Raw genomic sequence first — 129,526 nt, 5'->3', positions numbered from 1 at the left:
CATTTCCTGAGTCCAGGGCTAAAACCCCCACCAAGTGAAAGAAGTTAATTCCTCGATGACCATGAGCTTGGAATCCCCAGACCTCCCGGAGCCTGAGGACTGATGACGTCACCCCTGTGACATCAGCCAGTCAGAGAGCTGCGTGTGTGAGCCCTGAGGCTCCCCTCCCTCACCTGGCCTTTATTTATGTTTTTATTTTAATGAGGGGAGGGGTGGTAATTTTAGGTTTATTTATTTGTTTGTTTGTTTTAAGCAGAGGTACTAGGAATTGAACTCAGGACCTTGTGCGTGCTAGGCATGCAGTCTACCACTGAGCTATGCCCTCCCCTCTACCTTGCCTTTAAAAAGTCCTCCTTGAAACCCATCGGGGAGTTTGGGTTCTTTGGGCACTAGCTGCCCCAGACACCTTGTCTGGTGCCTTGCAGTAAACACTGCACTTTCCTTCACCACAAGCCGGTGTCAGTAGATTGGCAATACTGTGTGGGGTGAGCGGCCCTAAGTCTGACTCGGTAACAGTATGGCCAGGGGATTGGCGCAGCTCGGTCGAGAGCCAAGCTGCATAGGATGGGGTCTCCCTGACTGGCCCCTGCACTCCAGGGGACACCTGTGGGAGAGAATGGTCTTCTCCTACCCCAGCCTCACTTACCTTGAAGCATCAGGCTTTTTTCTTCACAGAAGTACGGCTGCGCGCAGAGACGCAGGGGCACAAGGCTCCGTCAAGGCCCCCTGCTCCTGAGATGGGAGCAGTGTCTGGGGGAGGCGCTGAGGTTCAGACTCAGACCCCTTGGAGGTCTCCCCGCCCAGCCCAGCCCCCACCCCAGCAGGAGTTCTGGGGTAAGGGACACGCCTCAAATGGGGGCTCAGGGGCTCTTTCAATCATATGCTCATTCATTGATTCATTCACCGATTCATTGGGAGTCTCCGATGAGCCTCACTGCGCGGGCTCTGCCAGGCACCAGGACTCAGTGCTGAAGCCGAGGCCTCAGCTCGCATGGCTGGTGGGCCTTGGAAGAGGGGTGCTGGACAGTGATGAGGAAGAGAGGGTCGGAGGCGTGGGGCGCACTCAGGCTGCTTTGACCTTGTCTTAGGGGCTAGGGACAGCCTCTTGGAGAAGTGACCTTCAGCCGAGACTGACGAGAGAGTGAGAGAAGCAGGTGGACAGAGCAGTTGCAGGTCCCCAGCCCTGAGGGGGCCCAGTGGGGAGGGAGGTGGGACACCGAGCAGTAGTGGGGGGGGGAGGTATTCAGGGCTTCAAGCTCCCCTATTCATTGTAGCAGGAAGAGGGTTAAGTGGGGCTGGGGGGTGAGATGATCATATCTGCATGTGAACGCGGTAATCTGCTGGGGAAGGGGAAGCGCAAGAGTGAGCTTGGCTGCGGTCCAGGCCAACTAGAGTGCTCAGACGAGGTGACAGTGGGAATGGAGAAAAACGTGCAGATCTGATGCACATTTTGGAGGCAGGATTTTGTGTCAAGAGGTAGGGTTGGCAGGACTGGGGGCTGGCTGGCAGGGTTAACTCTGTCCAGAGTCAGATGGGAATGCAATTCCAGTCTGGTGGCAGCCCTGGTCTCTGCGATTCCCTTGGGCATGAGGCCTTTTTTTGCATTCTTTAAAAAAAATTTTTAATTGAGGTGTAGTCAGTTCACAATGTTGTGTCATTTTCTGGTATACAGCACAGTGCTTCTGTCGTACATGAATATACATATATTCATTTTCATATTCTTTTTCACCATAAGCCACTACAAGATATTGCATGTACTTCCCTGTGCTGTACAGTATAAACTTGTTTATCTACTTTATATATACCAGTCAGTACCTACAAACTCAAATTCTCAGTTTATCTCTTCCCACCCCCCTCCCCCAGCAACCACAAGTCTGTATTCTATGTCTGTGAGTCTGTTTCTGTTTTATATGTAAGTTCATTTGTCTTTTTTTTTTTAGATTCCACATATGAGTGATCTCATATGGTATTTTTCTTTCTCTTTCTAGCTTACTTCACTTAGAATGGCATTCTCCAGGAGCATCCATGTTGCTGCAAGTGGCGTTATTTTATCATTTTTTATGGCTGAGTAGTATTCCATTATATAAATATACCACATCTTCTTTATACAGTCATCTGCCAATGGACATTTAGGTTGTTCCCATGTCTTAGCTATTGTAAATAGTGCTGCTATGAACATTGGGGTGCAGGTGTCTTTTTGAATTAAGGTTCCCTCTGGATATATGCCCAGGAGTGGGATTGCTGGGTCATATGGTAAGTCTATTCCTAGTCTTTTGCAAAATCTCCATACTGTTTTCCACAGTGGCTGCACCAAACTGCATTCCCACCAGCAGTGTAGGAGGGTTCCTTTTTCTCCACAGCCTCTCCAGAATTTGTCATTTGTGGACTTTTGAATGACGGCCATTCTGACTGGTGTGAGGTGATAACTTACTGCAGTTTTGATTTGCATTTCTCTGATGATTAGTGATATTGAGCATTTTTTCACGTGCCTATTGGTCATTCATATGTCTTCATTGGAGAATTGCTTGTTTAGGTCTTCTGCCCAACTATTCAATCTGTAATGCATAAATACACAAAGTCTTGTTTGGGATTCCACTGGGTGTACCTTAAAGTGGACTCAAGACAAAATTTTATTTACTTCCAACAGAAGGGAATGCTTGAGTGAGCCATGATCTGTCCTCAGAGTGGAGTATCATGCAACTATAAAAAGGAATGAGACATCTGAAATATGTGTAGTTTACTGTACAGAAATTATAACACAATCAGTTGGTTTTATAAATAAATAAATAAAGTGTTTAAAATCTGAACAAAAGAAAAAAAAGAAACAAGGATGACCTCTGTGTCATTGCAACAGGAGGGAAGTGGACAGAGCACAGCCTTTATTAAAGCAATGACACAGCGATTGAAGATATGACTTCCAGTGACCTTGAGCTTCATTATACGCTCACTGTAATAGATTAGCATGCTAAATGACACTCCCACCGGGGCCTTGACTGTTCCCCAGCTGAGCATGAAAGTCGAAAAGCGGATGGTGGCCCAGGTCCTGGGAATCCCTGCCCCTTCCCCCAAAGTAGTTGGAATAATCTTCCCATTTGTTAGCATAGGAAGTTGCCACGCCCATGAAAACTAGCACCACTGCACCTCGAACCCCGAACCCCAAGGCCTCTCGCTCTCTTGCCTTCTGAGACGGCCCATGCTCAGTCTAGGAGTGTGCATCTCTCTGAATCAATCTACTTCTCTGAATAAATCAACTACAGTTTGCTCTTGAATTCTTTCCTGAGTGAAGCCAAGGGCCCTCACCCAATGGGGCGCGTCCCAGGGACTCGCCTGGGACCTGGGACACGGCCATCCCCTCAAGTTCCATTTTCCTGTGTCACACCATGTGTGATTTGAGGGTACATCATTGAGGTCGGCAGAATTATGGCACCCCAACGATGTCCCCACCCTAATCCCTGGGCTCTGTGACTATGTTCCCCGATGTAGCCAAAGGGGCAGCGCAAATGGACTGAGGGTGGCCCAGTGGAGCCACATCAGTCCTTAAACTTGAGACCCTTCCCCAGGTGCGGCAGAGGGAGAGAAGTGATGGCAGAAGCCAGGTCAGAGAGGTGTGAGGCTGCTGGCTTTGGAGATAGGTGAGCGGGGCCAGGAGCAAGCAGCAGAGGTTGTCGTTCTGGGCTGTTTCCGTTGAGCTGCATGTCTCATTGCTCCTCATGGCTGTCAGTGGCGGTGGGAGGTCCAGTATCTCTGGCCATTGTAAACGGTGTGTCAGACCGATTCCTTCTTGGTGCGTCTGAGCCTGCACATGGCTTCAACTTTTACAAAGGCACTGCAGCCCTCTTTGTTTTTGGAGCCAATCTGTGTCCTCTTGCAAGGATATCAGAAAGGTAAGTTTTTGTTGTGCAAAGGCTTAAAATCCCAATGGATTTGGTGAATGCCCTCCTCCCCCCAGTGAGCCCCTTGGCCCCCTCCCCCTGTGCTGGGGGCCACTCTCCATGTGTGGTGTGGATCTGACGGACGTCATATGAGGGGAAAGAGAGGGTGCTCTGATCTTACCAACTGAAAATTGGCACTTGCCATCTACCTCTGTTTGAGTCACGTCACAGCTGCTGCAGCCGTGGGCCTCCAACACTCCCCCAAAGGCCTTCGGGGTGGAGATCAGGAGAATCTCTCTGTGCTCTGGAAAAACTGATGGAACAGGCCTTCAGAGAGTTAGATATTTTCAGGAGAACTGTGTAGCACAGGGAAATATATACAAGATCTCGTGGTAGCTCACAGCAAAAAAAATGCGACAATGAATATATGTATGTTCATGTATAACTGAAAAATTGTGCTCTACACTGGAAATTGACACAACGTTGTAAAATGACTATCACTCAATAAAAATGTTATAAAAACAAAAACAAAAACAAGAACTTCCATGTGGTTTCCGAGAAACTGCAGGATTACAATCAGAGAGCAGAACTGAAAATAAATAAGTTCCTTTCCTTCCAGGAGAAAACGGAACCGCCCGGTTCCCATGGGGTAACTTCACTCCTCCCTGGCTGACCTGCTCTCTGGGGTCACGTGTCTGCATTGTCAGCACTGTCCTGAGAGGCTCCGGCCCGGAGTTGCCCCAGTTACAGGTGCTGTGCTCGGAAGGTCCGGGGCTGGGCTTCTCCGGTTGGCCCCGAGCCCAGCTGGTGGGTACATTTTGTTCTCGGTCCACCCATCCTCCTACGGCCTCATCCAGGCTGCAGTGCTTGTGTGTCACCAGCACAGGGGACTCAGAAGGCTCTTGCTTACCTGCACTGCAGATGGGGCCACCCTGGAGTCGAGGTGTGCCTGTGTGCCCAGACTCCCAGACCCAGGCAGGACGCCACGGCCCTGCCACTTCCGCCCATCAGCATGACAGCCATCATTCTATTCTCTTCTTGCTGCTGTTGTTTGTTGAAGTGTAGGTGACCCACAACACCACGTCAGTTCCAGGCGCGCAGCGTCGTGATTCGGTTTCCATGCGCGGCAAATTGACCCCCTGGATCAGCGTAGTTACCGTCTGGCCATCATCCCAATTCTTGGTAGCACTCATCCCGGACTCTTGGAGAATTGCAACGGGATGCTGATATTCACAAGCCATCCCGCTGGACACGCTCGCGGCAGCCTCCCCAGTCGCCGCCCGAGGTCGGCCATGGCATCAAAAGGAACGTGAGTGCTCACACCTCCCGCACTTGACCCAGGGCTTTGGTTCAGGCTGCTGGAGCGTCTTGCTGGTTCTGGATTCTGAATACCACGTGTTTCATACTCATCACCCCAGAGCCTTTGACTCAGGGCACTATCCTAGGAATAGAGGAATGTTCCAGAATGCTGAACTGAGTCCTCAGTTAGGAGGCTACATAGCAGCTACGCAGTGGAGCTCAGGACAAAGAGAGACGCAGACTCTTCAGGCTGGGTTGCGGAGGGCCTGGGGAGGGTGGAGACCAGGGGAGGTCATCCCACGACGCTGAGGAGAGAGGAGGCTGTAGCCAACTGGGCAGGGGGCTAGACAGGACAGTGCCCTCAAAGATGCCTGGTCCTAACCTTTGAACCTGTGACTATGCCAGTTTCCACAGCGAGGGTGAGTTAAGGACGCAGATGGAATTAAGGTTGCTGACCAGCCGACCTGAGCACAGGGAGTGGGGCCTGGATGACCTGGAGGGCCCACTGTCCTCACAGGGTCCTTAACTGTTAGTGGGAGAGGGAGGCAGGGAGGGGGCTCCGGAAGACGGGAAAGGGGGAAATGGATCCTCTCCTAGAGCCATGGGAAGGAACGCAGCCCGGGAGACCCATGGCAGACCTCTGACCCCCAGAACCATAGGATCATAAGTCTGTGTGGTTTCGCCCACTACATTTAAGGCCGTTTGTCACAGCAGCGACAGGAAACTCACACAGGATACGTCGGGTTCAGGTACCCCGGGCTCTCAGGGTTAGGGGTTAAGCCAGACTGCAGTCTGGCTTGAAGCAGATTTCAGTTTTGAAGTTGGAATGTTGGACACATAAAGGAGAGCTGTCTCTGATGTCAGATTGGAGCCCAGAGTTACTACAGCAGGGAGATGTTCATTATCCGTGTGGAAAAAGATGATGTTGGGTCCCTACTTCACAGCACGCTGAACAGCAACTGCCCCTGAGTCTGGGTCCTGCCGAAGCCTCCAGGGATGTGTGCTGCAGTTTCTTTTGTCATGAAGTTAGGATGCCAGGCATCCACGTGAGCCAGTGAGAGCTTCTAAGGTGCATGAAGCTTTCAAAACCCCAGTGGTGAGAATGCCGTCGTCAGTGGGAAAGAAAGCCCAGCTAAGAACTGAAAGGGGCTTTAACAGAAGTGTGTGCCCGTGTTCACAGCAGCACTGTTTACAGTAGCCAAAAGGTGGCATCATCCAAGAGTCCATGCTGGATGGACGGACGGACGGATGGATGGATAAACACAATGTGGTCCATCCATCCAACGGAGGCTTATTCGGCCTTCGAAAGGAAGGAACTAGCCTGTGGATGAACTCTGAGGATGTTCTGGTGAGTGAAACAACCCAGTCCCAGGAGGACAAATGCTGGATGATTTTCTTTAAATGAGGCACCCAGGAGAGTCAGATTCTGAGAGACGGAGAGTAGGATGGAGTTTGCCAGGGGCTGGGGAGAGGCAGGAAGCGGGAGTGAGTATTTAGTGGGACGGAGTTTCCCTTTGGAAGATGAAGACAGTTCTGGAGGTGGATGGATGTATCAACAATGTGTGATGATACAATTAATCACACCAATGTGTGCACTTGGACACCGCTAAGCTGGTAAATTATATGTTGTGTGTATTTTAGCACCATCAAATAATTTTTAAAAAGTGAATTGGTAATAAAGTTAATTCACTGTTTCATAATTTTGTTTTAAAGGAAGGAAAGTCCAACACACACTGTAAAGTGGATGAACCTGGAGGATTTTACGCCAAGTGAAATAAACCTGTCACTAAAGGACAAATACTGTAGGATTCCACGTATGTGAGGTACCGAGAATATTTTAATTTGCAGAGGCAGAAAATAGAACAGGGTTTGCCAGGCGCTGAAGGTAGGTAACGGAGACAGTTTTAGTTTTGCAAGATGAAAAGAGTCTTGGAGATCATGGTGACGGTTGCACAACAGTGTGTATTAGTTGATGCTACTGAACTGTATGTGTACTTAAAAATGATTAAAATGGTAAATTTTGTGTTGCATATATTTCACTACAATTTAAAAAAAATGAAAGAAATCATAGCTATGGGTAACTTCTTTAGTGACAGATTGAAAAAAAAAAACCTGAGCAGAGTTCATCCTCGCTTTTGACAGCAGTGATGGGATGGGAGTGTGATGGCAGTGGGGAGTGGTCCACTGTGAGCACAGGCTTCACGTGGCCCTTCTAACTGCATGACCTTTTGCCCTGTTCTAGAATTGACCCAAGACATCAGGGAAACATTCTTGGGCTAAATAATGAACCTGCCACTACCATCTTTGCTCAGAGGGAAGCCCTGCTGTGTGAAACAGGAAACTCTAAAAAGCATTTCATTTCCATTTCAGTTTCGTTTACTCGGGTGCCCACCCAACTTTTCCATCACTCCCATTTGTTTTTTTTTTGTTGTTGTTCGGGAGAGACAATATTAAGGCCAGGGACTCAGAAGCTGAGAGGCTGTCTGTGGAGCCAGGCTGATCAAGACAGCGAGATGGATCGATTCAAAATGAGGTTTTTTCCAGGGAAGAAATCAGGGTGGGAAGGAGCAGAAGCATACAACGAGCTCCAAGAGATCTGCTCAACGGAGACCCAAGAGTGCTCGAGCAGATGGCCCAAAACCAAATCGAAGATGCAGTTTTTAAAGAAAGGTTCCCGCAGTGAGGAGGAGCACCACGCCCCTGCTGTGTGTCAGGAAGAACGTTCTAAAGGTATGAGCGTCACCTTTCTCATCTGGCAGGACGTCCTGGTCTCTTGGTTCTTCCGTTTGTTCACTCCTTTGCTCATGTGTTCATCCCTTCATTCAGTATTTATGGCATGCCACCCTCGTGGGTGTCACTCTGAGGGCTTGGAGGGGTGAGACTGAGGGATAAGACCCTTCCTCCCCAAGCCTGGAGGACCCCACCTGGTGAGAGGTGCTGGCTACCGCCTGTCCTGCGATGGGCTGTGATGGGGCTGGAGTGGTGAGCAGGACTGGCATCCACACAGGATGCAGCTGCCAGCAGTCCTCCCTTTTGTGAGACGCACCTCACCATGGCTGACATGTGAAGCTCAAGTCAAAGCTGATGAAACTCAGGCTCAGAATTTGCATCACTTGCCTGGGGACACACAGCAAGAGAGGAGTTCAAGGTTCAGATCCAGGCAACCAGAGCTGGATACTTGGCTGTGGGCCAGGCTCTGGGGCACAGGAGTGAGAGAAGAGTCACCTGGGGGTGAGGTTGGGGCTGTGTGTGTCTGGTTTGTGTCTGATCCATGTTTGTGTCCCCACAGCCCAGCATGGGTCTATGCCCAGGGAAACTCACTGGGCGCCCTTGAAGGGGAGAGTGGGGCTGCGGCCATTCTGTTAACTAAGGCTCTGGTCCATAGTGGGTTGGTGGGAGCGGCTGGGTTTTCTGGGAGGTGCTGGTGTGTTTGTAATGTAGGGAATGACTTCCTGAAGAGAAAACGGGGCAGGTTTTACATGCGGTCAGTGGGAAGTGGCAGATTGCCTTGGGAGCCCAGGGTCGTGGGGTCATGGGGTGTCACCAGCTGCTTTTATATCTCTGGCATCTGGATGGTGACTAGCATTGTCCCCTGAGAAGGGACAAGCCTTTATCAGTTGATTCCCAGGTGATGGGATCTTGAGGGAGGGTCTCTCCTCACTAGCTCCGTGCCTGGTGACGTTGGGGCGTCCTTGCCAGGACGGCCACTCTTTCAGGGCCATTTCCTTCCTTCCCCATGCCAAGTGTGGCTGGCCCGTGACCCAGGTCAGGTGGTCTGTCTGCAGCTTCATGGGCCTGCACAGGGCCTGGTGGGTGCCAGGCGGCCAGTCTGCTGTCCCCTAGCAGCTTGGGCATGTGCAGAGACAGCTAGGGACACCAAGTGTCTGTCTTTGCCTGCCTGACCCCATCCCTACTAATGTCTCCACCCAGAACCTGTGGCTATAGGCCGGGTCGTCTTGCTGAGGCTCCTGTGGGATCCAAAGCGGAATTCCCTTCCACTCTCTCCTGGCCTGGCCCAGCCCAGTCCTCCGAATTTACAGAATCCTCAGCTCACCCCTGCCCTGCCAGACACCCACAGGAGATACGATCGTCCCTAGCCCCTAAGTGCTCATCCCAGAACTCGGGGTGTCCTCACCCCTTTTCCCTTTTAGCATATTCAAAACCTCTTCATTTAATTTGTTCTCCACGCCTGGTTCCTGGCATCTCTGTGGTCCCTCAGGGACGCTGCTGCCTCCGATCCTGGATGCTGAGAAACGGGGCCTTTGAAATCCATCAGGTGCCAGAAGCATCCAGATGCTCACAGCCTCAGTCTTGGGCCACTGCCCCTCGCGGTGCTTCCCCTGTGCCGTCCCAAAGCCTCTCTGCCCCTGCCACCGACCCCAGCGCCCTGTGACTCTGCCCCCTGGTCCTGAGAGCCTGATCCCAACAGCCCCTCACGCTGGGGACAGCCCCTCTCTTGGGGTCTCCTTCCCACAGGTGCTGCAGTCCAGAGCCCCCCAGAGCCTGGACTGCCCTCGGGGGCTTCTCCTCTGGCAATGACTTGTAGGTCCCTAGAGGCTCCGGAGAACTCCCTCCCTTCCAGGGATGGGTGTTAACGGTCACAGTGCATGTGTGCGGGTACCACGCTGGGGGCTGAGCCTGCTGGGGGCGTGGCCCCAGTACTGCCCTCGAAGCTCTGGGCTGGTGCCCCCAGTCAGTCAGGGTGGCAGCAGCTGAAGGAGGTGGCGATTGAGGGTCAGACAGTCGGGGGCAGGCGCCTGGTGGAGGAAGACAGACAACCAGGGATGTCTCCAGTGGTGGTGGCTGTGCGGGGCGGGGCAGGGAGAGTCTCCAGGTGAGGAGCACTGCGAGCTTGGGAAGGCTGGGACGTGGCGCCGCGGGTGCGTCCTGGGTCAGGGGCTGGGCTGGTGGGGAGGCTTGGTCTCGGGTGCTGAGACTTGCCTGCTGAACAGGTTGGTCAGAAGGGGCCAGAAGGCTTTCTAAGAGCCCAGAGCTTGGGAAGTGGGGCACAGGGGAAGCCTGGGCGTGACCCAGCTGATGCCAGGGGGACTGAAGAGTCCTGGGGTTGCCATGACAAATGACCACACCTGGGAGGCTTAAAGCCACAGACATTTATTCTGTCAGTCTTGGGAGCCAGCAGTCGGAAATCAAGGTGTGGGCAGGGCCACGCTCCCTGGGAGGGATCGTGGGGAGGACCCGTCCTGCCTCCCCCGGCTTCTGAAAGGATCCTTCTCTTCCTCTTGCCTTGTGGAGGCTCCAGTCTCTGCCTCTGTCTTCACGTGGCCTCTTCTCTGTGTGTCTTAGTTTTCTTTTCTTATAAGGACACAGCCATACGGGATAAAGGGCCACTCTATTCCAATAGGACCTCATCTTTTTCAACTTCATTTTTTGTTAGTTTGCATGCTAACTTTCTAAAAACAGTTTTAAAAACATAGATTTATTTACCTTCTTTATTTTTTGAAGAGGGGAGGTCATTAGGTTTATTTATGTATTTACATATTTTTTAATGGCAGTACTGGATATTGAACCCAGGACCTCGTGCATGCCCCCGACCCCTGAGCTACGCCCTCCCCTCAGGACCTCGTCTTAACCAGTCACATCTGCAACAACCCTATTTCCAGACAAGGTCACATTCTGAGGCTCTGGGAAGGTTGTGAATTTTGGGGGACACTATTCAACCCATGATACAAACTTTCTTCTTTTTTTAATGTCTGAGAAATGGAACATTCAGAAAAGCATGGAGAATAACACCCATGCCCCAGGATTCACAACAGGTCTGCGTTTGTTATATTTGCTTTAAGGATGGGGACTGATGAAGTGCCGCTGGGGCATGGGGTGGGAGGCAGTGCAGCCAGCTCAGAACAGCAGGGTCAGGCCTCCGCACCCCTGAGAGTCCTTCTCCTTGTAATGCGCTGCCACCAGCTACCCAACTGGGAACCACAGCCCGGACCCTACAGAGAGCCACCCCCTGGTGCCTTGCTTGGGAGAAGTGCCCTCCCTGAACGGCCCGGGGTGGCCGGGACCCCAGGTGGTACCTGGGGCTCCTGAGGATGGTGTGCTCGGATGGGGAGGTCTGGGCGTGGCACAGGGCAGTGCACAGGGAGCCCACGTGTGGCCAAGGACACTGCTCACGAGCACGGCAGCAGCAGGACAGAGGGGAAAGGCGAGAATATAGAAGAGGGGACCATGAGGAGGCCACCACCCTGTCCAGGGGAGAGCCAAGGGCTCGAAAGGGCGTCAGCTGGGGCGGGGGACTCTCCCTTCCATCCACTGGTCCGTCACATGCAGGGCCTGGGCTGGACTGGCTGATGTGGCTGAGATCCCCCTTTCCCTCCGAACTTTTGAAGGGAAGCCCCAGGCACCCATCTCAGAGACTTTGCCTCCAGCTGCTGCTCAGGTCTGGGCTGCTTCCTTGTCTGTAGAAGGGCCAGAAACCGGGGAGCCCCAGGCTCTCTGGGAGGGGGAATGGAAGGCTGCAGACCACCACCTGCACCCCTACCCTGCCTGCGGGCCGAGCCTTCCAGGGTGGTTCTGTGGGAGAGCCGTCTCCCCCTCTGTCTCATTTACCTGTCAGCCATCTACTCCCAACCTGTCTGTCTACCATCCGCCTGCCACCCAGGTGTCTACCAACCACTGTCTGCCGATCATCTGTACTTGTCATCTGCACATCTGTCTTACATTTATCATCCATCTACCTACCCATCTCCGTGGCTGAGCCGAGCGTGGAAGGAGGCGGCGTGCGAGCTGCCCTCGACACCACGTAGAGCAGCTAGTTCTCTAACTGTGGTCCTGAGACCAGCGCTGTCAGCACCGTCTGGGGACCGTGCAGAAAAGCAGATTTCAACCTGGGCTTGGAGGGGCCCCCCAGGTGGTCCTGACATGCACTCGTGCTGAGAACTGTTGTGCTGGACTATTTTCTAGCAGCTCTGGGCCCCCACCCCCTTGTGCCTCTGTGTCCAGGCAGGATGCTGGGTTAACCACCCACAGCTGATGATGGCGAGAGCGGCCCCAGGAGCTTAGAGGCTCCCAGGCGTGAGGCTTTGCTCTGAAGGCAAAAGCGACAGGGCACCAGGCTTACTAGCCTCCTGCGCGCACAGTCAAAGCCCTTGACCGTCTGCTCCTGACTGGCCCGTAGACCCTGCTCCCAAAGGCTCTTCAAACTGGCCTCTGAATCCTCCGGTGGGCGAGTCCAGTGCCTGCGCGCTCATGCAAGGGGGAGTGACCCCGAGGAGCCCTGTGGCAGGCGCCCGCCCCGCCTCCCCAGTGCTCTTCCATCGAGGCCCCGGTAAGTCTTCACCCCCGGCTCCCTTCTTCCAGACATCTCACAGTTGGTCCAAGAGGGCCGGTTCCTGGAAGCCTGTGAGACCATATCACGGTCGGCAGTGGAAAAGCAGGACTGTGGCTCCCAGTACCAGGCCGTGGCCCAGGGCATGTGGCAGGTCGTCCAGGAGGCCCTGTCAGGCAGCGAGAGGAGCCGGCAGCTGCAGCCAAAGCTCCAGTCGGTGATGGCAGCTGTGAACTGGGCCGAGAACTTCGAGGGACCAAAGCCCAGCACCCTCCAGGGGGGTGGCCTGGCGGCCTGGGACAGTCAGCTGCAGAGCCTGCTGAGGAAGGACGCCGAGGCCCGGCTGCCCGGCCCTGTCTCCGGGGCCGAGCTGAGCGGGTACCTGGAGGAGCTGGGCAAGGCTGTGGAACATGTCCTGGGGCCCCAGCTGGAGGGCCGGCTGGGGGTCTGCTTCTTGGCCCTCTACAGAGTGTGCTTCCAGGAGGTCCTCTGCAGCCACCTCTCTGTGCTCCTGTCCTCCAGTGGTGAAGACCGGAAAAACTATTACAAGCTGTACACCTGGGGCAGGGCCACCTTGTTTGGGCAGTGAGTCCTCCTGGGGGGGCCTTGGGGTCCTGGGCAAGGCCACCGCCTTGTGGTGAGGGCCCTCAGGCACAGGGCTGCGGTCAAGGCGGAGGCCATCGGAAGGGCCACTTGGGCGGGGGTGGTCCTCGGGGGACAGCGTGTGCACACACGTGTGTGTACAGATGTGTTAGCGTGTCCGTGCATGTATGGGGAGCTTGTGTGTGACCCTTGAGCCCTTTGTTCCCCTTTGTCACCCCCAGCTGCCCTCCCCAGCCATGGCCTGTGTGCAGGGGAGGGGGTGGGGCCCGGCCTGGAGCCCACTGCCCTCAGCTCCGAGCTGCCCTCCTCCCCAAGGCCTGTGCCCCTCATGGCTGCTTCCAATCCAGCAGGGAGATGCGTCAGAAGGCACCTCCCGCCTCCAAGGAGCCCACAGCTGCCAGGAGACTCTTGGACCCAGTGATGTTTGTTACCTGGATGTTCCAGGTGCAGGAGAAGCTGCTGGAGCTGATCCAGGTAAATGGCCCCCCAAGCGGCCCTCTCCTTGTCCTGCACCTGGGGGTTTGAACCAGAGCCCGAGTCCACCCCTGGGACTGGGGGTGGGGCGCGGATTCTGGCCCTTGCCTGCTGTCCTGCGGGTCTGAGGCACGAGGCAGCGCGTGGGGGGTGCCCGATCCGGCACCGCTGCTGCCTTGACCCGAAAGTGCAGCCTGGCTCCCTGGGCCCTGGCGAGTGACAGAGCAGGGCTGGTGAGCCCTGCACGGAGTCGGTTGTCCCAGGGAGGGTGCATGCAGCTATTCCACTGCCAACGCAGCTAGCACGCGAGGGGGCGTCGCAGCTGTCTACCACGGCTGTTCTGTCAGATGTGATTTGCTATAGCCAGCGCCTCCGGGCCTGGGCCCGATGTGAGGACTAGTGGAAGGAATGTGTGAGGGTCCAGGGAGACTCCCCGCCCTTCTTAGCTAACAGATGTAGGAACTGAGCCTTACGAGAGTGAGATAAAGAGCTTGTACAGACTTAACTGGCATTTCCCAGTGACTGATGCAGATGCTTCAGACTTTCCCTCCGTGCTCACAAGAGATGATGGCCAGACTCAGGGCTCCGTCTCCCTGAAGCATCTGGGTCTGGGCCTCCTGTTCTTCGAGGCTCTCCTGAAGCTGTGAAGTTGCTGAATTTGAAAATTCAGGGCTTATCCTCCTCTGCTCTTCCTGGCTTGGACCAACTACCAAGAGCTGGGCTGAGCTGCCAGGTGTCCGACTAGTCCATTCAGACAAGCAGCCAGAAGCAAAGGAACGGTGCGGCCACCGTGGCGTGCGGCCGTGGTCCCCATCCCACCCCCAGGAGCCGCGCCAGGCGGGCTGGGGAACCCTCTCACTGCCCAGGCGCCAGCGGGCCCGGACCAAGTTTCCTGCTGGTGTATGGACCTGGGGGTGGGTGGTGGGCGGTGGGCAGAGTAGAAGGGTTCTGAGGGCTGAGTCGGAGGGAAGTGCCCTCATCCCAGTCCCCAGTAAGCAGGCCTCCAGGCGGAGACCCTCGGGCTCACCCTTCACTGTGAGGCAGGGCGCGGCCCCCGGGCCTGGGGTGGGGAGGGCACTTCCTCCGGGCCTGCCAGGAGGCGGGGGCCTTGGGCGTTCCTGTGGGCCGGCCTGAGGGGTCACATGGGCTTTTGGCCGGGTGCTGGGCTCCGGCACCCGGGGCTCCCCGGCCCAGCTGGGCCGCACAGGCCATGGTGACTGATACATGGCCATGGCCTGGGCAGTCCTAGCCGCCTGTGGCCTCTTGACCTCCAGTCGGTTGGTGACTGGGCACCTCCCTCAGGTCGTGGTTACTGCAGGGGCTCTGGTCCCCCAGGAGCTGTTCATTGCCCCTTGACTGAGTGGGGATTGCGGAAGCTGCCAGGAGTGAAGAGAGGGTGTCTAGACGGTGCTTCACATCCACCTACGATAGACAGAGGGATGGGAGCCATGAAAGAACGGGTTTACTGGGGAAACTGGGCCCCTGGGGGACTGATTTCCAGCTACTGGTTGGTGGGGGTCTCTGGGCTGGTCAAAGCCTTACCCCTTGCTCCTGTCTCAGTCAGGGTGCCCCAGCTTCAGCTGTGAGGGGCTGAACCTGCCCCAACCCCTGAGAAATGCACAGGAATAGAATTGTTTTGATTGTGTTCTGAGCAGAAAGAGTTGAAAGACAAACTAGAACGAGTCCTGATCTATGATCGGAGAAGTCAGGCCGAGTCTTCCTACAAAACGTTCCTCGAAATCTTCCAGGTAAATGCCAGCTGGCGCCTTTCAAACCCACCACAAGCGTCCTGCGCCCCTCCCTGGTGGAGGAGGGGCCTGGAAGGACTGGGGCGCTGGGAGGGGGGTGCAGCAAGGAGGGGGCTGTGTGGAGGAGGTGGGTGCCCTGGGCCACTGGAGCAGGGACAGTGCTGGGGACACGCAGTGTTGAGGGCTGAGGGCGTTGGGCAGAAGCAGGGAGTGGGAGCCTGGCCCTTGAATGGTGGGGCTTCAGTGCTGGGATGCAGGGCGTATCTTTTGGGGAGATGCCTCTGCCAGGAACCTCTCAGCTCATGAGGATGGACTGCTTGGGCCTAACCAGGACCTGTGAAGAGATGGGTGTCTAGGGACGGCTGGGACTTCAGCAAGGGGGTGGTGTGCCAAGTCTGGAGGAGACAGTTGTGCAGCCCATGGGGCTGGAGGGCGTTTGGTCCACGAGGAGCATGTGTGTGTGATGCTGGGGTGTCCCGTTCAGAGCATCCAGTGGGGTGTCGGCAGCTGGGGGTGGGGGCTGTGGGGAGAGTTGGCGACGCCTGTTGGTGGGGGGCTTGGTGCAGCTTCAGGGCCAGGCGGAGAAGCCCAGCGTGGGTGTGGCTGGCCGCGGGCCGCAGTGAGGCGGGACAGGGGTCGGTGAGGTCCTGGGGGCTTGCTGACAAGTGTTTGCCCCTTGCCGCCTGCAGTGGGCAGGCGGGGAGGGGGGCAGCTGTGACAGGCACGCGGTTGGGAAGGGCCACATCTTCCCAGCGTCCCCTGGCTGTGTGATTGCCCCCTGCCCCTGAGAGACCACTTGCTCTGACCAACAGCTGTTGAACGAAACCATAGTTGTGGGCCGGGACATCGGACCACCCATCAGCAGCCGGGTTCGAATCATGGTTGTGGGAACATTTTTGGAGTTTCTGAACCGGTGAGTGAGAAGGCAGCCCGCCCAGACGGGAGACGTGGACGCTGGGTCCATCTAACCCAGGTCAGAGAGCTAACCAAGCCACCGGCTGTCAGCCACCAGGCCAGGGCCAGTTGCCAACACAGCGGAAGGGGCTGGGGGTGCTTTGGGTCCCCCTAGTCCTGCTGTGGCTCTGGAGCAGCTGTGTGTCAGGTGGAGACGTTAAGCATGGAGGCACCAGCTCCGGAGGCTGTGCGGCTGGTTTCGTGGGGGAAGGGAAGTTTAAATTGTATCTAATTTTAACTGATTGACATTTGAACACCTCGTGGGGCTCATGGCTCCCATGCTGGATGGCAGGCTGGGCTTAGGCGGAAGCCAGGGAGGGGAGTTGTGGAAGATCAGGGTCAGATCCTGTCCGTATTTAAAGTGTGTGCATCATAGGTTTTTTTTTTTTTTTAAATATTGCAATAAAATATTATTTCTCTCAGTTTCTGAACTTTCGGGTTCTCCCTTAGATCTTGCAGCCGAGGTGTCTCCCACCCCCACCTCTGGTTTTCCCAGCAGGACCTGCTGTCCAGTCCGAGCCCCACACCCAGCTCTGCCCTGGTCGCTGGATTTGGGAGGGGCTCTGCCTCTTTCCTAAGGGGCTCAGGCGAGGGGGTGTGTCGTAGAGTCCTGGGGCATGTGGACTTCCTAAGAAGAAGTTTGGGGCAAATCATGGTGTGTGGTCACATCACGAGGCCCCCTTTTCTGGGGTCTGCCGAGTGGCTCTGTTCACCTGGGTCGAGGGTCTCCAAAGGGCTGACACCAGGCAGGTTACTCAAGAAAGGCCAAAGACGTGGATTTTTAAGTGAAATCAGCCAGGCTGGCTTGTTGCTTTCTTTCTTTATCTTTTTTTTTTTTTGAAACTTTAAAATTTTAATTTTACAGCCAGGTTGTAAATGTTTAAGAAAATACTGCTGGGTGGCCAGTCTGAGACCCTGACCTGTGTTCTCGGGTACAAGGACCCCCTTCCTTTGCTGTCTTTGGGGAGCAGGGAGGCCTGCGCCCTCCCCAGCCCTCTCCGCACTCTCTGCTCCAGGGCAGCTGCACGGGCCCAGGCAGGAGGTGGGCGGCTGGCCCCCCTCCTCGTGGGCATCCCGGACTCTCCTCAGGGGCCTCTTTCCTTGCTTCTTCCTCCACTTGGTGGGGTGGATGCAGCATTAGCGGTGACACCAGACCACAGGAGAAAGCCGCTCCCACTGTGTTCTAGAAGCATTTAGCACAAAGGGTCATGGAGAGCACTGCGTGAAAAAATCCTTTGAAAGCATCTGGCTTAGGCGCCTGGGACAGAGCCAGGCCAAGTTGTCAACATCTTGACTATTGTCACCCACATTTGTGATTCTACGAAAGAGGTGGCAGTTAAGCTGAGAAAGGAGAAAGGCTCGGCTGGGTGGGGCGGGCCCAGGGGAGGGGCCTGCACCTCCGCCTTCACTTGCAGATACCAGGAGGAGGGTGCTCCGAGCTTCATCCAGCTGCATGCCAGTGCCGGGACCTTCCCCCAGCTGCACGTGCTGGAAAACTGCTGCATTCTCAGGTGTGTCCCGGCCGTGTCCCAGATGAGGGCAGGGGGCTGGCAGAGCTGGGTGGCCAGACCTCGGACCCGGGGGGCTGAGCTATGTGCACTGCAGACTTGATGCCATCTGTGAAAAAACGGGGAAGAACATCGCCCTCGTGTATATCCAGTTGCACAATTTCGTACCGGAAATGCCAGATGCCAAAAACACTGGCTGCCTCTGGAGAGAGTTTTTCACTGTACCTTTTGCATTTGAAGCCACGTGGATGTAACACTTATTCCATAAAGAAATACATTCAGAAGAAAGAGTAGGGATGAGATAGACGATAAGAGCCGCAGGAATGGTTTGTCCACGGCTGCCTGGGGTGGGGAGCCGACGGTGGGTGTGCAGCTTGGGGGCTGTGGCTGGGCTCCCGGCCAGGCCCCATGGGCCCCTTTGGTTGCCCCCAACAGGAAAACATGGGAGGCTCTGGTCCAGGAAGGCCCGGTGCAAGGCATCATCAACAGCATTGAGGTCTGGAGCCAGGATGACCTGCTGTCCAGGGTCAGAGCCCTGTTCCAGGTGATGCACCCCTGACCACCGCACCCTGGGGTGGGGTCTTGCTGCTCCCAGGGAATGAGGCCTGGCTCCATTCTCACCCAGGGCACCTCCCTGGGCAGGGCCCACATTTGCATCTCTCTGTTGCCTCGGCCAGACCTGCCCTGTCCTCTCTCTACCTGCGGAGTCACCATCCTGCCAGGCAGGCCAGCTGAAGGCTGACACCCACTCCCCCAGGCCTGACCCCTGCCCCCTCCCTCCAATCCCACTCTGACCCAAGTGCATCCCCAGGCAGGCGCAGCCCCTCCACTGTGTTCCCAGGGCCTCTGTGCCTCCCCACAAGCCGTGGCTGCCTCCAGGCTCGGGCCTTGCCCTGGGAGTTGCCCGAGGCCTGACCCTGGAACTGAAGCTTTGAGAGGACAGGGTGGCCTCCCAGACGTGGTTTGGGGCCTCCTGGGTTCCGTTCAACTTCAGGCTGAGGGCAGGGCCCACGCCATCCTCTCCCCAGGGACCTACTGGGCAGGAGGATGGGGAGGTGGGAGGTGCTAGTGAGGGTGGGCCTCCATCCCCGACATCCCACAGCTCTAACCAGTGACCCACTTTCCACTGTGGGAGCTGGCTTCTGGGTAGCTGCCACTGGGTTTTCCACAGAGGTCTGAGCACCTGGCTCAGTGTGGCATGGAAAGATCCAGAACGGTCGTGTCCTCCCAGGACGGCAAAGGCAGAAGAACTTGCCCTTCTCTCGCCCTGAGCTGTGCAGACATTGCTGATCAATCCCAACATTCTGCTCTGCTCATGTCCTCTCTGTGCAGAGCTCCAGGCAGCCACAGCTAATTGATTTGGCTCGACAACATGTTTTGCAGATGATGCTCCCAAGGCTGCATCATTCAGACAGGGCGTTGGAGGGTTGTGTCTGGGATGGGATGCTTGGGCTCCCTGACTAAACATTTGGTTTTGCCTCCCCTGCTCATCCCCTGGGGTGTCTACTGAGACCTGAGCTGGCTGGGGCTGCACTCAGGTGGGGCTAGCTGTGTCCCCCACCCCCATGTCTCTGGAACTCAGACTGGGGGCAGCGAGCATCACTGGGGTCTTGGGCCATGCTCTGGTGCTGTGGGGACCCAGTGGAGAGAGGAGGGGCTCTAGGAGGACTGGTGGGCTCCGGGGGAGGAGCTTGAACCAACGTCTGTGGATTGAGCCTGGGACGCTCCCAGGAGTCAGTAGGAGAAGGGGGACAGAGCTCTGGGGCAGACCGGGGAGGGGGTTGGGAGGGTGGTGAGCCTCTGGGTCCTGTGATGTGGGTTCAGGGGAAGTGGGGACTGCAGGGCTGGAGGGGAGGAAGGATGAGGGCTTGAGAGAGCACAGCTGCCTGGGTGCCTCAGGCCCCAGTCACATCTGACCCTCCTGTCCTCAGAGTCTGCTGGAGCATCACTTTTCGACGAGGAATGATGATCTGGTCCAAGCTCTGCAGTCCCTGCAGCAGGCCCTGAAGGGCTGCTCCAACATGCACAGCACTCCCACATACAAGGTAGGGAGGAGCCGAGAGTGGGCTTCCCTGGGGGTTGGCCCCGCATGGCTGCTGGGACCCTGACCCCCCCAATGCAGGCTGGAGTCTCAAAGGGCTGTGGGGACCCTGTTGCCAATGGGGAGGCCCAGGGCCAGAGACAGGCAGAGCAGAATGGCCCTCGTTGTCCCTCTGGCTCTGGGTCTCCTGAGGGAGGCAGACTCAGGGAGCTGATGTGACAAGCCGATGGTCACCCTGAGAAGGTGAGGCTGGCTGCCTCTGTGCCCCAGTGATTAGGGTTAGACCTTTAGAGTAGGGGGCAGGCCCCACAGACCCATGTAGACAGTGTTTACGGAACATCCTGCGCCCTCCCTTCCTGTCCCATCCTGGAGGGAGAGCCACTAAGGCCACCTGGGCCATGTCCTGGGAACATCTTCAATCAAGCCTTTGTGTCTTCTTGTCTTTTGGGGGGACAGGTCCTTGTGAAAAGTCTGTACATGGTGGTTTTGGGGGAGTATGTCCATGCCCTGGTCACCTATCTCAAGACGCTGGAGCCTGGGGTGTGGGCGGACCGCGAGGGTCAGGTGAAGAAGGAAGTCTTGGAGCTGGACACAATTTTCGGGGAGCGGGAGGTGAGCCGGAGACCCTTGGGTGGGTCCGAGTGTGGGGCCTCCTCTCCCCCTTCCCGGTCCTCACGTCCTGCCCTGCCCCCTGCCAGCCTGGGGCTGGCTGTCTGCTCCGCCTCTGCCTGCACCGGGGCCACCGGCTTTCACGACAAGGCTGGGAGCTGTGGGACGGGGACGGGGCAGAGCCCCGGTCAGGACAGGCTGCGGGAGCTTGGGCGGCGACACAGATAGGTAGGACCCCACTCTGCCAGGCAGTGCAGGTCCTGGGGCCTGTGAGCGACCCCGGGGCGTGGGCTTGTGCTGGGTGTGGCGGACCCAGGCTTCCCTGGAGGAGGCCAGGGGCACACACCCCAGCTCACTCACCAGCCATTCCCAGCAGGACGTGGGTGACAGAATGCCCTGCTGGGAGACCATCAAGGACATCTTCCAGCTCAGACAGAACAGGGGCAGAGAGTCTCTGCATGAATGGCTGGCCTCCTTCAGAGACAAGTTCCCGGGTTATGTGAGGTGAGAAGGAGAAGGGGGTGGGGCAAGCTTACAGAGCTTGGGGCAGGGCTGGGTGAAAGGCAGGGGTCCTCAGGTCTGGAGGGTCAGTTGGGACCATCCCCTGCCTGGGGGTCATGAGAGGGGCTGGTCTCACCGGCCCCTGCTGCCGAGCTCGACTGAGCAGGGCCCTGGAAGCGCTCCTGTCTGGACGCCTTCCTAGTTTCCAGGGCTCCCTGGTAGGCTTCCCAGGGGTCTTGGGGAGGGAAATGTAGCGGGGGGCTTGGGGAAGCGCCTAGTGTCCCAGCTGCCCTGGAAGATGTTGCTCTAGACGTCACTCTGGTCTTCACCGTGTGTGCCCCCGGGCGCGCAGACCAGGAGCTGCTGGGTGCGCAGACTCCGGGCCCGCGGCTGCACTGGCCCAGTGTTCACAGGTGCACAGAAGCCCTCTTTTTGCTCCCAACAGAGAGGACCAGCCACGTAGTTCCAGCGACTCGGACAAGAGAAGCTGTTGCTGTCTCCAGCTTTGGACAAGGTGACCAGATGCGAGGCTTCAGGGCACTCCTCCAGGGAAGGCAATGGGGCAGGATCCAGCCCTGGGCGGGGTGGCCGGGGAGGGGCTTCTGGGGTGCAGAGGGAGCCAGGTGGTGGGGCACAGCTGGCGCGTGGGTCCAGTAGCCGTAAGTGGACACTGGGGGCAGCTCCTTGTGCCCTAAGCCAGCACTTCTCAGATGTTTTGGTCGCATGACCCTCTTCACTGTTAATTGTTGAACTTAAACTATAGAACATTAGCTCATGTGGGTATAGCTGTTGATAGTTATTAACATACTAGAAATTAAAACCAAGAGATATTTATTCATTCATTTATAATATTTATTCATTAAAAATAGTAGAAATTCATTAAAATACAAAATTAGTATTCTTGAAATAAATTATAAACAAAGTAAATAATAAGATTTATGAATAAATAGATTTGGAAACAAATTAGTATATATATAAAAAGAATATTCATTTAGAAATATTAGTTTATTTTTAAATAATGATAATAACCCCATAACTTAGTAACATTGATAATTTTTTTAGCGGGGGGAGGTAATTAGGTATTTATTTATTTTTAGAGGAGGTGCTGGGGATTGAACCCAAGACCTTGTGCATGCTAGGCAGGCACTCTACTACTGAGCTATTCCCCTCCACCAACAAAGATTTTTAGATGAAAAAAGTAAGTAATTTTCTGAAACAATAACAACAAACTTAATGATATGGGGGTAACTGTTCTACATTTTTTGCAAATATCTTGAGCTTGCTGAGAGACAGGTAGACTCTCATATCTGCTTCTGAGTCCAATCAGTTGTGATATGTTGTTTCAGCTGAAGTGTGTGAGGAATGTTCAGGCTCTCATGCCCCTGGCCACTTCCCTCTTTGGGAAGAAGAGGGGTCTTTTAATGCCTGTTTTAGGTAATTTGGCTATTCTTCTTTGATAAGACACCAAAACTGGACAGGAACTAGTTTGTTAAAAATGATTGACAGCATGGATCCTGAAACCATCTTGATGAATTTTATGAAATTTGCCTGCTCTGTTAAAGTCAAGTCTATTGGTCTGTCTCACACTTTGAATGGCTCTTTAACCCACATGTGCTTTTCTGACATTAGATGTTTATCACATGGCAAATACTGGCTCACGGAGCAGATCTTCTAGATGTTGACCCATTTTATTATACGTCATCCCTAAAGAATCTTCGTTAACATTGTCAATCTCACCGGGAAAGTATTTTGCTATTGGGAGTCTTAGACTCACAGTGAGAGACACAAGTTTTCCCAAATCCTCATTTTTGCTGGAGTGCTCAAATTAAAAAATAGTTTTTTCTTTCTTTAGAAAAAAATTTTTTAAATTGGAGTTACTGGGAATTAAACCCAGGACCTCGTGTGTGTTAGGCATGCACTCTACCACTGAGCTATGCCCCCACCCAGCTGAGTGTTCAAATTTCTATCACTGGCAACAAAAACTTTCAGTTTACCTATAAGTAGCCACCTTGCATCATTCATTTTCAAAAATATGCCAATCAACAGCTCAGACCTGAGCAGGCAGAGTCTCTGAAGTAAAGGCAGCATTCTGTAAAACAAGTGGCTAGTTCAGCTGGTAACTCACACAGGCAAATGCACAGATGCTTTTCCTCAGCCCCTGTCCCACACTTCGCAATAGAAGGGCTAGAGGTGGCCTTGGCATTTCATCCTATGAATGGAAAAGATGTATACTCAGGGTTGAGAGTTAATAAAAATAACCATTTTTACTGCTTATCAGCATATTTTAAAGTGAAACTAGGTCTTTTTCCTTCTGCATAGTGGTGCTGGATCCAGTGACTACTGGTAGAGCTTGGTGAAGCAGCTGCCTTGCCCTGGGCTGAGGTTCCAGCAGCTCTACCCAACAGGGCTTCTGCACTATTGGTGTAAATGTCAGCCCAGTGAAAAGGGTGAATAATGCTTTAGTATTATGAAAGGAGTTTTGACCTCATGGGTCCCCAGAATGATCTCAGGACCCTAGGATTCCATGGACCACACTTTGAGAACCACTGGCCTAGCTGATCTGGGTTCTTCTTCCCCTCTGCCTGCTTTAGATTGACTTACATGAAATTGCTGATATCGATCACATTTTTTCCCAATAAAAATGACAAATTCATTTATATAGTTCAAATAGATTATCTCCACGTTTTTGCGTGTTCTGTTCCACCTACCTGGAATGCCCTTTCCCCCTGCCGAAATTCTTTTTCTTCTTGGTCTGGCTCCTAGACAGCCCCTAATCTGAGACACACATCAGTGTTTTCTTTGGCCAAGAGCTGTCTTGTCTGTTCCTTGTCAAATGTCTTGATGGTGGAGGACCAGCTGTGCTTATCTTTGTCTACCCAGTGCCTGGTGCCGTGCTTGCTGCCCCAAATGGAGGTGGAGCTGAGCCCCTCTCAGGGCTGTGGAGGTTGTGTGGCCCTGACCAGCTAAGGCAGAGGATTGGAATGTTCCTGGCCACTTCACAAATGGCAGCCTGATATGGAGAAGGAAGCCAGTCTTTCTCAAGTCTGGACTCTTCTACCAGAAGGAATCTTGATACCAGACACCAGGAATACTCTGTGGTCCACCCAAAAGAACAGGAGGACAATGAGGATGGCCAGGGACAGATCAAGACACTCCTGGATGTGTCCCACCATCCTGGCTGTGTCGTTCCTTTCTTGTGTATGTAACAGCTTTATTGAGATATATTTCTTTTTTTTTTTAAACATTTGTTTATTGACTTATAGTCATTTTACAATGTTGTGTCAAATTCCAGTGTAGAGCACAGTTTTTCATTTATACATGAACATGCATATATTCATTGTCACACTTTTTTTTCGCTGTGAGCTACCACAAGATCTTGTATGTATTTCCCTGTGCTATACAGTAGAATCTTGTTTATCTGTTCTACATTTTGAAATCCCAGTCTGTCCCTTCCCACACCCTGCCCCCTTGGCAACCACAAGTTTGTATTTTATGTCTGTGAGTCTGTTTCTGATTTGTATTTATGTTCTTTTTTTTTTTTTTTTTTTACATTCCTCATATAAGTGATCTCATGTGGTATTTTTCTTTCTGGCTTGCTTCACTTAGAATAACATTCTCCAGGAACATCCATGTTGCTGCAAATGGCATTATGTTGTCAGTTTTTACAGCTGAGTAGTATTCCATTGTATAAATATACCACATCTTCTTTATCCAGCCATCTGTTGACAGAGATGCATTTCATATACCTTGCAATCCACCAACTTAAGTTTAATGTACCATTCAGTGGTTTCTAGTATATTCACAGAGTTGTGCAATCATCAACACAGACAACATTAGAACACTTTCATAACCCTTGAAAGAGACCCTGTACCTTCAGCTATTGCCCCAAACTGCTTTTCCCCATGTTACCCCAGCCCTAGACAATCACTACCCTACTTTAATATCTATGTAGACATGCATGTTCTAGACATGTCACACAAGATCAATTATATAAGTGAATGAATTATATACCTTTTGTGATCAGCTTTTTTCACTCAGCATCTTGTTTCAAGGTTCATCAATGTTGCGACTTGCATTGATATGCCATCCTTTTTATAGCTGAATAATATTCTATTTTATGGATAGTGCGCATTTTGTTTATTCAAACATCTGTTGATGGGCATTTGAGTTGTTTCCACTTTGGGGCTGTGATGAATAATGCTGCTTTTAACATTTGTGTACACATTTTTGTGCAGACTTTAGGAGTGGAATTCTACTTAGGAGTGGAATTCCTGGGTCAAATGGTAACTCCATTTAACTTTTTCAGAAACTGTAGTCTATTTTGCCAAAATGGCTGTACCATTTTACATTCCCACCAGTGATGTATGAGCTCCTCCAAGGATCTAAGTAACATACTCTAAAACTGAAGGATTATGCCCCCAGGCGGCTGTCACTGTGAAAATAGAGAATACCAGATGGGGAGGCACCACAAAGTCAAGATCAGAGAGCAGCTTCTTTTAACCAGAGGGGAGGGTGGGGAGCTGGAGGTGGGGCTGCTGGGAGGAGTCCCTCACCACATACCCAGGGGCCCCACCATCAGCAGAAAATAAAAATGGTCCTTACTTAAACCCACACTGAGGTCTCGGTTCCAAAATCCTTACGTGGAGAACCGGGGCGCTCAGCAGTTTCCACGGGTTTTATAGCCATGCTTTTGCCTAGGTTTTCCAGTTCTTAATAACGGCCAAATGCAAGCGTAAACCTTCTAAAACCGAGTTCCTTAAGCAGTTTCCATACTTGTCCTCTTTAAATGCTCAAGTTCAGCATTACCCACCCGGGAGGGCTCTTTGAGGAGGGGTTTGACGGAGAACACACGGCACCTCCTCCTGGTGACTGATAGTATTTGCATAGTCCTTCTCTCCTGGTGGTGCTTGCATTAGTTGACGTCTTGCTTCTGAGTCTTCTCTGAGGTTCAGAAGACACCAAAGGCAGCCAGGCAGGCTCTTGTGCTGTCGAGACGGGCTCATCTTCCGGATGTGATGCGTCCTTACGCCCAGCGCTCTGGGAATCACAGCTACGCTGAAGTAGATGGCAGCCTGGCACTTCAGTCTCCCTCACAGCCTGGAATTGCAATATTCTGGATATCGCTGTTGTTTCACATTTTTATGTATATAGTGTGACATACTTAGTATGTCTGTATTTCTGCATGTTAAACTGACTGCAAATTAAATGGTTTTTCATTTTCTGTTCCTGCATTTTGTGTTTTTGAACAGTATTTTAAAGCTGTACTCCAGAGTGCCTTGCAGTCTCATGATGTGGCGTTATTCTTTGCTGTTGCTAATTTTCTCACCACAGAGCAAAAATCAGCTTCTTCCACTAACAATGTTGTTTGTCATGTAGTTTTTTGCTTCTGAATACCTGAATATTTTGACAAACACGCAGGGGTTGAAATAAAACGAAGTAATTAAGAAAAGACACTCTTTTGGTTTTGTGAAGGAAAAGCCAGGCTGGTCTAACAAGATAACTCACAAGTCTAGGAATGTGAAGGAGAGGCTGGGCTGGGCTAACAAGATAACTCACAAACCTAAGTATTAGAATACTGATCTGAGTTCTGCTGGACTAACTTGTAAATCTAGGTTAATTAGTGTTGGTTTGCTGTTCATATTTTTTGCTAGCCAGCTGGATTTTCAAAGATACATATCTGGCTTTGGAATGTTGGTTTGCTGCCTCCCCACCTCCACTTTTGTGATGATAATGATGCTAAAGCTGTTCCATGCCTTTTGGCCGAATACCCCAAGCTTGTACTTTACCCTATAAAACCTCATGCGCACGTCTCGGAGGTGCTCAGAGCTTCGGAGAGAAGCCCCCTCTGAGCCCGCTGGCGTAATACATCCGAGTACTCCAACCCTCCGAGTGGTGCTTGTTTCTTGACTGGCCTGTCATTTCCGTAACATTTCGCTTTTAAAAACGCAGACGATATTTTAAAAACACTGGGAAGGTTTGTCATGTTTGGTTTTGGTTCGTGTGTGTGTGAGAGTTGTAGGCGTCGCACCTGCAACTCACCAGCTCCCAGCACTGTTCACCTTCAACTTTAGGCGTTGCCTTAGGCATTAGAACATTCTTCGAAACTAAATAAGAAAACTCAAAAGTAATTTTCATCTGTATAAGCTGCCTGAGCCTGTCAAGAGGAGATGCCAGTGCACGCAGGGATACAGTGGAGTGTCACTGACACTTACACTGAGTGTGATGCTATAACAGGGCGATGGTCCTCAGAACTGACAGAGAAACAAACATCAGTCTTTCCTTGTGGGGATACCCCCCCCAGGACTTCAGTTCTCAGCACTGCGGGGACTGGCTCTGTGTCTTTTAGGCTCTAGGCTGTTTTTCTCTTCCTCCATTGGGATTTGGGTCTTTACTTCCAATGACATGGGGAAAAAAAGTGAAAGGCTATTTGTCTCCCCAGATGGTGGTAGGGCCCTGACCAGTTAGTCTTCAGGCCCTCCTGCCTGGCTCCTAACACCCCAGGGAAGATCGCTGCCCTCTTCTGGGAAAGGAACCCTCATTCCTTCCAAGAGGCTCAGACTTCAACCAGCATGCACTTTCAGTGGGTCAGTGCTCAGCAGCAAGTCATCCTCACTGAAGCCCAGCTGCCTTGTGGGGTCAGAGGTGCAGACTTCAAGCTGTTCTCTGAGCAGGCACTGGGATATGTGAGGACAAAGTGTCCTGATGCCCAGTCTGGAGACCCTCACTCCCCGCTGCCCACAGCCCGGGACGCCCATCCCTCTGCAGAGCAGGAAAAGAACACCCAGGAGGGAAGCGGGGGATCCCATGGGCAGAGACGGGAAACGCCCCTGCACGGGGTGGGGGTGGGGCAGCACCCCACACTGTCCCCCCAGGGGCACCTCCAGGCCCCACCTCTTCCTATTTCATTGTCCTCAGTCATTCTGTCCCCAGTCAATTGTCTCCTTCATTGCCTCCATCCAGCCTACATGAGGCAAATTAAGCAGAGGGAAGCAAGCTCATCTGTCACGCTGATGCCTTCAGCACTGCCATTGCGTGTTTATCCAGGGCGTGCGTGCTGACGTTTGGCCTGCAGTCGCCCTTTCACCCACCCGTCTGCCTCCTTCCGCCTGCAAGACCAGAGTTAGGGCAACAGGGTGGAACAGTGATTTTCCACCAAGATTGCCAGATTGCCTACCAAGCACAGACTACAGCTTCTGGACGTCTTTGACTTTTCTCAACAATATATTTGTTGAAATTATAATTGAAATGTACTTTTCTGTCTGGTGATCCAACAATAAAACACTGTATTTTCTTTGTTTTTTTCCTTGTAATTCGCTTTTATTGTATTTTTATAGAAGTATCCCTTTGCTAGGTTAGGGGAAAAGATGGGGCTTCCTGGCATATAGTTTGAGAAGCACTGGGCTCAAGCCCTTAGGAGAGCAAGGTCACAGGGGAGGGAAACCCAGAGACCCCGACGTGGGCGGGGGCATTGCGGAGCATTCTTAGGAGACTGCATGGAGATTGTAGACACTGGAAGATCTGTCTGGGGGCAAGTAGGGTGGTAAATAGCAAACATTCTATTTTTTTCTTCCAATGAAGGTGGGGCACCCCTGGAGTTGGGGCTGAGCTGTCACCTGGGTAATGATACACCTGTCTTCACCCAGTCATTACTCTTTACTTAAAAAACCTCTTCTGTTTAATTTCTTGGGCACCACTTTATTCCACTGAGGGTTTCAGGCAGCATATAAAGACAGAGACGATGAATGCCAAATTGGGAACCGGGCAGAGAGGCGGCCTGATGTACAATTCTCATCTCCAGTGCTGACGGCCTAAACTATTTGGACCAGCATCCTGGTGAAAACAACATTAACTTCTGGGTACAATTTTTAAAACGAATTTTCAAATTATTGGATAGCTGCTGAGATCATAAGGGATTTCCAGGCCGAAACTGAAGGGGTTATGGAAACCTGGGAAGGTAAGAGACACAAGAAAAGACTTTTGCCCTGACATCTTTGTCAGTCAGGGAAACTTCACCTTTGGTTCTCTTGGCTTCTCAGGGAAACAGGGAAAGAAATCAAACCCAGAGCCCACTGAGTGTGTGCATGTACTGGGGGGCATCTAAGAGGGGACCCCCACACTGGGCGGGGACCACACCCCAAGGATGAGTGTGAACCACAGGAAGACTGGCCTTCTATGGATTTTCAGTCACAGCCACATTATACAGTGTGACTTAATCCAAAAACAAACAAAAGGAAAAACTCAAGTCATGCACTTTATTAAAGATGATTCCAGGCCGGAGCTGGGCGGTAGCAAGCACAGCCTCTCTGTGGGGAAGGTACCTTCATTCTAGGTGTCAAATTACTCCTACAAATAGGTTTTGAAGGACAATGAGCTGCATGCAAAAATCGTCAAGCATGCAAGGACAGAGGAACCGTGAGCCAGACCCAGCGGAAACTGTAGACAACAGAGGCGGCCCTACGAAGACTTCAGCTGCCAGCTGTAACCTCACATATCACACACATCCTGTAGAATATGCACTAGCAGGTGTAAAGAAAGACAAGCTTTTGAAAACACCTATGGGGGCAAATGCCGCTGCCCCCTCACTGTACGTCCCCTTAGTGAAGGTCCTTTGGAACCTCTTGGGGAACAGAGTCACCAGATGGTGAGTTCTCCTGGTGTCATGAAAGAAATTCACTCTGTTAACTGCCCCCTTCCCTGGGCTTCTGGTCCCTTCCCAGTACAAGGTCAAGGCAGTCCCACATCTCTGCTACATGATCAGTTGGCCATTTTCAGGAAGGCAGGCACCCCAGCTGTGCGTTAGGATAAGCCTCAGGAGTCCTTGCTGGAATGCTGGTTCCCGAGCCACAAGGGGATGCTCTTATGTCAACCCACCCCCAATCTGTCTTTACATTGTGCCCACATCCGAGGTCCCAGCCCTTTAAGTCCATTCTCACATGGCTTCCCCAGTTTCTGTGGGTCCGCATTTGCCAGAGACTTCAGTTCCTTCCTCGTGTGAGCTATTTTCCTCCAGAGTAGAAACTACACTCCCTGGCATGCGTGTCCGTTGTCCGACCCTGGTCTGACGACATGAGAAGGGGGGGGGCAGTTCTGAGAGAAGCACGAGGTCTCCTGCAGCAGCAGAATCCCCAGGGAAGAGGAAGCTGCTCCCCTCTTTACAGGGGTCTGCTTCTGACAGTCGGGCAGGGCCAGAGGCATCTTGCCGTGAAAAATTCTTAGACTCATCCACCCAAATGTCCCCATCCAGCCTCGGGTTCCTGCTCCTTTCTGCCACCGAGCTTTGAGTGAAGTTTTTTTTTTTTTTTAATTTCTTCTTTTTCTTTTTCTTTTGTCTTTCTTTAGGGGGTAATTAGGTTTACCTATTTATTCATTTCAATGGAGGTGCTGGGGATTGAACCCAGGACCTAGTGCATGTGCTAAGCACGCGCTCTACCACTGAGCCACACCCTCCCCTCCTGAGTGGTGTATCCAAGGGCCACATCAGTCACACAAGCCAGAACTTCATCCTTTGCTGCAGCTCACCCAGTGTCCCCAGGAGAAGCTGTCGATGTCCTTCCCAGAACCCCTCGGTCCGTGTGGTTCACCCGCAGGTGCGGCCGGGGCCAGGTGGGGACGCCCCCCGTCGCTCTAGCAGCCTTCTGCCTCAGCCGGCTGGGTCGCTCTGCTTCTCCACCTCAGAGCTGCTTTCTCAGGTGCTCATGTCTGGGCGTCCTGGACGTGCTGCGATCTTACACTCACTCTCAAGACTGCCCTCAATAAAGAAGCGAGAAGAGCGAGTTCGTAAGAACCCCAGGTTCCCTGGGACATTCCACACAGTCGTTCAGAGGGCTCCCGCTAGGATGCGGCCCAGCCGTCCATGGCGGCACCCACTCCTCCGTACACCTTTAACTGGGTCTTCTTGTTCTTGCCATAGTCTCCCCACCCCCTCGCTCCTGCTTCTGGGATCACCTCTCAAATAAACCGTCTGCATCCAAGCTCTTCTGCTGGAACCAAACCAAGACCCGATAATGGATGAAAGTCATGGTAACTGTGATTCTGCTGCTGCCAGGAGCTGTCACAGCGGTGCTGAACGTCACCTCGCAGTTCAACGGGACCCTCCAAACCCAGCAGAAGGGTTGGCTTTCTGGGACCACTCCTGGTCCCAACTGCCTTGGCCAGGGCTTCCCCACCCCACCAAGAGCAGAGCCCAAGCCAAAGCCCTACATGCGTGTATTTCCTCAGCAAGAGGACTCCAGCAGTGAGGGGCCAGGGAGAGAGGTATGGAGGGAGGAAGCCACCCCAAGGGCTTGTGCTGAGGGAGCTGGCGCTGCCGTGCGGAGACTGGTCGTCGGTTGGCTCGGGCTTCGGGAGCCGCCTTATGGAACCACTGATTGCCAGATCCCTCTGCTCTCTTTCTCTCTCATAATGCTCTCTCCTCTGAAACCTGTCTGGTGTGATGCTATGAGAGAAACTCCAGCTTTCTCATGATTTGACAAAGCATATCTTTTACTTTTAAGCTACTGTGTCTTTATATTGAAAGTGGGTTTCTTGTGGGTAGCACATGGTTGGATCTTGCTTTTTTAAAACCCATCTGTCCATTTCTGCCTTTTATTAGGGGAGTGTAGACCACTGCATTTCACGTGACGACATCCTTATCCGCTGTTCTTTTCAGCTGTAGCCTTTGCGGGTCCATTCTGATTGGCTGCCTTTTCCCCTCACGGCTCCATTCTCCTGTTTCCTGTGTGCCTCATACTGTGCGATGGGCAGTCAGACCAGGTGGCGTCTACCTTCTTGGAGCTGGATATTTCTGTATTCCCTAGATATTCTGGGTCTTTGTTCTGGGTGCAGTTCAGTTACTTGAACTAGTTTGGTCCTTTTGGGACTTGCATTTAGGCTTTGCTGGGCGGGACCCAGGCAGCGCTCGTCCCCGGGGTGGCGTTCCCCGCTCCCCTGCTAAGCGGGCTCCCACTCCCACTGGCGGGGACAGACGACCGCCCCCGCCCTGCGCGCGCCAGGTGCTGCGTCTTCCGGTCCTTTCCCAGCCCCGGCAGCTTCCCCCTGCGTGTGCTCACCGACTCTCAGCTGGGTACCACAGGGAGACCCCTGCAGGTCCCTAGGGCTGTCTCTGAGGGTCTCTCCTCTGCCCTGGGGGCTCTGACCGCGTGGTCCCCTGGACCCCACTCAGGAGACGCTGAGTCCTGTCTCCCCGCCTCTTGCCCTGGAAAAGCCGCAGGCCGTGCCCGTCCGAGGGCTCACCTCGCTGGCTTCTGTTGTCCTTCAGCGCCCGATACCCAGTGTCTTGAGAGCTGTTTTTCTTACACTTTTGTCAGGTTTTTTTTTCAGTTGTTTAGGTCAGAAAATAAACCCGGTCCTGATTGTTTCATCTTGACTAGACACGGAAGTCCTCCTGAATCTTTTTATTTTTATTTATTTTTATTTTTTCTTCCAGTTTTCTTGAGATATAATTGACACAGAATACAAGTTTACAGTGTACAGCTCACTAATTTGACTTAACATACATCATGAAATGATTATCACAATAAGTTTAGAACATCCATCATCTCATATTGATGCAAAATCAGAGAAATGGAGAAGTTTGTTCTTGTGGTGAGAACTGTTACGATTTACTCTTAGCTACTTTCATGTATGACATACAGCATGTTTATTGCATTTATCATGCTGTACATTACATCCTTACTGCTCATTTACTCTATAACTGGAAGTTTGTGCCTTTTGACTGTCTTCATCCAATTTTCTCTCCCTCTACCTGCTACCTCTGCGGCAGGGCGGAGAAAGGAGACGCACCCCTCTGGGCCCTAGGGGAGGACTGGGGTCCTGGGGCGACCCCCTCCCCTACCCCGACAGATGGGCTCCAGTGAGACCCTGGCAGGGGATGCACGAGGAGCTGGGACTTGGGACTGCGACGCCTGGTCCCGTTCCCCCTCCAGGCTGGATGTCCCGGAACCAGCTCCTTGTTCCAGCCAGGCTCCCTCCAGGCGAGGCAGCTGCTTTGACAGGTCTTGTCTGAGAAGCAGAACTCTAGCGAGACGGGTCCAGTGGGGACAGTAGTGGCGAGTCTCCGTCGATGCCGGCGCTCACTGTCCACAGGCAGGCTGTCGGGAAGGGAGCTCAGGAGCCACCCGCAGCCCCCCAGGTGGGAGCTGGCGCCATGAGGGCGGACTGGAACCAGACCAGGCTGAGGCACGAGGTCAGTCGTTGCCTCTGACCTCGGTAACGCCGTATTCTGCTGAAAGCCAGTTATTTAGTATCACATTTTTCTCATATCTCTCACCTATTTTTTGTTTTTAAAACATGCCTTTGCGGGGTTTTGTTTGTTTGTTTTGGGGGGGAGGTAATGAGGTTTGTTTATTTATTTAATTCTTTAAATGGTGGTGCAGGGGATTGAACCCAGGACCTCGTGCATGCTAAGCACGCGCGACCACTGAGCTGTCTCCTCCCCCTGTCTCACGTCTCTGATCTGGTAATCCTGCTGCCTGGAATTAGACTGCGCTGGCTCTGGCTTGCGGCGACTTGTCCTCTTACCTGTTCTGAGACTTTGGACGATGAGCTTTATCCGAGGGGATCACGGGAGACCCCGGCTGAAGGTGCATCCTTCCAGAGAAGTTGCCTTGTATTGCTTCTGGGATCTTTAAGGAACTAGCAGCCTGGACCCCTTAATTTCTCAGCATGCTGTTTCCAGGACCTCAAAGGGATGTGCAGTTTGAATCCCCCACCCGCTGTCCTGGTCCCAACTCCTCCCAGGCCTGGGCCCTTGTTACAAACCTTAGGGAAGATCTTTTATTTTTCGTCCTAGAAGAGCCCTGGAGAGGAAAATTTCTTTCTCCTCTCCTGTTGCTGATGGTTTGAAAATGTTTGAATTCGTTCATTCACTGAAGAGATGAGACTTCTAGGCTGCACACTTTGTGTGGGAGTCTCAGTTCCAACTGGGAACTTTCTAAAGGCTCACCATCTTGTCTGTCATTGACACCCGGAGCTCTTGGTTACCAAGACTGCAAATTCCCCAGGGCAGGGGGGGCCCTTCCCGCTTTGGTTTTCAGTGACTTCTTTGTTTGGGGCAGTTCCTCTTCCCCATTGTCGCAACTCCGTAGTGAAGGATTTCACAATAGTTCACTCAGAATTGCTGGTCTCAGCAGATTTTTCCTCCAGCCATCTGAACTACTTCACTGCAGAAGAGGGACTATCCACTCCTGCTTTGCACTGGCTGTGTCCACATTGTCTTCTCCAGTCAGCAGACTGCCCAGGATGTTTGCAGTAGTCCCAGTGGTCATCACAGGCCTCCTCTGTTTGCTGCTCCCGGGAGGTTCATACAGTTGTTCCCCACAGATGCCAGCAGCAGCTGCTTCCTTCCCGGGAATGCTGGCCCTCTCTGGGCCTAGTGCTACTGAGACCCCGGCTCCTCCCATCTGGGTGGAGGCTCGGAGGGCAGAGGGATTCTCTCTGGGCCCAAGGCCAAAGGCTCAGAGACGTGAAGGGCTCTCAGGCAGCACAGACTCACATAAAAGACCAGGGCAGGCCAGGAGTTTGGGAAACGGGCACCTGGAACATGGCGTGAGTTTTACCACCTGAAATTCTCTGTCGTGAGTTTCCAGGGGCTGCTCCCCCTGGGCGTGGCCTGTAGAGTTGCCGGGTTGCCCACCACTGGGCAGGTGAGTCCAGATGTGGGGTTTAGGGTTAGGAAGGTCACTGGTGCAGCCTGCTCAAGTCATCTGCTCTGACCCAGACATCACCTGTGACAAGGTGATAATTTTATATACATGTTCTTTTATATATATACACATACATATACATGTTATTGAGTCCCCTTCGTCGTACCCCTCAAGTGTCTGGGTTGGTCTTGGGCAAGAATAATGAGATGTCCCTTACTGGGCTCCTTCACATCCTACAGTAACACCACCTTATTCTATTACGCTATACAGCCTTTTGGGTGCAAACAGCCTCAACAAGCAATTAGCAAATTAATTTCATGAGTATACTGAGAAAATAGTATACCAGGATAAATTGCGGTTCAGCTCAGAAAAGCAAGGATTTACTCAACCATTCAACAAATATGGTCAGTTTTGCCACGACGTATCATAAGCACTCCTCAAATTCAAGGTGCCATGCATAACTGCACGATAAAAACCACAGGGCTTACGGGGGAAATGGGGTTGGGGCAGGACACTCAAAATACTTCAACAGTGATGTATTGTTTAAAAAGATAAAAACCTAGTAAAAAAAAAATAGGTTTGCACAATCGTATATGTTAAATTGTTTTTTAAAAATACGTAGACACTACAAGAAATATGGTACTTTCTCTTGCAAAGGCCTGAAGTTTGCTTGTAGAAGTTGCCATCGGAAAGGTTGCAGCTTATGAGATATTGTCAGGTGGTTAGAAAGCTGGAACAGCGGTGTGGATGGGGGTGGCTCAGAACAGAGGTTACCAGGTAGCTGGGAGACTTTTGGGGTGCATGTGTGCGTGTGAAACACACCTCAGTTTAGCTGGTGGAGTTTTCTGTGTTCACCTAGTATCTCTCATAAACAAAATCACACAAAAGGCAGAACTCATGTTATGCTCGAATTGTTCAATTACCTTGGAACAAACTCACATGATCAAAGGGAGCGTCACGGCAGAGCTGCAGAGGCGGTGGTCCCTGCCGTGTGGGAGGCGCTCTCCTGGTCACCGCAGACGGACGTACTGTCTCTGCCCTCCTGGGAATTGTGCTGCGATGAGGGAAACAGCCACCAACAAACAATCTCATATATTATAATTTGTGTATCGCCCCCTGTTCATACGTTGAGACCTGACCCTCCACGGTGCTGGTGTTTGGAGGCGGGGCCTTTCGGAGGTGATTAGGTACTGGGAGTGGAGCCCCACGGATGGGATTAGTGTTCTTATAAAAGAGACCGCACAGAGCCTCCTGTCCCTTCCATCACGTGAACACACAGTGAGAAGATAACTGTGTACGAACCAGGAAGCGTCTCCCACCAGATGTCGAGTCTGCTGGTGCCTTGATCTTAGCCTCTCCAGCCTCCAGAAAAGTGAGATCCATGCATTTTTGTTTAAGTCACCCACAGTAGCCCAAACGAACCAAGGCACCAGGACAGTAAGTGATGGGCTCCTGCTAGGTGGAATCACATCCCCCCAAACTCCTGTGTTGAAGTCCTAGCCCTCTTACAGGTTGATGTGTTGGTTTCTCATTTCTGCCGTTAACAAAGCCCCACAGACTGGGCGGCTTATGCAGAAATTTAGCATCTCACAGTCTGGCGGCCAGAAGTCTGAGATAAATGTGTTGGCAGGGGTCATTCCTTCTGTGGGTTGTGAGGAAGAATTCATTCCATGCCTCTCCCTTAGTTTCTAGTGATTTGCCAACAACCTGTGTCATTCTTTGGTTTGTACAAACACCACCCCAATCTCTGCCTTCCTCTTCATGGGGCGTTCTCCCTGCGTGTGTGTGTGTCTGTGTCCAAATCGCCCCTTTTGTCAGGGCACTAGGTATACTGGGTTAGGGCTCACCCTATGCCAGTGGGACTTCATCTGAACTGATTACTTCTGCTGTGTCTCTATTTACAAATAAGGTCACATTCTTAGGTACTGAAGGCTAGGATTTCAACACATGAACTTGAGGGATACAGTTCCACCTATAACAGCTGGTAAGGGAAGATCCCTTTAAGTAAGGGACACTTGAGCAAGGGATTTGAATAAAATGAGGGAGTGAGCCATGCAGACTTCTGAGGTAACTGCATTCCCGGAGGAGGGGACAACCGACGGGAAGGTCCTGAGGTGGAAAACAGACTGGCCTGCCCAAGGAACAGGCCATTGTGTCTAGAAGGCGGCAAGGAGAAGAGTGGTAAGAGATTAAGTGAGAAACAAAATGATTCATCAATAGGAAATCCATCGACTAACCATCATCCAATTAACAAGATTAAAGGAGAAAAACCTTATGAATTTATCAGAGATCAAAAAATAAAACAGTGCTCTCTTTGGCAGCACATATACTAAAATTGGAACAAAACAAAACAAAACAAAACCCAACCACCCCAAAACAAAACAAAACAAACAAACAAAAAACCCAGGAGACGTTCCCAATAAAAACCCTAATGTATAAGCAGACAAAAACTTCCTCTTGTAAAAAGGATTTTGGTTAGAGAACAAAAGTATACATCATATTAGTGGTGTGCTATAAAGACACTTCTGTCAGTCAGAAGAGAGAGGTGCCAGCTATTACCTCTTTGGTTCAATAGTGTTAATTTTGGAGAGTCCAACTAAAGCAATAAGACAAGAAAAGGAAATAAGCAGTATACTCATCACTGTTTGCAGAGAAATGCTCCTACATGTCCCCTCTCCCCAAATGAAGTGTTTTCAAACTATTAGAACTGAGTCAGTCATGTTTTAAGCCCTAAACTCATATACTCTGGGTCCACATTTTTGCTCTAGTCATGGCTACAGCAACTGGCTGGTCGTGCAGATACAGCCTGGCTGCCCCTTGCTCTCTACTGCTGCTGCTTGGGATGCTTCTGGAGCTCACTCAGCCTGCCTGGCACATGGGCACACCTGGAAGAGTGTGGGAGTTTGCAGGGCAACCCTGGAGCGATGAGGGATGGGTGCCAGTGGACACAGGCTCCCCTCACTTCCGTGCATCCAGGGACAAGGCTGATGTCCACTCTACACTGTTCCTCAAGAGTACTCTCACAGCAGTGGTAACTCAGGAATGCACCTGGCATGGGATTCCTCCCCCCTTCCCTGCTTCTCTCTTCCAGGACCCCCATTCGTGATCCCTGTAATCACTTCCAAATATCAACAATTTGCCCACAAGACCATGTCCCATGTCATAAGCTCTGTTTTTAACGTCATAATGACCCACCAGGTGTGGACGAGGATGTGGTACAGGTGGAAGGTGAAGGATGAGCTTATATGGTAGCGGTGGCACTTTAATTGCATTGAGGCAGTGGTAATAAGAAGGATGGTGGGGTTGGCTGACTTTTGTTAATGGCTTTAAAAGCCTCAAATAATACTGACAGGCTCAAACCAGCCAACTATCAATTTAAAGCACTCTGTGAATGTCCAGCAGCCTCATGGCAACCTGAAGAAACCCTTATCTCCTGCAGGCACAGGGCATTTTATGATGAAATTCCTACTCAGGGTTATTCACATCTCTGAATAATGTTGGTTTTATTTCTCTCTTCAGCCATGTTTAATCTCTTGTTTAACCTATCAATGGGTGTTTATGTTAATTCAAATAGTACATTATTATAGTCTACATTTCCAGAAGATTTTTTTTCTTTTTGGGGGGAGGAGAATCTCTTTCAAATTACTTGACCATAGTTTATAGTCTCTTGTTCCTTGCTCATATTTTTAAGCCTTTCTTTTATTTCTTTAAACACATTCAACTTAATTATATTGTATGTCTGATTAACGCCAATAGCTGCAGTTTTCTGGATGTGATTTTATCGTCTGGTGTTTCCAGAGTGATTTTTTTTCCTTGTGTGTTTTGTGACTTTTTTTGACAGTGAGTTGCCTATGTTCCCTCAAAAGTTATCTGTGGGAAGTTGTTGGCTCGAACTTGCATTTCTCTAGAGAATATTTGCAATTACCCTTTTTAAAAAATTGATTTTTAGTTTTGCTATTTTGCAGTTAGAGAATAAGTTTTGTAAGATTTCTCTATTTAGAAATCAAGTTGTCTGTTGCATGAAATATATGATTAATACTATACATTAAGGATGTTCTGTGCACTGTTTATAGAAAGGCATGTTCTGTGGATGTATCCTATTGTCACTTAAACTTCATCTCTGTGTCTAGGCTGTCAGGGAGGCAGGAAATTGCAGCTCAGTCAGTATTGGGGTCCTGCCTCCTCCAGGGCTGCCGCAGAATGAGGGAGGTTCAGTGGTACTGAGACAAGAGGGAAGGGGGCAGGGCACAGCCATTCAATTAACACCAAAATTGTGGAAGATTTAACTCCCAGTTGGTCTTGAGGCTCAAGATGGTGGGAGATTTGACTTCTGGTAGAACTTGAGCTCCATTATATGCTCATTGTAATATATTAACATGGTGAATAACATGCCCGCAGGCACCACGACAGTCCCAAGGCTGGCCACAAAAGGTCAAAGTGGACAGTGGCCCAATTCCTGGGAATCCCAGCCCCCTTTCCCAGGGAGTTGGAATAATCCTCCCACTTGTAGGCGTGGGAAGCTACCGAGCCCATAAAAGCTGGCGACACCACACCTCGTGGGCTCTCTTGCTCCCTCATCTTCAGAGACAGCCCACACTCTGCCTACGGAGTGTGTACCTACTTTTACTTTAACCTGAGCACCCAACCCCCACACCTCGTGGCCTTTCTCTCACCTTCTGAAGCAGCCTACAGTCTATGCAGTATGTATATCTCTAAATAAATCTACTTTTACTCAACTGTGGCTCACTCTTGAATTCTTTCCTGCGTGAAGCCAAGGACCCACACTTGGTGGGGCACGTCCCAAGGGCTCGACCGAGACCTGGGACCCGTCCCTCCTCACGCCCCACATCCGTTTTTCCTGCATCCGTGTCCCAGACATCATCAGGACAGTATCTCCTCTTCCAACCCAGGCCTGCAGGTCCCGGGAAGTTCTAAGGCACCTGCTAGTGCCTGAAACAGTGAGCGGAGTTTACTCTAGTGGACCATCCCAGGACCTTCTGTCCAGCCCCGACTCTCCCACTACACAGCCTTATTCCTCTGAAATCAAGGAGCAGCAAGAAGGTCATGTACCTGGAGAGGAGAAGCCTGAGGGACACTGGGACGGAGGAGTCAGACCTGAGTGAGCCCCTTTATAAGTAGGGTGACCCCAGAGCTGTCCCCAGGGCTCTCCTAGTTCTGGCCTGCTGCTGGGTGAATGGGTACACGATTTCATTGTCGCTGTTCTGACGATGAGTTAGGTGGTCACTCTAGTCTTACATCAACAAGACACAACAGAAAGTCAGGGAGAGTTTAAGTAGGGGAGTGAAAGGTGATTTACACTTTATCAAGCTTCCCTGCACTCTGCTCAGGGAAGACAAGAGGGGCTGGAGGGGCCCCAAGTGAGGCAGGGGCATGAGAGACCCCAGGCACAGAATGGGTACCAGGAGGGAGTAACTTGGGACCTTGGGCCTGAGGCTCTCTCACAAGTTCCCCCTACTCGGGGGTCCTCCTTGCCTGGAAAGGGGCCTCAGCTGCGGAGCCCGGCCAGGCCTGACCTTAAGTGAGGCCAGCCTGGCTTCTGGCCACTAGACTGGGTCTGAAATGGTGGAGAAATCCTCCTATTTCCCGGTTGACGTGGAAGGGATCAGGTTACCTTCGGGTGCCGCAGACAGAAGGCGCTCTCCTAGGAAGGGGGAGCGGGGAGCAGGGACTGACGGAGGGGCCCCAGCTGGCCGTCGGTGGGGTGCGGGGGCGGGGTGGGCGGCAGGAAGCAGGGCCTGGCAGCTCCAAGACCTATCGGAGAGGGAGGCCTGGGACGTGGAGATGGTGGGTAAGGCCGGCGCCAGACCGTCAGGGCCAGGGGCGGAGCAGACGATGGGGAGGGAGCGGGAACTAGGGGCCGGGAGAGGGGCGCGCGGGCCGAGACTCCCGGGGCTCGCGTCTTGGCGGCGAGGCGGGTGACCCCTGAGCCTCACGGCGCAGATCGGGGCTGGGCGGGGGCAGGTCTGGGCGCGAGGGAGGACGCCCACCCTGGCCCCACGCCGGATCTCCGGGGTCCCTCCCGCCTTGCCTTTCCTCCCCGCCCCGCGCCCCCCTCGCTCCTCCCTCCCCGCCCCTCCTCTCCCGGTCCCCCGCCCCCGGCCGTCCCGGCAGCCCCGGCAGCCCGGCCCCCGCCTCCGCGCGCCATTCCTGCGCGTCCCGCCTGCCGCGCCTGGCCATGGCCGGCCTGGGGCCGCGGCCCGCCAAGGGCTACCGGGTGGTGCTGCTCGGCAGCGTGGCGGTGGGCAAGACGGCGCTCGCCACGCAGTTCGCCTGCGGCAGCTTCCCCGAGCAGTGCGAGCCGTCGGTGGAGGAGCTCTTCAGCAAGGTGATCGAGGTGAACGCGGCGCCCGCCCTGCTGGAGATCGTGGACACGGTGGGCGCCGAGCACCTGGTCACCCTCAAGGACCTGTACATCAAGAACAGCGACGGCTTCGTGGTGCTCTACAGCGTGTGCAGCGAGGCCTCCTTCGAGGCGGTGCGGCCGCTGCGGGAGCGCATGGGCCGGCTGCGGGGGCCCAAGGCCGTGCCGCTGGTGCTGGTGGGCACCAAGGCCGACCTGGACGCCCAGCGCCAGGTGCTGACGGCGCAGGGCCGTGCGCTGGCCCGCGAGTGGCGGTGCCCGTTCCTGGAGGTCACGGCCAAGAGCAAACTGATGGTGGACCAGGTGTTTACGCAGGTGGTGCGCGAGATGGAGGCCCTGGCGCCGCCCGAGGAGGAGGTCCCGGCAATCCCCACGAACGCCCAGGATACGTGGCCATCGGAAAGATTCATCGGCTGATATCCAGCGGTTCCTGCTTCATTTGTTCCCCGCTTTTCGTGATTTCTGAAGCTCACTATTCCTACTCTGCCTTTTAAAAGAAAGTTATCCAGCGGCAAACGAGAGGTTACTTCTATATACTGACTCAAACCAGTGCTTCCGACTGCCCACAGAGCCTCTAAAGTCGTTGTTGAAAACTTTGCGACTTTGTTTACCTCTGACAGTGCTAGAAGAAGAAACCAAAAATCGATTTTCCCCCGTATGGAGAGAGTACTGCCCTGTTCTTCAGACGGAATTTGTCATAGGGATTAGTTGTTTTTGTTTTTGTTTTTTTATTTTTTTTGGATAATTACAACTTCAATTGTCATCTGACATTTGAAATCAATGAACATGAACTACAGTTTAAGCTCTCGATTCCATGAGGCTTTCATGTGTTTGCCTCTCCTTTACAGCCTTGAAATGTAGTAGTAATATTTTCCTCTCTGCGTATGTCTAAATATAGTGATGACATACATAGCATGGTTTGAAGGGGATACCCTGTACCCTGGGAGCGGAAAAATCAACTGTGTATGCACACAAAGATAGCTCAGCTCTGCCTTCAGTTCTGTAACTGACATCTAGTCGATTTCTGCAGCTGTAAACTGAGTGAAAATAAAATAACTTTAGAAGTTGATAGTTTTTAATATTTGTCTTTCTAACACCTAGAGCTGTAATTCCCAAAGTTTCCATACACGATCTCTTTGCTTTTCAGTTATTTTCTGGGAAACAAGTTAGTAACTAGAGTGAAAACAGTATCACATCTTTTGGTGTTTCTGCAGACGTGCTTCCACACCTAGTGTGTTCTCTTGTTGCTCGCCAGAGCTGGATATGTTGTCTGAACGCCTGCCTAGTTTAACAGTCACATGGGTACAGAAATAGAAGCAGAACGCGAAGGCTCTCTTTATATAGTTTTCACATAGTGATCAAGAGACTTTTCTTGTACTGGTTTAAAACTATGATTGTTTTCTGATTTTAAAATTTTGTCTCTGATACAAGTTGCTTGTGCTTATTTGCGCAAGTTAACAATTTTACCTCGACCACTGAAACAGATTTTTCAAATTTAGGAACCTAACTTAGCCATTTGAACAGCCTTTTAAAAAAATAGACAAGAAAGATCTGTGCCTGTAATCTGAAATAATTTTGTTAAAGGAAAGTTATCTAGAACGTGATGGTTATACGAGGCTCTGGGAATTTTATTTACAGTGTATGTGATATTTAAATAGAAGAATGGATTTTAAAGCAAAAAATATATTTTAGAACCTAACAGTGCCTGACAGCCAATTTGCCCCATAGGAGAGGGCTAGGCTGGGACCTCCCCTGTCTTTTATCCCTTTCTCTCTCCCTTGGACATTGGGGGCAGGGTCAGCTGGGGTGCTTAGTTTTAAAGCCTTGAAACCCAGCTCACTCCCTGCTTTCTTCTGACCCTGTCTCCTGGGGTCACTCCTCCTGGCAGTGTTATCTCACACCCTTTTCAGGGACCATCATTTCTTTAAGGGGACATTTCAAACTGGGAGGAGGGGAAGGTGCCCTGGGGGGATGGGCAGGCGGGAAGCATCTCTGGCCTCAGCTGTCTTTGTCCAAAGCTGCCCCCTCCTCCTGCTAAAGCAGAAGGAAAAACCCAAGGCTGTTCCCTGACTGGGTGTGGAGGGTCTGGGCTGTGCAGAGCGCTCAGGGTCCGTGAACAGCATCCCTTCCCCAGACATAAGAGCTGGGCCCCAAGGACTGCAAGGTGGGGACCCCCCCTCACCCTGCCTGCCCTGCTTGCCCCCACCCCCCTTTTAAAAACATCATTTTTTAAACTCTATTTTGGGGGGGGGGAGGTAATTAGGTTTGTCTAATTATTGTTTATTTATTGTTAATGGAGTTACTGGGCATTGAACCCAGGGCTTTATACATGCTAAGCATGTGCTCTACCACTAAGCTATACCCTCCTCTCTGCCCTGCCTTGCTGAGGCCCCCAGGGAGGTTTTGTGTCCCTGGATCCCAGGCCCTCTGGATATCAGGCCTGATGCAGGAAAAAATTCACAAAAAGCCATCTCTCCCTTTAAATTACTGGAACCACCTCAGACTACAACTTACATCCAAGTGTCGGCTAAGAGCCCAGGGCTGTTCCAGGCTGACTGGTCAACACAGGGAATGATCACACCGACGTGATCAGCTCTTGTGACCTCAGGAATGTGTATAAAGCAGTTTTCTGGGTGTATGCATGCGCGCGCAAACACACACACACACACACACACACACACACACACACACACACACAATTAAAGACCTACGCACTGGATTTTCTTTCTCATTTCTAACTTAACATATGTTACTTACAAGTTGCCTGCAGTCCCCCTGGCCTCAAGTGAGGCCTAAGTAACTTGAAAGTGAATTTGCAAGTAACCAATGTGACCACTTGTCAGGGTGCCCTGGTACCTGGAGCATGTGCCCTGGTACCTGGAGCACGTGCCCAGGTGGGGGACCCGTGAAACTGGCAGTCCAACTTGTTAGCTCCCAAGTGGTATTCAGATCTCAAGCTCTTCGCAGTCAGACACTGTTGTAAGATGTGTGCAGGCTCAGCACAACTGGGGAATGTGGAACTGGTTTCCAAAGAGGTTGGAACGTTCACATACCCACAAGCAGGGTGAGCACTCCTGATTCTCCAGTGCTCTGCAACTCAGGGCACAGGCAGATCTTTTTCTTGCCAATGTGTTGTGGTTTCAGTTTGTGTTATTCAGATCACTGGTGATGTTGAGAATTCTTTTGGAGGGTTTTCAATGACTTTTGATTTCCTCTTCTGTGAAATGCCTGCTCTATTTGTCCCCTTTAAAAAATTTTTTTGAACTATAGTCAGTTACAACGTGTCAATTTCTGGTGTACAGCACAATGTCCCAGCCATGCGTATACATACATATATTCATTTTCATATTCTTTTTCATTATAGGTTATTATAAGATATTGAATATAGTTCCCCACCCTATACAGAAGAAACTTGTTTTTTTAAATCTATTTTTATATATAGTGGTTAACATTTGCAAATCTCAAACCCCTAAATTTATACCTTCCTGCCCCCTTTCCCTGGTAACCGTAAGGTTGTTTACTATGTCTGTGAGTCTGTTTCTTTTGAAGATGAGTTCATTAGTGTCCTCTTGCCCCCTTTTAAAATTGTGTGATCTGACCTTTTCTTCCTGGTTCTTGGAGGTATTACCAGAGAGTAGGTTCTTGTCTCAGGAAGAATTCAGAGTGGAGGCACAGAAGTCAGGAAAGTAAAGTAGGGATTTATTAAGCAATAGTATGGTATCAAAGCAAGAGTGGGTAAATTCAGATGCGTGTCTGTGGTGAGTTTCTTTGGCAAGCTGGTTATATGGGGTGTAAAGGTGAGTGGGCGGAATATCCCCTGGGGAGGGAGGGGTCATATTTCCTGATTTGCATACCAGCTCCACCTTCCCGAGGGGAGGAGGGATTTTTGTCCTCATTTAGTCTGGATCAGATGCATCATGGTGTGGGTGCATGATGGGTACTTCTTATCTGCAGGGCTAATTTTATTGTAATCAGCATATAATGAGGCTCAAGGTCTCCTGGAAGTCAAATCTTCCACCAACTTGGGCCTAGTTGATTCTAACCAGCTTATGTCCTATCCTCAATGGCTGTCATTCTTTTAATGGTCGTGCCCTGCCCCCTTCCCTCCTGTCTCAGCGGTCTTACTCTACTCTGTGGTAGGCAGCCTCTGAGATGCCCCCAATGATGCCCACCTCCTGGTACTCTCGCCCTCGTGTGAGGCCCTCCTTTCGAGTCCAGGCAGGACCTAGTGACTCTCGTCTAAGGGATGTAATGTGACAAGAGTGATGGGATGTCCCTCCCAGATTATGTTCCAGAAGCATGAATTTCTGTCTTGCTCATCCACTCTGTCTCTCTCTTGGAGCCCTCGTTCTGGGAAAAGCAAGCTACTGTGTTGTGACTAGCCCAGTGGAGAGGGGCATGTGGCAAGGGGCTGACGTCTCTAGCCAGCAGCTAGGAGGGTCTGAGACCCGCCAGCAGCCTCATGAGTGAGCTTGGGAGGGGGAATCTTTTCCCACTTGAGCTTTGAGATGATGGCGACCCCAGCTGACCCCTTGCTGCAGCCTGTGGGAGACCTTGAGCAGAGGGCCCAGCTGAGCCACACCAGGGCTCCTGACCCGCAGGAACTACAGATGATGAACACTTATTGTTTCACACCACTAAGTGTTAAGGTGATTTGTTACGCAGCAATAGGTAACTAACACAGCTTTGTGGTACCTAGAAGTGGGGTGCTGACACAAATACCTAAAAACACAGGAGTGGCCTTGGAGTCAGGCTGTGGGTAGGGGCCAGAAGGATTCTGAGGAGTGTTAGATAAAAGCTAAATAACCTTGGACAGACCGTTTGTGAAAAGCTGGACTTTGAGGATGCTACCAGTGAGGGTTCCAAAGGAGGTAAAGAACAGGGGTTCTTGTTACATAATATTTCTGAAAAACTGGCCTCTGTACCCCAATAGCCAAATTGAGAGGCAGAGGCAGAGTTTTGGGAGGAGAGAAAAGAACAGCTCTATTGCTTTGCCTGGCAAAGGGAGTCACAGCAGGTTAGTGCCTTAGAGACTGTGAGCCCATCTTGGGATAGGGGTCCTGGGGTTTTATAGAAAAATGGGAAGAAGAGGGTGATAGCAATCAGTGTGTGAGCAGGGGCTACTTTCCGTGCATCTTGGCAAGAACTTGTTGATATGGAGGAATTTAGGAGGGTCTGCCCATTTTCTTGAGGTTCTGTCCGTGACCTTCTTTCAAGACCTCTAGGGTAAAAGGGTAAGTTATTCTAAGAAAAGAATGCAAGGGGCGGGAACTAGCTCAGTGGTAGAGCACATGCTTAGCATGCACAAGATCCTGAGTTCAATCCCCAGCACCTCCATAAAAAACAAAAACAAAAACAAAAACGTAAAAACCCCACCTAACACAACCCCCACAAAAGGCAAAAACAAATAAAAATAGAGCCATTTTAAAAGTGCACAGGGCGCTAGTCGTAAGTTCAGTTCAGCTAGACCTACAGGCCTGAGCAACTCGGTAGCCGTCTGGCGAGCTTCCTGTTCTTTCAGCAACGGCGGAGAGCTTGGCAGCCACGTCAGATCGGTGGTTGTGGGGAAAGTCCAAAGGGTGCCTATGAAATCCACGCTCTAGCTAGTAGGCTTCCCAGAATAGTGCAGAAGGTGCCGTCTGGTCGCTTCCTGCTGCTTAGAGTGAAACACGAGACGAGGGAGATGAGCTGCGAGAACTAGTGAACCAAAAGGAACCAGTGCTTGATGGGTTTGAAAATTCTGTTTCTCCAAATGGCCAAAGAGGCTAAAATTAAGAAAGGACTTCCAGGGGGATTTCAAATCCAGAAGAATTTGTCTAACAATGAAGCCAAGACTGTGACTGTGAAACCTTTTATTAAAACCTCAGAAAGATCAGAGTTAATGTCTCAGAGTACTATTCAGTCACACGATGGTTCTCTTAAAAGGATTAAGATGTGTCCACAGATCCTCTCAGCTGAACAATAGGGCCTCCAGGAAGCCTAGATATTGCTCCTCAGACAGGCCAGTAGGAGCCCAAGGTAGAACAGGGCTTATCTCAAAGACTTTTGTGGGTGTGTCTTTTCGCTAATGGAGTGAACTCAACTTTCAAACAGATTTGTGGGTGTATCTTTTCTCTTATAGAGTTAGCTTTAAATCATAGATTTAATTCATAAAGTTTTAAAAAGAATTTTATCAGCAAACACACTACCAGTTTTGGATTGAAAAAGACAGAGCCAGTTCAAAATGAAAGGAGACTTTGGAATCACTAACCCCCCCACCCCCCCACCCCCAATTATACTGGAAGGAAGCAGGCTGAGAAAACTAGTTGATTGCAAATATGTGCTATCTTTCATTGAAAATAACAATAATAATTTTTTAAAAATAAGAGGATGACTCAGAAGGCTGAATAAAGAGTTCAGAGGACAGAGCCCAAAGCAATGGAGGGTTCTTTCCAGGACGTAAGACCCAACCAAAGAATTTCTTGGCTGGGTTTCAGAATTGCTATGGACTCTTTTGTGTTTCCCATCTGCACCTCCTTCTTGAACAGAAATGTCTAGAGCAATTATCCTAGGCCAGTTGCCCCACTGTGTGGCAAGGGAAAGGCTGATAAACTGTCTCTCAGCTTCATGGATCTGCAGACAAAGAGCAATGGTATTTGAGAAGCTGTTTATGTAAGGAACTATACTAGAGGAGCCCCATCCTCACTAGACTTGATTTAGATGACAAGATTGTGAACCTTAAGCTTATTAAACATGAAAGATTACTAATCCATTTTATAATATTAAACCAACCTTGCATTCCTAAGATAAACTCCAGCTGGCTGTTATTTGATATAAATTTGATACATTTGAGCAGTTGGTTTTCCTAAGATTTCGTTTCGTATTTTTGCATCTACGTTTATGACTGAGTATTGCCTTTAATGTTTTTCTTATATGGCCCTTGTTTGTATTTCATGTCAATATTACATTAACACACATGAAAATATAGTGGGGGACAGTTTCCTCTTTTTCTATTCTCTGCAGTTTCTGTGTGAGATTGAAATGATCTGTTCTTTCAACATTTGGTAGATACTGCTTGTAAATGTGTTATTTTGAAAAGATTTTTAACATCTTTACTTGTTACAGGTTTTAAATTTTCATCTTAATTTTGTTTCCTAGTTTATATTTTTCCAGAAATGTATACATTCTATGTCCTTTCAAATGAATTAGCATAAATCATTCATAAAGACCTCTTGGTCAAGATTTTGAATGACTGCAGCATCTCTGGCTACCCTCTCCACTTTGTTCTTTTTTTTTTTTTTCCCCACTTTGTTCTTAATGTTGTTTATGTATGCCCTTGCTCTCTCTCTCTCTCTATCTCTTTCTCTAGTTCTTTCTCTATCTCTGTCTTTGGCTTACTCCAAAATTCACAAAAGAGAAAGTCGATACATTCTCAGAAGCAGATCCTGAGATGAGTTTAGCATGCAGGATGCTCATTGAGAAATGCCTTTGGGAACAACACCTACGGACAGAAGGGGAAGGACGTAGGAGGGCAGAGGGAGAGGCTGAGGTGCACTGCACTGCAGCCTGATAATGCCCCCAGCCAACCCCACAGGGATCTCTGGGACTAGAATGACCCTTCAGGTCTGAGTTGAGTAAAAATGGTCAGGTCTTTACACTCCCCAATCTGATCAGTCATTGGAGATGGGAAGTCCCTGTGAAAGGGTGTGATATTGAGCAAGGCGTCTCTCTATAGCTGAGGCAGTTCCTGATTGACAGCTGAAATCTGTCAATCAACAGCTCTCCCAGCAGTGGAGGCAACAAGCCTGTTGAAGGAGAATCTGGGCAGCACATCCATAGTCTGTTGTCGTGGCAATGGTGGCGTGAATGAGTCAGATCTTCATTCTCCTTGGCTTGCTTTCAGTCTAGCTCACCAGTTCATCTTTCTCTCTTATAATTTTGCTAGAATTACCCTGAAGCAGCCGACACGTGCCACTCTTTTTGGCTTTTTTCTAAGTGCTTCCCTTACTACACGTATCAGTCAATTCAGAAGAAAGAACCACACTAATTGTTTTAACAGAGAGAATTCAACATAAAGAATCATTCAGCAGGTATTAGAAGGCTGAGAGAGCAAAAAAGCAATGATAATTTACCTCAGAGGTGGTGTTTCAGGAAGCAGCGACCATGCCCCTTTGGGGAGATTTGAACAGGGACCCAGTGGGCGAAGGAGAAACGTGGTTTGCAGAGACCCCACCTCATCAGAAGGCAGAGGCTTGAAGAAGAGACAATGATCGCTAGCACAGTCCACCTCTTTGACTACTAAGCACCCCCCCACCCTTCTACACGCACACGACGGAAACAACTTTACGCTTCTACTAAACACGATGTAACTATTTATTCTAAATTGAAAATGCTTGCCTCCTCACCCCAAGCCCAGGGGCACAAAGTTCCAACCGTCGTTGAATCCATCACCAGAATGCAGTCACAAGATCCATTGCTGGACTACAATTACTCCACAAATTCAGATGCAGTCCCACATGAACATGCTGTTACCTAAAGACTAAATTTGAAGGTTAACCACCACTAGCAATCCTTCTAAAAATAATGGGAAGAAGGAGAGAAAGAAGGTATCAGTGCTGTGCATACACATCCACGTGACAGGAAAGGAAGACAATATTCGTGGCTTCTGTAACTGATCAAGAGGACAAAGCTGATTTTTAAATGGTGATTAAATGCGCATAACACAAAAGTTACCATTTTACATTTTTGAGTGTACAAATCAGTAGTGTTACGGACACTCATGTTGTGGTGCAACCAGTCCCCAGAAGCTTTTCGTCTGCAAAACTGAAACTGTGTACAAATTAAACAACAGCTTGCCTTTTGCAATCTTCCCTTCCGCTCTGTGCCTGGAAACCACCATTCCCCTTCCTGTCTCCAAATCTGACTCCTGTAGCATCTCATGGAAATGAAGTCAAATAGCATTTTTCTTTTTGTGACTGGCTTATTTCCTTTGGCATGATGTCCTAGAGGTTCAGAATGCTGTAGCATACGTCAGAAGTTTCTTTCTTTTTAAGGCTAAATAGCGTTCTGTTGTATCTATACATACATACACATACGAATGTGCAGACTGCACTTTGTTTTTTCACTCATCCATCCGTGGACACTTGGATTGCTTCTGCCTTTTGGTGATTGTGAATGGTGCTGCTATGAACTTGATGGGGTGCAAGTGTCTCTTCAAGACTCTGCTTTCAATTCTTTTGGATGAATACCCAGAAGTGGACTTGCTGGACCATATGGTAATTATATGCTTAATTTTGGGGGAATCGCCACCCTGTTTTCCATAACAGCACATTCTCACTAACGGTGCCCAAATGCTTCAATTATTCCACATCCTGTTGACCACTTACCATTTTCTTTTCTTTTTTTTTCATGACAGCCACTCTGATGGGTGTGAGGTGACACCCCACTATAGTTTCAACGCGCATTTCCCTGAAGATTAGGACGTGGAGCGTCTTCTCATGTGCTCATTGGCTACGTGTACTTCTTCTCTGGAGAAATGTCTGTTCAAATTCTTTGCCCATTTTTGAATCAGGTTGTGTTTTCGTTGTTAAATTTTAGGAGTTCTCTCTATATTCTGGATATTAATCTCTTATCAGGTATGTGATTTGCAAATATGATTTCCCATTTTGTGGGTTGTCTTTTTACTCTGTTGATAATGTCCTTTGATATACTGTAAAAATTTTCACGAAATCCAATTGTTCAGTTTTTCCTTTTTTGTCTGTGCCTTTGGCATCCAAGAAATTACTGCCAAATCCAAAGCTGTGAAGCTTTCGGCCTATGGAAACATACGGTTAGGTCTATGCTCTTCCTTTGGTCTTTTTGTCTCTGCACCAGCGCTGCGCTGGTTTGGCTACTAAAGCATTGTAGTAGTTTTGCAATCAGGAAGTATGTCTTCTAGCTTTGTCGTTCTTTTTCAAATTTGCTTTGGCTGTTTGGGATCCCTTGATGTTCCATGTGAAGTTTAGGGTGGACTTTTCTGTTTTTGAAAAAAATGACAGTGGAATTTTGGATCTACAGATTGTGTAGTACTGACAATTAGCAATACTAGGTCTTCAATCCATGAACATGGAATGTGTTCCCATTTATTTGTGTCTTCTTTCGTTTTTTCAGCGATGTACTGTCATCTTCATTGTGTAAGTCTTTCACCTCTGTGGTTAGTTTATTTGTCTTTTTGATAGTATTGTAAATGGCCTTGATTTCCCAGTTTCCTTTTTGGATTGTTTTCTGAGGGCGGGTTAAGGGAATTAGGCTTCTTCATTGATTTCCGCTTGGAGGAGGTACTGGGGATTGAACCTGGGACCTTGCGTGTTGAGCGTGTGCTCTCCCACTTGAGCTGTACCCTCCCCCTTGGATTGCTCATTGTTAGTGTATAGACATGCAACTGATTTTTGTGTGTTGACTTTGTATCCTGCTACTTTGTTGAACTCATTACTTCCAATATTTTTTTTTTTATTTTGTGGAATCTTGAGGGTTTTCTACACATAAGATGATGTTATCTGTGAACAGAGACACTTTTACTTCTTCGTTTCCAATCTGGACGCCTTACGTTCTGCTTGCCCTAATTGCTCTGGCTAGGACTTCCAGTGCGAAAGTTGAACTGGAGTGGTGAAAGCAGGCACTTCTGCCTTGACCCTGACCTTAGAGGAAAAGCTTTCAATCTTTCGTCGTTGACATGATGTCTGCTGTGGGTTTTATATATGGCTTCTACTACGTTTAGGTAGTTCTCTTCTATTCCTAGCTTGTTGAAGGTTTTTATCATGAAAGGGTGTTGAATTTTGTCAAATGATTTCTTTTTGCATCAATTGACCTGTGTTTTTTGGGGGGTGGGGCGAGCAGGTAATTAGGTTTATTTATTAATTTATTTAATGGAGGTGCTGGAGATCGAACCCAGGACTTCATGCCTGCTAAATACATACTCTACCACTGAGCTGTACTCTTTCCCTTCTTTTTGCATCAATTGAGATGATCATTTTTTTTCTTTCATTCTGAGAATGTGGTATACATTGATCAATTTTTGTACGTTGAACCATTCTTGCAGTCTGGGAACAAATCCCTCTTGGTCATGGTGTATAAGCCTTTTTTTTTAAAACTTGCATTTTTTTTGAATTGAAGTATAGTCGGTTTACAATATTGTGTCAATTTCTGGTGTACAGCATAATGCTTCAGTCATACATAAACATTCATAGATTCATTTTCATATTCTTTTTCATAATAGGTTACTACAAGATATTGAATATAGTTCCCTGTGCTGTACAATATAAACTTATTGTTTTTTGTATAAGCCTGCTGTTGAATCCTGTTTGAGAGTGTTTTGTAGAGGACATAGTTGATTCCCCACCCCCACCCCCCAGTTTTATTGAGATATAACTGACATAGAACATTGTGTGCGTTCAAGTTGTACATTTAATGTGACGGTTTGACACACATATATACTGTAAAATGGTTGTCACGGTTAGGTTCTATAGCGCATCCTTCACCTCACGATTGCCATTTCTTATGGCTGTAGTTGTGATAAGAACTTTGAAGATCTACTCTCTTAGCAACTTTCAAGTATGATTTCTTATAATCTTATTTCACTACCCATTTCATGTTTTCTTTCCCCTTAGCCAAGATGTCAGCGGGTTGGAGTTTTTCACCTAGTAGTCTGACTCAAACATTCACTCCCCAAAATCTGAATCCTCAGTAGATTTTTGCCACTTTGGGGGTGATACTGTTTTCTGATAGCCTTTTACTACTGGAGTGGAAATACCAACAGGCATCTCAAAGGATGCACTTGGCCCCTGAGTGTCACAGTGAGAGGAGCAGCCCCTCCACCACCCCTTGCCTCCCAGACGCCTGTGTTCTGGCTATGGGAAAAACAGACCATGTAATAGTCACTGATTAAAGATTATGTCACAACCCGTAAGATGGAGCCCCATCCTTTCAGAGCATTGTCTCCCAGCTGGTGCTAAAGAGAGTCTTCAGTAGGCCATTCAACCTTGCTCTCAGGCCAGCTACTGCAGAGTGAGTAGATTAAAAAGTAGGACCGCTGAATTCCACGGGCATAGCCTATTGCTTCACTTCTTTTACTGTAAAATAATCCCTTTATTGAAGAGATATTTTGCAGACCCGTGAAGGTCTATAAGGCATGGTGTGGACGGTGGTGCTGGCAGAAGCATCACAGGCAGGGAAGGCAAACCCACATCCAGAATAACTGGATCTACTCCCGTGACGACAAATTGCTGCTCCTTCCACGATGGGAGAAATCTAACGTAACTGACTTTCCACCAAGCGACTGGCTGGCCCCTTGGGAAGTCACCCCCATCAGGGCCCAGTGCTAAGCCCTGCTGTTCGGCAGGCAGGCTGCTCAGTGGCGATGACGGCCAGGCCAGACTTGGTGAGGCGAAGTCCCCGACAGTGAGCCCATTCATACCTTCCGTCCCTGCCTCCTTGGCTATTCTGAACACGGTCCATTGAGCAAGCTCTTGGATGGATGGCTGAAGAGGCTGACTGCTATGCACAGAGTGGACTGTCTTACCCAACTGATTATTGGGAGCCTTCTCTGCAGGTGCCTTTGGATGGGTATTCACATATGGTAAAGAAGCTTCACCGGCTATGCCTATCCAGAGAGGACCATCCTCATGTCTCTTCCAACTCTGATGGTCCAGCCAAGCCACTAGCAACCATCCATGAGCAAATGCAGAGCTATAGGTCTAGCCATCCTTCAGTCCAGGCAACGTGGACAACAACCCCACGTAATGCCTGAAGTAAAGGCCACTGGGAGGATCTTCCTTCATCCCTGTCCTTTAGGGCCACCTCTGGGTGGGACTATAGCCATCTATTTCTGGACCATCTGTAAACCAGGACCAAAGTTTTTCCTCTTCCATCAACTAGTCATAAGATCTCCCTGTGAGGTCATAGGTTTGGCTTGTGGGTAAGGAGACAGCGTAGCCAGAGTAGGTGAGAGACACAGCATTTCAGCACACTTGACAGACTCTACGTACACGGTCTACCTTCAAAGGCACTGAAGACAACAGTGCTGCCAAATGTTTTGCTGTGGTAGCACAGGGCTCACTTGCTTCCCAGCCCACATACGTGCACACTTACTGCCAAGAGAAAAGCAGCCCCTGCATCTGGGAGCTGGCCTGGCCCTCACAGCTACCTCGTGGCCTTCTACTGCTGAACATAAACAATTTCACAGAACTTCAACACCAGACGAGGCCACTCTGTGACCAACATGCATCAAGGCAGAACCAAGGGCACTCGGTGATGACATCTGAACACAGACAAGAGTATGAATAATTTCAAAACCACAGAAAATGACCAAGTTCCACCCCCGCCTCCCGCTACTATGAGTGACGACTGCTTCTTTACCAATCAAAGCCTTCCCTTCTAGGTAAGAGTTATTATGACAGTCAACCATGTAATCTCCCCCACTTCCTGACGCATCTAAACCAGAGCGAAGCCCTGTTTCTGAATTAAACTTTCACCAACCTCACCCCATACAAGCCCATCTCCAAGCAGCTTCTAACGTCTTCTTACGGAGACACCGCATGATTCCCAGTGTGTGTTCCCCTCATTTCAATAGGTAGGAAGGTCAGCTTGCTCCATGACAGCAGTGCTCCTGTGGTCTCTAGCTGGTGAGCATCGCCCATGCCTCACATGCAATGATAAAGCCACGTCATTTCTGGAATCGAAGCGTGTGGTAGTCAGGGTGCGGGAAGAGAACCACTATGGGCAACGTAAGCAGGCGCTGATTAACAGGCACCATCAGGTGCTTCCAAAGCTGCTGAAGAGTTGGGGGGGTAGGTTCTGGGCTTGGCTTCTGAGAATAAAAACTGCATGGGGGCCGGCTGGGGGTGTTCCTCTCTCTCGGCCTGTCACTGGGGCCATGAGTTTGCAAAGCATCCAGAGCTACCACCCCAGGTTCTGGCAGTCAAAACAGAGATGCTTCTGCTGGTACTGTCACTGCTGTCCCTGCCTCCAAGCACCCAGGTGGGACGGGGAGGAGACACTGCAACCAGCTCAGAAAGTCCCCACCCTTCAAGATCTTGCTTGTCAGCAGAAAAGGGCCTTGAGCAGCCAGGACGCGGCCTCCACCCCTTCTCCCACTTGCAAAGCTCCTGGAAGAGCACGCAGTTGGCAGACTCCAATTCCCAGGCAGACCTGAGGTGCAGGAAGAGGGGACAAGCAGCTACAGCAGTTCCCAGAGGTGGCCTCCGGCAGCTGCTCTTTCTCTGTCCTCCACTGCCCTTTTTTAAAAAAACAAAACTAAACGTCTGTGTTTAACCTGACTGGGTCCGGACTTCTGACTGGCACCGGGAGGAGCGGGGTCTCCTTGGAGTCTGGGTCTGAGACTCTGACTGGGGACGGAAACTGGCCCTTGGGGATCCCTGGGAAAGGAGGACCTGTCCTGACCTGTGGTGGGGGGCTGGGCGGGCAGTGTCGGGGCCACTAGTCAAGGGTGGCTCCAGTGGGACGGCGCCAGATATTCAGTCCTAAATGCATAAAGGCCCCTGAGCCGTCGGAGGGCACCTTGGGGAGGGAAGGAATCGGGGCGCTAAGGAAGCCCACGGGGTGGGGGGCCTCCCTCTAGGTTCTACCCGTGAGGGGGTGAACGCCTGGCCTCCCAGACGGGCCTCTGGCGCCTTCCTTGAACCTCAACACAGGAGGTCAGGGCTGCCTGGGGTGCAGGGTCCGGAGCTCGGCCTCCCCGACGCCCTGTTACACGCGCCTGTGGCGGAGCCCCTCTCAGCTCGTGAGTGAGGCCCGTGCACATTCCAGGGAGGACTGCGGGGCGGCCCCGGAGCCGGCGGAGAGGCCAGGCCCGGGCTTGCAGCGGGGGGCGGGGCGGGGGCGGGGCGCTCCTGCGGGCGGAGGCGGGCCGCGCTGGCTGACCACGCCCCCGCCCGGGCCGCGCAGCCGTCCGCGCGTGCGCGCACGCGGGGCTGCGGGGGAAGGGCTTGGATGGAAGTAGGATGCGTTTTCCTGGATCGAAGGTCTGCTCTGCTGAGAGGCCGGGAGGCAGAAAGACTGGGCGGCCGTGGGCCGGCACAGACCGCGGGGAGGGGCCCCGGACGCTGGTCCCCGCCGCGGGTTTGTGCTGCGGCAGCGAGGGGACAGCTTGGGAACAAAGTTGCACGAGGGAGGAGGGTAGGAGCCTCTACCGCACAACTCCTAAAGGCGGCGGGCCTCCACTGCGACTTGGAGGGGCGTGTCCACGGGAGGAGTCCTTACTCAGGCTGTAAGGTGACACCAACTGCGGAGCCGACGGGAAGGGAGGCCCACCCTGCGTGGGAGGAGGGCGCTGAGCCTTTTGGTTTCCAAGGTTTCAAAGAACACTCCAGCTCCTGGGAGGGAGGGGACGCTCGCTGACTGAGCCCGCCCTGCCTCGGGTTGAGAACTGAGTTCTTCGGCTTTGTTTTGGTGGGAGATAGTAGAGTAAAAGCCATCACCTTATTTAAGTGTTACATGAAATATTAATAAAGCTTCCCTTGACAAGATCAAAATACGGTTGTGGGGGTCACTGACACCAGAGAGGGACAGGACCGAGACAGCCGGCAGGGGCAGGGGTGGGAGAACTCACAGCTCAAGGGCGCCCCGAAAGCTCAGCTGCCACCACAGCCCCACCTGCCCCCAGCCCCCACCCCGCCAGAACAGGGTGTGCATTCCTGGCGGGGGTGCGGGGGCACCCGGACCTCTTTATCGCTCCACTGCTTAGTTGTTACCAGCCTGGGGCTCTCCTGGGCGGTGCTGCTGGGAACATCCTTGGTCCCATCCTTGGTGAACGTGGGCACAAGTTCTGTATCGTGGAGTAGCTGCCAGGGCGCAGGGCCTGGGCGGTGCAGCCGTCCTAGACCCCACCCAGCAAAGTGGTTTCACACACGTGCACCTGCCAGCCAAGTGGAGGCTTCTGGACGCTGGGCATCCTGGCCACCACTGGTCTTCCTGGGGTGTTTTCATTTTTGCCTTTGTATCAAGTTGTGACTGTAATTAACTTTTTTTGGGGGGGGTTAGGTAACTAGGTTTATTTATTTTTATTTTTTTAATGGAGGAACTGGGGATTGAACCCAGGACCTGTGCATGCTAAGCATGTGCCCTACCACTATGTCCTCCCTTCCACTGTAATTGACTTTTTAAATATACTGTTAACCTTTGCAGGGCTTTTTTTTTTTTTTTCACATTCTTATTTAAATCTTTATTATGCAAAGTTTTCTGCTGGGTTTCCTGCGTTGCCCTCATTGATCTGTAGAGGTTCTTGGTGTTTTCTGGAAACAGCCTTGTTCAGATACACGTGTTAAAGTAGCTTCTGGGTGTGGTGGCCTGCCTTTCACTCTTTTAGTAATAACATTTGAAGAAAGTAAGTTTTCAATTTTAATTAAAATTAAAGTCTCATACTCATCATTCTCCCCCTTCATGGCAAGAAAAACAGGAGCAGCCCTCCCCCCCCGGAAGCTGCCGGCTCTTCAGACTGGACTGTGTCACCCTCCTTGCGGATGTACACCACTCAGGGACGCCAGCTCGGACAAGGCTATTGTGAGGCTGAGTCATGAGACAAAACTCGGCCACTTCACAGCGCTGTCTCAACACAGACAGAAGCAAGGTCGCTGCGCCACCCCCAGAATACCACACAGCCCCTGGCTTGGCTGAAGTGAGTGACAGCTGCGGCTGTAACCAAGTGCAGCTCCGCCTTCATTCTAGTCTGCAGAGAGGGTTTACTGAGATGCTTTCTGACAGCATCCAACCAGCAGCAACCCCTGCTTCCTTAGACCCTCCTGCAAACTCCCTGCCAAGCCCCTGTCAGATCACACATTGGCTAAGGGCACGGACAGTGGTGAGACATGCGTGTTTGGAAATCTGTCTGCATCAGAGTCATGCAGGAATGCTGCTCACAGGATGACCCCAGGACGGAGGGGGTTCTCAGAAGCAAGCCTTTCAGTTTTAAACCAGAGAAGTTCCCAGGTAAACCGGGGTGAGTTGGTCCCAGCTGTTGACTCTCTCCCTGAGGCTTCTGTCCAACTCTGGAGTGTTTGAGCTTCTGCTTTGCAGGTTTGGGGCTGCAGGGACAGGAAATGACAGCCAGGAACTGCCCAAAGAGGGGAAGCCAAGAGGAGGACCTGGAAAGTTTTTATTTTATTTTATTTTATTTTATTTTATTTTATTTTATTTTATTGAAGTATAGTCAGCTTACAATGTTGAAAAGTTTTTTTAATGATAACTTATTTATTTGTATTTATTTTTAATTGAAGTATAGTCAGTTACAATGTGTCAGTTTTTGGTGTACAACATAATGTTTCAGGCATACATATACATACATATTCTCGTTTTCATATTCTTTTTCATTATAGGTTACTTCAGGATATTGAATATAGTTCCTTGTGCTATGTAGAAGAAATTTTAAATATCTATTTTATTAAAAAAATTATTAAATTTTGTAACTCTCGAACTCCCAGTTTACCCCTTCCCACTCCTTTTCCTGCCATAACTTTTAAGTTTTGATTTTTTTAGTTGTTGATTTTTTTCCCCTAAGGGAGGTGCTGGGGATTGAACCCAGGACCTCGTGCACACTAAGCACATGCTCTACCACTGAGGTGTACTTCCACCTTTTAAAAAAATTTGGTTAGCCTATTTATTTTTTATTTCCAAGGAGTCTCAAAAAAAAATTTTTTTAAATGGAGGTGCCTGGGATTGAACCCATGTCCTTGTGCATGCTAAGCACACACTCTACCACTGAGCTGTACCACGTCTCCCCTCAAGCTGGGCCCCAGAAAATTTTAAAACACTTTATTTGCACTCAGTTTTGAACTATATGCAAATTTCAGACCTGACAGGCAGAGCTGGGCTCTGTTTCCAAACAAAATCAAGTTACCTGAGATACAATCTCCTTTAAAAGGCTTCAGAAAGTCATAACTGTATTTAGAACTACATGGAACTTAAGACATTACTGCACAGGCAATGCTATAAATGAGATTAAAACATGGCAAATCTCATGGGAGAGTGTGCTAAATGACCAAATACTCTTTCAAGTGGTAAATGTAATTCTCAGACACAGTAAATAACAAATCATACCACAAAAGACACCTGAAGGAGGAGGCATTCTCCTGTCCACACGCGTCAGTCTGCTCTGTGGGCGGGGAAGCTCTGCCAGGAGCGCCCTCAAGACACGGTCTCAGGAGGAAGACTTTGCAAATGGAATGAAACCCCGTGCAAAGCAATTAATGCTACAGTTAAGGCGCAGCTTACCCTCCATCATAACTCTGAAAAGACATTCACTTCTGTGAATGCACTAAAAACCGCTGAGTTGTGCACTTGCTATAGGTGAATATATATGTGAATTGTATCTCAGTGAAGCTACTTTTAAAAAATGACGCGGCCGACTTGTTCCATGCTTTGTAAGCGGCCACCATTGTGGGAGGCTGAGGGAGGGAACCGGACTCTACTCCTTCTGCAACTTCTGTGAGTCTCTAATTGTTTCAAATAAAACTTTAGTTAGAAAAAAACATCGCTTAGTTAATAACAAATTTGAATATTTAATAATTAAGAAATTGAGAAAATTAAAGTATTTTGAAAGTCACGGTGACAATATGTGCTGGTGGATTTAAGGATTGGACTCTGGGGCCCCTCCCTCCTGGACTCCAGGGCACTGACCTCCCAGGGCCTGGACTGGGGCAGGTCCGCGCCGGGCGCCCCCACCCCGCCCCATGGCCAGGTCACCTCTCCCCGCCACCCTCTTCCCTGCCCGCCCGGGGCCGCACCGCCCGACCGCCAGCTTGGGGCGGGTCTGCAGAGGCGGCCCTAGTGTGTTCTGGCTGCAGCCAGGCGTTCCGGGCTCAGGACCCCTAACTGGGGTTCCTCCGATTCCCTTTGACCCACTCACTCCTGGGGAGGACCCCGTCTCAACCCCACCTCACCTATCTCCTAGCCCAGTGACCTCCCGATGGGCTAGGACCACACCAGACACCGGTCCTGGGCTTCCAAGGAGGCTCTTGGGGACCTTCAGGAATTGTGGACCCAGAAAGGAAGGTGAGAGGGATGTAGACGGACACCCTCGCCTTTTCTGCACGTGGCAGCGCGCCCCCTGGCGGCGGGAGCGAGCCTCATCCGGGTGCGGTCTGAGCAAGTTCCTGCTCCGCATCATTAAATGCTCTGAGCTAATTGCCTGTGGTTCCGTTCCCCTCCGGATTTCAGCAGCTTGTGAGAACTTACCCAGGGAATAGAAAATCATGCAGAAGACACAGGAGAAGGAGAAGACTAAGTGAGAATGTCCACAGTCAAACCGGTCTTCCCACTGAAAGCTTATAAAATAGGGGATTAAATGCTTAAAAAAAAAGGATTGAATTAATAACCCAGATGAGATGGACCAAGTCTTTGAAAGACACAATGAGTCACAATACACAAGAAGAAAGTGGCAATATGAACAGGCCTGTATCTATTAAAGAGATGGGGTCAGTAACGAATAGCCTTCAAACCCAGAAAGCTCCAGGCACAAATGAATTCACTGGTGAACTCTACCAAACGTTAAGGACAGAATCATGCTGCTCCTCTATAGGCTCTTCTGGAAGATCAAAGCGGAGTGAATGCTTCCTACTTCATTTTAAGAGGCCAGCATTACCCTAATAACAAAATCAGACAAAGACATTACAAGAAAACTGCAGACCCATATCTCTCTTGAATGTAGATGCACAGATCCCTCAACAAAACGTAATTCAGAGTCTACATGTATGAAAAGAGTTATGCACCATGACCAAGTGAGACTGATGCCAAGTGTGCAGTCGGGTTCAAATCTGAAAAATCAATTCATATCATCAGTCATATCAACAGACCAAAGAAAAATGAACTGCATAATCATATCAATAGATGCAGAAAAGGCATTTGACAAAATCCAACACCCCTTCATGATTAAAAACAAATCTCATGAAAACTAGCAATAGAAGGAATTACCTCTATTTTATTTTTATTTTACTGAAATAAAAGTAGTTTAAGAAAAATGCTTACTATAAAGCTACCATAATCACCACAGTGTAGTATTGGTAAAAGAATAGACAAATAGATCAGTGGAACAGAATAGAGAGCCCAGAAACAGACCCATGTAGATACAGTCAGCTGATCTTTGACAAAGTGGCAAAGGCAACACAGTGAAGCAGGGATAGTCAAACAGTGCTGGGACAACTGGAAAGCCACAGGTAAAAAACTGAATCTAGGCAAAGACTTTACACTCTTCACAAAAATCAACTCAGAATGGATCATGGGCCTAAATGGAAAACACAAAAAGATGGAACTCCTGGAAGATAACACAGGAGAAAACCTAGCTGAGCTTGGGTATGGTGCAGACTTTCTGGATACGCTCCAAAATCATGATCTGCGGAAGTAATAACGGATGAGCTGTATTTCATTACACATAAAACTTCTGCTCTGGCGAAGGACAATGGCAAGAGAATGAGAAGACAAGTCACAGACTTGCAGAGAATGTTTGCAAGACTCACATCTGACGGAGGACTATTTTCCTAAATACACCAAGGACTCTTAAAGGTCAACAGTAAAAAAATGAACAAGTTGATTTAAAAATGGGCACAAGACCTGAACAGACCTTCACCGAAGGAGAAACACAGACGACAAGCAAGCATGTGAAAAGATGCTCCGATCACTTGTCATTAGGAAAATACCAATTAAACGAGATGTCGCTACATACCTAGTGGCCAAAATCCCAAACACTGACAACACCAGATGCTGGTGAGGCTACGGATTGGCACAAACACTCTTTCACTGCTGCTGGGAATGCAGGGGCTTATCCTCCTGGGCCTGATGAGTTATCAGAACCTCTGCAGGAGGGGACAGGGTGAAAACAGGGCCCTGGCTCACCAGCAGGGCTCTTCTGATTCCGTGGCCGGCTGGGCCCAGGCTCTGGGTTTTGGAGGGGCTCGCAGTATTCTGGAGCTTAGCCCAGCACTGGGGTCCCTGCATTGGTGGGTGGGCCCCGGAGGGACGTCTAGGGGCCAAGGGTGAACACAGAAGTACCACGACTTCTGTGCTAAGCCGTCATTTCAAGGCACCCAAACTCCTGGCATCCAGGGACAGGAATAGCCCTTGACTTTACGTAGGCTTGGCTGTGCAAGTCTCCCCGATCCTGTACACACCTCGTGCCATGTGCCGGGTGGTAGAATTCAGCTGGCAGTGAACCGCATAGTTTCACTTCTAACATCTGTTCTTTTCAGAGCTCTCAAACCTGAAGAACTGGTTAGAAAGAACTTTTCGTTGTCTCATCTTCCTGTAGCAGCAGAAGTCACCAGTGATTTCTGTCAGTTCCCCGTTGAAGAGTTGAACAGACTCAATACACGTTTTAAACTGCAGGCTCCCAGATTCTACCTAAAAACATGCAAGAGGATTTCTGACTCTGGTCAAGATGGAAGAGCAAAGCCCAGGCTGATGCTCTGACCTAAGTGAAGGAGCAGGAAACAAGCTTATGCCCCGAACATGAACTCTGTCTGCCAGCTCTGTCTGACTAAGAAAGTCTGCAGCTGGCTTTCCCTCACTGCTTTTTATGCTGAACAACCCACAAACATTCAATAGCTTTAACCAGGAAGGAGGTAATGGACTGAAAAATCCCAAAGGAAGGCACAGACCCTCGAAGTTCCTCCGTGACCCCAGGGTGAGAGGAATGCAGCCCCTGTAAAACGCCCCGACTGGTATCACCTTTTCTGTTCCATCCAGCTTTCTACAAAACCTCAAGGCCCCAACCCCAACATGGGCTCGCAGTCTCTAGGGCACGAGCCTGCTGTGACCCCCCTTTGCCTGGCAAAGCAAAAAGCTGTTTTCTGTGCTCCCCAACTCTGCCTCCAAGCCTAAATCCATTTTCTGGGCACAGAGGCCAGTTTTGCGGTGACATGAACAACAAAAACTCAGCAAAAAATACATGAGACAACAGCCCTCAAGACACTGGGTGTCGGGCGCTGAAGGACAACAGAAGCCAGCGAGGTGAGCCCTCGGACGGGCACGGCCTGCGGCTTTTCCAGGGCAAGAGGCGGGGAGACAGGACTCAGCGTCTCCTGAGTGGGGTCCAGGGGACCACGCGGTCAGAGCCCCCAGGGCAGAGGAGAGACCCTCAGAGACAGCCCTAGGGACCTGCAGGGGTCTCCCTGTGGTACCCAGCTGAGAGTCGGTGAGCACACGCAGGGGGAAGCTGCCGGGGCTGGGAAAGGACCGGAAGACGCAGCACCTGGCGCGCGCAGGGCGGGGGCGGTCGTCTGTCCCCGCCAGTGGGAGTGGGAGCCCGCTTAGCAGGGGAGCGGGGAACGCCACCCCGGGGACGAGCGCTGCCTGGGTCCCGCCCAGCAAAGCCTAAATGCAAGTCCCAAAAGGACCAAACTAGTTCAAGTAACTGAACTGCACCCAGAACAAAGACCCAGAATATCTAGGGAATACAGAAATATCCAGCTCCAAGAAGGTAGACGCCACCTGGTCTGACTGCCCATCGCACAGTATGAGGCACACAGGAAACAGGAGAATGGAGCCGTGAGGGGAAAAGGCAGCCAATCAGAATGGACCCGCAAAGGCTACAGCTGAAAAGAACAGCGGATAAGGATGTCGTCACGTGAAATGCAGTGGTCTACACTCCCCTAATAAAAGGCAGAAATGGACAGATGGGTTTTAAAAAAGCAAGATCCAACCATGTGCTACCCACAAGAAACCCACTTTCAATATAAAGACACAGTAGCTTAAAAGTAAAAGATATGCTTTGTCAAATCATGAGAAAGCTGGAGTTTCTCTCATAGCATCACACCAGACAGGTTTCAGAGGAGAGAGTGTTGTGAGACAATGAAGGCAAAAGGGTCTGTTTATGAAGAGAAAATAAAAATCCTGAATGTTTATGCATCTGTAAGAGAGCTTCAAAACACTTGAAGCAAAAGCTGATTGAGCTGCCAAGGGAAACAGACAAGCCCACAGTTGTAGCTGGAGATTCCGTCAGCCCTGTTTCAATACAACTAGACAGAAATTCAGGAAGGAAATAGAAGGTTCGAATAACACTATCAACAAATCTGACCTAATTGACATTTGCAGCTGTTTACACCAGCAACAGCAGAATACAAATTATTTGCAAGCGCACGTAGAACTTTTGCCAAGACAGACCATATTCTGGGTCACAAAACAAGTCTCAATTTAAAAGTCATGCAAAGTATGTTTTCTAACTGCAGTGGAATTAAATTAGCAAGCAATAGCAGAAAGATCTCTGAAAAAAATCCTCAAGTATTTAAATTGTTTAAATTTAAAAGTATTTAAAAGTGAATGGAGCGGGGCGGGTACAGCTCAGTGGTAGAGCACATGCTTAGCATGCATGAGGTCCTGGGTTCCATCCCTAGTAACTCCATTAAAAAAAAAAAAACCTGAACGGAATGAAAAGACTACTTATCGTAAGGTGTGGGATGCCTCTAAAGTAATCCTCAGAGGAGCTTCAGTGCTGAGCTCTTGCACAGAAAAGAAGAAAGGTCTTAAATGAAACGAAAAGCTGGTTCTTTGAGAGGATCACCCACACTGATGAAGTTCTAGTCTAGCCAGACAGAGCAGGAAAGAGAGAGAAAACCCACATGACCAAACAGAAATGGGAGAGAGGACATCATTACAGGTTCTAAAGACGTGGAAAAGATAGCAAGGGGACGTCATGAGCAACTGTATGCCAAGTAGTTCAACGACTTAGATGAAATCACCCAGTTCCTTGAAAGACACAAACTACCAAAGATCATTCCAAAAGAAAAGAAAAAGAGAAAAGATAACCTGATTAGCTCAATATCTTTCAAAGAAATTGAGTTTATCGTTAAAACCTTTCCGCATAGAGACATAGAAGAGATACATCCAAAGCAAACTAAAAGAAAACAATGAAGAAAAAGATATTAAACAAACGAAACAAAGAATGGTTGGATTAATGTAAGGTCAAAGCATTAAGAGGGCAAAAAAAGAATGTAACAAAATACAAGTTATGACAACATAATATTCTTGCACCTTCTATTTACAAACACCAGAACAACAAAATATACGAGGCAAGATCTCCAGGAAACACCTTATACTTCCCAGGGAGGACTTGTAACGCCTTCTCCACGGTTTGGCTGCCCTAGAAAGCAAGGTACAAAAGTCAGCAGCTCTGGATGACACGGTGGCCAGGCTCACTTACTTCTTCTATATATACAATTTATATTGTGTCTCTCTCCTACAAGTGAACAGCATGCATTTTTAATTTCTTTTTATAATTTTTAATTGAAGCATAGTCGATTCACGATGTTGTGTTAGATTCTGGTGTACAGCATAGTGATTCAGTTATACATATATTTCATATGCTTTTTCAATATAGGTTATTGCAGGATATTGAATATAGTTCCCTGTGCTGTACAGTTGTTTAGATAGTATGCATTTTTATATTGAAAGAACAGTCATTTAAAGTAATAATACACTTAAAGCACAAATCTGTAAATGTTGAAATGCAGAAATTTTATTTGGCATTAAATCCAATAAATAAAAATGACCCTTTCCCTCCCCCTCTTTTTAACAACTTCAATACTTGGGAATTAAGAAACACTCTTCTAAATGATTCTAGGTCAAAAGCATGTAAAACCTGAAACTAGGACCTAGAGTACGGAAAAGAAGCGTTCCGTAGCAAAGCCTTTGAGCCCAGGAAAGCTGTTTCCAGAGGGGAGCATGTAGCCCTGCAGACTTCTCTTATTACAAATTCTGAATAGATGCACAGAGGGACTGATTATTCAAATTGCAGAAAAACATGCCAAAGGGAAATAAGAAGTGGAGGGAATATATTTTGGCACAGTATAGGCATCAGGAAAGCTATGTCAATGGTATCAGGGACCACGAGCAGCACCCTGGGCTGGGTGCTGGGGGATGAGGGAGCCCCTCCGCGTGGGGACAAGCAGCCCCCGCCGGGGTGCGCACGCAATCCTGCATAACGGGGGACCCACCCTGGTAGGGACCCAGCTTCACCATCACCCCATCCCTGCCTGGCCTGTGTCCCCAGGGGCCCTAGGTGCCAAGTCCACTCCATCTGAGAGGCCCCAGGCCCAGGACCGCCCCCTAGGACCGCAGCCTGGGGAGAAGGGGGTTGGGAGAGATGATCCCGGGGGATGGAGAAGGGAGACCCGCAGGGTACAGAGGAGAGGCTGCGGGGAAGTGTTCCCGGGAGCAGCGTGGGGGTGCAGAGTCCGGGCACGGGGCCCCTCTGCTCTCGCATCTCCTCCACGCCAGGCCCAGATCAGAACCTGGAGCCCCTGGGTGTGTTCTGGGGCTCCCCACACAAAGGCCTCAGGTTAGGACCCCTGGGGCCCTTCTTCCCCAGGCCTGGGATGTCCATTCCTGGCCGCCAAGGGAAGCCTCAGCCTTGGGGAGGGGCCTCATTTGGTCCCTGATGCTCCCAACTTGGGCCTAGTCTTAGGACCCTGTGGAAATAAGTGCAAGATCCCAAAAGGCTGAAGTCCAGAAGGGATGCCCTTGGGTCCTCTGGCTGAGGCTCTGTCCCCCTGATTTGGGTGACCCCTGGGGTCCTGCTGGGCACACAGCCCATTCCAGCCTCAGGATCAGGATTCAGGTCCAGCATTGCAGGGCTGGTCAGGGTGTGGGAGCTGGTGTGTGTGTGAGTGTGTGAGTGTGATTGTGGCTGTGTGTGTACATATGAGTGTGATTGTGGCTGTGTGTGTGTGTGCCGCCTCTTCGCAGTCACTTTCACGCCCACCCCTTTCCTGCTCGGCGGTGGAAGGCACCTGTCACCCACTTCAGCTCCTTCTCCGGTGCATCACCCGACCCCTCACCACCTGCCCTGTGACAAAACTTGAGGACACCAAACTCAGGTCGAAACCACCTGCATGATTCAAATGGAGCTTCCATCTGCTGACTCCTTCAGGTCGAGGCACTGGGAACCCACCCCAGGTCAGGTCTCACACATAAGGCCAGTGTCACAAGCCAAGTACTCTGGCCTGTGTTGAGATGTCAAACTCCAATACTGGGGCGGGGGGCACTGGACAAGGGGTATTCACAGGACCTTCCCTTCTGAGGCCGGCCAAATGTGCCTGGCCCCCGGCGGTGGCTGCCCCTCTCTGCCCCAGTATGGTCTGCAGAGGTGTATGGTCTGGGCGTCTTGATATTTTGCACGACGTCGTGCTCGTTCACTCTGTTGATGACATCGTGCTAATTGGACTTGTTCAATAAGAAAAGGCAAGTACTTTAGATATGCTAGTGAGTCTCATATGTGCAAGATAACGGGGAATTAAACCCTGAAGACTGTTCAGTGGACTGGCACATCAGTGAAGCTTTTCCAAGTCCAATGGTCTGGGCATGCTGAAGCAGCCCCTCTAGGGAGGGAAGGGAAGGGAAGGGAAGATTGCTGTCTCTTACATCTCCTACCATTGAAAAAGAGGTCCAGCTCTGTAAGGGGGCTCTGTGCAATAATATTGCACCCATTTATTGAGTGATCCAGAGATTTCCAGCTTTTTTTTGGTCTTTAAAAATTTTTATTGAAGTATAGTCAGTTTGCAACATTATATCTATTTCTGGTGTTCAGCATAATGTTTCAGTCATACATACACATACATGTATTCCTCTTCATATTCTTTTTCATTATAGGTTACTACAAGACATTGGATAGAGTTCCCTGTGCTGTACAGAAGAAACTTGTTGTTTATTTTATATATAGTAGTTAGTATCTGCAAATCTCGAACTCCTAATTTATCCCTTCCCACCCGCTTCTCCACTGGTAACCTATCATAAAATTGTTTTTTATGAGACTTCCAGTTTTGAGTAGGACCCAGAGCAGGAGAGAGCTCTGCAGCAAGTTCAGGATGCTTCGTGAGCCCCAAGATCCCCCAGGTCTAATGGAAATAAAAACCTCAGGCCTGGATTTGAATGCTATTTGGATTCTCCAGCAAGCCTGGATGTAAGAGCTGCAGCCTCTAGAGTGTGGGGCGGGCCCACACCCACCCCAGCGCTTACAACACAGCTCCTGGGAGACACACAGCATGGGGCCCGGCACAAGTGACTGCACAAAAGTGCTCACTGTCCTGAGCTGTTATCTGACCCACTTAGTCATCAGAAAGTCAGAGGGCAGGCATGCAGAGGAGCCATCTGTCGTGTCATGGAAGTGACTTCCAGAACCAGGCTCAGGCCAGTCCAGAAGACAGGAGTGAGTTACACCAACAGGTGCGCTGCAGCTTCTCTCTCCACCCCCACCCACGGTCCCGCGGGGAGTTCCCGATAACCAACTGATGGAAAAATGATGGACTTGGGTCAGTGATGACCCACCTGTGGAATTTGTGCTTCTTGTCCCTAAAACTCTGTCAGGTTATGGTTCCTGAATTCCATCCCAGGAGAGAACACTGAACGCCGGGGGCCACAGGTTTTGGTAATTATCACTTGGCTGCTAATTATCACTGGTAAAGTTTCCAGTAATTATCATTGACCTCCTCATGCCAATGGACCAGAGACAGAAAGGTACCAGATCCTAACCACCATGAGACGCCATGGTTGCTCCCACCCAGCGGAGGCAGGGAGGAGACTGTCTGGAACTTGGGGATTCTCTGGGACATCTCGTCTTAAGACTTCCAAGAGATAGCTGCTGGCCATCACCTAGAAAAGGAATCTGTGACTGATTGGAATGACATCATCCTGTTCTCATTTAAAAAGGGGAAAGAAAGGGCCCCCATATTATAACGTGGAAGGAGACTAACAGCTCCAGGGGAGCAGAGGACAGACTGTAATGGACACGGGTGCTACGCACCAGGTCCCCGCAGTGCAGCCCACTTCCTGAACCTCTCTGACCCTTGTCCTCCCCAGCTGTCTCTGCTCCCAGCTGACTCGAGCAGGGCCCAGATTGTTCTGGCCCCTGGGACAGGTCAGCCAGGTGCCCTGAGGATGCCGGACTCTTCCCCTTGGCGGCCACTACGTAGTCAGACCTACCAGACACATGTGGAATGCTGGCCTTCTCTGCACTCCTCTGGGTGAAGCACCGCAGAGCCCCCAGCTGCATGGTCTGCACCTGACTGGCCCTGAAGGACCAAACGAAGCAGCTTAGAAGGGTGGGAAAGTTAAGTCCTCGTAGGGCAAACTTTGGCCAATGGCAAGCTGACGGTGTCTAGGCAGACACACTTCCCCCCTTCTTCCCTTTCACCAAGTGCCGAGGAGAATTTCTCCTACTGGTTTATCCAAAGAAGCCCCACGGGCCAAGCAAACTCGCCTGCCCAGCGTCTGCTTGTCTGTCTGCGGCTCGCTGTGCAGTGGCGCCCGCGTGGCAGTGTGTCACTGCACGCTGTGCCCCGCCCTCCTTGCTGCCTGGTTTGCATCTCCCAGGGAAAAGCAGCGCTGCCTCCATGTTTGCCTCAGGCCGCCTTCTGCAAAACCCAGGTGAAGCCACACTTCATGGGTTTATTTTCATTTTGAAATCTGTGTTGGAGAAAATGGTCTTTTGTCAGAAATTTGTGTCAGAGCTGTGGTCTTTTCTTTCTGTTACTGTTTCCCGTAGATTCCAACATGCAGTGTTTCCATCATCGCTCATTTTCAGAAGTTCTTTCATTTGTAGCTGGGTTCCCCCTAACTGTTTAACAAGAGGTCTTTTTTCCTTTCAAGATGGAAAAACTTTAAGTTTCTGATTTTATTGCATTTATTTTATTTTATTTTATTTTATTTTATTTATTTTATGTATTTTTATATATAGTGGTTAACATTTACAAATCTCAAACTCCCAAATTTATCCCTTCCCACCCCCTTACCCCTGGTAACCATAACATTGTTTATTATGTCTGCCAGTCTGTTTCTGTTTTGTAGATGAGTTCATTAGTGTCTTGTTTTTTCTTTCTTTTTAAAAAATTTCCACATGGGTGATATCATATGGTACTTTTTCTTTCCCTTTCTGGCTTACTTCACTTAGAATGACATTCTCCAGGTGCATCCATGTTGCTGCAAATGGTAATATTTCAGTCTTCTTATGGCTGAGCAGTATTCCATTGTAAAAAATATACCACATCTTCTTTATCCAGTCATCTGTCAATGGACATTTTGGTTGCTTCCATGTCTTGGCTATTGCAAATAGTGCTGCTATCTATGAACATTGGGGTGTAGGTGTCTTTTTGAATTAGAGTTCCCTCTGATCTATGCCCAGGAGTGGGATTGCTGGATCATAGGGTAAGTCTTTTCTTAGTTTGGTTTTATTGCATCGTGATGAGAGAAATTTGTTTAGGTGATTTCTACTTTATCATCTTGAACATTCATTGTGACCATGTGATTTAAGGTGTGATTGATGCAGAGCTATGACTGTTCAATGTACATTTTAAAAATACATACTCTCTTTTACTTGATTGCAACGTAAGTACATATTCTATTTTGCTAATTATGTTGTTTAGGTCTTCTGTGAACTTCCTTATTATTTTTGTCTATTTAACTTCTGTTGGCCCAAGAACCTAGAAAAACAATAATAATCAGGTATATTTTAAATGGATGACAGTGGACAGCAAAATACTGTGGCTGGCACAACCATTCTGGAAAAATTTTAGGCAGTACCTACTAAAGCTGAGCATACGTATGTCCCATGACCCAGCAATTTCACTCTTGGGTGTGTGTATCCAAAAAAACTAGGGCTTATGTCCTACAAGACACGGGTGGGAATGTTCATAGCAGCTTTTCTCATCACTGCTGTGAGCTGGAAACGACCAAAGATCCATCGCTAGCATAATAAGTAAATAAATTGTGGTATAGTCATGTAGTGGAAGAATCCACAACAATGAAAAAAATAATCTACAGATACATGCAGCAAAAGACATAAATCTTGCAGGCATAATGTTGCGTGAAAAAAGTCAGACGTAAAAGAGAACACAGTGTATGATTCTATAGTTAACAAAAATTTTAGAAACAGACCTGATTGAAATTTAAAAGTGTTTATTTGGGGTTTGTTAGGACTGTAACCCGGGAGACACAGATTAAGGAAGGACTTGAGTTGTGTTCCACCAGGCTACAAAATGCTGGAGTCTTATAAAGGCAAAAAATGCAAGGTTAGTTAGTCACGTGAGTTATTTATCAAGAACTGTAATTGCAGCTGGCAAGAAGGGAGGGTGCTTATTAAGTAAGGATTGGTTGGGGTCTGAAATGGTTGCATAGTTACAACAGGAGACCTTGAGACCATAAGGCTGCAGCTGGCAGGCGTTGTTCTGAACAGCTGGTGGTGTCCTTGGGTTTGGTACAGTTCAGAGAAAGTTCAAGTTCTCAGTGGGACAGAGACATGTCTGAGACCAGATTATCAATGGCTGTCTGACGCCATTTTTGTGTGCCTGAACTGTGGTTACTCCAATATGATTTCAATTTGCCATCACTGTTTCTATGAAGTTCAACAACAGGCAAAGTTAATCTGTGGTAACGGAAATCACATGAAGGACTGTCCTTGGTGGCATATTGCCTGGGTAGGAACACAGAGGAGCCCTGGGCTCAGGGAACTGTCCACATCTGGACCTGCTTCTACCATTATACAGATACAAAAATTACGCTCAAGCTCTGTGCCCTCCACTCAACCCAAGTTATGTCTCAATACATTTGTTTAAATCACTATGGTATTTAGAGTCAATTAGCTACACTTCAAAGGGGGGTGTGGCAGTTTTATTTTTAAATGTCCATGTTGACAATACCCCAGAAATCGCATCCTTAGCATCAGTTTAAACCTCCATCTAGAGAAATTTATGTTTTATATGTACACATAAAGTATGAGACAGTTCACCAGAATTTGAAATTGTTTCAGCAAATGTACTTTCACAAAAGAGTGTGATGGTCTAGTTCGTGCTTTTCCTCGGATGGATTTTCTGTGATGCCGGGTGTGAGTGAGCCGCCTTCACTCCCCTGCTGTGAGAACCAGGAGTAACCAAGGCGGCGGGCAAGGAAGTGCCCAGGAAGGTACATCCCTGTCGCCACCACCAGGGGGCAGAACCAGCTCTGTGGAGGAGGCACTGCACGTCCGCCTGAGCCTCCAGGTCTGGGTATCAGGACCGGGTCTGCGGTCCCCCACAGAGACCCCTGCAAAGCCGAGATGGGCTGCTGTCCCTCCTCCAGGGAGCCCTGCTCTCCGCAAGGGGGTTCCCAACACCCCCAGAGCTTTCTTTCCTGCCGTGGTTCCAGCTGACCCTCGGTGCCCGGGGGCACTCGGTCTGTGAAGCTGAGTGTCCCATGGTTCTGGGCAGTCCCTGGGGCTCCTGCCTGACGGGGGCCCTCCTCTCTGGAGCTGCCCTGCCTTGAGGCTGGTCTGCCTTGTCAGGGATGTCGCTGGGTTCTCGGCCCTTGGAGGAAGTTGCTTGCTGTCTGCCCTGGACAGCATATGGCGCCCAGGAAAGGCTGGGCAGTGTGGGCTTGTGTCCTGATCCCCAGGGGCAGGGGTCTGAGGGCTGAGCAATGGAGCAGAGTGGGTGTGGGGCTGACAGATGTCCCCGGGACAGCATCCGGAAGGGACTCAGAGGAACGACAGCCAGGGTTGGATTCTCAGGGTGTTGCCACTGGCCAGCGGGCGTGTGCTGGCTCCTCTTCCTCTCGCGCACTCGAGGGGAAGGCAGGTCTTACAGAGGAAGACACAGCCAGAAGGGAGGCCCAGCCAAGCTCCCCTCCCCAGTGTCCACTCTCCACTGTGTGACCAGCTAGTCTAGAAGTTCACAAGCCAGCTCAGCCCCTGCCAGGCAATTCTGGAACGGTCCTTGGATCGCTTTGGAAAAAGTGAGTTCCCCTTCCTGTCCTGTTCTTCTGAATTCCACCTCTGCATGCGGGAGCGGGGGTTGTGGCACTCGCTGCTTCCAGGGGAAGCGCGTACGGCAGAGGCATCTGATGAAGCTGCCCACCCCCAGCAGGCAGAGGCCCCCACAGCTTGAGTGGGGCCCCTGCGCGGGCTAGGGAAGGACCCCAGGGCTCCTGCACACAGTGGGCGGGGTCTGTGTCTCACAGGCGGCAAGGTGCCGGTCAGGGCAACCCGAGGGCATGGGGGCTGATGGGATTCTGCTGGGAGACACCTCCTGACCTCCAGGTTACAGGTTCTGCCCGCCTCTGAGGAAGCCCCTCTGCTGACCCAGCCTGGCCCAGGTCTCATTTCACCTGTGACCCATGACGTCTTCCCGGGCAAATGCCGCCCCCACCCACCCAGCCGCCTCCTTTAGGGGGCTGCGCTTCTGCAAACTGAGTCAGTTTGCTCTTTTGTGTGTGTGTGTGTGTCTTTTTAAAGTTTTTTGTTTTGTTTTTGTTTGGCGGGGAGGTAATTAGGTTTACTTATTTTATTTTATTTCATTTTATTTTATTTAATGGAGGTGCTGGGAATCAAACCCAGGACCTCGTGCATGCTAAGCATGCGCTCTACCACTGAGCTGTACCCTCCCTGCCAAGTTGCTCTCAACCCGCACCCCCACCGCAGGGCCCAGACCAGTGAGGGGATGAAGTTTTACAGCCCATCCCGGGGGGCTAGAACCAGATCCCCTCCCACTACTCCTGGCTGCTCCCTGAAGCTGCGCTTGGGGTCTGGCTGAAGCTCTAGGTCAGCCCCAGCCCTTTAGGAAGAGAAGATGCCGCCTTCCTTCCGCCCAGCCTAGGGCCAAGTCTCCCAGCCCCTCAGTGCTCGACCTGGATGAACTCTCCACGGAAGAGCTGGCAGAAGGACCACCAGTCCCTTTGGGGGGAGTCCCAGCGCCACCCTCAGGGGCTGGTGCTGCCCTCTGGCCTCATCACAAAATATGCCAGTGGGACGAGTCTCATTAAATAGACTTACAAAAAGGAAAACAAAAACCAAAAACCCGATTTTCCAGTTTCAAAAGCACTTCATTATAGAAAATGTCCAAGTTAAATAAAATATCAAATAAGGAATTTAAAATGACTCATAATCCCAACAGACTCAAGCCCTATGGACTTGGGTACATCTTAAACAAATGCCTCTCCTCACCACGCTTGTGCAAAATACTATTTCGTTTTAAAAAATCTGAATGGAGAGGAGTCACGCACTATCCCACAGACTTTAAAGGATTGTGTGAAGTACAAACTGCGTGTCACTTCCCTCTTGGCCTACCCTGCCAAAGATACTGTGCTGCAAATTTGCATTTTTTTGTCTAATGTCATGTCATGGACATTTTCTCAAACCAATGAAAATGAGCTCATTTTTTTTAAATGGCCTCATTGTCAGGTAGTGTGAGTGTTTGCCTCTTTCCCTCTTGCTGGATATTTTGGGATTTTCCAGTTTCTCCTACAAGAAGAATTCTTGTGTCTGTAACAACAGGGTCCATTTATTTCTGATACGTACATTGCCTAGAAGTAGAATCATTACCTCAGAGATCTTGTTGAAGGTCAGACAAGACTCTTAGCTTCAATCAAGATAATCAAGGTGAGAAATCTAGCAGAGACGCAAACTGTCTTCTGTACTTGCACTGTGTAGGAATCCAGAATTGTGATTACACAGTTACCGGTAAGACCAGCAAACAAGAGTTCAAGTTTCTACTGGATGTTGTTCTCAGAAGCCGTGGCAACAAATTCTAAAGTCTTAGAAACATTGTAAGACGCCTCTGTTTAAATAACAGATTCATTGTGACTGAGAACTGAGAAGTTGGTAACAGCGGGAATGTTCAGACAGGCCCTAGTTTTGTACAGAAAACAAGATTTATACACGAGTAAGTGATGTGAACTCAACAGCGTATCAAATCAGATTCTTCCACCAAGTTTTATAATTCAGAATGACATCTTTCCTTCCATGATTTCAGGGGGAAGGAGGCATTTTTAACACTTTCTTCGGTTCCTGCATCGGCTTTCGTTTTTAAGGCCCAGGCTCTGGAAATTCATTAGTTGGCCTTAGAAACAAAAGACAAATGTGTGGAACTCCATTTTACTGAGCCACAAAGAGAAATAAATTAACAGGATCCTAATTAAGAACAGCTGAATAAGGAGCACATCCAATTTCATTTCATCACAGAAGATAAATGCTTTCTAAAGGGTACTGCGAGAGTTAATTCCAGAAAGTCTTGCACCAATTCCTTCTTCCACGATAGGGAGCTGGTTTCCTCACAGTTTTGCCAGAACTGGAAGTAATTATCTTGTTTATTTTTTGACAGTCTGGTAGGATAAACACGCACGCGCGCGCACACACACACACACACACAACTAGCATGTTTTCAAGCTTTAAAAAAGGCTTTATTGAGATATAATTGACATATAATAAAATGTACGCATTTAAAGTGCCCAGTTTAGTAAATTTTCATATGTAAATATACTCCTGAAACCATCACAAAGATGAAGATAAAGAACATATTCACTAGAAATTGATACATTGTAAACTGACTATAATTAAATAAAAATACATTAAAAAAAAAAAAAAGGAACATTCTCACCATCATGAAGCCCCCCATGCCCCTTGGAGTCCTCCTCCCCCAGCCCTGCCTGCTCACCCACCCCCGGGCACAGACGGATCAACTTCCTTGGCCAGATGGGCTACCATTTTCTAGCGGCGAGGCTGCCAGCCACCAGGCGCTCTCCCTCGCCACTTTCAAAGTGTAAACTTCACAGCCGCTCTGGTGGGTCGTTGGGCAGTGCCAGTCAAGGTGACAGATGCACAAACAGAACCAGCCATGCCCCTTCTAGGGAAGTATCTTATCAACACTCTGTAACATCCATGCAAAATGACGCAGGTACCAGCTAGTCACTTTGATTGTTATAGCAAAATATTGGAAACTCCCTAAAACACCATCTGTATTCACCAGGGAAATAACTGCAGCGCGTCCAAACAGTGGAGCACTATGCAGCTGTGAAAGGGAAGGTGGACGTTCTCTCAGTTCTGACGTGGAAATTGCTCCCAGATGCGCGGCAAAAGGGGAAGTGTGTGTGCAGAGCAGTGGGTGGCACACATGCCTCTTCATGATTTGGGGACGATCATGAGAGCCATGGCCCTGACCTTGTCCCTCTTACCCTCCTCCACCCCTCCCCTGGGGAGAAGGCGGAATTGGGTGGTGATATTAAGCCCCTTTCTCTCTCTTTTACTTGTTAAATTTCTCCTGCTTGTCTCCTTAAGTCTCCAAGGGGGGATCTGCCTGAGGGAAGCATCGCTGCCCAGCTCCAAGGACATCTGCCTGCCAGCAGAGGTGCTCAGTGTCCGACAGCGCAGCGTCCTCAGGCTCGCCGCGTTCTCCACATTATCTTCTTCAGAAATGATGAGGATGCTTTGATCTTCGCCTGCCTGCCAAGGTCAGGTCGTGCCCAGGTAGCTTGGGTACTGGTTCCCCAACAAACAACAAGACTGTATACTGACAGTTTACACACATGCTATACACACAGTATACAAGATACGTGTGTATTTCGTGTGTGTGGCAAAATGCACATCTGAGCCATTTTAAAGTGGCATTGAACACATATGTTCATGCTGTTGTTCTGGCATCATCCCCATCCAGCCCCAGTAACCCCTTTCATCTTGTAAAACTGAAACTTTGTACCTATTGAATGGTAACTCCCTGCTCTCTCCTCCCCCAGCTCCTGGCCACCACCATTACACATCCTGTCTTTATGATTCTGAATTCTCTTAAGTACTGCATCTAGGTGAAATCATATAGTGTTTGTCCTTTGTGACTGCCTTATTTCTCTTAGTATAACGTCCTCAAGGTTCATCCATGTTGCAGTGTATTGCCGAATTTCCTTCCTTTTTAAGACTGAATAATTAATCCATTTTAATTCAGTGGAACTCCATTCAGTTCAGTTTTAATTCCATCATATGGATGAACCGTATTGTGCTTACCCATTCACCCACTGATGGGCACTTGGGTTGCTTCTAGGTTTTAGCTACTGTGAATAATGCTGCTATGAACATGGGTGAGTGTGTATCTCCTTGAGTTCCTCGTTTCTTTCACTTCTTTTGGGTGTATCCCCAGAAGTAGAATAATGGATCATATGGTATTCTTTTAAAATTTTTTGAGTAGCCACCATATGTTTTCCCCTGTGGCTGTATCGTTTCACACTCTCAATGACAGTGTACAGGGTTCCGACTTCTCTAGCGCCTCACCAGCACTTGCTGTCTTCTAGTTTTTGACAGTAGCCAGCCTAACCGGCGTGAGGCGGTGTCTCGTTGTGGTTCTGACTCGCATTTTCCTAGCGATTAGTGATACTGAGTATCTTTTCACTTGCTTGCTGGCTGTTCACTGGAGAAATGTCTATTCAGGACTTTTGTGCGCGTTTTTGAGCCAGGTGGTTTGGTGTTTTTAATGATGATTATGATTGTTGAGGTTTAGGAGTTCTTTAAAATCCCGGATATTAAGCCTTCATCAGACATGTGGTTTGCAGACATTTTCTCCCATCCTGAGGGCTGCATTTTCACTCTGTGGGTACTACCTTTTGATGCACAAAGTTTAACATTTCATGAAGTCCAAGTCCTCTGTTTTTTATTTTATTACCTGTGCCTTTGGTAAAATGCCAAGAAATCACTGTGCAATCCAATATTGTGAAGCTTTTGATCTACGTTTTCTTCTAAGAGTTTGTAGTTTTAGGTCTAGCACTAGGTCCTTGATCCATTTTGAGCTAATTTTTGTAAATGGTGTTAGATGAGGGTGCAATTTCATTCTTCTGCATGTGGAAATTCACTTTTCTGAGTACCATTTGTTGAAAAGACCGTTCTTCTTCTACGGAATGGTCTTGGCACCCTTGTCGAAGATCATTAGACCGTGTATGTGCAGGTCTGTGTCTGGGCTTCCCTTTTATTCCATTGGTCTCTATCTGTCTTTCTGCCAAAGTCACAACTGTTTATATTACTACAGCTTTGTAGTAAGTTTTGAAATCAGGGCATGTGAGTTCTTAGTTTTGTTCTTTCAGGATTGTTTTGGCTACTTGGGGTCCCTTGAGATTCCATGTGAATTTTAGAATGGGTTTTTCTATTTCTGCAAATAATGTCATTATTTGCCAGAATTTGGGATTTGATAGGGATTGAATTGAATCTGTAGAGTGCTTTGGGTAGTATTAATATCTTAACAATATGAAGTTTTCCAGTCCGTGAACATGGGATGTGTTTCCATTCACTTGTTTCTTCTTCAATTTCTTCCAGCAGTGTTTCATAGTTACATTGTCCAAGTCTTTCACCTTCTAGGTTAGGTTAATTCTTAAGTATTTTATTCTTTTTGTTGCTATAGTAAACATTTTTTAAAATTTCCTTTTCATATTGCTTATTGTTCGCATACAATGCAGCTGACTTCTGCATGTTAACTTTGTATCCTGTTACTTTGCTGAATTCATTTATTAGTTCTAACAACTTTTGGGGGGGGTCTTTAGGATTTTCTATGTATAAGATCATATCATCTGCAAACAGAGATAATTTTACCTCTTCCTTTCTAATTTGGATGGCTTTTGTTTATTTTCCTTGCCCAGTTGCTCTGGCTGGAACTTTCAGTGCCGTGTTGAACAGAAGTGGTAAAAGCAGGCATCCTTCTCTTGCCTTATTCCTGATCTTAAAGGAAACTGCTTTCAGTCCTTCACCACCGAGTATGACGTTTGCTGTGGGTTTTTAATATATGACTTGCATTTCTTCATGATTTAGTCTTTGTAGGTTTTGCATTTCTAAGAATCTGTCCATTTCGTCTAGATTACCCAATTTTGGCATATAATTATTCATACTACTCTCTTATAATCCATTTTATTTCTGTATAATTGGTAGTAATGTCCCCACTTTCACTTTCATTTCTGATTTTAGTAATTTAATCTTCTCTTTTTTTCTTAGTCCATCTAGTTAAATGTTTGTCAATTTTCTTGTTGTTTTTGAAGAATAAACTTTTGATTTCATTGATTTTCTTTATTGTCCTTCTGGTCCCCTGTTCATTTATCTCTGCTCCAGTCTTTATTATTTTCTTCCTTCTTGTAGCTTTGGGTTTTATTTGTTCTTCTTTTTCTAGTTCATTTAGTTCTTTTTCTAGTTCATTTAAGTTAGGTTGTCGATTCCAGATATTTCTGATTTTTAATGTAAGCATTCATAGCTATAAATTTGCCCTTACCACTGCTTTTGCTGCATCCCATAAGTTTTGGTATGTTGTGTTTTCAGTTTCATTCATCTCTTAAGTATTTTCTAATTTCTCATGTGAGCTCTTTGATCCATTTGTTGTTTAAAAGTGTATTTAATTTCCACAGTTTTGTCAATTTTCTAGTTGTACTCTTGTTGGTTTCTAACTTTATCTCATTGTGGTCAGAGAAGACACTTTGTATGATATTTGCCTTTTAAAATCTATTTCAACAAACCTAAAAATTTGTTAAATCTAACTGAGATTTATCTTGTGACCTACCTTATGATCCATCTGGAAAATGTCTCGTGTGCACATGAGAAGCATTCGTGTGCCATTGTTGCTGGGTAGAGTGCTCTGTATGTGTCTGATAGATCTAGTCTGTGTTAAGTCCTCTGTTTCCTTACTTATCTTTTGTCTGATTGTTTCGTTATTGTGAGTGGGGTACTGAAATCTCCAACTATTATTGTAGAACTGTCTATTTCTCTCTTCTATTTTGTCAGTTTTTGCCTCATATATTGTGATGGTCTGTAAGGGTGTGTAAAGATTTATAATTTTTATATCTTCCTGCTGTATTGAAACTTTTATTAACATCTCTTACTTTGTCTCTAGAAAACTTAATTGATTTAAAATCTATTTTATCTGATATAGTTATAGCCACTCCTGCTCTTGTTTGGTTATTATTTGCGTGGAATATCTTTTTCCATCCTTTCACTTTTAACCTGTTCATGTCTTTGGATCTTGAGTCTCTTATAGGCAGTATATTGTTGGATCACATGTAGTTATCCATTCTGCCAGTCTCTGTCTTTTAACTGAATGTTCAGTCCATCTACATCAAAAGTAATTACTAGGGGGAGGGTATAGCTCAATGGTAGAGTGTGTGCTTAGTGTGTATGACGTCCTGGGTTCAATCCCCAGTGCCTTCATTTAAAATAAATAAATAATTACTCAGTCCTGCTCACTGTACCTGGGGACCAGCCCATGGGTTTGGCAGGGAGGAACTCCAGGCTAATAAAGTTGAGGGAAAAAAATAATAAACAAACAAACAAACCTAATTACCTCCCCTCCAAAAAAAAACCCAACCAACCAACCAACCAACCAAAAAATGTAAAAAAAATTAATAGAGATTTCTGTAATGTACTTTAGTTTTCTATATGTCTTACAGCTTTTTTGTCCCTCATTCCCTGCATTACTGTCTTTTGTGATTAGTTGATTTTTTTGTAGTGAAATGTTTAAATTCCCCTCTTGTTTCCTTTTGTGTATATCCTATAGCATTTCTTTCGGGTTACTATGGGGCTTACATTTAACATCCTAAAGTTATAGCACCCTAATTTAAATTGATATCAGCTTAACTTCAATGGCATACAACATCCTGCTCTCTTACAGCTCTGCCCTCACCTCCTTCATGGTCAGTGTTGCAAAATCTCACCTTTATATGTTGTTGTTCTGTCAGTCCCAGCCTGCCGATGGTAATGCTCTCAGCTAGGAATGTCTGAGGCTTGGCCTGGACCTGCGTTACTCATAGTGACTGCCACAGTCCTTTCCCCTACCAGGGCCAATGTTGTGGTTGGGCTGGCCTTGTGTTTCTTATTATGATTTCTGGGTGCACTGCAGCATAAAACCATCAGGGAACTTTGAGGAACAAGCTTTATTACTCGCAGGTCCTGGAGGGTTACACAGCACATCTGAGGGCCGCATAGTGAGGTTGAGCCAGAGAGAGAAAACCTGGGGCTTTACCCTTGTTGTGGTCCAAGGCTGGTGTCTGGGGTTTTGTAGGTCACTCATCACTGGCTAATTTGAAACATCAGAGCAGGAGTTCGGGTGAGGGAGAGTGGAGGTGGAGTCACTCAAGCTGTCCGTTTTCTAGGTTTTCCGTGGTGTCCTGAACGGGGGACTTCATGGGTGCGGGTGGCCTAGTCCCTTAACTGGCTGTTTGTAGTAGGTGCTTCACGCAGCTGGCAGTATTTTTCTTAGTGTATATGTTTTGAAACAGATGCCTCAGCACTTACACTGCAATCAGAAGCTTAATGCTAGGTACTTACACTGCGTTTGTGTCCCTAAGAACACGAACTAATAGCTCTTTTAAACACGTTATTCTCCTAAACTATGTAGAAAACAAGATTGGGAGTCACAAACCAAAGTGCAGTAACACGAGCATTACACAGGTCACTGTTTTTTTCTTTAAATGTGTTAGTCTCTTAATCTTGTAGAAATCAAGCCAAAGAACAGTTACAGATGACGGTTACTACAATGGCGTTTAGAACTGCCCATGTGTTTTACCTTTACTGAGCCCTTTATTTCTCCACATGGCTTCAAGTGACCGTCCAGCGTCCATTCCTTTCATTTCGTGTGGCTCCCTGAGCGTTTCTTGCAGCAGGTCGGGTGGTCGTGGAGTCTCTCAGTTTTGTTTTTCTGGGAATATGTTCATTTCTCTCTCACTCTTGAAGAATGGTTTTGCGTGGTGGATGGTTTTTTACCTTAGCATTTGCAGATGTCTGCCCACTGTCTCCTGGCTTCCAAAATTTCTGATGAGAAATCTGCTGACGACTTTCCTGAAGATCTCGTGTACGTGATGGTCCACTGCTCTCTTGCTGCTCTCAGGATTCTTTCTTTGTCATTGTCTTTTGAAAGTTCGGTTATAATGTGTCGTGGTGTGAGTCTCGTTTACTTAAAGATTGTTCAGCTTCTTGAATGCTTAAAGTCATGCCTTTCATCAGATTTGGGGAGTCCTCAGCCTTTATTTCTCCAAATATTCTCTCAACCACTTTATCTCTTTCCCTTTGGGATGCTTATGGTGCGTATGTTGGTCTGTTTGATGGTGTCCCACAGGCCTCTTTTTTTCAGTCTGTTTTCTTTCTGTTCCTCAGCCTCAATAGTCTCCATTGTCCACCTTCAAGTTCACGGATTCTTTCTTCTACCTGCCCAAATCTGCCTTTGAATCCCTCTTCTTTCGTTTTCAATTCATTTTTGGTTTCTTTTTAGGTTTTCTGTCTCATAATCTGAAGGTTTCCATTTTGTTCATACATCATTTTCTTGACTTTCTTCACATCTTCCTTTAGTTCTTTGAGCATCTTTGAGATTGTTATTTTAAAGTCTTTGTCTAGTTTATCTGCTGCCAGATCTTTTTCAGGAAGAGTGCTGAACACTAGAAATTCAATCTATTATTCAATCATTATTTCAATCTAATAATGTAGTAACTCTGGAAATCAGATTTTCTCCTTCCCCAGGGTTTGATGGTTTTTGTTCTTTCTTTCTTTCTTTCTTTCTTTCTTTCTTTCTTTCTTTCTTTCTTTCTTTCTTTCTTTCTTTCTTTCTTTCTTTCTTTCTTTCTTTCTTTCTTTCTTTCTTTCTTTCTTTCTTTCTTTCTTTTCTTTCTTTCTTTCTTTCTTTTACTGTTGAACCCTGTCTCTGTGCTGAGGATCAGCCTGGGGTGTAAATGTAGTGTCTTTCTGAGCCTTTCCTAGGTCTGCATTGTCACTTATTAATTTCCCCCATATATGCAGTTGATTTCTGAATGCCCAAGTCTTTAATGTCTTGCTCCCAAAAGAGGAAAAAGCAGAAAACAAAGGGAGGGGGCGATGGCCCTTTAAATCCCCTACAAGTCGCTTCAGCCAGAGAGAGAAAGGCTTGAAACAATGGTGGGGGTTGCAATGACAATAGCTGCTGCCTCTTTGTCTGCACTTCCGTGATCAGACACAACAGTCATAGATCCTTACTATTTGGAGGACAGAACTCTTTTTGGCCACCCTAACTCCCACGTGCTGTGCACAGGCTGCTCCAGGAACATGCAAATAGCTGCCCGCCACATGGCTGGGGGCGGGGGATGGGTAGCTGCTACTGTGCTAAGAGCTGAAATTGACCAGAGTTAAATCACAATTTATCATCCACATATTTTTCTAGAAGTTACAAGCCTTCAGCAGACTCCAGAGTTCCAAACTTATTGCATCAGACAGACTGCAGTGCGACTGCTGTCTAGGAGGGCAACAGATTCCTGTGCCTCCTGTTCTGCCCCCTTCCCAGGGTCCTCGCCAAGGTGTGTGCATTCTATACAGACATTACACAGTGTGCGTATAAATGCATAATCCTCCCCCAACAATGATAGAAATGTTCACTTAGAGAATCAAAGAAACTAAACTAAAAGCCTTTTAGAACAATGCAATCTGCTAAGGTCACTGATTACAAGACAAACGTACAAAACTCAACAGATTAACACTTTACGCCCATGACCTATTAAGACAATTTTTATGGGAAAAGGTCTGATTCACAATATAGACTAAAACCATGAAAAGCCTGGTAATAAGTTTAAAAAGAATTGTTCAAGACCTATATATGTTAACAACTGAATAGAGAACATCTGAAACTAAAAATCAAGAAGGTGGACCAGAATTCAGGGGTAGAGTGAAAGGGGATGGCTGGGGTGGTGATGGTGGCAGGGGGCAGAGAACAGACTTTGTAACTATAAGCCTAAAACTGTTACTTGACTTTTTGAACAATGTTTACAATGTTAGTCTAGTAAAAATATAAATTGAAATTTAAAAAATGCACAGGACAGAACAGATTTGTGAAAAGTTACAAGACAATTTTGAAACCTTAGAATTACATTTTTAAAAATAAATATCCAAATGCCTTCCAAAAATTTTGTGCTGTTACAGTCCCACCAATGTTGGATGCATATATTAATTTCCAACAATTTGCTTGTATAACCCTGGGAGTGGGTGTCTCCTTGGGAGTGAGGCACCAAGGGTACAAATTTTAAGTGCAGGTTTGGTATTTGCGTGACCCTGAGATGAGCACCTCCTTGAATTTTGTGCCCTGGTGCCTCACTGCTTCATCCTAGGCCTGGGCCCAGTTGTGTCCCTGGGTAATTGCAGAGATGAATGCCACCAATGAAGATTTGAAAGAAGCAGGATTGGGAATACCCATTGCATTCCCATACATCTCACTCACTTGCTCAGCCTGTGCAGATGTTGAATGGATCTGGGAGAATGACTATGAACTGCAATAAGTGTGATTGGGTGGTGACTCCATTTGTATCTGCTGTCCCAGATGCAGTAAGTTTACCGGAGCAAGTCAACATGGCGCTGGCACTAGGTACGCAGCTGTCGGCCTGGCTAATGTCTTTTTCTCCATACTAGTTTTCAAGGACCATCAGAAACAGTTTGCTTTTACCTGGCAGAGCCAACAGTATACTTTCACAATGTCACCTTGGAACTATGTAAATCCTCCTGCTCTGCCACAATACAGTCCACAGAAGTCTCTATTATCTTTTAAAAAACATTTGTGACTTAAGATTTTCTAAAAGCTGTGAAAAATCTTTAACTTGCATATGAGTCACCTAGAGATGGTTCCTTTACAGATTCTGATCCAGTAGTTTTTTTTTTTTTTTTACATTTTTTTATTGATTTATAATCATTTTACAATGTTGTGTCAAATTCCAGTGTTCAGCACAATTTTTCAGTCATTCATGGACATATACACACTCATTGTCACATTTTTTTCTCTGTGAGTTATCATAGCATTTTGTGTATATTTCCCTGTGCTCCACAGTATAATCTTGTTTATCTATTCTACAATTTTGAAATCCCAGTCTATCCCTTCCCACCCTCCACCCCCCTGGCAACCACAAGTCTGTATTCTCTGTCTATGAGTCTATTTCTGTCCTGTATTTACACTTTGTTTTTGTTTTTTTGTTTGTTTTTGTTTTTGTTTTTGTTTTTGTTTTTTAGATTCCACGTATGAGCGATCTCATATGGTATTTTTCTTTCTCTTTCTGGCTTACTTCACTTAGAATGACATTCTCCAGAAGCATCCATGTTGCTGCAAATGGCATTATGTTGTCAGTTGTTATGGCTGAGTGATCCAGTAGTTTTGAGGCAGGCATTCTGCATTTCTAAAAATCTTCCAGGGGATGCCATGTTTCTAATATTTTGACCATTCCATGAGTATCAAGGTCTTAATACAGTGACTTTTTGTTTGTTTGTTTGGTTTGGTTTGGTTTGGTTTTGTGGGGAGGTAATTAGGTTTATTTTTTTACTTATTTATTTTAATGGAGGTACTGGGGATTAAACCCAGGACCTTGTGCATGCTAAGCATACACTCTACCACTGAGTTATACCCTCCCCCCTTGCAGTGACTTTTTTAAAGATAGTCTAATAAAAACACCAAGATCTTTTATTTTAATCTATATTTAATTTACTTTTTTTCTTTATTCATTTTTAAAATTTTGGTAAAGTACACATAATGTAAAATTTAACCAATTTAAAGTATACCAATTAGTAGCATTATGTACCTTCACATTGTTGTGCAACCATCACCACCGACCACCTCCTAAACTTTTTTCATCTTGCAAAACCGAAACTCAGTACCCATTAAATAATGACTCTTCATTCCCTTCTCTCCTCAGCTCCTGACAACCACCATTCAAGTTTTTATCTCTATGAATTGTTTTTTTTTTTCTTATTCTACAAAAAATCACATCTGGTGCACTGCGCTGGTGACATCATGCTGACTGGATCTGATAAACAGAAAATAGCAAGTGCTTCAGGCGCCTTAGTGAGACAAGTGTGAACTGCAGGGTGGGAGACAGCCTCCCCAACATTTAGGGGCCTGTGAGTTCAAAGTTTCTGAGAGGTATTTGGTCTGGAGAACTAAAAAGATCCCCTATAAGGCAACAGGCACATTGTTGCACCTCTTACCGCCTACCAGGAAAAAAAAAGGCAAATGTTTGGTGGCTCTTTTTGGACTTTGGAAGCAACATGCTCTGGTGTGCTAGGCTGTCATCCATCTGCAGAGTCATCCATATGGTAACCAGTTTCAAGAGGAGATCAGAGCAAGGGAAGGCTCTACAGGCTCAGCCACGCCACACAGGCAGACCGCTCTGCCCCTGGGGCCTCTGATCCGGCAGACCCAGTGATGTGCAAAGTACCCAAGGCTCGCACCGACAGGAAGACCACAGCAGAGCTCTAAGGTTCTGGAGCAAGTGTGTGCTCTCTTCTGCAGGTGACTATCTTCCTTTTGAGAAGCTGCTTCTGGTTTTCATTTGGGATTTGGTGGAGACCTTATGCCCCACCAGGGGACATCAAGCCCAAGTTTCCCATCGTGAGCTAAGGGTTGTTAGAACCACCCAGCCCTAAGGCTTGGTGTGTCCAGCAGCTCTCCTGTCATCACGTTCCACCTGAAAGTGGACAGCTGCAGTGCTGCAGCCCTACTCAGTGTGACCCTGAAGCACAGAGACGAAGGAGGAGCCCCCTAGGGTGCAGGACTCTGGGCAACATGTTTGGCTGTCTGCTACGTCTACAGTGAGAGATGACCAGAGGGACAGATCTGCGCTAATCTAGTTTCTAACAGTTTGGGTGGATGATCACCAACAAAATTGGGAGTTTGATTGCAAGAAAATCTAGGGGAAGAAGCATGCAGATGGACCCCTCAAAGTGGATGCAGACAGAAATATGAATCCTTATCAAGAAGCATTCCCTTTGGAAGAGGCTCGTTAATTGGGTAAAAGGATGGAATTCTGTAGAGATGTCTGTCAGCCTCTGCAATAATTTGCTAGGGTTTCCTTAACAAAGCACCACACACTGGGGGGACTCAACACCAGAAATGTACGTTTCACAGTTCTGGAAGCTAGAAGTCCAAGAGCAAGTTGTTGGCAGGGCTAACAGTAGCCAGTTCCGAGGGCTGTGAGAAGAATTCTGTTCCATGCTTCTTACTTAGCTTCTGGAGGTCCTCTGTAGATCTCTGGTGTTCCTTAGCTTCGAGAAACATCGCCCCAATCTCTGCTTTCACCTTCACATGGCGTTCGCCCTGTGTGTCTGTTCCCAAACTCTCCCTTTCTACAAGGTCAAATTGGACAGAGACCACCCTGATGAGCTCATGTTAACTCAGTTACCTCAGTAAAGATCCTGTCTCCAAACGAGGTCACATTCTCATGTACTGGGCATTAGGACTTCAGTGTGAGTGGGGGAGAGGGACCCAGTTCAATCCATAAGAGCTGCTTTTTCCAGCTACCCAGTGCTTTCTCAATGGACCCACGAACAAAGTAGCTATGGCAATGGGGACAGAGGCCACGCACGGGGTCAACAACACAGGCGTCCTCTTACCAGGCATCTCTGGCTGCTGCCCAGTGCCTTAGCTGACGACAGCGGGGGTCAGCACTTTGCTCTCGATGGCATCTTCTCTGGGGACAGCAGCCAGTCCTCTGGGAGCAGGTTGATTACATCGGCCCTCTTCCATCACGGAGGGGCAATGATTCATCCTCCCTGGAATAGATGCATTCTGGACACGGATTTGGCTTCCTTGTCTGTAACGCTCTGTCAGTATCACAACTCACAGACCCTCGGAATGCCTTCCCTGCCATCATAGTGCCCCACACGCCACCGCTTCTGCCCGAGGAGCTCATTTCACAGCCGAGGAAACACAGCAGCTTGGGCTCGTGGCCATGGAGCTCACTGGTCTCACCACATACCTGATCCCCTGGAAGTGACTGGCCTGACGGGAAGGCTGAGTGACTTAGTAAAGACTTGATTATGGTGGCATTTGGGTGGCAACATTGAGGAAGGGGGAGGCTCTGTTTCACAGGGTTAGTAAGAGACCATTCTTTGGGTCTGTTTCTACCATGGCTGAAACGCACGGGTCCAAGGACCCAGCGTGGAGTTTTGGTGGGTCCTGGAGTTCTGCGGATTTGAGGGTCTCAGTCCCCGAGGGGGGGATCCTGTGGCCGGGGGCACAAAGGGGCTTCATTAAATTGAAGGACAGGACTACCACGTGACCCTTTGGGGCTCCTTATGCCGCTGAAGCAAAAGGCTGACCAGGGATTGCTCTGTGCCTGGAGTGAGGGGTCTGATCACAGAGGGGAAACTTGCTGCTTCGCAGGAAGGACAGGAGACTCAGGCAGGAAAGCAGGGCGTTCTCTGCAGCCCTTCTCCACTTCCAGGACCCACGGGAACAGCTCAGGGAAAACTCTGTCAGCCACAGAAAGGCAGCACGGCTGGGGACTCCGGCCCTTCGGGAATGAAGGCTTAGCTCATTTTATCACGTAAAGATCCCACCCTGCTGAGTTCTGGCCTAGGGCAGGGAAAAGCTGGGCTGAGCAAGGGAAGAAGGATGAGTAATGGGAGACGGAAGCCATGGGCACCGAGCCTGGCCACCCAGCTGTTCAGAAACCAGGGCAATGGTAGCTTTGTCCAGTTTCCTTTGCTTGTTTAATGTGTTTGTTTGCACATGCTAACCATGTCCCTCTCTTCTTTCCGTGACCTTGTGATTGTCCTTGCAATCTGCTGGTGGTTAACTTTGCAGTTCCGTCTTCAGGTAACAGAAAATCCAGTGGACCAATGAACAGAGCCAGTGAGGGTTACAGTAACTTGGGACCGTGAAGCCTCATTTTGGAGGAAGGATGAGAGCGTCTTCACTTGTAGGAAGGACAGACGTGTGGTGCTTGTGAAAGGCTAAATGTGTGCGGAAGGGTGCACGTGGAAGCCGGTTGCCAGATGTCACTCTACTGCACCCCCCCCCCTCCCCACCTGCCAGTCCAAACTCCTCTCTCATGGCCCTGCTTGCGGATTCTGGAATGGTTCTCTCTTGCAGAGTGCTCAGCTTTGCCAGCAGGGGGCGCAGGAGGGACAATGACCCAGGAAGGGGGTTTTCTTCTGCTTCATACCTGTTGGTTGGGGGCTACCTGGCACATCTTCCCATGGATGCTTCCTCCCCCACCTCTTTGGGTGGCTTTGCAGCAAGTCCTGAGCACAGCGTCTGCCTGTGCCTGGCTCACCTGGCATCCTAGGGAGTGACTTTCCTGCAAGCTCTGCAGGCAGAGCACCTCCCCGAATGTCACCAGGGCTGCGAACTCTTCCCCGAGGCCTGAATCCAATCCCAGGGCTGCCTTAGAGGTGAGGGGACTCTTTCAGGCTTGCTCTTCCTTTTCCGAGCTCTGCCTCGGCCCTCGGGAAGGCAGCACCCAGTCTCTACTCTGCTTGTGTTTGCAGTCTCCTCATCCTTATTAGACAATCCCCTGCCACAGTGCTCCCTGTCCTGGGGGAGGGGGAGGGGGAGGGCACAGCTCAGTGGTAGAGCGCATGCTTGGCATACAGGAGGTTCTGGGTTCAATCCCCAGTGCTTCCCTTAAAAGTTAACTAATTAATCAATTAATTAATAAAAATCTAATTACCTCCCCCCAGAATAAATAAATAAAATAAATGTTCCCTGTCCCAACTATTGTGTAGTTTCCACCTCTTGATTGGACCCTGAATGATAAAAGACCAGAAAGGTGCTTGGCTCCAAGCATGGGCCATTTGTTATGGCCGAGGAAGGACCCTCAGAGGGCAGAGCCACGAGCAGAGGGGAGATGGTGGAGTCCTGAGCTGTCAAGAAGGACGAATAGTGAGCACCCCAGGGAATATACCGCCCTCTCTCAGAATAGGGAGTCGGGCAGCACGCAGCAGCGGCCTTCAGAGCTGCCTCCCGCCCCCGCCCCTTTGCACGGCATTGCTAACTGCCGCCATCTTGTCCTCTGCGTCTTGTGCATCTAACTAGTCTTTGTAGTTCACAGGCCTCTGGATCAAGACTTGCTGCGCCCAAGGAGCTGAGAAGCCATCTACGTTCCGTCCCATTGAAGAGCACGAGATGACGAACAGCCAGCCCGATTCACAATTGGATGAGAGCTTGGGAGCTCTTGGGTTGGGGGTAACATTTTTCATGAGGGAGGAATATAAATAACTGTAGTCAGTGGGTAGGTAGTGGGGGGAAATGGCCACAACGGACTCCAGCATCTCCCATCAGATGGGAGCCTGTTTCTCCAGCCCTTGAAGTTGAACTCGGTCACGTGACTGTCTCTGACCCCCCCCCCCCAGGACCTTAGCAAAAGTGACACAAGCAGAAAAAGTGCTCGGGCACCAAGCTTGCCCTCTCTTGCTGCTGGAACCTTCCCCCCATCATGCGAGCCAGCTCAGGCCAGCCTCCTGGGATATGGGAGGTCAGCTGTCCCAGCCGTCCTCCTCGACCCTGAAACTTCCACGGTTCAGACACATCTGTGGTGGAGGCCCAGGGCCCAGGGCTGCTGGACAAGAGAGACGGTGGGTCCAGCCTCCAGGGCCAGCCCCAAACCAGCAGCCCGCAGTGCCTCCACCCAACAGGAGCAGTTGCAGGAGTGGAGATCTTAGCTGAACACCCCCGCATCCTTCTGACCCCGCATTGTCCCGGACCCTCAGGGTATCTCTGTGGGGAAATAAGTATCCATTCAGGACCACTAACCACCTGATTCACCACAGTCATTAATGCAGGTGCAGCTCTACACCCATCTGGAAGGCTTAGAGAATGGGGCACCATGGCTCTCTCCTTCCTGGGGTCATCCCCGCCCAGGCAGCCTTCCAGGTGAGGCTCCGGCACAAGCCTGGTCCATCCACTAAACCCGAGGACTGTTCATTGCCCTAAGGGGCAGAAGCCAAGGGCTGAGGCCCACACTGGTGGGCACGTCACCTCCACTTTCCTCGACGTGGCTGTGGTCTGCTCACCTCCAGGTCTCTCCCTGGCATTCTCAGAGGATGGCAGCCCCTGCCCGCTGCCCCCTCCACCCCATCGTCAGAATCCACATACTGCCTCCCGGTTCCTTGAGCCCTCAGTTCCCCACCAGGTCAGCTACACTTCCTCAGAGTGGTACCCCCACTGTGTCTTCGCCAGAAACTGCAGCAGTAAATAACATGACCTTGACTGCAAGGGTCCAACCTGAGCCCCCTCCATCCACACCCACCCTCTCACTCCCTCCCTGGACCCCAGCCGTCCTCCACCACTCCCAGGACCACGTCCTCTGACCCAGCACCGTTTCCCAGCCCCTCACCCTCTCACACCCCCACAGCTCTGCTGCCACCTGAGCCCCCAGGGCCACAGCTGTAATCTCTCCTGGGGGCCCCTCACATCTTAGCTCTGCTCACCTCGTGTGATCTCCTGACCAAACCCATGTTCACCGTTAAACCCGACTCTGGGACTCCAGGCTGGCACCTGAGCACTGAACGTGGCTGGAGAAAACGTAAGGCTGCTAACGAACCCAGTTCAAGGGTGTGCGACACCGCTGGGCCATCCCTCACCCGAGACACACAGCCTCATCTCCTCGCACCTCAAACATCCAGCAGCCTCAGTTAAAAGCTAGATTATAAAATGTTCATGCACAACAAACACGTTCACATGGTTCAGTAAGAAAAACTGAAAACAGGACAGACAGTGAAATAGCTCCTTCTCAACCTCTGCCTCCCTCGCCTTCCCCCCACCCCCGTCTCTTCTTCCCTGGCTCGTGGGCACACACTCGTGTGCACACACAAACAGCCAGTGTTAGACCCTGGCGTATTCTTCCGGGCTGCCTAAGTGCAGACACAAGTGTGTATCTTTTCCCACTTTTGTTTCTTTGATGACAGCACACCACAAACTCATCTGCATCGTGCTTCAGCTCAGCATTGTGTGTCGGAACAATTTTCCAGTCTGAACCAAGAGCACGCCCACGTTCTCCGTTGCGGCTGCACAGTACTCCGTTGTTTGGACGCGCTGCAGCCATTTCCCTGGTACCTACTGGTGGACATTTAGGGAGTTCCCAGTATTTTGCTACTACAGTTGAAGTGACAAGCTGGCCCCTGAATCCCTTTGCGTGGATGTCGGAGCATTGATGAGACACACTCCTGGGGTGGGTGGCCGGCTCCCAGGTGCGCTCGGCGCTTTGCTGATTTTGCCCAATGGCCCCAGAGGGCTGTGAAAACCAGGCTCCCAGAGCGCTGAGTGGCAGCGCCTGGCGCTCGTCAGCCTCACCGTACACTGTGGTCACCCGCTTGGGCTTCGGACAGTCCAAGGAGCCACCCTTCCTTTCGGCACATCTTTCAAACTTAACTCCCCAAATTTCTCCCTCAGGGCCTCTCCTGTCTCCCCCCAGGCCTTCCTGGCTGAGAAGAGGTGCTGGGGTCCCCGGCTTGGTTAGGAATGACTCAAGGACCCCACCTCAGCCAGCCTCATCTCCCTCCAATCACAGCCCTCGCAGACCAAGCCATCTCTCCCCACCACTAGCCTGCAACCCAGCACCCCTTAAGGGGTCTGCTGGCCTCCCCGCTGCCCCCCCCCGCCCCCCGCCCTGCAGCAGGCAGTGAGGTCTTTCCAAATCACACATCACAGCAAATGGCCTCTTCAAAACCCTTCAGTGCTTTGCCTCTGCCCTGGCGTGAACTCCAACTCCCAGCCCCAGCTAAGGCCCCCGCACCCCTGCCTGCCTCTTTGGCAGGGGATTCTCCCTCCACTCCACACTCTCAGCCACCCCACCCCTTGAGCTCTTTCTTTCCCTAAAATATGAATGCTTCCCAGCTCCCTCTCCCCCTCTGCCTCTCCCAAGTGGCCTCCCTGAGCCTGGAGGCCCAACCATCCCCACCTCAGTAAGCGGTCCCCCAGGCCACAGCGAAAGCATCACCCCAATCCATCACCACCCGTATCACCACCCCACCCCCATCACCCCCACCTCTGCACTTGGACCTGGACTGTTTATTTACTGGTTCCCTGTTCCTTCTGAGCCTTCCAGGAATGTCAGCCCTTCAGGGAGGCCCTGGCCAGCTCTCCCCACTGCTCCCCTCAGCAGGGGTGGGGGAGGGTTTGAGGGTCCCAGCCTTTCTTGTCCCACCACTAACTGTGGCCTCCCCTCCAGTTCAAAGAAGCCTGAAGAGGGGCTGGATGCTGGGGCCCCCGTCCAGGCTCTCCCCTTCCTCTCCTCCACCGATGACTCACTCCTCCACCCTGGGGAGAACCCTTCCCTTCAAGGGAGTTTCCTGCGGCCGTGGAAAGTTACTGGCGCAGACCCCTTGGTCCAGGCGGCTGAGCTTGGTGACCCTGGTGGGACCTCACACTTCTCTCCCCTTCCTGCAGGAACAGCAGGGACTGCGAGGCACCACCCGCATCCCAGTCTCACAGCCCTTTGCCTGCCCAGCTGGGGCAGCCCCTCCGGAGGGCGGAGTAGGAGGACCAGGTGGGCTGGAGATCTGGGGGAGGAGTGCAGGCATGCGGGGGGTGCGGGGGTGGCTGGGGGCTTGGCTCTGGCATTTTCAGGCCTAAATCCATCCTCTTCAGTCCTTTAATGTCTGCCCATATCGATTTAAAACCTCCAGCTGGTGCTCAGCTCCCTTCTTGCCTCCCCACGCGTCCTCCCTCCCCCTCTTGCTCTGCGGGAGGAACTGGCGGGGAAACCCCAGGGCTCCCACCCACCCAGGGCTCCAGACCACCGGAAGCCCAACCACAGGGCGTCCCTGGTGAAGGTCTCCTGGTGCTGGTCCCCCTCCCTTTCTCTCTTTGCTCCCCACTGTTTGGCAGGGTCCATCCCACCCCCATGGGCCCCACAGGTGGAGCTCATCAGACAGGGCTTCCCTCCCCCCTCCAGACCTCTGATGTCCGCCAGGGCCTCTGTCCTCCAGGCCTTTCCTGTAGGACCCAGACTCCACCTACCCTTGGCTCCCTTGGGGCCCCTCCCTCAGCTCTGGGGAATGGATTCTCAGAGATTCCCCTTTCCCTCCCAGGGACTTCCCCAAATCCCGGGCCAGGCTGGGGTTGATGGTGAGCTGGAGCTTTCCAGGTCAATTCCAGAAATAAGAGAGTAAGTTCCCACTGGCCCCTTGCATGGAGTTGAAATGACGGTCTGGAGGCCCCTCTCCCCCATCCTCAGGATGCTGGGGAGGCCAGACAGGTTCATGACCACATTACAGGTGATGAAAGCAGGGTGAGGTGATGCCCTGCCCCACAGGCAGCCCCTTCCAACACTCACAGGTGAGAAGGGGGCAGGATGCGCTGGGGGGGGGGGCGCACGGGGGATTTGGCTCTGCGCCTGGGAGGACAGGCCTGCCAGACCCCCAGAGGCTGAGAAAGTCACTGATGGCACGGCCCTGCTCCCCAAATAGATCAATCCTCAGCCACTTGTGAAACCAGCTTTATATCAACTCAGGTCTCGTTCCGAGCACACACACACACAAAAGCAGTGCTACCGAAAACTAACACCAAACATGCTAACTCCCATGAACGTACAAAGGCCTTTGTGCATCATTTACATGGGCCAGTTTCTGGCCACGGTACCTAGAAAGAGGAGGACAAACCCAAGAGAGCAGGCTGCAAGCCTCCTCATGGCAAGCCTACGTCTGAACTGCCCCTCTTGCCAAGAGGGCCTCTGGGGTAAGCAGAGGCCAAGGCGGGTAATTGAACCCAGCTTTTCCTGGGGTAGGACAAGGCACCCCACCCCACAGAGCAGGCGATGGATGGAGGCTGGGGTGGGCAAAGTAATGTCGCCACCCCAAAGATGCCCACGACCTAATCCCTGGGCCTGCGACTATGTTAGTTTCCACGGTGAAGAGGAGTTAAGGTGTCAGGCAGAATTAAGGTTGCTAATCAGCTGACCTTAACATCGGAGGAGGATCCTGGATTGTCTGGGTGGCCAAAGGACTCACAAGGGTCCTTAGAAGTAGAAGAGGGAGGAGAGGAGGAGTGCTGTGAAAAGGATTCGACCGGCCATGGTGTGGCTGGCTTTGAAGATGGAGGAGGGACACGGGCCAGGAAATACTGGAAGGCGGCCTCCAAGGAAATTCCCTGCTAGAGCTTCCAGAAGGAACCAGCCCTGCCAACACCTTGGCTTTAACCACTAGAGCCATGTCAGACTTCTGACCTTAGAACTGAAAGAGAAGTTCTGGTTTTAAGCTACTAAGTTTGTGGAGATCTGTTCAAGTGGTTAATAGGAAACTAATACGGAGGCCAAGGGGTGAGAGGTCAAGCTCACCCCGCCCAGACCTCAGCCCGCCTTCCAGGGCAGGACCCGGAGGCACCCCTGGGCCCGTCCCCGTGTGGGGGAGGGCAGAACCCAAGCAATCTCAGGAGGTCCTTGCCCTCCTGGGCCCATCCTCAGGGGAAGCCCGTGGGGAATCAGAGAGGGGTCGCGGTCTGAGCTGCAGGGGGTGGGGGGGCCCTCTGGAGGGGGCTCTGACGCTGGCTCTGCCTCCAGCTGGTTGTGTGACCCGACCCCTCAGGCTCCTTTCCAGGCCCTAGATAAGAGCCCATCTTTTCCTTTTTCTCATCCAGTTCTGCCTTCGATTCCAAACACTTGCTGAGCCCAGCTCAGTGCAGCCCTGGACCAAAGGAGGCAGGAGGGGTGAGGCTCAGGCCCTGGCCCAGGAGCTGGGAAGGCTCCCGCTGGGGTGCTTGAGAAAGCCAGTTCTGAGCAGACAGTGGAAGGACCCCGCAGACAGGTGGTGGCCCAGGATCTCTGACCTTGGCCACTCTTCCTCCGAGCTCCTTCCTTCAGTGCGAGTTAGATCAACTCCCCTCTACAGAGAGTTTCTCAGGTGTGGCCTCCTTGGCTCCCCACAGGAGGGGTAAACCAACCAGGGCCTGTGTACTTCCAGCTGCCCAGGGGCCTGTGCCTTGGCCAGGGCTGGGCAGAAGCAGCAGCAGAAGGCTGATGCCGGTCTGAACAGTCCCCAAACGGGATGGCGTCTGATGCTCTCCAGGCGCTCACAAGCAGGTCAGGCCACAGAAGAAGCTACCCAACCTTTATAAGTGAAAACAGGGACTTGGAGGGCGCTTGTGCCCCCGTGTCGATGTCCAGGATGCTCCGGATGCCCTTGACTTCGCTGTTGGACAGGTTCCCCTTGATGGCCAAGATGGCACTCAGGTGGCCTTTGCTGGCAGAAGAGTGTCCCCTCAGTCCAGCCTGCTCACCAACACCCCTGCTCCCACCTCTTCCCAGGTCCCCAGACTCCTAGCTGGAGCCACAGGGTCCTGCAGCCAACCCCCTGCCCACAAGGAGGCCCCACCCTCCTTGGCCCACTGTGCCCCGGCAGCACTGGCCACCGTGCGTCCCTAGAGCGTGCCGCGCTCTGGTCCACCTCAGGCCTTTGCACTGGCTGTTCCTCCTGGAATGCTCTTCCCCATGCCCTTGAGAGGACCCTCCTTCTCACCCTTTAGGTCTCAGCTAAAATGTCACCTCCCCCAAGAAGCTCCCCATCTCTAAAGTCAGCACTTCCTGTCGTTCACAACCTTGGGTAAAGAGTCTTTAAAACTGTACTCCTTTGCCCGACTACCTCGTCAGGGCCAGCGCTCAGCAGACTGTAAGCAACATGAGGGAAGATGAAGACCTGGTCTGTCTGGTACTTCATTGCATCCTGGTGCCTAAAACAGAGCCTGGCACCTAGTAGACCACTCAATAACTGTTGGTGGGTGGGTGGGTAAGTGGATGTGTGGATGAATAGGTGGGTGGATGCAAGGATGGATGGGTGGATGGATGGATGGATGGGTAGATGAATGGATAGGTGGATGGATGGGTAGATGGATAGATGGATAAATGGATAGGTGGATGGGTGGATGGATGAATGGGTGGACAGATGGATAGATAGGTGTGTGAGCAAATGGACAGATAGCTAGGTGGATGAGTAGATGGGTGGATAGGTGCCTCTATGAATGGGTGGATGGATGGCTGTGTAAGTAAGTGGATGGGTGGGTGGGTGGGCGGAGTGGACCAGTCAGTGGCTGCACTTGGCTGAATTGAGATAATCCAACTCCAGGCCTGTTCAAACTTTCCCAACCATACCAGATATTCAACCCAAAGAGAAAATTTCCCTGGTTTTCCAGATCCTCAGGCAGCCAGGGGTTAAGCCTCCACTCTGAAACAGGGGCCCCAGGACTCAGGGCACAAGTCAAGCCCCTGAGGACCCCAAGGCTGCATGGTGGACCGCAGCGTCACTGCTGACTTGCCACAACCTCCAGCAGGCCCCCGGTCGCTCTGACCTCAGGCTTCCCTCTGAGGGGCAGTATCATAAAGGCTAAGACTGCCCGGCTTTGTCATCAGCTCTACCACTGCCGGGCTGTGCTTCCTTGGACACGTTCCTTAAGATCTCCAGGCCTTGTCCCTAAGATGGGGTGGGAAGTGTCAGCCTCATCGGGTTGTAGTGAAAATCGAGTGAGCAGCCACAGTAAAGCCCAGAGCAGGGTGGCCGGCACAAAGTTCCAGTCACAGGGACTGCATCAGGAGGTCAGTATCGGAGCTCTCCCTACCCTGGAGGGGCTGATCCCGGGCCCACCCGGCCCCGACCACAGTGGGGTATGGCAGGGCCACGCCGCCTGCCCAGGTCCTCTGGTGACTCTGTTCTCACCTGAAGTCAGGGTACCAGGTGGCATACGTGGCCACCTCGATCTTGATGGCACTGGGGTCTTGCAGGCGAATGATTTCAGCGAGCGTGGGGAGGGCGTGATGCAGCCAGGCTGCCGGGGAGCCCTGCAGGCACAGGGTGGCCTGGTTGGAGGGAGTCTGTCCCTTCCTTGAAGGCCACCGGGCAGGGACCCAGAGAGGTTCAGGTCAGATCTGACTGGGTTTGGAGAGGCCCTGAGGGGCTGTCCTGGCCCCTGCAGAGGCCTGGAGGAGGAGGGTCGCCGTCCCAGTGGGAGCTGGAGGGGCGGGCAGGAGCTTACGATCTGAGTGCAGAAGTGCTGGATGAGCTGGGCGTTGGCCAGGATGTGCCCCGCCAGCTGCTGCTGCTGCTCCGCTGTCTTGAGGACAAGGCGCCGCTTGCTGAGGCGGATGATGTACTCCTTCACCAGGTGCAGGTGCACAGCCTCCATGAGCTCCTGGGCAGGCAGGCGGGGCCACGTGAGCCAACCAGATAGGGAGCTCACCCCCCACCCCCGGAAGCCTCGGAGCCAGGAGTCCAGGAGGGGCAGAAGCCGGAGCAAAGGGATGCATCTGTGTGCACGTGCAAGTGCACGCGTGCATGCATTCCTGGCTGTGTGCACACACGCACACACGTTGGCATGGGTGTGCAGACACCACCACCACCACCCCCCCCCGCCACCAGCCCAGCACTCCCTCACCTCCCGGAAACAGTCGTGCAGCTCTGAGAACTCAGGCAGCCTCTCGCCCACGACAGAGATGATTTCCTCCAGGGTCTGCACGGGGGCCGCCCAGCGGGTCCGTGTGAACCTCTTGAACAGCGGCTGTGAAAAGAGAGGCAGGATATTGAGTCGTGCCGGCGGCCACCGGCACGCACAGAGACGCACGTGGACGCACGTGGCCCCGGACAGGGGCGCAGCGCTGTCAAGGACTCAGGGAGCCCAGGGGACTCAAGTCCCTGCTCACAGGCAGGAAGTGGAGGCAGGTCCACATGCCCTTCTCCAAGGCTGACTCGCTGTGGCTCTGGAGCCAGGACAGCCACTTGCCTGCCCTGAGGCCTTTTCTGCTGCCTCCCTCCTTAAACAAATAAATTCCTGCATAAACAAAGCCTTGTGCTTGGCTCAGCCTCTGAGGACCCTGCCAAGTCATCCAGGGTCACTGTCTGGCCACCCACGGCCACTGGGCACTGGGGAAACGGAAGGCTGCCATGGAGGGCAGGCAGGGAGTCACTCCTCTTCCTTTCCAGGGACCCCTGCCTCACCCTCTGCTAAAGGCACTGAAGGGTTTCTGTAGATTTCCTGGCCCACAGCAGATGTGGTGGCAGCTGCCCAAGGCTCTAAGCATCACAGCTGGGACTTAGGCCTGGGGACAGGGCGTGGGCAGGAGGGTCTGGGGGAGCTGGTGGAAAAGTATGTGTAAACTGGAGGACTAGGCTGAATCTAAATGGGGGAGGGGCACTGAAGCTTCTGGTCTGCGCCCTACAGCCCTGGACGGCCTTCTAAGCTCCTCAGGTGGCTCCAGCCTCCCTAGACCTGGCCCTGCCCCATGCCTTCCACATGCCAGGTCTTTGCTTATGCCACCCCCTAACACAGCACACCGGAGCGCCCTGAGGCCCTCTCCCCGTCCCTCCAGCACTGGATGCCACGTGAGCACAGGGCAGGAGGTTCCAGCTACCTTCAGGTCTGCAAACAGGTTCTGGAGCAAGGCATCAAAGCCACGGCTCTTGAGTTCATTCAGGGGGCTCAGCAGGGGGCTCAGCAGGTCCTGTGGAGTCTGCCACTTCTGCTCCATGTACGTCCTGAAAGGATACACAGGTAGGGGGGCTACCCAGGCCCAGAAAGCCAGCTAGCCCGAGTGAGCCTTCCTAGCCATCTCTTTCACTCTAGGACCCTCAGTGGCCCCCCATTCCCTGTGGGAACAAGTTCAAGTCATCCCATCCATGCTCCCTAGGAAGGGCCCCCAGCCTTCTCACCCCCAGCCATACCTAACACCACATTCTCTTCTAACTGAGGGCAAATTGCTCTCCAAACTTCAGTCTGCTCATCTGCTTAATGGACATAATCACTGTACCTACTTGATAGGGTTGCCATAAAAATAAAATAAATCACTTGCACAAGTACTTGACCCACCAGCATTAGATAAATGTTTGCTGCTGCTGCTGCTGCTGCTGCTTCTGGTCATTTCCTTATCTACCGCCCTGCCATTTTTAATTCACCGTCCATCTCTACTTAAGCTACTCCTTTGGCTTCCCTCCCCGCTCCCGGGCGCCTCCCTTCCACCTCTCAGTCACCCTCTCTCTCCACCAGGCAGGCAGCCCCAGTGATTACCGCTCCCACAAGCCCCTCCCAGCGCCCTCACCGGAAGGATAGGCAGTTGTTGATGTTGGCCATGACATTGGCCCTGTAATTTCTCAGCTGTCTGCAGCACTCCAGAAAGTCCTCAAAGGCACGCTGGTAGCTGTTGAAACAGGAAAGGGCACATGCAGGACCAGCACAAACACTGGGACAGTAGCAGCCTCCCCTGGCCCAACAGCCTCCCCAGGTTGACAGGGCGCTTTTCCAGTTGGTCGGCACCAGGCCGCACAGGGAGGGGCCACCAGCCCCTAAGCATCCTGTCACTGGCTTTACGTGCTAAGCCAGTGGGGCCAGGGCCCCTGCAGAGCTCCTGAAGAGGGTGCCAGCCCAGCCCGGCTGCCCCGACTCCCCCCAAAGGCCCTGTCTATAGCTGGATGACTGGAAGAGGCAGTGAGTGGAGGGAGGGGTCCTCAGAGGTGGGGAGAGAGGCAGCCAAGAAACTTGTGAGGGTAGAGACCAGGGGCGTCACCTGGAGGGGAGGCCAAGATCTCGGTCCCTCAGGGGGCACTTTCTTGCTAGCTGAAGGCCGCTCTGCAGGGAGCTTTGCTGAGTGGGGAGGGTCAGATCACTTGAGGCTCTCAGTGCCCAGTTGGTTTTCCCCCCTACACAGTGGGACAAGGACTCCTGCTCTGAATGACAGACACCCTCGAACAGGGAGGGGTCCCAGATCTAGCTTGGATGCCCACCTGGGTTACCAGGGAGGGGTGGTGGCTCTGAGGGAGGTGGCTGCAGGGACCCCCTCCTGTGCACGCACATGTACCCCACCCACCTCCTCAGGACCGCAGCCAGCTCCACCAGCAGCATATGCTTTATCTGCGTGCCCAGTTCAAGGGTGATGCTCTCGGCCTTGGCCTGGCCCTGGGAGATAATCTGCAAGGGTAAGAGGCGAACTGAGCAGGAGCCCACGTGGTCCAGGGCTGGGGCAGGGGCAGGTGAGGGGGGACATGCCGGGACAAGGAGGGCAGTGCTCAGAGGCGGCAGGTGCATGCACTCAGGAAGTGGGCTCTGCATGGCGCACAGCGAGCTCAGGCCAGGCTGTGTGCGCGCACGAGGGGCCGGCTGTGCTACCTGGATGATGTCGATGGCCAGCTCACTGTGGCAGTGGCCGTCCAACCTCTGGGGGGCCACATCCTGGGCCCAGCGCTGTGACTCCAGCTCCAGGGCACGGGCCATCAGCTCCTTCACACTGGTCTAGGGGAAGGCGGGCCAGTCAGTGGGGCACAAAGCCCATGAGCAAGTCCGTCAGGCTCCCTGCCCACGTCCCGTCTGCCCCAGCCTCCCCTCCGCTTCCTTCCCGCCCCTCCTTGGCCCTGGCCCTGGTGCTGGCGCTGAACTCACCACCTCACTGGACAGGAACGTGGCCTCCAGCAGCCGGATCTGCTTAGCGGGGAGGAGGCTCCCAAGCCTGACTCCCTGCAGCTCCCCTGCCAGCTTGGGGCTGTTGATGACATCGCTGTGGGCAGAGAGGGGCTGCATGAGGAAGCCTCAGCACCATCCCTCAAGCAAGAGCCGCCTCCTCAGCCTGAGTCTAGCAGGCCTTCCCTCCACCCCTCTCCCGATCCCATCCCTGCTTCTCCCCCTCTGATCATGGGTCCTCCATCTGCTCTGTCTGGTTCAGGCCAAAACCTTGTACTCACCATGCCTCCTTCTACTCTCTCACCCATCACTCCTGCTCCAAAATAGTCTCCCCCCTGAAACTGATCAGCCTCGACCTCCCCCAGCCCCACTGCCCAGCCATCATCATCTCTCCCTTGGACCCTCCTCCCTGGCCTCCCTGCTTCGCCCTCACCTCCAACAGTCCCTCCTCCGCCCTGCAGGCAGAATCACCTTTCAGATCTGATCTCCCTGCTGGAAGGCCTCCCCTCTCACATGGATAAATGCAACTCCTTTCAGCATCTGGCTCTCTGCCCCCTTCCACACCCAGCCCCCTCTGCACTCCAGCCCTGCTGGCCATGGGTATCCACCAGCCCTGCACCCTGACCCCGGGGTGGCTCTGCTGCCCCAGAGATGGGCCAGTCCACGCAGGAAGGGCTGCCCCTTCCGCAACCCCACCCCACTCCACGGAGGTATATCTAAGCATCCTTGTGGTACCTTTGCTGGGTCCCAGAGACCCTCGGGACTGGCCCATCCAGACACTTGCTCAGGGTCCTCTGTCTGCCTGGAGGCTCAAGAATGGCCTCTCTGCCCCTCTCCCAACCTAGACATGCTGTGCCCCTTTGCTCCCGCACTTCAAGCCACATGGGCCTCAGAGCCACCTCAGACTCCCCCTCCCAGGGCTCCAGGCCCAGCCAGCCTCACTTTTCTGCTGCATTGACCCCACTGGCCTCAGGCTAAAAGCCCCCGAGGTCACTGGGACAGGAAGGCTGAAGGGGAGAGGCAGAAGTCCCTGGCATTTCCTGGTGAGTCAGGAAAAGCGAGAAGGAACTGGCTCAGTGCTGCCCTGACTCTCCCACAGCCCCTGCCCTGGGCCAGTTGCTCTCACCCTGCTGATTCCTTACCCACCACCCCCACTGGGCCCTTCCTCCAGTCCCCTAATGGAAGCTGAGCCAGCAGCACCCACCGTGCTCAATGACCACCCAGATGTGTCCTCAGGATCCTCAGACATCACTCACACTGTCTATACCACCAGGCTTCCTTCAGGCTTCACACCTGGGGCTGAGGCTGGCCCGCAGAGGAACGCCAGGCCTCCCACGCCCTGGCATTTACACACTGCAGTCAGTCCCTCCCCACCCAGCTTGTGCGAATTACCGACAAGCTCAGGGGTCCACGGAGTCTAGGTAAATCAGGGGACGCCTGAGGCTGTACCCAGCTGGTACCAGGTATCCTCCGTTGGCCAAGCCAGCCTCCCAAACTGAAGAGCTCCAGGCCTCGGTGGCCAGCTGCCCAGCTCCGCCGTGGGCTCACTGGGTAACCTTGCACAACGGGAGTCTTTCCAACAGGCCCCATGGCCCTACCTCACCCCTGCCCCCACAGCCTGTTGGATAACCCAAACTCTGATTCCCAGAATGCCCCACGGCTCAGCCTTAGGCCCTGGAAGATGGCTCCCTTTGCTGGAACAGCATCCTCCCCCACCCCTTCCATTCTGTCCTCTCTCCTTCCCTGCCAGATTCCCTTATTCTATTAGTGAGCTGCCCCAAGGCAGGGACATTGGCTCCTGTGGCAGGCAGAATTTTGTGCCTCCTCCTTGGGGCTGGCTTCCTCGACTGACCTAGGCAGGTTAGGGCCCCTGCTCAGGGCTCCCACAGTTTCTGGCCTCCTCTGCCACCTACCATCCTGCTCTGAATCCTCACTGCTTCACGTTCTTCCCAGACTGGGAACTCATGAATGAATGATGAAGCCCCTGCGATTCTCTGCGCCTCTGTTTCCCCAGCCGAGGAATGTGGCTGAGGCCCAGGAGGCTAGGGATTCCAAGCGCTAAGCAGGCCGGGCCCAGGCCCTGCCCCTCCGAGTCCACGCCCTGTCACGCGCCCTGTGCACTCTCTCACCAGGGGCTCCCTGCCCGCGGTGACGGCCCCTGCCGATGGGGCCTCCCTGCCCCTGGGGCCGCCACCGCGCCCCCCTGCGCCCAGCGCCGCTCACTTGGGGTAGAGGTTCTGCACCCAGACCAGCAGCATGTAGGTGTCGCGCTCGCACAGCTCGAACTGCGCCACGGCCGCCAGCTGGGCCGCGAAGTGCTTGTGGTAGCTCTCGGCGTAGGCCGCCACGACGCCGAATTCGGCGGGGAACAGCGGCTTCAGGCGCGCCGCCACCGCCTCCAGGTCCTCCTTCATGGTGCGGCCCATGTGCAGGAAGAGGCGCTCGGCCTCCGTGCGGCCCTCGGCGCCCGCGGGCGGCGGGCGGCCCAGCCGCTCCTCGGCCGCCTGCGCCACGCCCCGCCGCCACAGCTGCAGCCAGCTCCGGGGACGCGTGGCGGCCAGCCCCGAGGGCCCGGGCGCCGCCGCCCGGTCCTCGCGCTCCTGCGCCGCCAGCACCGCCAGCGCCTGGCGCAGCCTCTCGGGCGCCGCCTCCAGCGGCCGGCGCAGCAGGCCGAGCACCTGGTCGCGCAGCAGCGCGTACAGCGCCTCCACCTTGCTCTGGCGCCGCACCAGCTCCTCCTCGCTCGCGGCGCCCGCCGCCGCCGCCGCCCGCAGCTCCCGCTCCAGCGCCAGCAGCGGCCCCGCCGCCTCCAGCCGTCCCTGCTCCAGGTCCGCCTTGAGCTCCTCCACTGCGGCCAGAACGCTCCGTCAGCGGGGCTCCGAAACCGACGGCGGGGACAGGTCACCTCCCGTGGGCCCACAGGAGAGGAGATGGAGACCCCAAAAGGTGAAGTGAGGCGCCCAAGGAGGACAGGGGTCTCCCAGGCAGGACTGACCTCCCGGGGCCCACTCCCAGCCCCCAAGATCAGGGGGTGCAGGTGCACGCCCACCTTTCCTGCCCTCTCTGCGTGCTGGGTGAGTGGGGCATCCACTCTGATGGACCTCTGTCCTGCCCAGCCCCTAGCAGCTCAGACCTGGGGCCCCGGCCTACCTGTGGGCAGCCGGCCAGCCAGCCGCGCCTGGGACTCGGACTCGCCCTCTGTGTCTGCAGAGCTGGGCTGACCCTTCTTCTTCCTCCCTTTGGTGAAGACACTAAACACGTTGGCCAGGCCTTTTGACTTCTTCTTCTTCTTCACAGCCTCGTCCTCGTCCCGATCCGGGGCTACCTCAGCCTCCAGGGGTGGCACCAGGTCCTCGGAGGAGGCCTCTGACATAGAGGCTTCTGACTCAGCCTCCGATGTGGAGGGCAACTTCTGGGGGGCCCCGGGGAAGTCAAGGGCCCCTGGCATAGGCTGCTGGCCTGGAAGGCCTTGGAAGGTCATCATCTTCAGCATCACCTCGGCTCAGGCCTGCAGGTTGGCAAGGGGAGGGAATGAAGGGGTCAGCAGTCATGGTGAACAGGCCTGGCTCCTGGCTCCCCAGCCCAAGCACCCAGCCAGGCTGATCTGTTTCCACCCGTATAACTGCCAGACCTCTGGCCTCCTCCTGGCCCAGGTGGGCACCAACAACTCAATTCCCTCCCTGGACAGTGGTTGCTCTGCACCCACAGCTCCTTTCAGTACCCCCAGCCCCTCCAGAATCGCCTGGGGCAGGAAAGAAGCTGGGGGTGCCAAGCATCCCAGACAGAGGGGGCCTTCACTTCTTTCTGGCAAATCCTTCCCCGTCAGCCCACCCTCTGGCAAGGAAAAGGCACTGCAGGGGATAAGTACCACTCTGGACCCCACGAGACCCTGGGGGAGGAGGCAGACCCCGAGCTGCTGCCCCACTGAACAGAGCCAGAACAGAGGTCCAGAATAGTCAAAGAGCACCAGAGGCCTGGCCGAGGCAGGCATCCAGCCCCAGCCCCATCTTCCATCATGCCTGGTTCGTCTCTCGACTCTTCTAGCTTTGGGGTCCCAGAGGAACACTATGAGCAGATAAACAGCCGCTCCTGCTGGGACCATGGGTGGGCAGAGCCTGACTCCCATCCCAGTCTTGGCACTCAGGCTACAGAAACCATAGTGCCCCCTCAAACATCAAGATGTCTTTCCCACGTCAGCAGGGACAAGGGGCCCAATGAGGCACAGGGCTGCCTGAGGTCACCCAGCAGCCCAGACTAGGAACCCAGGCTTCCTGGCTCCCACTGCACCCTGCCGGCTCCCAAATGGGGTGACATCATCACCACAAGAGCTTCCGCTTTCTATGCCCTTCCTGAGTGCCCATCCCATCCCTTCCGTACTCCCTTCCAGGATTGGTGTTGTTTCCCTCATCTCACGAAACTGGCTCAGCAAGACTTAAAAATGCCCCTGTGGTCAACAGCTTGGGCTTGGAACTCAGATCACCTGGCTTCAGGTCCCCCTGCCTCGTGACCCCTACTGCCTCGCAAGCAACATTCAGAGAGGCAGGACCCCCTCGGGCCCAGCAGCACCTTCCCCAGCACCTTGACCATTGTCGGAGCAAGGCCAGGACCAGTGGAGGGGAACCTGGCTGATCCTAAGGAAGGGGGCAGGGCTAGGAACGGGGGGCAGACAGGGCTGGGCCTCCCTGGTAACTGGGGTGGCCCATTAACCACACTGCTTGTCCTCTCATCTAAGAGTAAATACACCAAGTCATGACTCATACAGCACAATGACTTCAATTCACCCCTGCAACAGCCCTGCAAGGCAGATGGGATGATCTTTCATCCAGAAAGAGAAACTGAGGTGGTGGGAGGTGGGATGGAGGGACATTAGGCCTGTCAGACTTTCCACATCCCCTGCTGCCTTCCACCAGCCCAGCTACCTTCTCCCATTTACCCAAGGGCTCATCCCAAACCCCTGGCCTTGAGCAGAGCCACTCAGAAGCCAGGAAGCCTGGGTTTCTCCCACTCCCACTGGCTTCACCAGGTGCCCTGGGTAGAGTTCTACACTGCTGGACCTCAGTTGCCTCCCCGGTGCCATTTGGGCTGAGTTCCACTCCAGGACCAAGCAGGAGGTACTCTCGGCAGCCCCAAAGCCAAGGTCCCCAGGTGCAAGGCCACTGGGCATTTCTACCCCACTGACCCCTTGCCCCAGCGTCCCTCCCAATCCATTCCATTCTCATGCCAGGCACCCACAGGAGCTGGTCTGACCAGCTGGCTGGGGCTGCTCTGCCCCACCTGGGCCCCCCACTGCCTTCCTGCTGGGGTGAGGGAGGGGGCTATCCTGACCAGCTGTGCTGCCCACCTGCCTCACCTCTGCCCTCATGGCCCCCATCTCCTCCGTCCCCACATGTGCTAGGCTCTAGCCAACCTCCAGACCTGGCTCCTGCAGGTCGCTGCATGGCATCGCTGCCTGCCCCAATCTGTGGCACAAAATCCTCCTCCCCTTCAAGGTCCCACAGCAGTCCCCCTGGCCCCGTCCCAGGCCTTGGGACTGAGGCAGCTGCTGCAGTAGAAAGAGAAACAAGTGTGGGCTCAGCTGTACCACCCATAGGGTGTGGACCAGATACCACCCTTCCTTCGTAGGCCTCAGTCTCCCATCTGTGAAATGGGGTGGAGTCCTGCTGAAAGGATACAAGAAAACCCACAAGCCACATGCTGGCACCTAGCCAGGCCTCAGTAAGGGAGTGTGTCCTGTGTCCCAGTGTCTCTCAGGCTAACCCCGACGCCCGGGTACCACAGAAGAGGGAAGAGAGGCACTCTTTTAAGCCCAGGCTCATGGCTGAGCACGCCAAGACAGGAAGGGGTGTGCTGGGAGTCACACAGTGTGGCCACAGCCTGTGGCCTGACAGTGGCAACCGTCTGGTCCTCCCAGCTCCCCCAGCTTCTCCTCAGGCACGCACACCCTCACCCTCCTTCCCAGGTTGGGGCTGAGGTTCACACAAGCCTCTCTGGCCTCTGAGCCTGGTTCCTCTTTGCTGGGCAGGATAGGGAGGCACACCTGTCCCCCAGATGAGGACATCCAGGCACAGGGAGGTGAAGTGACTTGGCCTCCAGCAAAAAGCAAGCCTCCCCCTCCTCCACTTTGAGCCTGGGCCTTCCTGCTACAAAAGGGAGACCCCTGCGCCCTCCCCCACAGCCCCTCCCTCCTGGCGTTTCAGGAAGAGCCCTGAGTTGGGAGAATCTCATCCGGACCCTCTGCTCCCTGACGCAGCAGCTCAGCGCAGGGACCTCAGTTTCCCTAGAAGTGGGGCTGCTGGAGACCTGGGACCCTCGGAGCGTCCCGCCCCCTTGGTCCTCTCCGTCGCGCCAGCCGCTCCCACGGGTGATCCGGTCAGAGACTCGGGGTCGGGGCGGGGCGGGCAGGCAGGCAGCCGCGCGAAGAGGTGGGGGACGGACGCACCGCGGGCGGAGGTCACTTACTGTGTCCGAGCCGAGCCACCGCTGTCCCGGCCTAGCCCCGCGCTGCCTGAAATAGTCGCAGACTCCGCCCCCGCCGGCCCGGCCCGCCCCGCCCGCTGCCTCCGCGGAAAACCCGCGGGCGGAGGCCAAGGCGGAGTGCGGCGGGGGCTGCCTGTGTCCCTGCGTCCGGCGTCGCGCGCGCCCCCCAGGCGGTGCGGGGCCTGCCCAGCAGGGGAGGGGGGGCCGGGTCGCTACCTCCCACCGGCCCGGGCCGGGTGGCGGGGCTGGCAGAGCGTCGCCCGGGTGTGTGGGGCGCGAGCACCGGCACCCGAGGTTGGACCGGGATGGGTCTGGCGCCGACCCATTGTCCCATGACGGCTTCTGATTGGCTGGCAGGAAGGGGCCCCCCGCGCTCAGGACCACGGCCGCGTCACACAGCCGGCATCCATCCACCCCAGCTCAGAGGAGTCCCCCTCCGCTCCCCAGCTCGCTCCAACTCTGGGGAGTCCCCTTCCCCCCGCAGAGTGCCTGGGACGGTCCCACCCAACCCCCTTGGCCGGCGGAGGATCACCCCCTCTGGGGAGGGCGCTCCCACTACGGCCTTCTTGGAGGAGCCTCCCTAAGGGAGAGGGGGCTGTAGGAGTGGGTGCTTTGCTTACACTCCCAAATCAAGTCTTGCTTAAAATGAGGAAATGGCTCACAAAAGTTGCCCGAGGTCACACAGGCAGTAAACTGCCGTCTGAACACACCCCCAGGCTGGTGGGACTCCCACTGAAACACTTCCCATTTCAGGGACCAGGGCTGGTCCAGGACAGGTTCCTAAAGGCACAAGGCAGGGGTCTTGAGGGCTCAGGCTCAGTTCTCACTCAGCCCAGCTTTGTCCTCACTTGGCGTGGCCTTGAGCATGCCTTGTTTCTCTGGGTAGTCAGGCCAGTCTGTCAACCGGCGGGAGGCGGTGCTAGTGAAGAGTACCCCCTTCCCTGTTTCACATCCTAGGAATCCCTACCCTCTGCAAAGGACCCTGCAGCTCAGGAATTTCCCGACTTGGCACCAGCTTCCTTTTTGCTCTTAATAGAGCCTCTGCTCCTCCCTCCCTTTTGTTTGGTACCCCCTCCCCCTCAGGGCTGAGCACAGATCTTGACGCCTGGGAGGCATGGCCTCCCCAGCAGGGCAGGGGGGAGAAAGGGGTGCCCTTTGGAACTGAGAACTTCCTCTTCCTCCTTGGGAATGGTGGCCAAGGGCCAGCTTTGGGCTTGAACATGGATCCTGTCCCTGGGGGGGCTTGCGGGGAGGGGAAAGGGGACTCCACCCCTTCTCTCCTGATGGCCCCAGGGGTGACATTTTTCAGATCTGAACCAAGAGTTACCATGCCCCATGACTGGGAGGGTCATCCCAGCCAGCCCCCCGCCAAGGTTCATCCAGCCAGACAGGGGTGATGAGGATGAGGACCACAGGGTCCTGGCTCACTGCCTCTGTGACTGGCCGCTGTGGCCTTGTTGTGCAATCCCCGCATCTTCCTGCCAGGCCTCCTCTTCTAACCCCAAGCAGATTGGGAAATCACTGGAGAATCCAAAGCACTCCGGGTCATGGGGCGGGGGTCTTGTTTTCAGGCTCGCAGACCCCACTGTCTCCTCAGAGCCTCAGACCCTGATCCTCAGGGGCAGGAATAAGGCTTTGCAGGGTGGGTGCTGGGTGGCCAACCTGGTCCCCAGCTGCCACGCCACCTGAGCTCCCTCTCCGCAGCCTCACCCTGGGCTAGGGCCAGGGAGTGGGAAGAGCTGCCCTCCCCTCGCGTGGCTGCATCCATCACTTCCCCTTTTCCTGAGTTCCGGCGTGGGAGTCAAGGGTCACATACGTGATGCCCCCAACACAAGGGAGATCCTCTGAAAACAGGGCTGCCTAGAGGGCCAAGAGGTGTAACAGCCCACAGGGCAGACAGGACAGGAGCTATTCTTACCCACTCTTGACAGAGGAGGAAACCGTCCCCAGGACATCAGACACTTTCAGAAGAAGCCAAAGGCCAGCCAAGAATTCCACCCTCAGCAGGAAATGAGCATCGGATGCTGGTTGGGAGTGTTCCTGGGCAGCTGCTGTCCTGTTCCCCACCTCCCTGGGGGCAGCAGGCCAGTTCCACCTGACAGGGGCAGTAGACCCCCGCCAGGCCAGCCCAGAAGTCAAGTGCACCAGCACCTGGCCAGGAGCTGTGGTCAACTCCTTGCACGAAACCTAGGGCTTGGGAGGCCCAGGACACAGCCCCCACCTCCCTTCCTTCTGCTTGGTAATGACAGCTGACTTCTTTTTTTTAATTGTGGTAAAATACACATAACCAAATGCACCACTGTGACCATTTTAAGTATACAGTTCAGGCGCATTGTTCTGCAGCATTATGCAACCATCACCACCATCCAGCTCCAGATCGTTTTTCACCTTGCAAAACTGAAACTCATTAAGCACTGATTCCCCATTCTCACTTCCCCCACGGGTCCGGCACCCACCATTCCACTCACTGTCTCTATAAATTTGACTACTCCAAGTAGCTCATATAGGTGGAATCAAGTATTTTCCCTTTTGTGACTGGCTTATGTAATTCAGCATAATGTCCTCAAGGTTCATCCATGTTGTAGCATGTGTCAGAATGTCCTTCCTTTTTAAGCTTGAATTATATTACATTGTTTATCTTTTCCATCTGTCAATGACACTTGGGTTGCTGCCACCTTTTGGCTACTGTGAATAATGCTGCTGAGAACATGAGAGCTACTCAAAACTTTTGAACTCCACAGGTGCCACGCTCTGTTCTCCGTGCTTTGCATGCATTAATTGATTTCATCAGTCTTATGAAATGGGTACTCCTTAATTATCCCCTTTTCACAGGTAAGGAAATTGAGGCACTGATAGGTCCAGTCACGTGCGGGTCAGTGGTGGAGCTGGGAGCCCCACACTAAGCATTGTGCTATATTACTTAACCCCAGATATTGATTAACTGAAATACAGCTTGATGTACTTAAGTCAGACACAAGGAGGGACTGCTAGGCTGGGTAGCTTAGATGCAGTAATGGATTTTACTGCCCTCTATTCCTTTTTCATCTTTGAAAAAAAATTTTCCGAAAAAAAATTTCCCAATCTCTTTCATGACCCTGTTCAGTCAATTCATTGAGTCTTAACCCTCACCCCGAGGGGCAGCAGAAGGAGCTGACTGGTTCCAGCACCAGAGAATAATATGGAGGGGGCCATGTGTGATTCATGGTCCTCATTCTGTTCCCCTCCCAGGGCTGCCTGGAAGAGCAGAAGTTGCAGGCAGAAGAGAGCACATTCTGGAACAGGGTTCAGCAGGTGCAAAAGCCAAGTGGGGATCAGGTAGGAACCAAGGAGCTGTGGTTTCTGGGCCTGGGGACACCAGGAAGACCTGGCCGTCAGGTGCGTACAGACCGTGGGTGGGCTCCCTGGGGACTGTTGCCTAGCCCTGCCCCCTGGCCCCATCCATTTCCCTCTGTCATGTGACTTGCACTTCCCATTGCCCTAACCCTGGCTTCCCAGTCCTGCTTCTCAGGCTGTCACCTGACCTGGGACCGCCCCTGGGACCGCTTGCTTCCTGGAGATGTCCCACTCATCTGCACTGGGCAGAATCATCGCATCCTCTGTTGACAGGGGAGGAAACTGAGACTTGGAAGGCTAAGTGGATGCAAAAGTTGGGGCCTTGAGGCTGAGACCTCTGCTGCCACCCAGCCTTCCCCAAGAGAGGAAGTCACTGCTCAGGGTCATCTGCAGCTGCACCTGACCTCAGCCAGAGTCTCCTGACCTCCCTGAGGACCACGGGATGGCCAGGGCAGCTGACCAGGAACCACCCTTACAGGCCATGCCCTCCCACAAGGGCCCTCACCAGACCAGGTCTACACCAACAGGCAGTGTCCCCCGACCCCCGAGTAACTGTTTACTTCCTCCTCCCCACCAGGAAGAAGCCGGAGCACACACTCCTTTCTGTGTTTGATAGATGGGGAAAACAAGGCCAGAAGAGAAATGACTTTCACTGGTCCCCAAGCAGCCTGGCCTACTTCCTGTGAGGGAGAGGGGGCCCCTTAGGAGAAACCAGGGTCCACTGGGCAACAGAACCCCAATCCTAGTGGCTTTCCAAGTGCAGGAGGGCTCCTTGGAGGAGGTGCCCCTCCAGGGCCTCAGGGAAGCTCCGTGCCAGCCCTGGTGGCCTGGTCACTTTCCTGGTCATTCACAATGGCTTTCTGTGGCAATGCAAGATGTCCAAGTTCAGCTTGTATTCAGATCTGGGCTGCCCTGAGCCCAGCAGCCCAGAGGCCCTTCTCCTAAACAGCCTAATTTCCAGGAAAACAGCCTTGCTCCGCGTATAGTCCTGCCCAGTGACAGGGGCAGGTCACGTGGCAGGAGCTTTGGTGGGAATCCCAGTGTTGTGTAGGGCTGGCCAAGGCTGGGAGGGGAGGGAGGCTGCCCAAACCACCATGGGGCCTGCCACTTCCTCAAGCCCGAGTGTTGTAACACCTCCTCATCTGACTTCAGGGAGCTCTGCACTCTTGACTTTGAGGAAGGAAGGTGTGATGGTGGGAGCTCCAGCATGGGAACCACCTGGGCCCTGGGGCACTCCACCACTTCCATCTGTGTTTTTAGACACATTGCTTCACCCCGTGCGGCTTCCCAGTCGTTCCTGGAAATGGAGCAGACACAAGCTCGGAGGGTTGCCAGGGAAGGCTTGAAGGAGAGAGTGCGTGTAAATAACAGTAACTGCTCCTCTGAGGGAGTGCAAACTGCCAGCCAGGCCCTCATGCAGCAGATTTGCATTTGCTCGTGTAAAGCTCCCATTTTTGCTGAGAGATAGAGTCCAGAGAGGTGGAGCAACTTGCCCAAAGTCACACAGCTAGGAAGGTGCAAAGCTGGGATCCCAGCCCAGAGGTGTCTGAATCTAGAAGCTAATTCTTTTTTCTTTCATTGAAGTATAGTTGATTTACCATACTGTATTAGTTTCAAGCGGACAACATGGTGATTTGATATTTTTGTAGCTTATACTCCATTGAAAGCCATTCTAGGCAGCTAACTCCTCTTAGGTTCCAGGATTCTGAACTCCTGCACTGAGTCCACAGGAAGAAGGAAAGCTGAGCACCACAGACCGGAGCCAGCACAGAGGGCACCCCAGACACAGCAGGGTTCCTCATGACATTCTTCTTCCCCGCATCCTAAAATTCCCATATTCTGGGGTTCTGTCAGTCTAAGAGCCTCAGGTTCCCTACTGTCTGCTTTCACAGAGTTCAGAGAAGACTGCTGTCCCCTCCACCCAACTCCCTCCAACAAGAGCAGGTGCTCCGCCAGCGCTGGAGATGTCACTATCCTTGGATGTCCCCTGTAGTCATCCCACTGGGGTACGTCCATGTCTCTATCCACAGATACTGCTTCTTGCCCGCTCAAGGGTCCTGCAAGGAGCCCTGGTTGCTTCTGGGGCAGGACCCAGGGGAGACGGGAGTGAGGAAGCACTTCACCAGACAGCCTTCTTGTACCTTTTTAATTCTGAACTGTGTGGATATGTCCCTATCAGAAACAAAGTCAAAAATGAAAACATTTAACAAATACACTTTAAAAGCCATGACTAGCTGGGTGGGTGTATGTGCTCACAGAGGATGGAAGGAGGAAGGGTTTTGTAATGACCCCACGGGTCCCAGGAGAGGAGTGGACCCAGGGGTGGGTGTGACCTGTCCACGTGTCAGTCCTCTCCAAGCATTTCACTGGAGCAGGGGCCCCGGGAGGCTGGGCTGAGGCCCTGGAGGCACTCAGACATAGGGGGCCCTGGCTCCTAGCACATCTGCCCACAAGAAGCCTGCGCTGCCACCCAGCAGGACTTGATTCCCCCATCCCCAGAGCTCTGTGGATCAGCCCTCATCTGATCGCCATGCCCAGCACAGGCCCACTGCCCAGTGCTCCACACCGACTGGCTGGGGAAGGGCAGTCTCGCCAGGGTGGCCCAGGAAAGAAGGGGTCAGGGTGTCCAGGCAAGGAAGAGGGATGGCTGTGTAGAACGGAGGTGACACACTAACTGCCACTTGCAGTGCGCCCTTGGTGCAGGGATCTCTGTAGACGGTCTCATTTTCCCCCAGGACCTCCCTGGTCTGCTAGCCACTCTCTCCGGTGAGCCTGAGGCTCAGAGGGGAAAGGGCCCAGGTCACCAGCTGGAGGAGGGCAGCACTGAGACCTGAACACACGTGAGCATGGTGTGGCCCCAGGGCTTTTCCAGCATGACACACTCAAGCAGGGGCTGGGTGATGAGCCACAGAGAACACAAGTCCCAGGTTGGGCTACAGTGGATCCTCAGGTCCCTTCTGTCACCCCAGCTATCCTTGGGTCAGCAGGTTGGCGTCATCCTGTGCACAGACCTAAGCATCCTGCAGGTTGGCCTCTGCCCTATCCCCTAGCCTGACCTGGAGTCCCAGAAACATCTCAGAGCAGCCTCTGCCTCAAAGACCCTCAGGCTCAGGACCAGAGAACAGAGGCAACCCCCAGTCCACGAAGGAGCCCCAGGAAATGTGGGCGTTGGGGGAAGCCACGCTGAGCTGAAGGAGGAAGAGCAGAGAGCCAGGCAGGGGGGAAGGGGGTGGCCAGGCAGAGGAGGGAATGAGGTCAGCTGGTGGGGCCCAGGACCCGTGCTCTCAGGGCAGATAAGGTATTCCCCTCCATTAGACGGACAAAGACACTGGGCAAGGCCACCCCATCCCTGGGCGCTGACAGGAACTGGGACATTCCAGAAACACACAGACATGTGAACACACAGACATGTGAACACACACACACACACACACACACACACACACACTCTTCCCTATCAGCCAGACAACCTGGTGAGCAAGGCCGGAAGCAGCTCTGAGAGCCAGCCCCTGCCCCCGTGCTTGCCTGGACAACAGGATGGCCAAGGAAATACTCTGGCTCTTCACAAGGCCTTGCAGGATCTGGTGGGCAGGGAAGGTCCTGAGCACAGACCCCAGGCCTGGGGTAGAAGGGCTAGAGGCCAGAGCCCTGGACCCGAGCCAGCCCAGTTCCCCTGTCCTCAGCCCACCCTCCAGTCTGCAGCCTTGTTGACTGCACCCTCATAGGAGCTGCCTGCTGGCCTCCTGCTCACCCCAGCTTGGCCTTGGAAGCCAACTCTCCCCACCGGCCCCTGCTGGGCTCCCGGGAACACACTCCTGGGCACATGTACCAGCTTAGGCGCGGAGGCTCCTGCTGGGAAAGTCCTGACTTTCTGTCTCGGGGCCTAGAAACACTCAGGAAGACGGCCCTGGGTTGCAGACTAAATCCTCCCACTGCAGCATGAAGGAGGCTGTGCAGACTGGAGCCTCTCCCTAGCCTCCTCCACCCGCCGATGCCACCTTCCTCGGGATTTGCTGACAGAGCCCCCCGCCCCCGCAGCTAGGGTCTTCTCAGCTGTTTCTTGCAGACCATGGCCTGGCCAGGCCTTTGGGAACACAGAGTCACGCGGGGGCCAAAGCCTGGCTTTACAACAAGCTCTTACTTCGCTCTCCCCAGCCTGGGAGGCACGGCAGCACTCCAACTTCGCAGCTGGAAAAAGAGGCACAGAGAGCTGAAGAAACCTGCCTACAGCCTCATGGCTGGAAAGTGGCAGAGCTGGGGCCGAATCCCCTCCCACCTCTGCAGCCTGGCGTAGAAACCAGCCCCAGGACCTTCAGACTGCAGCCCGAGGGCTCAGGCAAGGCCAGGCCTGTCGGGGTCAGGGTCAGGACCAGGGGCTGCAGGAGGGGATCTTCATGATGGGTCTGAGGCTCCAATGTGGGGAGAGGGGTCAGGAACTGCCTGGGGAGAACCTGGACAGGACCAAACTGGACCAAGGCTTCCCATACCCCCACCCAGCCTGAGACCCTCACCCAGACCACTGCCAGCCACTGGGGTAACATGGGGGGGGGGGTCAAGCTGACCTGTCAATCACTTGCCCCTCCCCAAGGAAAAAGGTCCCCCTGCTATCCTTCCCCTCCACCTGGCTGTGAGCATCCCAGGCTACCTGTGCTGGGGGCCTGGTGTGGGGCAGTGCCCACCTCCATCCCCTGCTGGCCTCAGTTTCCTGGCCGACACAAGGACTGCTTGTCAGTGTCAGGGTTCACATACACCCCACCCCCACTCCCAGCCCGGAGCTGGGAACTCTAACCTCTCCTCTTCCCTCCTCTTCCTCCTTCCTGCCCCTCCCATCCCTGCCCCACTGGATTTCCCACTTAGGAAGATCTGAACATTCCCTTGGCCCCCTGCCTGCCCCAGGCTTGGCCCCCAGCTCAGGTGCACCCATGGAGGGGGCTGCCCCTGCACCTGATCCCGCTCCCCCGTCTCCCTGGGAAGCCAGAGATTGCTAAAGCAATCGGGTTTCCCAGCAGCCCCACCCACAGGCTGGAGCCAAATTTCAACTCCGAGAAATTTCAGGACTCAGAGCAGGGTGCAAACTGCAGTTGGTGGTCAGTGTAAATTTCAGTGCTCAGAGAAGGGCGAGGAGGGGCTTGTGCAGGGGCCACTGGAGCAATCTCCTTGCAGCCCCACATCCAGAGCCGAGACCTGCAGGGTCAGTGCCCCATACACACACTTTCACTGTTGGGAAGTCTCTCTCATATCTAACCCAAATACCTCAAGCTGCAGAACAAGCCTAGGCCTTTCCTCTTCACTCAGGGCCCCAGGCTTGCTTAGAACAGGACAGAGCGGTGCCTTCCGCTGCTGGGTGAGGCTTACTTGGCACACGAGGTCAGTGGACCGAGAGTCCCAGGGTGGAAGCCTGTTGTGCTCTGCAGCCACAGGGGTGGGCCTTCCCAGTTCTAGATGGGCCTCGGTCTCCGCAGAGGTACAGTGGGCAGGAAAGGACATCACCAAACAGAGTCACTACACAACCTTTTGGCTGGCCCCTGGGTGCATGGGGACCCAGACCCCCTGCTCCAAGCTGACTTGGCCCTGCCCCTCAGGGAGACACCATTTTAATTCATGTTTATTTTAAAAATAAGTATTCTGTTCTTCACTTTCAGATTGGGGTGGTGCTGGACAGTTAGGCAGAGAGGCCTTCCCCAGTGGGCAGTGTTGAAGGGGAATTCCGCCCCCCAGACACTCCCCACAAATGCCTGGAATGCCTCTCTTGTTGCTGTTCCTCTGGCCAAGCAGCCATGCATGGCTGAGGACGGAAGTTCCATGACACGGGCTTTAGGGCTGGGGGCAGGACTGAGAGTGCTTCCCTGGGCTCCTCACTGGAGGCTCAGTGCCTGGGGGAAGGCGGCTGACCCTCCAACCACCACAGCCCTCTCTAAGGTGTCGGCCCCCTCTCAGGCCCAGGACCACTAAAGGCAGGTGATCAGCACATCAATGGAGGTGGGCACCTCAATCTCCTCGAAGAGCACGTGGCCCCCAGCAGCCCTGGAGCCCCCTGCCTTGGCCACAGCCCTCAGCAGGGCCTGGGCATGCTGCAAGAGGCGCTGGTTCCGACGGCGGCCCAGTCGGCGCAGTGCTAGAATGGCCAGCACATGGTCCCGCCTGCAGAGACATGTGGACCCTCACTGCAGACCCAGCACCTCCAGTGACACCCCAGACTCCAGGGTGAGGGGCACCCCTGGGCTCAGGCTGGAAGTGTGAATGTCCCCAGCAATCCTGGAGCTTGGTCTGAAAGAGGCTGAGAATGAGCCAGGAGGAGCAGTGAAGCAGAGAGGGGAAGGGGCAAGTCCGATGGGACAAACGGCTATGCAGAGGTTCAAGAAACCATGGAGGATTGCAGGAGGGGGCGATGTGGCCACTGTGGGTGGTGGGGTGGTGCATCCTGCCGGGGCGTTGGCCAACCTGGGAAAGGAGTCAGAGTCTCTTCTTTGAGCACTGTGCAGGGAGCCACAGGCAGGCAGCAAGGAGAGAGGCAGCTTGGGAGTGGGAGGCCGTGCCCAGGGGTGTGGGAGCTGCCCCCTCTCATCTCGAACACCCCTCAGGGCTTGAACCGCCACCTCTAGAGGCTAGGGAGGGAAGGCCAGCCAAGTGCAGGAAAGCCCCGAGGGGCCAGAAGGGGAACCTCAAGGTGCTTCGAGGAGGGGCTTCTCCCAGCCAAAGCCAAGGAGAGGGCGGGGCTGGCCGCAGGGAATTCTCCCCGGGGGACGGCGGGGCGGGGCGGGGGTGCGGGCCGGGAAGGGGCTCTGCCCGGGGCTTTCAATGGCCTCCCCATCCCGGAATCTCCAAGGCCATGGAGAGATTCGGGTTGGGATTTCCACGGGCACAATGACTCACCGCCCCCCACAACACACACCCCAGGATCAAAGCCTCCTTCTTCTGGGCTGCGGCTCCGGGCCTCACGAGAGGGCTTTCTCTCTGAGGTGGGGGCCACGCCTTCCCCGGACTCAGGGGGCCCCGACTCCCTTCATATTCCAGGGGTGGGGCCGTGTCTCCCTATCCCACCACAGGACTGAATGAGGACGGCAGGGAATGGATTTCAAGAGAAGTGCAGCGGGGATCCCACCGGGTCCCCCACAACCTGGAGGTCAGGGGCCCGCAGGTCAAGCTGCGCCGCTTACGCGCCTGCGCACACAGGCCTGCGCTGGTCAGATCCCCTCCCCCCCGATGCACCCCCTCCCCCCGCAAACTCCCTCGCGCCTCCCTCACGCTCCTCGCCTGCCCACCTCCAGCCACAGGCACCCTTCTGAAGGCATGAATTCTCCGTTCCCAGAACCCCGTGGCGCTCCTAGAGGGGTACGGACCTGATGTCGGGGTAGCTCGCGATGAGTGTCTCCAGGTGCCGCTGGATATCGTCTTTGTAAGTCTCGCCCAGTATGTCAGCCACGCACGGGATAGCTTGGCCCAGCCACGTGGCCTCAGAGCCCTACGGAGACAGGGAGACGCGTGCAGAGCGGGCCACTCCCCCACCAGGAGCCCCCCGGCTGCCCGTGCCTGCCACCCCTCTGTTAGTGCACCGTTGAGCCCTCCTGCAGCCCCCACTGCGCCCCCACTGCGCCCGCCTCCCGCACCTCGTAAGGGGAAGCCGGCCTGGGCACTGTGGACTCAGTTGCAGCACAATATTCATCTTCCCTCCCCACGAAACAGCACAGAGGTGTCTTCCAGTGTGTGCTCAGATTGGTAAACCAAGGCCCAGGCCAAGAAGTCCCACTTGGAATCATACAGCGAGTTGGGGACGACCAGCCGCCCAGATAAAGGGGTGTATGTGTAGGGAGGAGGTGCCTCGGTCAGGGGTGGAGGAGAGATCTTCCATAGTCCCTGCCCATCAGTTGGGGCTGCGACCCTCCTTCCTTCCCAAGGCACTCCGCAAACTGCATTCAAAAGTGCGTTCCCCACCAGGCCCAGCCCCAGCTGTGCCAGACTCCCAGCGCTCTCCCCCTCTCCCTGCCAGTGGGGAGTGGGAGAATCGCTTCTACCAAAGCCCTACCCAGTGTGAGGGGGTGTTCTCACAAGGGACGAGCGGAAGTGAGAACGGGGGGGTGGTGCTAGTAGAGGGTCCGCTGACTGGACACCCCCTCCCCCCCAAGAGGCCAGTGCTATGGGACAGTCAGACGATGCCCCTACCAAGCCCTGGAAGGTGTTGCCAATGGCCTGCGCCTCGAGGCCCATTTTCTGGGAGCCAGCCACCCGATCCAGACCCCGGAACCGCTCCTGTGGCTTCAGTGCCTGTGCCAGGTACTCACGAACCACAAATCGGTGCACCTCCTGCAGAGTTTCCTAGGTGGTCCAGGGGTCAGGGTCAGGGTCAGGGTCAACGGTCCCGACCCTAGGCTTGTCTCCCACCACGCCTCCCCTCGAAATACCTGTGCCTGGGACGGAGCTACGTGCTCAAGGTGGCGGGCGAAGGTCAGCACCTTGTCCATGAGGGGCGGGAGCACATCCTGTGTCAGCCAGTCCTTGGTGCACAGGACCCTGAAGAGCGGCTGGGGGCAGAGGGAGTCTGGAGTCTTCTGACTGGGTGTCCTCCCCATCACCAGACCCTCCCTTCGGAGCCCAGTGCATAACTCCTGACCAGGGTGTTTCAGGCCAAGGGACAGTCTGTCAACAGGAAGAAGTTCTGGGGAGCTGACTCCCTTCTCTACTGGTACCTTGGTGACATCTCTCTCCTACCATCAGTTATGTCACTAGGCCTTTCCCAGGGACTGCCTCCTCCAGGCCTGAGAGCCATGGGTGGAGTTTGAGTTTGAGCCTCTAGCCAGGCCTTGCCTGGGGAGTCCTGGGGAGTCCTGGGGAGGGGGTGCTTGAAGGGCTGGAAGAGGGGCTGTTCCTTGGACACACTCTTCCTGACTGAAGGAAGAAGGTAGGTATTTCCCAACCATTTCTGTTCAGCTGAGAACTTGTCTGGGTCTCCAGCCCACCCCCCAACCCACCACCCCAACACTGCCCCTCGGGTAGATGAATGCTGGGACACCAGGAGCACTTGCTGGGAGTGGAAAGTAGGGGAGAGAAGGGTCCATCCCCTTCACCTGAAGATCCCTCTGCAAGTCCTGGAGCAGCCGCTTCTGAAAGACGCAAATGGCAGCCACCAGGGGCTTCTCCAGTTCTTCAAAGCTTCCGGGGAACTTGGCCAGAAGATTGGTCCTGGGAGGGGCCAGGACAGGTGACAAAGTGGGCAAGGGGGGACAAGGCTTGGTAGACAGCCATGCAGGCTGGGTGCCACACCAGCTCCATTCACTTAGACGATAATGTGAAGGGCAGCCCCTGGGGCTGAGTCAGGTGGAGGGACAGCGCTATGCCCCGGGAGCTCACTGTAGGAAAGGCCGCCAGAGGCCGCCGCGGTAGCCCTCTGCGTCCCGGTTCCCTGAGCTTGCGCGCCCTCTGCTGGCCGCGCCCCGCACAGCCCACGCGGAGGAGCGGGAGAGACCCACCTGAGTTCTTCGCAGGCATTGATGTTGGCGCCCAGGTGAGGCTCGCTTACCGCCTCCGACTCCAGAAAAGCCTTTTCAAACCTGGAAGCGGGATACGCAGAAGCCTTGAAGACTCTTTCTGGCTGCGCTAGGACCCCGTGTCCGACCCCCACCTCAAGCCCCACGCAGATCCCGGACCTTACGATAAGGCTCCCCCCTCCCACTTGTCCTAGGAGCTCGGACTCTGAGCACACAGGATGGGCCCTCCCCAGGGACGAGCACCGTCCACACCCTGGCCACCTCGCCCACCCCGCCCCCTCCGAGGATGCACTCGCACCTGGGCAGGAAGAGGCCAAGCGCCCGTGCGCAGATTCGCAGGGTGGTGGCCTCCAGCTCCGCGGAGATGGCACCGGCAGCCTTCACGTGCTCCGCCACCAGCTGCAAGCAATGCCACGCGCTGAACGCGCGTCGGAGCCCTCAGTCCCGATGCCTCTACTCCCCAACCTTGTGGCCCAGTGACGCCCCCAGCCTGCCCTGCTCTGTCTCACGGTTGGCTCTAACTTTCAGCGGCCCCAACCTGGAGGTCAGTCCTCCCAACTTCCCACACCTACAGGGACACCCGCCAAGCTGGGAGCTGTGCCCTGGCGCTGCCAGCTTCGCCATGCGACCCGAGGGTCTGTAATCCCGCCCTACGTGGGACCTCAGGCACCCGTCTAGAGGGGAGAGGTGGTTATGACTGTATTTTATAGCTCTGGGTGTCCCCACTGCCTGAGGCCCAAACATGCGTCCCTCCTTCCGTGTCGCACCATAAGGATGTCCATGGACAGCGGGGAATGGTAGCGGCCCTGCAGCACATCGGGGACCTCGGCAGCTGCCCAGCGACTCTGCTCTAGCTGCAGGATGCCATCGAAGCAGCTTGCGATCTTGGTCTGTGCAGGTAAGGAAGGGTCCGCGGTTAGACCCTCCCAGGATGGAGGTCCCCTACCGCCCGAGCCCTTTCATGCGCCCTCGGAGGCAAGGGCCACCATGCTGGGGCACAGGTCCTTGCCGGAGACCACAGGGTGAGGAAAGGCTCCAGCCAGGGCCGCAGCCGGCACAGCGGCCAAACTTAACCTGGACCCCGCCCTCTCAGGCCCGGCCCCGCCCCGGCCTTACCTCCAGGAAGCTGGTGTAGTCGCTCTCCAGTCGGGCCCACACATCAGGTGCTAGGAGCGGGGGCAACGGCTCCGAGGGCAGAGCCAAGTCCGGGGCGCCCAGGAAATCAGGACTGGAAGGCAGGGTGGGGCCTGAAGGTCTGGTCGGAACTCTGATGCGGCAACAGCAGCCCCCTCTCCTCTCTGGATAGGCTCAAAGCCTAATGCCATCAGCCATCACTGCAAGGCCCCAATCTGGGCTTCTATTCACACACTCAGCCCCCAAGGCTTCCATGCCAAGCACCACCCCCCACCTGAGCTTCTGACAGCAAGATTTCCTGGCACTCCAGCAATCAGCTGTGCTGCACGAATGCAGAAAGATGGCTGTCCAGATTGCCAGATTGCCTCAGGAGTGACCTCTGCCCTCACAGTTGGGGTACGCCCAAGACCGAGCTCTAAATGACCCTAAAACCATGCAGCTCAGGGACCAGCCACTATCCAGCCCACAACAGGGAGGCCCAGACAGGGGCAGATAGCTGTCTGAGGCCACAGAGAAGGTTAAGGTGCCCAGGACTTTGGTGCCCTCCTCTGGTTCACCCTTCTGCTGGTGGGGCTGTGGAGCGCTCAGGGGAGTGATCCCCACCCTCATCACATTATGCAGAGCCCTGCACCAGGGCATCTATCCAAAGCGGTGAGTAGAGGTGATTCATTCAAATGCACCTTTCAAACTAGCTGGTGCCTAACTGGGCTCCCTGCCTCGGTAGCAACCCTCACTGGGATGCTTTCCAGCTTCAGGAACCCGCGGATGGGTGGCCCTTTAGGAAAACCCAGGTGGAAGAGCACCATAGCCTAGGAGGCAGAGGAAGGAATGTCAAAGGCTCCCGGGATCTCGGACGCCCCATCACCAGCCCTCTTCCAGGGAGGAAAAGAAGAAAGGTGCCCTGTGCTCTTCAGAACAGGTTGCTGAAGACCACTCTGGTGGGCAGTGCCCGCCCTTCCTTGCCCTCCGTGGCGCCCTGATCGGGGCCTCACCTGCTGTAGATATTGGCGGCCCAGTCCAGCAGCACGTAGAGCTGCTCGAAGCCGTGGGCGTCATGCGCAAGCTCCTGGAGGCGCTGGGCCACCGCGCCATGAAAGGCGCGCAGGTAGGCCTCCCAGGCGGGGAAGCCGGCCGCCGCATAAGCGGGGTGCACCTCCAGCCGCACCTTCTGCAGATCTCGGCGAACCAAGCTGCCAAGCTGCGCCAGAATCTGGGCCAAGCCGGATGCACCCTCGGCTGCCCCCAGGGCCTCCCCCACGCCCGCCTGCTGCACGCGCTCCCGCGCGCTCTCCCGCACCGCGTCCTCCCAGTGCTGGCGCCAGTGGCGCGGCGTGCTTAGAAAGTCGCCGTCTGTCGGGGGCTCCGGGTGGGCCTCCTCTTCCGCGCGCACCGCGCGGGCCAGCTCCGCTAGCGCGGCCGCGTCCACGCCGTCCGGGCCCAGGGTCTCCCGCACGATGGCGCCGATCTCCGCAGCCAGTCCGTCGTAGTGCAAGCACACGTCCATAGCGCGCCGCGCGAAGCCCGTGGGGTCCCCCTGGAAGGTGCGCGAGGCTTTCTCGGCCACTAGCCCCATCTCCAGGTGCCGCAGCTGTTCAAAGGCCACCAGCAGGTGCCGCTCGGTGATGAGGTCGGCCACCGATTTGCCTTTTGTCAGGTCAGGTGAGAAAAGAGGCAGTGAGGGGGATGCCCCATGTAGGCCTGTTGGCCCTGATCTGACCCATCCGGAGCTGGGCTGCCTGGCCCCAGAGCTTCACTGAAGGCCTACCCTGGGAGCAACAGCCCAGCTGCCAGAATGCTCCTTGGAATCAATTTGAAGAGGCAGAACCCCCAGCCCCAAGCCTGGCTGAAAACAGCAACGGGACCAGTCCCTGCCTTCCCTGCTCTGGCCCAGACATTCCCCGTGCTCCCACCCCTACCCCCAGCTCTACTGAGCTGGACCTGGTGGCCTCAAGGGCAGTCTTGACCGCAGATCCAATGGAGTCAGAGCTCAGGCTGGGCATGTCCTTCCATGCCCAGGCTCCTGCTCCAGTGTCTGGCTTCAGCAGTCCTTGCTGTTCCCTGCTCTGGGCCAGCCTCCGTCCCCTAGGAGCCCTCTACTTACATCTGCACTCCCGCTTCAGGGCCCAACTCCAACCCGTCCTCTCATGGGCAGCCCCCTGACCCCCCCTCCCGGCAGCCGTGGCTCCCAGGTACCCTTAGTGACTCTGTGATCTGAGAGGGCCAGTGGCTGGTCCACCACTCTTGTTTGGCCAGGAGCCAGACTGGAAGCCACTTCATTAACCTCGCTGAGCCTCCCTTTTCTCATCTGCCCTTGTGGACAGGCTGGAAGAATCTAGCATGCAGTTGTGCAGAGGCAGGGGTCTGGGGTAGCTGGGAGGAGAGCCTGTCAGGTAGCCTGGGCCCCACTGCCCTACTTTCTAGTCTCGGTTTCCTCCCCTGCTTAGTGTTGTGAAGCCCTCACCTTCCAGTTCCTCAGGCCCCACCCCAGTGGACGACTGCTGGCTGGCACCATCCATGGCCCTTAAGGGCACCTCCTGGCTGTGGGTGGCCCCCGACGCCACCATGGTGGCCCGGGACTGGTCAGCAACTGGGCCATGGCCTGGGGCACGCCGTAAAGTCCGCAGTAGGAAGCGGGAGCTGCGCCTGAGCAGGCCTGGGTCCTCCTCTGGGGCCCGGCCTGAGGCCCGCTGGCTCGCCCGCGAGAAGGCCCGCCGAAGGGTGCCCAGCCCAGGTCTCGAGCCCTCACGGTGGGTGCTGGGCGCATCCCCGCTGCTTGCCCACTGAGCACCCCGAGCTGGGATCTGCGGCTCCGTAGGCTCCTTGGGGCTGTGCAGCTCCGGGCCAGAGGTCACACTCTGCGGCGACGGCATCTTGGCAGCAGCAGAGCTGGAGGTGAAAAGGAGGCTCAGGAAAGCCAGGGTGGGGGTGCCCAGCCCTGGGGAGCAGACACAGAAACCCATGAGAGCCCTAGGGGCGTGCTGGGGCCCAGCAGCTTGGTTAGGAAAGCTTTCCTTGGAGGTGGCCCAGGGCTGTCAAAAAGGAAGTGTCCCAGGCAGCTCCCATGGCTGGAGCTGTCTTTGTGCCAGGCTGCAGTCAGTGCTGAGATGTCGATGGCTACCTCTTTCAGGAAGACTTCCTTGACACTGTCCAAAAGGGCCTCCCCAGGTACCCTCCCTCACTGGCTTTGCCAGGCCAGACCCCCCAGCAGAGTTGGAGAGGGGAACTGAATGTGCAGGTTCTGGGCACAGCCCAACCCGCAGCCCACAGTCCACAGGGCTAGGCCCAGCAACCACACCCAGGACTTCCTGGACCTTAGGTCCTGAGGCCTAAAATGCCCACCCCCTCCACAGCCCATTCAGTGACCCCCCAGCCCCTCAGCTCACCCCCAATTAGCCATCAGGCCTAACTGCTGCTCCACAGGGAGCTCAGAGACCCCCATGGGCAGCCACTTTGGGTGTCTCAGAACTGGAGGGAGGTGAGGTCTGGCCAGAGGGGACTGGCCCAGGCCACCGGGGACTTATCGGGGGCTTATCAGGGCCTTGCAGCCTGCAGGGAAGGCCATGGGAGGGGCCATGGTTCTATATTTAACAATGGGCTGGAGGTTCCCAACGCTGTTTCTCACCCATTGCATCTCCACCCCCCACCCACCCCCGTGTACTCTGGTTCCTGCTCCATAGAGGGTGGGCAGGGAGTCCCCAGGGCATGGGGGTACATAGCAGGGGCTGCCCTGGCCCACCGGGAGCTCAGGGTCCTCACCACACAGGTTCCCCCAGGCTCAGCCCACACCCTACCCCTCTCCGTCCAGCCTAGCTGTGTTTGATTTTCTGGCTTTAGGTTAAACTAGGGGTGGGAGAGAGGCGAGAACCTTCTTGGTCTGCTGGGACTTGCCACCCACCCCACTGTGAAAGAGGGGTTGAAGGTGGGGGGGGGGGCAGGGTCTCACTTAAGCCTTGAAGAAACTGGGGCCAAAAGAAAGGCAGGGCCTGCTGAAGTAACTGACCCACCAGAGGCTGAGCCCCCAGCCCAACCCCCACACCAAGTTCCCCCCACCATACCCCTCCCTGGACAAAGGCCAGGCTGGAACCAGCACCTGACCTTGGGTGGCATGGAGGAGGAATGGCCTCCACCCAGGTCTCGGTTTGCCTGGGGTGGGATGACGCCAGGCTGGGCAGGGCCCAGACCCCTACCCACCCCTCATCCCCTCCAGCAAGATGTCTGTCCTGAGGTCAGACATGTAGGGGGTCCAACAAAACCTACCTTCCTCTCTAGAGGTGACTGAGCAGCTGGAAGGAGGCCCCAGAGGGAAGGGCAGGCCCAGGTGATTGATGGGGGCCTTATCAGCCCCGCCCTGGCCACAGGTCATTGTCCTCCCCTGGTGCCTGGACTCAGGGACCCTGCTCTCAGACCTACCCAAACATGTGGGATCATTGTAACAAGAGGCATCTGCCCCCTCCACCCACACCCCTGATGGCCCCTGGCACCCAGCAGGGGCAGGAATGTTGCTGAAGAAAGACATTCCAGCTGAGCCCAGCCTGATGGTGCCCCAGGCTCTGTCTCCAGTGGGTGTGGGGAAGCACCAGACAGCCAGCCTTGGTTGAGAAGAGCTGATGAGGAAACAGGCTCAGAGAAGGGCGGAGTCTTGCCTTAAGCCACACAGCCCAGGGGTAGGAACCCTGGACCATCGAGGTCTATCTAGGAACCCAGGAGCAGGGGCTGGACTCCCATGTCTCCCAGCACCAGCAAGCCAGGGTTGCTGCCCCAGAAACCCTTTCTCCTGGCAAAGGGACCCAAGGCGGGACAAAGTTCTAGATGCCAGGAGTGGGGGGCAGACTTCACAGTCTCCCAGGAAGCCTAGAGGCAAATTCTGCGGGAAGGAGGGGCAGCTGGTGGCTGAGTCTCATGGGAGGTTACAGAGACAGAGACTTGGAGCCCACCCACCCTGCTCAACCACCCTCATCCCAAACCAGGGCTGCACCTGCATCCCAAACCCACTGAAGCCCCAGCTGATCCCTCAGCCTCCTGTGCCCTAAATCCTGCCCCCACAGCTTCCCAGTCAGGCTTCACCTTCATAAAGTACAAATCAACCCTGCCTTAAACCCTTCTATAGCCCCCCACAGCCTGGCATTCAAAGCACCTCCATCCCAGACCAAGCTTTCTCCAGCTTCACCTCTGGGCCTCTAAGACCTGCATTGATCCAGCCTCACCAGCTGCCTCTTGCATGTCCAGCCTCCTAGCTTCTGCTCAGGCTGCTGCTTCTCCCAGCCTCCCTCTCTGCTCCCCAAATCTGACCTGAATTTCAGAACCTGGGGTGCAGTTGCCTCCACCTCTGAGGAGACTTCCGGCTGTGCTGTACCACCTCTCAGCTCATCAGGCGCAGGCTGTCCCTGTGGTGATGGGACCTCCTCTCTGGCCTGGGAACCTCTGTCCAATGCCCCCTCCTCATCACCCCAGAGCCAGCCTGGAGAAGGAGTGAACCATTGGTAAGGGTCACCCCCTTCCCGGGCTGGACTGGTCGGGTGCCATGCTGGTGTCTTCTGGGCGGAAACCTGCGGACTCCCTGCTGACTCCACCCTGGCCTCTGCCCTGTGCCTGCTCCCCCGCCAGGGGGCCTCTCTGGCTCTTTCTCTCTGTCCCACTGCCCTGAGTGTTCAGAGAGGCCCTGGCCCCTGCAGCAGGGACTCGGCACTGGCCGAGCTTCAAGGCCCCATGCTCTCCAACCAGGCCAACGCACCCACCGCCGGGCCAGTGGCAGGGGCCGAAGTGCCACCCAGAAGACATGGCCACATTATCTGTGACCAGAAAGTCGAGCCTGGGCATCTCCCACCACGTCCCACCCCCAGCCTCAGCTCCTGCCCTCTTCCTAGGCCTGCCCTCCCACAGCGGCTCCTTGTCCTTCCGGATATCCCTCAGTGCCCGTCGCAGCCCCAACCTCCCCGCCTACCCTGGGCCTGGGCCGTCGCCCCACCCTTCACAGTTCCGAAGTGCCCACCTTGGGCAGGGGGTGCCTGTGCCCTGGGCCGTACCCTGAGCAGGACTGTGTCTCCCTCATACCTCCCCACTGCCACCCCCATCCCTAATCACAAGCCCTAACCATCCTCGTTCCTAAACCCCTCGGGTCCCATCTCTTCAGAGCAGCTGGGGGTGTTGCCAGAACATAAACCTCCCTAAAAACCCTTCCTTGCAAGATAAGATGCTTCTCCTGAAAATGAGGAAGAGGACAAGCACATGCTCTCACCGTACTCTTCGACGTTTGCCTGCAAGAACTGGTTAAGGCAGTAAGACAAGAAAAATGAGTAAGATACAGCATTGAGAAGGACCTGGTTTTTAAAATGTTGTTGTTTATAGGTGATATGATCTTCTGCTTCGAAACAGCTTTCCTATGCCCCAGAGAAGTCCATTTTAAAAAGGCACTTAAAAGGCTCCCCTTCTGAATAGCAACAAAGCACAAGCGCGCCCTCCACCAGCGCAGGCTGCCATTGCCTCAGGAGAAGCACCGACTCCTCCTCAGCTGGGCATTCAAGGCCGTTCCTAACGGGCCCTCCAGTTTCACCTCCCACCCACTCACTCGCCCTCTCTGATCACTCAGATGCATTCACCTCTCCTCCACACCTTTGTACAGGCTGTTCCCGCTGTCAACAGTGACCTCACCCCAACCTTCTCCAGCTGTCAATTCCTTGAAGGCTCAGCACCAGGGGCTCCTCCTCCAGGAAGCCTTCCCTGACCATCTGAGTCCCGACCACGGTCAGCACCTCCTGCTCGGAGTCTGGTTCCTGCCCTGGGCATACCTTCTCCCATGACTGAGGGACAGGTACAGAGTCTGGGGCATCCACTCCTTGACCTGGTGCCCCCAGGGCAGGGAATGGGCCTGACGCAGTCCCCACCAGGGCTGGTGTGTGGCAGGTGCCCAAGGAAAGCAAACAATGTAATGTAGGAGCGTAGGCCCAAGGCGAGCAGTCACTTCTGTGCGAACGGGCTTTGCGCATCATTGTGTTGACCTGAGTGTGCCTCCCAGTGTGTGTGCTGCTGTTCCAGAAGGTGGGCCAGAGGGTCTGTGAGTGGCTCTGTTCGTGAGTCCGTGTGTGTCTGTCTGCACCTGCATATGTGTCTTTATGTCCGTGTCTACCTGCTTTCCATGTCTCCATGAGTGTGCACGTGTGCGTGTGTGCGTGTCTGTCTGTCCACTGTGATTTGAGCTGGCACTCTGGCCTGGGCTCTGAGCTGAGGCCCTTAGCCTAGAAGAGAACTAGCAGAACCGGCATTGTCCTCAGGCCCGCGAATCCCCGCCTACTGCCCACGGCAGTAGGTCCTCCTGCTCCACCTGCACGGACAGAAGGACGTACCTGCTGAGTGCGTAGACGCCGGGCCCCAAGCCGAACGGGGCAGCTGGCAGAAGCTAGCCGAGCCGGGCCCTCAGAGCCGGGCCCAGGCAGTGGGGCCTCTGGAGCAGCCAGGGCGAGTGACCGACAGCTGGGACTTCCCAGCGAGGTCAGCACCCGCCTGGGCGCACCAACCCACCCCCAGCCCCACCCTCCACACAGTCCCGTACTTTCACTTTCGGAAATGCTTCCCCCACTTCCCATGGCGAGGTAATCTCTCCAACCTTTGATTCCTGGCAGCACAGGGCTGGGGCTCAGGTCAGGGGCCATGGGAGGGGAGGGACGAGGAGGCTGCATTCTGGGGGCAGTGGCAGTGGACATTGCCTGTCCCTCCTGTGGTCAGACTAAGGCCAGAGGGAGCAGGCGCCAGCTGGCCGGAAAGGGGGCATCCAGCCCACAGCACCCAAACCCAGAAGGACCCTTCCCTCCAGGGCAGAGTCGCCAGCATCAGGCTGGTTGCCAGGCTTGTCCTGAGAGCCCCTGAGTCCCACGTGGTGTGGAGAGTCCAGAGGGCAGGAATGTGGGGCAGGGAGGGGACAAAGCCACCATCCCAGAGGGCTCTGGGAGCTGGAAGGAGAGGGGCCCTAAAGGACAGACAGGTTTACCCTCAGGAGCGAGGAGGGGTGGCGTTCCAGGCAGGGGGCAGTCCACGAGGAAAGGTGTGGATGTGGGGGCCGAGCCTGATCAGTCACGAACTCGGGCCCCACTGCTCCACAGCAGCGCAAGCCAGAGACGTTTTGTGGGGAAGGTCCCTGAGACTTCCCAAAAGAGACAGGCCCCACACCTTCCTAGGGGGATTCCACCACTGGCGTCTTAGGGGAAAAAATTTAGGGAAAATCCAAAGAGACAGATCCAGGCCTGTTCGCCCTGGGCTGGAGCCACAGGGCTGTGCGGCAGGGCAGAGGCAGGTGTTCTGGGCGGTGGGAGAAGAGAGCAGACGGGAGCTTGTGTTTCCTCCCAGT

The 129,526-nt window shown here is 52.6% G+C and overlaps 4 protein-coding genes and 2 long non-coding RNA genes across 19 annotated transcripts; 3 read left to right on the top strand and 3 right to left on the bottom strand.

The window, feature by feature from the left end:
• The first annotated feature begins 4,545 nt into the window (after positions 1-4,545).
• Positions 4,546-24,218, top strand: LOC106728552. 7 transcript variants are annotated; one of them, XR_001364803.2, is made up of 15 exons: positions 4,548-6,519; positions 6,885-6,985; positions 7,716-7,901; positions 12,489-13,041; positions 13,407-13,533; positions 15,189-15,281; positions 16,094-16,194; positions 17,651-17,746; positions 18,179-18,287; positions 19,675-19,788; positions 20,241-20,396; positions 20,767-20,897; positions 21,340-21,408; positions 23,214-23,341; positions 23,775-24,218. XR_001364803.2 is itself a non-coding variant. In XM_032482739.1 (15 exons), the coding sequence occupies exons 2-15, from the start codon at positions 6,512-6,514 to the stop codon at positions 23,815-23,817; spliced, it is 1,887 nt and encodes a 628-aa protein (XP_032338630.1). In that variant the 5' UTR covers positions 4,559-5,181; positions 6,116-6,511; the 3' UTR covers positions 23,818-24,218. The 7 variants fall into 7 exon arrangements, 5 of the variants coding, with proteins under 5 accessions (XP_014406962.2, XP_014406963.2, XP_032338630.1 ...); XR_004320961.1 differs by lacking the exon at positions 23,214-23,341 and adding an exon at positions 21,992-22,092; XM_032482739.1 differs by lacking the exon at positions 23,214-23,341 and having other exon boundaries at positions 4,559-5,181; positions 6,116-6,519.
• A 7,936-nt stretch (positions 24,219-32,154) lies between these two features.
• On the bottom strand, positions 32,155-38,949 carry LOC116664418. Of its 2 annotated transcripts, none has more exons than XR_004320958.1 (2): positions 35,461-38,949; positions 32,155-34,618 (listed from the first exon to the last, which is right to left on the bottom strand). It is a non-coding gene; the product is annotated as an uncharacterized LOC116664418 (long non-coding RNA). The 2 variants fall into 2 exon arrangements; XR_004320959.1 differs by having other exon boundaries at positions 35,477-38,949.
• A 1,286-nt stretch (positions 38,950-40,235) lies between these two features.
• Positions 40,236-41,988, top strand: LOC116664416 (ras-related protein Rap-2a-like). The gene has a single exon (XM_032482738.1). The coding sequence runs from the start codon at positions 40,734-40,736 to the stop codon at positions 41,334-41,336; it is 603 nt and encodes a 200-aa protein (XP_032338629.1). The 5' UTR covers positions 40,236-40,733; the 3' UTR covers positions 41,337-41,988.
• A 30,408-nt stretch (positions 41,989-72,396) lies between these two features.
• LOC116664415 lies at positions 72,397-84,352 on the top strand. Its single transcript, XR_004320957.1, has 3 exons — positions 72,397-72,632; positions 75,949-76,121; positions 82,805-84,352. It is a non-coding gene; the product is annotated as an uncharacterized LOC116664415 (long non-coding RNA).
• Positions 84,353-93,817: 9,465 nt separating this feature from the next.
• On the bottom strand, positions 93,818-107,534 carry TNFAIP2 (TNF alpha induced protein 2). 2 transcript variants are annotated; one of them, XM_032482736.1, is made up of 12 exons: positions 107,222-107,534; positions 103,913-104,270; positions 102,986-103,610; positions 100,745-100,859; positions 100,475-100,597; positions 100,176-100,276; positions 99,411-99,509; positions 98,727-98,850; positions 97,754-97,876; positions 97,355-97,510; positions 97,039-97,160; positions 93,818-95,571 (listed from the first exon to the last, which is right to left on the bottom strand). In XM_032482736.1, exons 2-12 carry the CDS (start codon positions 104,253-104,255, stop codon positions 95,430-95,432), a joined length of 2,073 nt encoding a protein of 690 aa, XP_032338627.1. In that variant the 5' UTR covers positions 104,256-104,270; positions 107,222-107,534; the 3' UTR covers positions 93,818-95,429. The 2 variants fall into 2 exon arrangements, with proteins under 2 accessions (XP_032338627.1, XP_032338628.1); XM_032482737.1 differs by lacking the exon at positions 107,222-107,534 and adding an exon at positions 106,178-106,314.
• Positions 107,535-112,704: 5,170 nt separating this feature from the next.
• On the bottom strand, positions 112,705-129,257 carry EXOC3L4 (exocyst complex component 3 like 4). 6 transcript variants are annotated; one of them, XR_004320956.1, is made up of 13 exons: positions 128,529-128,686; positions 123,650-124,074; positions 122,181-122,832; positions 121,171-121,282; positions 120,822-120,944; positions 120,353-120,453; positions 120,037-120,117; positions 119,635-119,749; positions 118,972-119,091; positions 118,733-118,885; positions 117,913-118,034; positions 115,928-116,713; positions 112,705-114,760 (listed from the first exon to the last, which is right to left on the bottom strand). XR_004320956.1 is itself a non-coding variant. In XM_032482733.1 (12 exons), the coding sequence occupies exons 2-12, from the start codon at positions 124,056-124,058 to the stop codon at positions 116,521-116,523; spliced, it is 2,181 nt and encodes a 726-aa protein (XP_032338624.1). In that variant the 5' UTR covers positions 124,059-124,074; positions 128,529-128,686; the 3' UTR covers positions 112,705-116,520. The 6 variants fall into 6 exon arrangements, 5 of the variants coding, with proteins under 5 accessions (XP_032338624.1, XP_032338623.1, XP_032338622.1 ...); XM_032482733.1 differs by having other exon boundaries at positions 112,705-116,713; XM_032482732.1 differs by lacking the exons at positions 112,705-114,760; positions 128,529-128,686 and adding an exon at positions 129,170-129,257 and having other exon boundaries at positions 116,574-117,013.
• Between the last annotated feature and the right edge of the window lie 269 nt (positions 129,258-129,526).

Source organism: Camelus ferus, chromosome 6 (genome assembly GCF_009834535.1).
Source record: "Camelus ferus isolate YT-003-E chromosome 6, BCGSAC_Cfer_1.0, whole genome shotgun sequence".
Taxonomy (NCBI): Eukaryota; Metazoa; Chordata; class Mammalia; order Artiodactyla; family Camelidae; genus Camelus; species Camelus ferus.
Note: the sequence above shows the minus strand (reverse complement) of the source record. Positions and strands in the feature narration are given on the sequence as shown.

What these genes read in the sequence shown, in the direction of transcription:
- LOC106728552 (XM_032482739.1), top strand. An exon ending in TTTTTGGAGTTTCTGAACCG is followed by an intron (nt 16,195 to 17,650) that starts GTGAGTGAGAAG and finishes CTTCACTTGCAG; the next exon opens with ATACCAGGAGGAGGGTGCTC. An exon ending in GAAAACTGCTGCATTCTCAG is followed by an intron (nt 17,747 to 18,178) that starts GTGTGTCCCGGC and finishes TGCCCCCAACAG; the next exon opens with GAAAACATGGGAGGCTCTGG.
- LOC116664416 (XM_032482738.1), top strand. Translation starts at nt 40,734, where the DNA reads ATGGCCGGCCTGGGGCCGCGGCCCGCCAAGGGCTACCGGGTGGTGCTG.
- TNFAIP2 (XM_032482736.1), bottom strand. Translation starts at nt 104,255, where the DNA reads ATGCTGAAGATGATGACCTTCCAAGGCCTTCCAGGCCAGCAGCCTATG. An exon ending in TGGCCATCGACATCATCCAG is followed by an intron (nt 100,277 to 100,474) that starts GTAGCACAGCCG and finishes TTACCCTTGCAG; the next exon opens with ATTATCTCCCAGGGCCAGGC. An exon ending in ACCTGTTTGCAGACCTGAAG is followed by an intron (nt 97,877 to 98,726) that starts GTAGCTGGAACC and finishes CTCTTTTCACAG; the next exon opens with CCGCTGTTCAAGAGGTTCAC.
- EXOC3L4 (XM_032482732.1), bottom strand. Translation starts at nt 124,058, where the DNA reads ATGCCGTCGCCGCAGAGTGTGACCTCTGGCCCGGAGCTGCACAGCCCC. An exon ending in AATGCCTGCGAAGAACTCAG is followed by an intron (nt 119,750 to 120,036) that starts GTGGGTCTCTCC and finishes GGCCCCTCCCAG; the next exon opens with GACCAATCTTCTGGCCAAGT. An exon ending in ACTTGCAGAGGGATCTTCAG is followed by an intron (nt 119,092 to 119,634) that starts GTGAAGGGGATG and finishes CTCTGCCCCCAG; the next exon opens with CCGCTCTTCAGGGTCCTGTG.